Below are 144,179 nucleotides of genomic sequence, written 5' to 3'. Positions count from 1 at the left end.
TAATGAATAAGCAGATTTCTTTGCCGCATATGCCGCTCGATTGGCAACTTCTCCGCTTCAAATATCAGTTCCGCCAACGAATTATTATCCAATTCTCAAAGACAGAGCTTATCGTACTTGGCAGGAGGATTTGAATATTTCCGCCTTATATAAAGGCAAATGTTATTATAATATACAGCCATTAATCCTCCCTAAATCTTGGTATACGAAAGGCTCGTATTCCCGTATTCACATCACCAATATTATTCATCTCCGTCTGAATCACACGTTAACGCCTCAATATAAACACAGATTTCGTCTTCCCAACATTTTTACATACATATGCGGCACACAAGACGAGGACGCCAATAACTAATTATTTCAATGCCCTGATTATGCTTCCACTCGCCAAATCTTTTTATGTTGTCGCACGCGTCTACAACACCCTTTCCCATCCAGCGTCTCCTGTTTGCTTCACAGTCCCACTCCCACCATAACAGAATTGATTAATAAGTTTCTTGATGATGCTAAGATTGTTTTGTAATCGCCCGTGTTGTTGTTCTACGTCGAAGGTCATATACTCCTGATTGCACTGGTGTTTTTTAATAATAATAATAAGAAATTGCGCACCAGCGTGCATTGCATTTTAGAGTAATCCAGTAAAGAAATTCTTCTTTGAGAGCATTCACTAAAATGGGATCGATCACATCGTTTGTTACATAAACACACACACATAAAAAACACACACACACTCTCTCTCTCTCTCTCTCTCTCTGCACAGATGGGTTAAGGCCAGTCTCCACTGTTTAACATTTAACACCAACATGTTAAATTTAACATGTTACAGTTGACATGTATATTGTGATTGTGTCTTCCAATTGACTGTGCATGTTAACTCAGAATGTTGAAGTTACTTTTAACATGTTGGCGTGTTTTCCGCCATTCGTTGTTCGTGCGATGTCGGCACAGACTCTAACGGCGTGCTCCTCATGAAGAAGGATTATAATTACAACACTCCGCAACACTCATTCTCTTTGTTGTAAGCTACAAATACAGTACGCGCACGTGTGTCGTTCTCTCTGCATTAAGTTATACTAAAATGTATAGTCAGAAATGGAGTAGAGCAAGAAGATTACTCTGGACTTAATTAGTGATATAATAGAAAGGCCTTATTTGTGGGATGTCTCATCAGAGGAATACAGATATAAAGCTAAGAAAGCCGACGGTTTCCAGGAACTCGAAAATATCTATAATTGTTCCCGCGAGTGCATCGAAAAAACTAGCGTCCCTCCGCTCCCAGTAGTCAAGAATTGCAGAAAGTTCAGAAAATTCGGTAGTCGGGAACGGACGAAGTTTATACTTCAAAGTGGTTTGCTTTTGAAGCAATGAGCAGAATGAGGGAAGGAAATGTGCCTAATAAAACTGCATTTCTAAATCATAACAAAAAGCAACAGTGGCAATTACAAAGGCCAATTCCTCTTCATATGAGTCCATTGTCCTTGTGTAAAAATACTAAGACATCACCTGAATGTATTACCATAAATTGATATGATGAACTAACTACCTGTATATAAACAAAGGATGTTAATTTTAACATGTTTAGTAAGTGTGGACACAATGTTAAATGAAACAGTATTTGACATTTGACATTTAACATTTAACATGCTGATGGTGTCACCACTTAACATTTAACACTTTTAAAATTTAACATGTTGTTGTTAAATGTTAATCAGTGGAGACCGGCCTTTATGAAAACCAGGTCGTAAGCACAGTTTGTGATGGAAACCCTATATGGCCAGTCTGTTCACAGCACTCCTCAGTTCGTTGTTCGGCCCAGTCCAGCTTCGATTAAATTGAATTCCAAGCCAATTTCCGCTCATTTTATTAGTCTAATTTGAAGTAGTTTCTGTTCATGTCGTGTGGAGGGTAATTGTAGTCTCATTCTTATGTCTTCCATAAGGAAGGTTTCTCTGGCTAGCTCATAAGCAAGTCTTGAAGGTGACATTCTGGAAATACCTAAAATTATTTTCAAGAATCTAGCCTTAAAATCTATATCTATATCTATATCTATACCTATATCTATATCTATATCTATATCTATATCTATATCTATATCTATATCTATATTAAATAAGAGTTTTGTCTGTACATTGCTCAGAATTTGAAAAGAATGGTATTTCTGTATCGGTCGTGTCCATAGTAGCAAGGAAACGCACTTTTTAATTTTCCGTAATTTCTGTCTGTCTGTATGTCTGTACACGCATCACGAGAAAACAGCTGAAGATAATTTAATGCGAATCGGTATGTAGTGTCCGGGAATAAGTCGCTACAATCTAGGATATAAGTAATCTTATTCACGCTCAGAGAAATGGTAGTTTGGAGAAGGCCTAAAATTTAATTCTCAAATATTTTTATTAGTGGCCCTATCTTACCTAAAATCGGTACGCAAAGTCGGTAAATAGGTCACTGTAACCTAGGTCGTAAATAATCTTATTCATGTTGAAAGAAATGGTAGTTTAGGGGTAGTCCTAAACTTAAATTCTCAAATTTTATGTTATTAGTGGTCTTATCTTCATGAAAATCGGTATGCAACTTTGGAATATAAGTCGCTACAATCTAGGCCATAAATAGTTTTATTCACACTGAGTGGAATGGTAGTGTAAGGGAAGGCCTAACATTTTATTCTCAAATATTTGTTATTAGTGGTCCTATCGATAAATACTACATGACTAAACTTATACACAACGGGTGAGTTGGGCGTGCGGTTAGGAGCGCGCATCTGTGAGCTCACATCCGGGAGATAGTGGGTTCGAACCCCATTATCGGCAGCCCTGAAGATGGTTTTCCGTGGTTTCCCATTTTCACACCAGGCAAATGCTGGGGCTGTTCCTTAATTAAGGCCACGGCCGCTTCCTTCCCATTGCTAGGCCGCTCCTGTCCCATCGTCGCCATAAGACCTATCTATGTCGGTGCGACGTAAAACAAATAGCACCACCACCAAACTTATACAGTAATAAATTTCCGATCATTTATGTTTTATACATTTTTACCCTGAAAGATGGGTTGGAATTGAATTTGGAAGAAAGCGCCCGGTTTTAGCAAAAATGCACGTACTTTCAAAACGTTCACTACATTCTACAGACTTCGAGGAAGGTTGCCACATGCTATTTTTCTCGTCACACCGACGTGATATCATTTTGACCCATTTTTTTCAGTAATTCTGCATTTGCTGGAAACTCGTGGAAAGGAATTCCGCTACCTTTGTGAAGTTTAATTGTGCAGAATGGTACACAGCAGTAAACAATTGTTTAGCACGCGCAATAAACATCCTGTGAATAGTATGTTTACAATAAATATTATTCATTTCTTTCTTGTTTTCCTACAGCGCGTGCGAACTGTGTCGCACATATGGGTGTGGCCCTCTATTACGGCCGGATTCCCTTCCTGTCGCCTATCTTACATGGAGCGATGTAATCACTATAGGTGGGCCGCTACAAGGTTGCACTTGACAGTTATAGTTCATGTTGGCATTACTACAAAAAATAATTGAAGAACGTCACCCGTCAATCAGAACGACCAATCCATTACTTTTTATGTCAGATACAGTTAATCGATTTTATACATATTAGCTCGTATTTAATTCCGTAGAGTGCGTATAACCTTTTATATACTTACAAAAACATGAGCATTTAAAAAAAATTGTAATGTTTAAGCGAGCTGCAAAATAAAAATGAACTATTTTCATTTGGTTGTTGTTGGCAATATGGCTAGTATAGTGGTGCCATCTATAACTACCTTGACTTCCGTATTGAAGTGTTGCCGCTTGTCTGTCGTTGCTAGCAGGGGGGTAACACTTCATAGCGAGCGTCCGAAGCAGTTCTGAGATGGGCCAATCGATCTCTGCCAACTAATGAAAACTAAAATTCTCTTTCAGAGGGTTAATTTAGAAGGCAGAAGTTGGCATTACACATTCAGTTGCGTGGTGCAGCAAATTCATAACACAACACCGTTATCGTTGCGCGCGAAGGTACCTTAGTCGTACGGTATGTAATAGTGTTTGTTAGACGAAAATTTGTTGAGATTCTTTCGCATTGAACGAGATTTTTGATCCAGTTTTTTGAGAGTATGGTGTGAAATTATAATTATGCGCGTTCTTAGTGTGAAGAAATAGTATTATGATCATGAACATACTTCACATTGAACTACCTAACTGTTGCGAGTAAACGTCTGTGTGATTGTGCTGTTTGGAATAAATAAATTCAAAATATAAACTGTGTGCATTATGCTGTGTTTTGCCTTCTTTTCCTTCTCGTGTTTTCCATTCCCATACATAAAAGTCGTGGGAAGTGTTCAACGAAAGAATGTGGTTATGTTAGATCGTGATTTGGGCAATTATGGGCGTTTTGGGGTTTTATATGAATTGCATTAACATTTTCAGTAATCAATGTTGAATTTATCACTTAATAGATGTAAATTTACATTAAAGTGCGAACGGTGAAGCAACGATACAAGCTAGCGTTATAACAGTATTGCCAACATACAAATACGGTAATTGCAATTTACTTTTCAAGTAAAAGACACAAGAGAAGCTTTAGATACAACTTTCCTACCGAAATACAATCATTATCTCTATCACAATTAAAATTTTAACAAAGTAACAACTATCATCATCGTGCTTACTACGAGGTACTATCGTGGGATTTATTTCCTTATGTTGGCAGAGAGAAAGTGGCCACTGTAGCTTCCATGACCTGTTTTCTCAGCCAACTTTATTACACAGGAGTGACGGATCTATTTCTCTTATATGATCCTTGGTTGCTAGCACGTGGTCAGGTGTGGTTCGCGCGTTGATGAAAGTGGTGTTTTTTTGTGAGATAACTGTGATTTTTTTTGTAACTAGTGCAGTGCGATGTCACGGAAACGACAATATGATGAATCGCGAAGTGATAATCCTTTGCGCCGAGGAGTGCCCCTTAATAGTCAGGCATGTGAATTAGTGCGGAGAACTCGCGAGTTTTACGAGAGGGAGAGGGAATTCGTACGTTTGCATGGTCGTCCCTCTGTTCCTGCAGATCAAGTCGTGGAACGTACAAGTCAAACATTAGGGCTTTCAAAGCGCACTGTGGTTCAGAAAGGTGTTCTCCTCCAGGAACTGAAGGAAAAATGGACTGGGGAACCTAGCAGTGGCGGAAACAGGGCTGAGAGTGGGGACTTGTTTCTTAGCACGCCAGGAAAGAAACGATTTAAGCCATCTCCTGTTACAGGAATTGATTCTTTCCAGGCTGATGCAATACGTAGACACGTGTACGATTATTACAGCAGGAAGGAATATCCTGTGGTGGCAAAATTAATAGTCTCCCTTAAACAGAAAAATCTTTTCTCCGGGGGTAAAACTTCCTTAAAATCGGTATTGCGAGCCTTAGGTTTCAGGTACAAAAAACTGAACGGAAGAAAACTGTTGCTTGAAAAGTCGCACATCGTGATGGCTAGGAGTATTTTTTTAAATAAACTTGTCGGTAAGGATCTCCACGAGGTAATATGGTTGGATGAGACGTGGGTGAATGCTGGGGAGTGCATTGATAAATCTTGGACTGATGACAGTCCTAAAAGCTCCGGTAATCAACCGACTGGGAAGGGCGCCAGATTAATAATAGCGCACGCGGGTTCATCCAGTGGTTTTGTGGAAGGTGGTCTTCTAATGTTCCGATCGAAAAAACTGGTGATTATCACGAAGATATGGACCATGTTCGCATTTTATATTGGTTTAAGAAGCTCCTGCAACAGCTCAAAGGCCCTTCCGTAATTGTTATGGACAATGCACCTTACCACTCGGTAATAATGGACAAGACCCCTACTTCGAGCGCCCGTAAAGAATTGTTAGTGGAATGGCTGCAGGCAAGAAATATCCCAGCGCATATGGGTATGACTAAATTAGCCTTATATGCACTGGTGAAACAAAACAAACCGGTTTCACCGACGTACGTAGTTGATGAGGTAGCGAAGGAACCAGGACACGAGGTTGTTAGGTTGCCGCCGTACCACTGTCACTTCAACCCTATTGAATTGGTATGGAGTGATGTGAAACGCTACGTTCGCACAAATAACAAATCCTTCACAATTACTGAAGTGGAAAGACTGTTCCGAGAAGGTATTGCTCCAGTGGATGCGGCTTCTTGGAGGAAGAAAGTTAGCCATGTCGCAACATTAATTAACTCGGCGATGGCCATAGATGGCATCATCAGTGACTGTCAGGAGTTGATGATCTGCCTGGACGATGACGACGACGACAACAACAACAACAACAACAACAACGAAGGCGACGGTAGTGATGGCAGTGATCTGGAGGGTATAGAACCTCTACCAATGTAAACAAGGTAAGAAGAATAACTTTTCTGAATCTTCGTAAATTTAATAGATTTTACTCGAAATCTTTTGTGTTAGCACCGGTGTATATTATCGTAACATTTATTGGTGTATTTAAAGTGAGTTTCTTGTCTGCCGATTTCTTACGCATTCTCTAACATTGGGATAATAAGAACTTCGTAGTAGATTTATCTCGTATCATTTTGTGTGATATATTTAATTGTAAACTTAATCGGTGTCTTGAAAGTGCGATTGTTGTCGGCCGATTTCATTTGTATCGTGTATCGTCGCGATGGCATTAAAAACATTTCTCTCATGTTTCTAAAATCTTACGTGTCGTGCAATCAGCTGTCCCTATGGCGGCAACATAGCTTCGTGCGCCACTGCAGTGTGGCCAACATTTTGCGTAGCTGTCATGTGCAACCTTACGCCGGCCCACCTATATTACGGTACGTGTATTCTGTGGTAGTTGGTAGTGTAGTATGTTTTATGCATGCGAAGAGAAAAGTGTTGGGATAAACACAAACATTCAGTCCCCGAGTCAGAATAATTTAATATGAAATGTGCGATTAAAATCCTCGACCCGCCCGGGAACCGGACCCGGGACCCTCTGAACGGGAGGCTTCCATGCTGATCATTTAGTCAAGGATGCGGACGTTTACAACAAATACTCTCTCGGCGGTAACTACAGAACCTCGTATCTGTATAGCTATGCGCCAAATATTACCTTAAACTTACGTTTAAAAAAAACACTATATACTCCCTAACGGTTGAATACACGAATCAACACCTTATATAATTATTTTTAAGGTCTACCTGACCTAAACACACAATAACTTAACTTTTTGCTTCAAAACTTCCATATTCGTCAGTGATAATGGAGGACTAATACGAAATATAGCGGTGAGTCTGGAACTAGAACGTATTACGTACTGTGTAAGCTGAGGCCTTCTTACCTACTCGTTCTCTTTGCTTATTCTTCTTCTTCTTCTTGATATATATTGGGCTTCTTGGTTTACATTTATGCCCATTAAGGTAGCAACAGAAAAGAAAAACATGCAATTGAGTCCTTATGGTCACTACGAATGGAAACTATATAGTTAGATATGCAATATACACAGGAAAAGCGAAACATTAGTAGCACTTGCGCAAGAGTAACTTCTTCTTCATCTGTCTTCCTATCGGAATGCCAACCCAATAATTGTATCATTACGCAGAGTGGCGATTATTCGAGATAGTCTTAAAGGAGCACACATAATAACAGGGACACAAGGTTCTAGTCTTCACGTCAGAGTGACCCATCTCGACGTCTTTTCTACTTTCACACACAAGACCGGGCCTACATAGAAAGGTTAGGGACGGTTAATGAAGAAAGGATACAAAGAGTAGGGTAGAGGAACAAAAACACAAAAACACACACTCAAAGACACAAAGTTAACAAACTACCGGGGAAAAGATTGGGATGCGTAAAAAGCATGAAATTAATTAATTTATTCACACGGTACCGTGGCTGCAATATAATACGAAAACGTAATTATATATCGAGCCGGAGAAATGCGCCGAAAACGTAATACTGATTTAATCCGCACGAAGTTTACCTCCGAATCATGTTGGTACTACTGACTACACGTGGATCTTGTTTTGATCAAGAAAGCGATTGATGACATTAACTATTTGCGGAGAAGGCTTATATAATAAACAGGATAAACTTGTAGGAAATGGAATGTTTAATTGTGTTAAATTGTACAGAAATTTCTGCCGAGATGTATGAAAACTTGTGCAGTTGAAAAGAATATGATTAGCGTCGCTCGCTACATTACCACAGTAACATCTAGCATGTGGTGGAAGATGAAACCTGTGTTTATATTGAGGTGTGAGGGCGTGATTGAAACGTAATCGTATGATATTTATAATATGTCTTCTAGTATAGTGTCCGGTATAGTACCAGGGTTTTTTCCCTGCCTGCGGTTGAAGTTGATAATAAAATTGACCCTTATATTTGGATGTTTCCTGCCAAAGCTCATTCCAGGTATTGGTGCTATCAATCCGTAGTGAGGTTAATAAATCCAAATATGGCAGGGCAATGTTTCTGATATTATCTGTCGCATGTGCCGCATCCTTAGCCAGTTGATCGACAATGGTATTGCCAGTTATTCCCGAGTGTCCGGGTATCCATACTAACGTGATGTGTCGTCCTGCTGTTTGTAAGTCATAAAGGAGTTTTTTAACATTGTACACGTACCAGTTGGTAGAGGGTTTTAAGGACGATATGGCCTGTAGTGAGCTCAGTGAGTCGGTAAAAATATGACCTTTATTGTGTCGTGATTGTTTGAAAAGTAAAATAGCCTGTCTTATAGCAAATAGTTCTACAGTGAAAATGGATATTGTATGAGGTAGTGACATCTTTTGATGGGTTTTCGTTTGGGGCATATATATTCCTGCTCCGACTCCCGTCGCAGTTTTTGAACCATCCGTGTAAATTTCCAGACTGGGGGACGGGTTAGCAACCCGCAATCGCTTTATAGATGCCGGTGGAAGTGGAAAATATTTGTTTGGTGTATTACTGTAATTTGCTGAAGGAAATATGATCGAGGGAGTATAAAAATATATATGTAAACTAAAAGCAAAATGTGGCTGGGACATACACTTTAGAATATCACCTTCATACTGCAACAATTGTGAGAATGCTTGAATCAAAGCCGGCTGAGGGAAGTTACTCTGTTTAGTGCGCTGTAGGATTTCATACAAAAGTTGGAGTTTGGGCAGAATACCAGTGTTAGTCAGGGCCATCTTCTTAAGGATATATTTTTTAGCTAAAAATAATCTGCGTATGTGTAGTGGTTGTTCTCCTGCTTCTACCAACAGAGCATTAGTGGGTGTGGTTTTGAGGGCTCCTAGACACAACCTTAGGGCTCGAAATTGAATACGCTCTAGTTTTTGAAGTTGAGTTTTCTTAGCTATGTCAAAAAGATGAGCACCAAATTCTAATCTTGAGCGGATGGTAGCTTTGTAAAATGCAAGGGCAATAACGGGGTCCGCTCCCCATTGCCTTCTAACTACAGCTTGCAGAATATGTAAACAATGTTGTGCCTGTTGGGTTAAGGTTTGAAAGTGGTATTTCCATGATAATTTATTATCCAAAATTAGTCCCAAATAGCGATGTGAGGTGGTGAGCGGAATGTTGATATTATCTAAAGTAATAGGGGAGGTGTCATATTGCCGGTGATGTGTAAAAACCATCGTGGCACATTTGGAAGGAGAGAGCTGCAATCCATGATCCGTTAGCCATATATGAACTTCCCGTAGAGTATTTGTTAATATTCTCCTACATGTGTCCAGATGTGCGTGACTAGTATAAATCAAAATATCGTCAGCATATGAGATAATACGTGATGTCCGGAGAACTAAGCGTTCTAGATCATGTAAGTATAATGCAAAAAGGATCCCACTCATAATATCTCCTTGAGGCAAGCCTTTAGAGGAGGACCGGAGTGGCATTGGGGAGCAGGGAGTTTTGATAAATAATCGTCGATCCATCAACAACTTACTCAAAATGATGAGGAAATTGTAGGGGAGCAGTAAATCTTGAAGCTTACGTAGGAGAAGATCAAGTATGACATTATCATACGCTCCCTGTATATCGAGAAAAGTTGCCATGACGGTATGTTTTCGAGCTCTTGCTAGTAGGATATCTGTTATGAGCACATTATGTGCATCTTGAGTGCTTCTTCCTGGAATGAAGGCGTATTGACTACGAGGAAGTAGGTTGTGGAAGTTGAGACACCATAACAGTCGATAGAGTAAAATCTTTAAGAAAATTTTTCGCAAAACAGAACCTAAAACAATTCCCCTGTAGTCAGCTGGGGTCGGTGGATATCTGGTTGTTTTTGGTATCGGGACTAGAAAAAAATTATTCCATTCAGTGGGAATCAATGTAGTAACTAGAATAAAGTTAAAATGATCAATCAAAGTCTGCTTGGCTGGTACAGGCAAAGCATGTATCATAGAGTAGGTTATATAGTCAGGTCCCGGAGAGGTTGATTTGTTGTTAATAATACTGAAATCCAACTCTCGAAGGGATATGGGATGCAATAAAGTATTGAAGTGGCTACTCGACGGTTGTAATATGAGAGGAGATATAGGTAATGCTGTGTCGGGCGTGAGTAGCTGATAGAACTCTTGAAGTGTATGTGGTTCAATTATGTTAGCTCCTGGTGAATGATTTCTATGGATCAGAGAACGTAAGGCCTTCCAGATGATTTTGGCATTGGTCTTCATCGTAAGGTTGGAAATGAAAGCTTTCCAGGCTTCTCTTCTCTTGTTGTTAAAGAGTCGTCTCATTACAGCAAGATGTTTCTTTAGGACAAAATAATTTTGGGGAGTAGATTCATGTCTATAGGTTTTGAAGAGCTGCCTTCTCATTTGGACTAAATTATGGCATTGTTGATCCCACCAATGAATTTTTGTGGAGGCTGTTACAAACTTTGGAATAGTCATCACCAAAGGGTGATGAAGATCCAAATATTGCTTGATCAGAGTTAATAAGCAGTCATAAGTGAGGACATCCTCTCTGGTTTCAGTCATGCGAGCCCAAATATAATTTCGAAAATTATCTGGATCGAAGTTGGTGAGTGATCGATGGTAAGAATGATATGTTTGGCATGCTCTAATCGGATGCGAGTTGCTGACACCAATTGAGATAAGGATAGGGAAATGATCACTGAGGTGCGTATCCTTAATGGTTGTCCATGATATGTTATGAGCGAGAGGGATTGAACACAAAGATAAATCAACTGCACTTGGGGCAGATCCCGGGGCAGATAACCTGGTAGGTGAGCCATCATTCAGGATTATGAGTTGTTGTTCAACTAACGTATGATATAGATTGTTGCCTTTTGATGAGTTGTCTACACAACCCCAGTAAGTATGATGCGCATTGAAGTCACCAGCAATTATAAGCTGTGGATAGGGTGTAAATTGATGAAGCATGGTGGTCCATTGAGCGCGTGTAAGATATATGTCCGGGGGACAGTAAATATTAACAACTAGTTGATTAAGCAGCTGGATCGCAAGGACATATAGATTGGGGATAGAAGTCGGAAATGAAATCACTCTGTAAGACAAGTTGGTTGCTATGAAAGTAGCTATTCCATCACATCCATATCCATCTATCCTTTCAATGTTATAGCCCTTCAGATTAAAGGTGGAGTATGGTTGAAACCAAGTCTCTTGTAATAAAATAATATGCGGCACATATTCCTGTATAAGGAGTCGTAGTTCGTTTTGTTTTGGCAGGATACTTCTGCTATTCCATTGTAGTATTCTGAGCATTTAACTTGAAAAAATTAGTGACAGTGTCCCGCAGCTTATTTACTACGGGGAAGGTCTGATCATTTGGCCCTAGGAGTTGTAGGAGCTGCAAAATGGTGTTAATAATTTCTGTTTGCAACTGCTTATGTTGTGTCATAGACGCAGATGCGGTACCTGCTTGAGGCAGTGGGACTGGCAGAGGTGAGGCTGAGGCCTCGTGAGTAACAAACGCAGTTTCATTCTGGGTCGCTGGTGAAAAAGTACTCGAATGGCTATATGGCTGCTGTTGCCCAAAAAGAATACGATGATAACCAGCTTTATCATAGCCGGGCCTCGGAACAGGTCGAGGCTCCCTAGCCACTATGGAGGTAAATTTTCTTTTCCTGGGTGTATCAATTGCTGATTGGGATGCTGGTACCTGAAGTGGGGGGGAAGTGTTGAGGGTGTAAGGTTGGGGCATATGTTGCAGGTTGTATTTGCTCAGTTGCCTCTTTGAAAGTGATGTTATCTGTACACATTATTTTTTTGATATGTACCTGGTATTCATGCATCGAACAGTCTTTCGATCCCACTTGATGATTCCCTTGACAATGGAGGCATATTAAACAATCCTGTTGGCAATCCTTGGTAAGATGTGACATAGCACAGCGTCCACATCGAGGTGATTTCGCACGACAATAAGCTGCTAAATGGCCATAACGCTGGCAATTTTTACAGATTAAGGGGTTGAAGATAAATGGTTGTACCTCCAGAACCACACTAAAGAGACTGACCTGGCTTGGCAACTTTTGAGCCCGAAATGTAATTTTCACAGAGCCAGTTGGTAGGTATTCTATTCCATTTTCTGTGACAACTTTTCGGTTAAGCCTTTGCGCTTTGGCCACTGGGAAGATGGACTCAATGTGCGCAAGTATCTCTGGTACTGTTATATCCTTATCAACTCCCTTTATCAAACCAACTCTATAGACATTGGATGTAGGAATATAGGCTTTTAGCTTTTTCTCCTGTAAGAGAGGATTATTGAGAAACTCATTAGCTTTTGCTGCTTGAGTAAAAACAACTTGTATTCTATTGCGCCCTTTTCTAACGATTTTCTTAACACCTGGAATTTTTTTATCATAAAATAATTTCCCTAGAGCCATAGGGTGAATTCCCGCCACATTTTTTTGATCTATGGATTCTACCATAACCAAAAAAGGGCCAAAATGTTCGCGAGAATAGGTTTCCTGAACCTCTTCCTGAGTATTAGTATCCAAATCCATACTTTTAGGTTGTTGAGTGCTTCCAATGTCACTCGGGGTATTAGTAGCCAAATCCATACTGTTAGTTAGCTGAGTGCTACTGAGGTTAGTAGGAGATGTTAAATCAGGTTTTGTAGGGTTGGAATTAATTGATTTTTCCTTCCGCTTCACCAGAAGTTTAGGTGGACGTAATGTCCCGCCACCCCCACTTTCAGCATCCATTGCCTAAAACTCGTCACACACACCGACGTTCACACAAAACACCACCGATGCACGACCGAAACACGTACACGCCAAGATCCGGAACAGTCCAGAAACCTCGACGTTCAAACGAAGACTTGACACACAATTTCAATAAAGTAGTACACCAATGCAGTTGACAATGTCTCTTTGCTTATACTGATAATGTGGGCTACGATGTAACCACGGCCGACTGGATCACTCGAGCTAGCTAGAGCGACGCATGAAGTCGGCCGTGATGTAACACGTGGTCCTCTTTGGTTCAAACGGTGCTGGCCGCTTATTCTCTTTGGTGGTTGTCAGTCCGTTCGTGTGTCTCGTACGGTGCGGATCGTTCTTTGGTTGCAGTCTGGTGTTTGCCTGCGGTGACAAGTAGTGTGTGACCGTTTGGCGAGTGTGTGTCTGTGTACGCTTTGGTGATGGATACTGATAGTGGAGGAGATGAGGCACCGGATCCCTCATCTAATGCCAATGTTGGTCGTGAAGAAACTGTGCCGATGCAAACCGATTTGATTAATCTCACTTCCAATACGACTTCATTACAGCAGCCTTTACAACCTCAACAGTCTAATGCCGCTCAGCCGCCTCCTCCACCTCCCCCACCTCCTGAAGAGTTGGAGGTTTATCAACAGGCTCATTTTGGCCCATTTATTGTATTTGTTGAATCAACTAAGTCGAAAAATATTGGTGGGCTACATCCCATGGCGCTTGGGCGCTTGTTTTACGATCATGATATTTTTGTGAAAGGTATAACGCCCAAAGGACGCAATAGATTATTGGTGGAATTTAGTTCCGCGATCCAAGCTAATTCCTTTCTACGTCATTCAATACTTGCAACTCACTCCTTGAAAGCATATATTCCCAGTTCTAATATCTTTCGTGTTGGACTTACACGCGGTGTGGAAAAGGATGTTTCTGATGCTGACATTCTTAAATACCTCAAATCTGATGTTCGGGTCAAATCGGTCAAGCGGCTTAACCGCAAGGTTGTGGAGCCCAGTGGAGTGAACTATGTTCCTACTGGCACAGTTAAGATTGTTTTTCGTTCTCAGACTCTTCCTCAATATGTCTCTTTGTTTCAAGTGCATTTAGAGGTTTCCCCTTTCATATTTTCCCCGATTATCTGTTCAAAATGTCAGCGATATGGACACACGATTAAAAACTGTCAGGCTAAGTCACCCCGATGTGGACATTGCGCGTTACATCACCTTACATCAGAGTGTCAGGAAAATATTCGCCGCTGTGTTCACTGTCATCAGGAACATTATACTGGCTCATCAAACTGCCCTACTCATCAACAGCAAACTGCCCTTAAAAAGCTTATGTGTACCGAAAATCTATCCTTTTCCGAGGCGTCTGCTAGAATACCCTTGACCCAATTTGACATGTCCAATAATACCCATCTTTTTCCACCTCTTCCTTCTACTAGTTCCACTTCACCTGTGGAAACCCCGAGGAAACGTAAATTTACTCAGGTGGTTATGACAGAGCCCCGTCCCATTCCACCACCTGGTTTCGATAAGTCTGGGTATCTTAATCTCATCCGACCCCCTCCAGTGTCTTCACATACCTCGGTCCTTCCATCCACTTCATCTTCATCCTCCCCGTCCCCGATTCCGTCTACGTCCCGTAATTCTCAGTGTTTACCTTCAGCTCCTTCTCAATCATCTAGTTCCCCTGTACTACGCCAAAAGGCGTATCTCCAAAGTGGTATTCATCAACTATTTCTACAACTTATTCAATTATTAGGGGACCAGCCGCATGTCGCACATACACTTTATAAGCTTCGTGACTGTGTGCACACTATGTTCTCTTTAGATGCTACGTATCCTGCAGTGGAATGCTAGGAGTATTTCTTCTAAACGGTATGAGTTACAATTTTTGATAAATGAAATTTCCCCATTCATTATAGCATTACAGGAGACTTGGTTTTCCCCCTCCTCTGAGTTTTATTTAAATGGCTTTAATGTTGAACGCTGTGATGGTGTTGGTTACGGTGGTGTTGCTTTATTTATTCACCATAGTTTATCCTATCAACGTCTTCATATCTCGTATTGTCTACCCCATACATTTGTTATTGGTATCTCATATAATCGCTGTTCCATTATTAACCTTTATTGCCCTCCAGATCTTTCTATTTCTCACATTCAATGGTGTCGCTTCTTGCAGCAATTTTCTTCTCATAACGAGCTTCTCCTCTTAGGGGACTTCAATCTTCATCATTCTATGTGGGGAAGCAGTAGTGATACTTCTCTGGGTTCTTATTTCCTCACCGCCTCCCAATTGCATGACTTTGTCATTTTAAACGATGGTTCTCCCACGCGCCTCACTCCCCCTGGCTCTCCTCCCAGCGCTGTGGATTTATCATTATGTCGTCCTGCAATGGCTTCGATTGTAACTTGGCACCGTCTTACTGATACACATTCTAGCGACCATTTCCCTATTATTCTTACGTATGGTCTTGGTAGGTTTCCTAGTTCTTCTTCTGCTCCTACATGTCTCAGTAATGTTCGTTCCTTCCGTCACTTTGATAGAGTATCTTTTATTTCTTATGTTACACATCGTATTGAGCTTATTTCGGATAATATTTTGTCCTTTTCTACTCTCTTTCAATTTATACAAGATTATCTCGATCTTTATCATCCCTATCAACCTATTTCTTCCCACTCTGCTCGCCCCTCTTCCTTTTTACGATGGTGGGACTCGGAGTGCCATAATCTGGTTCTTAAACGACGCCGTTTATTCCGGATATATAGGAAAACATTAGCCCCCCACCATTATTTCCGTCTTAAACAACATATTGCTCATACTAGACGAGTTTTTCTTTCTAAACGCCGTGCTGCATGGCGATCTTTTATTTCCTCCCTAAACGCTCATACTTCGTCTTCTCACTTATGGAGTGCAATTCGTTCCCTTACCCGAGCTTCTCAATACATTCCACCCTCTGTCACCCCTCCTCAGATTCTATCTATTTTTCTCAACTCCCTCACTCCTGATTATGTCGTGCCTGACTTTACTATCCCCCTGTCTCCATGCTCTTCCCGCTTTTCTGTATTACTCCAACCTATACACCTTTCTGAACTTGAGGCCACCTTGTGTAATGCAAAGAGTTCGTCTCCGGGCCCTGATTATATATCATATGATATGCTTCGGATTCTCCTTCTACGTGCTAAACAAGCTTTATTAGCTCTCTATAATAATATACTTCTCACTACTTCTTGGAATGATTTTTTTAGTGCCTATCCCCAAACCTGGTCACCTTCAAACTGACGCTAACGGCTTTCGAGGGATTGTCCTTGGTTCGTGTATCCGCAAGACGTTTTTAAAAATTCTCCTTCAACGAATCCTGTGGTCTCTTGAATATTATAATTTGGTTCCCAAATATCAATTCGCCTACTTTAAAGGTCGTTGTGCTCAAGATGCTATTAACATTTTACTTATCGATATTTTATTAGCGCAAATTCGTAAGGATTGTCTTATTGCTATTTTTTTGGACATACGAGGAGCTTTTGACTCCATACCACTTCATCTTCTCTGGACTAATCTTGCACAGAAAGGTTTTCCTGCTCATTTTCTCCACATCTTGAGTAATTTGTTTACGTATCGGAAACTTTCACTTAAATCTGCTTATTCTTCTCTTCCTTGTCGTCTGTCATCTGTCGGTGTTCCTCAGGGAGACATTTTAAGTGGTCTGCTTTTCGCCCTGTATATGAGTAATCTTGAACAATTGGTTACCCAAAAAGCTCGCATTCTCTTTTATGCTGATGATATAGTTCTTTATTACTCTCATAGTAATGTCGATGTGTGTCGTCACCATATATATCAGCTAATGGAGCAAGTCATTACATGGCTTACTTTCCATGGTCTTCAACTTTCTACCTCCAAATGCTGTGCAATGTTTTTTACCTCTAAGCGTAGGTTTAACTCTGAGCCACTTGTTTTCGATTCACATGTCATTCCGTTTTGTTCCTCCCATAAATACCTTGGTGTTATGCTAGACCGCTCATTATCTTGGAAACATCATATTACTCAGTTACGTCATTCTTCTGATATGTATATTAAAATTCTCCAAGTGGTTACTAGACGATCATGGGGTGCTGACCCTGGCACAGCTCAGTTGTTATATTCCGCTACTATTCGCTCTAGACTCGACTACTGTGCGCATGTTATAGATACTGCGTCGGATTCTGTTCTTAACCACTTAAATACTTTACAATTTAAAGCCCTGAGAACTTGTGTTGGAGCATTGTTGTCTACCCCTACTAATGCTCTCCTTGTCGAGACCGGTGAACTCCCTCTTCCCATTCGCCGTAAAATGATCACATCTAAATATTTACTTAAAAGATTTGCTCTGGCTCAACACCCATTGCTTCCTAAATTGCAGTTATTAGATGAATATTCTCTTCTTTCACAGGCCCGCCGTCGTAAGATGCCTGCTTTGTTGTATGCATATCAATTTCTTCTTTCCTATAAAAACACTATCTTACGCACTGCTTCTTCCCCCGTTTATTCAGTAAATTTTGATTGTTTATTTTTTTTTCCTTCTATCATTATCTCCCCTACATCTTCTTTTTCCTCTTCTCTTCCTGGTTCTTCGTTGACTGGCCCTCCTTTTAAGAAGCTACGTTTTGCTCCAAGTGATTCTGGCGTCCACATATATACAGACGGCTCAAAAAACTCTTCTGGCGTTGGAGCAGCGTTCTATATTGTCAATACCAATGTTGCTGAACTCTATCGTTTACCCAGTGACTTTTCTATCTACACTGCGGAAATTTTTGCTATTCGTCAAGCTCTCATGTACATTAAGCATCATTCTATACCTAACGCAGCTATTTATACGGATTCCCTCAGTGCGGTTCAGTCGCTCAAGTCATCTCATCTTTCTTTTAACTGGTATTTGTATCATGTTAAAAGTCTCATTTATACTTTGCATCAATCTGGGGTGGTTCTCACTTTTGTCTGGGTCCCTAGTCATATAGGTATCTATGGGAATGAACAGGCAGATTTATTCGCTAAGCGAGCTGTTCGTGATGGCAAATCCCTACTTAAACTTGCAGTTCCTCTACCCGATTTTTATCCAATTCTTAAACATTATGCTTATGGTCAGTGGCAAGAAGATTGGACTAGATCAGCTTCTTATAAAGGTCGCTATTATTACAATATTCAGCCTTGTATTCCTCCCTATCCTTGGTATTTGAAGGGTAACTATTCTCGCCGTCACATTACCAACATTATTCGTCTTCGCTTTAACCATGCTCTTACTCCTCTGTATAAACATCGTTTTAACCTCTCCCCCCACTCCTCCTGTTTATGTGGTACTCTGAGTGCTGATGTAAATCATTTATTATTCCAATGCCCTGTGTATGATTCTTTTCGTCCGGCTTTTATTTCTCGTCTTCTCAGTCTTCAGAAAGCTCTCCCCACCAATGTCTCCTGCTTGCTTACCGATATGTCTCCTGCTCTAATACATGCTATCAATCAATATTTGGATGACTCTCATATTCATTTGTAAATTACTGTCTGTTTCTTGTTTGCACCGTTACATACTCCTGCTTCCACTGTTTTTTTGCTTCTACGCACTTCCTTTGTTCTGTTTCGCGTTACGTAAGATGTGCACATAGACCTGATGCTCAACTGTTCTTGAGACCTTCGTAGTGAAATTCATTGCGTGTGACCTTCGTTGTGGACTAATTGCGTGTGATTTCACATTATAAGTGTAATATCACGATAATAAGTGTAGTGGCTGGGTGAAATAATAGAGCCCATAACCTCTCTGACAACAACAACAACAACTCTTTGGTGGTTAACGAGCCCAACTCAACTTCACGAACAGTCTCGTTCGCTCTGTCGTGTGGTGCGGTTGTACAGCGCGTGCGCTCGTATCGAGTCGGTTCTAGAGTGTTCTACTTAGTGCTTGCCGTGTGGTAGCGTGCAACACGTAAGTCGACATGGATAGTGACAGTGGCGGAGGTGAAGAACCTGATCCTTTAGCTCATGATAATGTTGATCATGAAGAAACAGTGAAGACAAATCATCATTCTGCAACTATCTCTAAGAATTCCTCGGTGACTAATAATCATAAACCTTCTAATACTCCTAATTCGTCTACTATACCCACTAACCATAATCTTGCTGCATATAGCTACCCTACTAATCATCAGGGACCATATATTGTATTTGTGTCCGGTAAAAGTACGAGTAACATTGGCAACCTACACCCAATGGCCCTCGGAAGACTTCTACATGAAAATAATTTCCAAGTTCACTCCATTCAACCCAAAGGGAGAAACAGAATTCAGGTCGTTTTTCTATCTGCATTACATGCTAACTCATTTTTACAAAGTAAATTTCTTGCCTCACATAACTTACATGCATTTATTCCACACTCAAACCTATTTCGCATAGGTATAATTAGAGGAGTTGACAAAAATCTTACTGAACCTGACATATTAGCTCTAATCAAAAGTGATATTAAGGTCCATTCTGTACAACGGTTAAATCGTAAGACGGTCGAAGACGGGAAGGTCGTATACGTGCCAACTGGATCAGTCAAAGTAGTCTTTTGGGCGAAACATCTTCCCAAATATGTATCTATTTTTCAAGTTGTGTTAGAAGTGACTCCATTTATTTTTTCTCCAATTATTTGTGGGAAATGCCAAAGATATGGTCACACTCTCAGAAATTGTCAGTCGTCCACTTTTAGATGCAAAAATTGTGCCTTAAATCACGCGACAGCTGATTGCCTATCTAATATAATACAATGTTTGCACTGTAATAAGCAACACGCATCAGGAGCGACTGAATGTGAGGTACACAAACGCCAAATTGAAATCAAAAAACTAATGTGCCTCGAGAATGTATCTTATTCTGAGGCTGCTTCGCGTCTATACCCACAGACTATCGCCCCACAAGACACTCTTCAAAATTTTCCCCCCTTGCATACTCCTGCGCCTACACCGGTTGTTGAAACTCCGCGTAAACGGAAGTTTACACAGGTTATTGTTAAAGATTTGCCACCCAAGCCGACTCCTGGATATGATCGTATGGGGCACATGCAACTTCTGCAGAACTATCAAATTCCTCGACACGCAGCGATCCCAGCTCAGCACCACCCCCCTGCACATCTACAGCAGAACCCAACTACATCACGACAACCCTTATCGCAGCAAACGGTAAACGAAGCAGCTTTGACATCTCAACATGATATGCAAAAAGACCAGGTCATACAATGCCTACGTACGCTCATGTTGCTATTACCCCCATTACTTAAGGACCAACCGAATATGTTATCCATGATTGGACAATTCTGCGACAGCCTACAGTCCCTATTCTCTAAAGACAATGAAGATAATTCAATGGAATGCTAGAAGTATTCGCAATAAATACCATGAACTGAGAATATTAATAAAAGAAACATCACCGGATATAGTACTCTTACAAGAAACATGGCTTGCGCCCGATAGGGTTTTTTCTATACCTTATTATCAAATTGAACGCATAGATGGCCCGGGGTATGATGGAGTAGCGTTTTTAATACATCAATCCTTCACATATCAGCTATTTCATCCACAATGTCAAATACCTAACGTATATGTACTAGGAATAATAATTAATAATATACATGTCATAAATATATATTGCCCACCTGACCAATATATATCATATAGACAATGGCAACAATTTTTTCAACAATTCCATGCCCAAAACCAGCTACTTATTTTAGGGGACATGAATATTCATCATACCCAATGGGGTTCCCATGTGGACACACCTCGGGGAACTAACTTCTTAAACGCAATACAGCGAAGTAATCTAGTAATTCTCAATGATGGGTCCCCGACCAGACTAACTCCCCCTGGAGCACCTCCAAGTGCAGTGGATATTTCATTATGCAGTTATACTATAGCATCCACAACTACTTGGCGTACATTGTGTGATACACATAGCAATGATCATTATCCAATATTTATAACTCATGGTTCCGGATCTATAATGAAACCCCCATGGACTAATCAAGTAATGAGTACAACACGCTCTTTGCATAAGTTTGATCCCGAGACTTTCAAGGTATTTATATTAAAACAGGTTGAAAAATATACAGTCGATGAGTTTAATTACAATAAGCTCTATCACATTATATATCAATATCTCGACTGTTATCACCCATTTAACCGAACACCCAATGCACACTCCCACAATATTGGTGGCCTCAGATGGTGGGATGATGAATGTCACCACCTCATTCTTAAAAGGAAACGCCTTTTTAAAATCTATCGGAAAACACTAAACTTAGTGAATTATATTCGCCTGAAACGCCATACTGCTACAATACGTCGCATATTTCATCAAAAAAGACGAACAGCTTGGAAAGCCTTTATCAATTCTTTCCATAAATATATATCCGTAACAAGATTGTGGAACGCGGTTCGAGCACTAGCGCGTGTCTCCACACAAATTACTAGACCTTTAATTCAGACAGATATTTTGGAACAATTCCTTTATTCATTAACTCCCCATACGGTGGTCCCAAAGTTCGTCCCTAATTGTAACGATTCTCCACTATCGTCTTCAGTTTTGCTACAGAACATCACCCTACGTGAACTCACAGCAACGCTACAAAAATGTAACACATCCACACCTGGTCCGGACTACATTACCTACACAATGATAAAAGCACTCCCCAACCCGGCATTACAAGCACTTGTTAATCACTACAATCACATACTACAAACCTCTACCCCTCCGGACGACTGGAATAAATTTTTCTTAATACCTATTCCGAAACCTCGGCTACCGTTGAATAATCATAAACATATTCGTGGAATTGTATTAGCCTCTTGCATACGCAAAGCATTTTTAAAAATACTCCTACAACGTTTTTTATGGTACCTAGAATACTATGAATTGGTTCCCAAATGCCAATATGCCTATTTTAAAGGTCGCAGTTCACAAGATGCCATTAATATACTAATAACTGACATATTACTTGCTAAAACAAGAAAATATCCCACAATAGCCATCTTTCTGGACATACGGGGAGCGTTTGACTCAGTCCCATTGCATATGTTATGGGCCGCATTATCATCCAAAGGTATTCCTACTCCGTTCATCACACTACTCCGAAACCTCCATACATATCGACAGCTCATAATCAAACACCCTGATGCACCCCCGATTTCACGTCAAGCTACAGATGGACTTCCACAGGGCGATATTTTTAGTGGCATATTATTTGCCTTGTATCTCTCAAACCTTGAACAACTTGTACTCCAACATGCACGTATCTTACTCTATGCTGATGATATAGTCCTATATACATCAGGGAAGGATATTAATGGTGCCCGTAATACTATTACTAAAGTCATGCTTGAGGTACAGAACTGGTTAAATGACCATGGTTTATCCATATCTCCAACTAAGTGTTCAACACTCATTTTTACACAGAAACGGGTCTACAACACTGAACCATTACAAGTGGCTTCCTATGAGATACCGATACATACATATCATAAATATCTCGGCATCATCCTAGATAATAAACTAAACTTTACTAGACATATCCAGTACCTCCGAAATATAGCAGATAATTATACAAAACTCCTCAAAGCTATAACACGACGATCATGGGGGGCAGACCCTACAACAGCCAAGACAGTATACTGTGCTACAATTCGCTCCAGATTAGATTATTGCGCTCATATCATTGATATTGCTAATCCCGCAACACTGACTAAGCTAAATACCATACAACACCATGCATTACGTATTTGTTTTGGTGCATTAAAATCTACACCAACGAATGCTCTCCAAGTGGAAACGGGAGAACCACCACTCCATATACGTCGGCAGTTCCTTACTTCTAAGTACCTAATACGACGTTTCATAACAGTTTCACATCCTCTTGTACCGAAACTCCAACTACTACATGAACGATATAACTCATATAATATCAGAGACAAAAGAACCCCTGCTCTAATAACAGTCTTCCAATATGTATCGACATTAACAAACAATATCATAAGGTGCGCCAAACTTCCCCATTATACAGTACCGTATGAGGTAGTACAATACCACACAGATACGCTCCAAGCTACAACTACTATTTTTGCATTCCTACAGTATCAAACCTCTATGTTTTTACCACCCTCGAAAAAAATCCGCTTATCATACTCTAACATTGGACATAATTTCTATACCGATGGATCTCGGAATTCATGCGGGGTAGGAGCAGCATTTTATTATGAACGAATACAACACATTGAACTATATAAACTCCACCCGGATTTCTCTATATTTACTGCAGAACTTATAGCGATCAGACAAACACTCCTGTATATAAAAAACGAAGCAATCCCTAACGCTAATATCTTCACAGATTCTCTATCAGCATTACAATCGATCCAGTCTTCTAAATTCACGATGAACTGGTATGTTTATAATGTTAAACAACTATTATATGACCTACGTACTACTGGAACTAAGATTACAATTATATGGATTCCAGCTCATAAAAATATTCCCGGTAATGAAACAGCGGATAGAGCTGCCAAACAAGCATCACTGCTCAACACCCCTCCAATGACATTTATGACTCCAGTTACAGATCTAATTCCATTACTAAAGCAACATCAAAAAGCGACATGGCAACAGTTCTGGAATGACACTGCAAGAATAAAAGGGACCTTCTATTACAATATCCAACCCTCTCTGCCAATCAAACACTGGTATCAACGATCAACTTACACACGGCGTCATATCATAACTATTATTAGGCTACGTTTCAACCATTCGCTTACGCCCTTGTTAAAGTACCGTTTCAATATTGTCAGCCAACCGACATGTCAGTGTGGTTCAAATGAGGCGGATGCAAATCACCTCATTCTCCAGTGTCAGTTATATACTCAGGCTCGAGCACGCTTAATTGCAAGTCTAACCTGTTTACGAATACCACTTCCAACAAGTGTTGCTTGTCTTGTTTACAATCCGTCACCGGACATCATATACATATTAAACAGATATTTAGAGGACACGGGCATCATATTGTAAACATACCATAAGATTCACGTTTCATTAATAGTTGTGTCACTTACATAGACTTCATAACACTCCCGACTATGCCTACTTAGGTTTTGTTTAATTTTTGTTATTATACAACTCTAGCAGAAACTGAGCACAATGTTCGCGTTACTATTGTCTTTTGTCGTCTCTAGCACATATGTTCATACGTTGCTCATTTGTTAGAAAGATCCAGATTCAGTAGGTAAATTCTCTTTGGTAGGTCAGATGCTCTTTGGTAGGAACGTTTAGGGTAACACGGCGTTAGTCATATCACATGTCCTTGATAAGCTTTCACTACACTTTGCGCGATATATACATTCTACCCCTCCATTTGTGTTACTCCATCCATAATACTAGATCCTTTAGTTGTTGTGTGCTATCCTTTGTCCTTCCCAATTGTCGGCCCGTTCCGTATGTCAAAGTAGAAGACGCCAAGATGGGTCACTTCGGCGTGAAGATATAGTACCTTGTGTCCCCGTGCTTACTCCTATGTCTATTACACTTACACCCACAAGATGTAGATGTTCACCCATACCAGTGATCTTTGTACTGTGAGATAAAGTATTTCTTCGTCACCATAACTACATGTTTCTGAGTGTTTGACAGTGTTTCATTTACAAAGTATTGGAACTGGGTGTTAGTTACATACAGAGCCCAACCAAATATCAAGAAAGAAAGAAAGAAAGAACTTCACGAACAGAACAGAACATTCTCTTTGGTGCAGGCGGTTGCAGACGTGCAAGTGTAGCGTGAACCACCGTCGCCTTCGCCGCAAGGAACATCGTCTTTGATACTCCCAGGTAGGTGTAATTTGGTAGGCTATGTATACATTTCTGGTGTTGTAATGAATAGTATTAAGTTAGAAATAATTTGTTGACAATCGTTTTTTAAACTTATGCGAGTTTGTTCCGTTGACATTTCTTTATCGGGGTTTTAATATATCTAATCCTGGATGTTCATGTTCTCCAATGCAAGTTCTGTGTTTCAGTTATCACAAAATCTGTTTAATTTTTATTTGGCAGAAGATGGCCACTAAGTGGCTGAAACTATATATCAATTACTTGATACCGTATATTTTATTGAAAGGGTGGGTGTCTCTTGTCAATTTATTTCTTATAATTGCACTTCAATACGGAGCAAAAATGAAATATATAGGTTATGAAAGAGTCGTGTTACAAAAAATGTTCTAGAGTTTGAGCTGGGAAGACTTGGGAGTAAGGAAGAGGCGGTAGACTAAGTGTATGTTCCGAACTGTCATTTGAGAGATGGCATGGAAGGATATCAGTAGACAAATAAGCCTGAGTGGAGCTTTTAAACTTAGGAGGGATCGTAATATGAAGATAAATTTGGAATTCAAGAGGGAAAATTGGGGCAAATATTACTTAATTTTCATGAAGAATAAGGGTTTGTAATAATTTATCAAGGGAAATGCTCAATTAATTTCAAAATTCTTTGAAGTCACGTAAGAAAGGGCTAGGTGAACACTTGATAGGGAATCTGCCACATGTCTGACAGTCCTAAATTGCAGATCGTTGATGATTGACATATGAGGAGTAGGCCTATAATTTAAAATCTGTTTTTTAGATACATTAAGATTTTAGGTTTAAGTAAGGGTCAAAGGTCCTAAACTTTAGTGCCATAAAACTTCAGGTACTATGGTTGGAATAAAATACCATATTTAGATATTAAAATTTCATATTCAAAATATTTTTCCTGTAATAATCATGCCTTGGGGGAAAAGTTAATTTTAAAATTTCTTTCAGTACAGTTATGTTCAACATGAATCTCCATAGGGTCACCATGCAAGTCACTAACAGCCATGGACAATGGTGCAAGTTTTTTCTGCAAGGGGATTGAGGCATAAGATGCTGGTGAGCTGGCGCATGTAAGTAGATGGATATAAAGTTAAAATAATTTGCAGGACCAATGAAAGTCTTCTACAGTAGGGCCTATGTGGAATTGCGGGTCCGGTACACAAGCCGGCTATCTCCAGATCGGGTCTCAGAAATTTTTTAACCTAAAGGGTGAATTCTACTATGTCTAAAAAGGAACTTAGATGCGAAAATTAAGAGTTTTTGCTATTTGTATGTAATTATTAAATGCCAATATGTGCCAAGCGCTACAGCTCTCTTGCCAGGGTAGCCATGTTGATGACGTCATAGTTCATCCCGTTGACCTCTGGAAGGTCAGCCATGATGAAACTATGACGTCACGAGGCAACATCTGACATTTAAATGTACATACAAACAAAACTAAGCATCCCATGGGTTACAGCAGAAAATGAGCACAGCAAATCACAGAATGCATACCTATGATAGAAAGGTACTGGGTAAAACTGTACATTCCACATCCGAACGTTTATAACAGTATAAGGGAGGGAACACAATGCAAATAGCTGGCGTAAACACAACGCAAACAGCCGGCATACCTATGATATACATTTACCTAGAGGACAAACTTTACCTTACGCAGCCCACCCGGGATATAACATTATACAGACATGAAACGAATATACATTGTACGTAGAATTCCCTTTAGAGGGGAGATGTGGGCCTAGGATTGTGGTCGGAGCGGCTTCGATCCCGCTACAGTACATGGCACATGCACACAGTACCAATAGGAAGTAGTGTGTTCTAACGGTACTCACCGATTAATACAGACGGTCCTTTTGGTATCCATTGCACGTACGGCCGGCCATCGTCTATGAAGCCAGCTAGCATACGTTAATATAACAGCACTCACGAGGTTCGTTCCATCGCATGTTTCTACACAATAACACACCTACAACACACATAAACCGCCACGGAATGTACGAATCAATATAATGGTCCGTTATTGGACATTATAAATTTTCCAGCTAACTCATTCTTGGTTGCCTGCGTTTCGCCCTCGTGTGCTAAGTTAGGCTCGTCAGTTGGGACTTAGCACACCACCCAAGACGCAGGGCTAGTGCATACCGTGGAGGCCACTGCATAGGCTATTTGAAGCCACCAGCAGTGCCAATGCACTATGAGAGCTATGTCTCATTTCCAAAAATAGATGCCTGCCTGGCCATCAAATGATGTAGATGTTGATTCCCATAGGGAACCTAAAATATTTGTCCCGAATGAGTAAATTTATAATACCAATATAATGGTCCGTTATTGGACATTATAAATTTTCCAGCTAACTCATTCTTGGTTGCCTGCGTTTCGCCCTCGTGTGCTAAGTTAGGCTCGTCAGTTGGGACTTAGCACACCACCCAAGACGCAGGGCTAGTGCATACCGTGGAGGCCACTGCATAGGCTATTTGAAGCCACCAGCAGTGCCAATGCACTATGAGAGCTATGTCTCATTTCCAAAAATAGATGCCTGCCTGGCCATCAAATGATGTAGATGTTGATTCCCATAGGGAACCTAAAATATTTGTCCCGAATGAGTAAATTTATAATACCAATATAATGGTCCGTTATTGGACATTATAAATTTTCCAGCTAACTCATTCTTGGTTGCCTGCGTTTCGCCCTCGTGTGCTAAGTTAGGCTCGTCAGTTGGGACTTAGCACACCACCCAAGACGCAGGGCTAGTGCATACCGTGGAGGCCACTGCATAGGCTATTTGAAGCCACCAGCAGTGCCAATGCACTATGAGAGCTATGTCTCATTTCCAAAAATAGATGCCTGCCTGGCCATCAAATGATGTAGATGTTGATTCCCATAGGGAACTTAGCACACGAGGGCGAAACGCAGGCAACCAAGAATGAGTTAGCTGGAAAATTTATAATGTCCAATAACGGACCATTATATTGGTATTATAAATTTACTCATTCGGGACAAATATTTTAGGTTCCCTATGGGAATCAACATCTACATCATTTGATGGCCAGGCAGGCATCTATTTTTGGAAATGAGACATAGCTCTCATAGTGCACTGGCACTGCTGGTGGCTTCAAATAGCCTATGCAGTGGCCTCCACGGTATGCACTAGCCCTGCGTCTTGGGTGGTGTGCTAAGTCCCAACTGACGAGCCTAACTTAGCACACGAGGGCGAAACGCAGGCAACCAAGAATGAGTTAGCTGGAAAATTTATAATGTCCAATAACGGACCATTATATTGGTATTATAAATTTACTCATTCGGGACAAATATTTTAGGTTCCCTATGGGAATCAACATCTACATCATTTGATGGCCAGGCAGGCATCTATTTTTGGAAATGAGACATAGCTCTCATAGTGCATTGGCACTGCTGGTGGCTTCAAATAGCCTATGCAGTGGCCTCCACGGTATGCACTAGCCCTGCGTCTTGGGTGGTGTGCTAAGTCCCAACTGACGAGCCTAACTTAGCACACGAGGGCGAAACGCAGGCAACCAAGAATGAGTTAGCTGGAAAATTTATAATGTCCAATAACGGACCATTATATTGGTATTATAAATTTACTCATTCGGGACAAATATTTTAGGTTCCCTATGGGAATCAACATCTACATCATTTGATGGCCAGGCAGGCATCTATTTTTGGAAATGAGACATAGCTCTCATAGTGCATTGGCACTGCTGGTGGCTTCAAATAGCCTATGCAGTGGCCTCCACGGTATGCACTAGCCCTGCGTCTTGGGTGGTGTGCTAAGTCCCAACTGACGAGCCTAACTTAGCACACGAGGGCGAAACGCAGGCAACCAAGAATGAGTTAGCTGGAAAATTTATAATGTCCAATAACGGACCATTATATTGGTATTATAAATTTCCTCATTCGGGACAAATATTTTAGGTTCCCTATGGGAATCAACATCTACATCATGTACGAATCAGTCGTTCCGGAGTTAAATACACGATATCGCACAATGTGTGTATACGGGCCATTAAGGAAATAAATATCCGAAACGTGCATTGACAGTACCGGCACAGGTTTCACGACCACGTGGTAATGGCGACTGGAGCTCCAGCGAATCACCGCCCCTCCACCTTCGATCTACATATTGTCAGAGACGTACCAACCTCAGGAACCTAACCACTTGGCGATACATATCGTCAGAGACGTACCAACCTCAGGAACCTAACCACTTGGTGATAGAGGACATGCCGTGACGACGTATGGAACGGCGGCCTATTTCAACAGCATTGAAGCAGAATGCACGACATTCACATAATATAATAAGCAGCATACTCACCTTCTACTCATAATAGCACTACTTACCTGTTGATTGGCGACGAACGGACATCATATGATTATTGTTTCCCGAATAGTTTTAGGCCCACATCTCACCTCTACAAGGACTTCCAAGTAGGATTTGCATTATTTCCACGTCCTTATAATGTTATACACGTTGGGCTAGGGAATGTATAGCTTTACTTAAAGTAAATGTATATAATAGGTATGCATTCCCGAATAGTTGTACCTAAACTATTCACACGTTGTATACGCCATGATTATGCATTTTCTGCCATATTCCTTCATGTGCCATGGATATGTACATATTTCGATGAACCCACACGCATCGGGACAGCTGGTGTTACGCCCCCTTCATTACGCGCGGAGGGGTTGGCGGCCCTGTGTGACGTCGCAGCTCCCGTCGCCATTACCAGGTGTACCACATGAGTTATCTATAGAGGAACAGGGGACGTCACGATCATTTTTCTTGTCCACGGTGAAATGCTAAATAATTAAATTGGCGGTGCATGCGCAGTAGCAAAAATTCGGACTTAGTTTTCGGATATTAATTCCCTGTCTCTCTCTTACACTCTGTGACGTCAGGTATGACATCACCCCTCAGTCACCAAGTAAACATGGTCGCCATGTGCTCTACCAGTCCTATATAGTGTCTTCTTCACTGTTCTATATGGCAGGTAATAATACAAAAACCTAGTATTTTCGCAGCTCTACTCCTTCCTTGTACCCTAATGGACATATTTAACAGCATATGACGGCGCCTACGAGTGAACTGGCGATAGCTGGCTTGTGTACCGTAACCGGAATTGCTTAAGTGGTGGTGATTAAACTTTAACGTATCATGAGGCAAATTGTAATTTGAAACTTGACATTCCTTTCAGTGTAAGAAGAGTATTCAGCTGGAATAATCATGTGAGATTCCAACAATGAAGAAAAAACAGTTGGGACAATTCTGCTGCCTGCGATATTCATGGTGTGATGAACTTCATAATGTGGAAGGCACAATAGGCTGGGGTAGCAACATGTATGTATAATTTTAATTAAGCTACACATAATTTATAGCAGTTCTATGCCTTGTGTTGGGTAAATGGTCACTTTCCTCCAGTACTTGCTATCTTGAATCCTAGCAGAATCAGGAATAGAATTTTCAAAGTTCTTCATAATCCTAGCTCTCTATCTTGTTTTTGATCATCCCTAAGCTGGTTTACCCTCTGCCATCCTCTAAACTTGATGAGCTTTACACTTCTGCTTTTCTTTCAGTATGACCAAACTGTTTCATTTTAATTTTTTGGGTTTGGTGTCACTGAGACTGGATAATATTATCTTTTAGGATTTTGTCCAGTCTAGGTGCTCCACAAGTCCATTGCAGCATCCTCACTATAACAATAAGTTTCTGTCCATCCTTTTTCTTTATCACACAACATTCAGAGCCATATAACATAGTTGGACAAACCGTTGTTTTGTATATTATGAGTGGGTGCTCGCAAAAACGAGCTAACCATCATTTAGGTAAAGCTGAGGGCACAACTATAGAAAGGGACACGCAAGGATTAGTAACACGAGCCACCACGAGGTGGTGCACACGAGTTTACTGTCGCACTAGAAGCGCTTAGTGGGAGCGCCGAGAGGAACGACAATGCTGCCACCAACTGTTGCTTGTACAGCTGTCTTCTTTTTTCTTGCCATGCGGTCAGTATGCGCCATGGCCATTGTTAAGAGCCTCTCGAAGGGAGTGTGGCTCCCAAAGGGAGCCACTGTTCTCATGACAGAGATTGGCCTCGAGGTGCAAAAATACCTTAAAGCTAATAAATGATCTTTATATCTCGCGCCGAGGCCATTTCAAACTTCCCTGGCTGCTTCATAATTTTTTTCTTCTGCAGTGGTTGGTAACACAATCTTGGCCTCATCCTAGGTGTCAATGACGTCATCTTCCATACATGAACCAATCACCGTTGTAAGAAATGGAGTATGGCGACTAAAACCGTATTTTCGGTTATAAAAGCAAATGTACTTCTAGGGCGGGTGGGTCGGTCCCTGGCTAGTATTGAACACATCCCTCTTCCACAATCATTTTCAGGTGAGAATAGCAGTATTTAAAATAACATTTTGTTATAATTCTTGTGTGTCCCTTTCTATATTTCTACCAAGCTGAGAAAAAAGGGCTTGTGTTTGGGTAAAAAAAATATTAACAAAATAAAATGATTCTTTTCTGTATTTATTCCTGTTATAGAACGTACTATCAATTTATCATTTTGGTCACTAACTCGCAGTTATTACTTGGGACACATCCAATTGAAACATTAGGGCCTACATTACTCGTAATCTAAAGCATTGAACAATGGTTCCTTGGCTCCGGTAAAGAAGTAGGGGACTGGAAATATTAATAATATTGCATTGAAAATTTCTCACAGATGTTCAGGACTCAATTTTGAATATTATTAGGTCCCGAAATGTTGCATTATTATCTGCGCATCTTTTCTGGATATATTTACACCCTAGTGCTGAATTGGTCGACCTTGGCAATCTTAGAGATTTGTACTGGCAACCTTTGAAACACAAACTATGAATCTCTTATGCATCGCTGTGCGACATCTGGCGTACACTTTACGTACTAGTACTGTTGTTTTTTACACAGCAAAGCCAAACTATAGAATACACTCTAGGAATTAGATTCGCATCGAGAAATGTTATAATGTTATATAATGTGTGTGTGTGTGTGTGTGTGTGTGTGTGTGTGTGTGTGTGTGTGTCACAGTTGTTGGCTTAAGATAACAAAGGTTTAGCAAAATTCTTATCGATCATATTATCGATTCAATTCAGATTTCATTTTCATTCAGTTGGCAGTACTACTGGTACCGCGAGAGCTCCCTCCTTACTCCTCACCCAGCACGGAAATATATCGATAAAAAGTGCGCAGATAATATTAATGATTTTGTGGGTAATATTGGTAATAATTGCACATAAGAAGTAAAAGGATGTATTCATGATAGTCATCTTTGTTTCCAGAGATGTTATGGTATAGACTGGTTAGAATAGCCATCTTCGTTTCCAGAGATGTTACGGTATAGACTGGTTACTTTGACTTTACAGCAAAGCAAGGAACTTCAGATAGGTGAGGAAAGCATGGAAGTTGCAATGCAAAACATGGATGCGCTGAGAAGCTGGCATTAGTCTGCTTGATGAGACACGCTCAGTGAACATTGCTAAGAGTGCTGGTGTAATTTGAACCTGTATTTACCTTATTTGGTTATTTCTTTGATTGTGAACCTTTTTAATGTTTATGTACATAATATTGTTTACTGTTGTGTGCCTTAGGGCCATTTTCCCCAGATCGAGTTAAACCTGGCATAAATTAAACCCGTTTAACTTTAGTACCTAGTTTAAACTTGCGTCCATTTTCTCCACCAATTTCTGACACTCGTTTAGTTTAAACGGGCGAGCTGTCGTTGGCGCTAACGTTGGCTGCACTGAAGGAATAGTCGAAGGCATGGTCGATTGGAATTGGCCAATCAGAGCCAAGTAATTCAATGACCGACATTTTTGTAATAATATCAGTTGTTTGTGGCGAATTAATGCTATCGTACGTAGTGAATAAAGAACAAAATCGGAGGGATGTTAGCTTTACTGATAAATAAATTGTTTACATTTGTACGAAGTGTTGTCATATAATTTTACCTATTGCTGCCTACAATTTCTTGGAACGCACTTTTATACCGGTATCTTATTTCTCTCTGTCATGCTTTACCATAAACAAGTACCGTGGGCCTAATACGTGTCTTTTGATGTCCGTATTGTCTTACGGAACACACGGGAACATTGAAATATTAAAATCCTGGTCTTTCAGCAATAGGCCTACGGTATTCCTTTCTTCAGAAAATCAACATTTATGTGAATTTCAAGTAAACAAATTCCAAGCATGCTCGGGATCTATCTCCTATTAAAATCCATCCCCCTCGGCCCAAATCAATCTCCAAACCTTGGATCCAGCAGACAGACCACTGATGATGTATTACTTGATTCCGTATTCGTTTATAACATAACCAAGTTTGCGATATGTCGTACTGTATGCATAATACTCTTCTCCCTATAGCATTAATATTTCTATTGCTGGTATGCTGGCAATAGTTACGATGAAACATTCTTAACTATAATTTATTCTGTTACAAGTTTACTAGCAAGCATGAAACACTTTGTTTTTCTGATCCTATAAGTATATATTCTACCGGTAGCGATTAGAAATTGTATACCACCGCCTCTCCTACCGTGCCGGTAAACATTCTGATGGTAAAAATACTTTCGACAAACTGGATTCGAACCGTCTAGTCACGGATTTGGACGATGCTGACCTAACGATTTAGCGACCACAGCCACCAGGCACCGCATGAAGAGTGGACGTATTACACGACTTATGTAGGAATATTTTTATGCTTCACATTACAGTATTCATACCACCAACAGTATTTTACAGTATAAAATATTATAAGGAGACTGCAATTTAAGGTCTGTGGTCCCCGTTGTTAATAAGAAAATTGCCTGCTGCATCATACCTTAAAGCAACCAGAATCATTGCTTCTAGCGAAATAGCATTATTTCGTGCAGTTGACGTTTTAAATGAATCCTCCTTCGATACTAGACAATCCTTGCTGTTCGCTTATGAATTATAAATCCATCAAAAAAACTCCGTTACATCCGATTTTCCAAGATTGTAAACTTTTGTTGGAATGTGGTTTCTTAACCTCACTTGCACATCAAAATTATTTCCTATTTAACCAAAGACTTCAATAAATTCTCCCATTTTTCTAATACTAATACTAGGTTATAATTTTAGTATGTTTTCTAGTAAAGTGCTGCAGTACTGGTAGTCAAAACTAACCCTTCTACAAGGAAAATCACAGATACGTTAATAAAATGTCAAGAAGGTTGAATATAAACAGCAGTTTAAACCAACAATATAGAAGGTTTAACTTTGAACCATGTTTAAACTTGATACAAAGTTTAAACCAATATGGAGAAAATGAATGTTAGTTTAAACTCAGACTTAAACAAGATTAAAATAAACCTAGTTTAAACTCATTTGGGGAAAACGGCCCTTAATGAAAGATGAAAAGCAGATAGGAAAGTGGGATTTCGTTTCATGAATTTCCTCTCGAGCAACGTCATAAATGGCTAAATGTTATTTCAAGAAAGGATTCTCGCCGGATTTCAATTCAAGATCATCGAAACGATATGTTTGCAACGCCGAATAAATCCACACTTTCACGCTATGTAGGAGATATAAACTGCGAGACTGGAATAACACTCTTAGTAAAGGAGTAACTCTTCGCAGAAAGTCAGTTCCTAAATGAAGCAGAGAGATAGTGAATGTTGGTAGTCCGTCGAACAGTATGTTATATGACAAGGAACTAGACACCTTCTTTCAACAGAAAGACGCTTCATTCTATGTTGAGCGAATAAAAATACTCAAGATGACCGTCATCCAAGCGAAAGTAGAAATCTAATTACCCTAGTTAATCTTTTCTGTTTTATAATTTCCATTGTGACTACAAAATAAAGGTTACGGCAGCATTTTTCTTCTTCAAGAGGCTTTTAGATACAGAGCTGCATACTTTAACACTCAAAACAATCAAGGAAGTCGAAGCTTGAGTTTTTTTTTTTTCGTGTTATGCATTATGAACGACAATCATATGACTAATGTTAGCAGGATAAGAACGTCTTCTTCAAAACACATTAAACTGATGATCTATCATACTGATGATAGTGAAATGCCTCTTCTTGCTTTCGACAAATGGGACATTCTGAAAAGTAAGAAATTCTTTACTCAAAAAATCTGTTTGATGGTTCCCAAGATATAAATGGTGATTTTATCAAGAAACTGTATCAGATGCATTCAAACGAAACTATGGAACTGGTTCATTTACATGCAAAAACATCGAGCTGTCTAAGTTTAAGAAAATGAATGTGCTGCGCGAAGATATTTTTGTGTCTTATTATTATTAAGCGTATGGAATTTACAGAATGGACAGGTATATACAATATTATACAAAAGAAAAACCTGCAAAGAATACATGGTAAGTAGGGAACAATTACACATGGATATATCTAAATTGTTTATCCACTGCACTAGAGATTCTGAGACATCAGCAAAGTCTTTCCGGTCTCCACCATAAGCACGCATAGGGCATTTGTCCATTATATGATGCATGGTCTGGACTAAAGCACCACAATCACACGCTGGAGAGTCCCCAGAGCCCCACTGGTGAAGGGAGAATGCAGATTTTCCACAATTAGTGCGAAACCTAATTGCCCACTTTCTTCTTGGCAAACTGAAACCAGCTGGGGCGTGGTTTGGATTAGAGGCTTGGACACTCCGATGCTGTACGAATCCATTGTTCTTTCCATTCCTCTTTTAAATTGAAACCAGCATCCATTAGATTCTTAGCCGTTTTCATTGGTGGCTTACGGGATTTCAGCCTTTGTCTCCAGAGATCTGCAACATCTCTGTGGATAGGTAGAGTTGGATTGGACATGATCTTATCATATTCTTGAACAAGGGCTCTTGAACGTCGCAGGCTTGGTGGAGCAATGTGGGACAGGACTGGCAGCCAGTGCGTTGCAGTAGGCTTCAGAGTACCAGAGATGATACGCATGGTGGTGTTAAGTTGTACATCGACTTTCTTCATGTGGCAACTGTTAAGCCATACTGAAGAGCAGTATTCAGCTGCAGAATACACAAGGGCAAGCCCAGTGCGTTGTAATGTGTCTGCTGAAGCACCCCATGAAGTTCCACACAATTTAAACAGAATATTATGTGATCTTAACTTAGATCTGAGGTTTTCAAGATGCTTTCTATAAGATAGGGTTCGGTCAAGCATTACCCCCAGGTACTTTGGATTAGGGTTGTGCTTTAGCACTGAGCCATTGAAGCATACTTAGAGTTTTGTATTAGCCAACTTGTTGTGGAGATGGAAGCAAGCAGATTCTGTCTTATTCATGCTGGGTTATAGTCTCCAGTTTCGGAAGTAACAGCTAAGTGTATTCAGGTCAGACATCAGGATGGCCTCGGCATGGCTGAGATCTGGATGTTGAATGGCAATGGCTAGGTCATCTGCATAAGAAAATTTTGATTTTATCTCTGGGATATCCGATATGTAGAGACTGAATAGAAGAGGTGCCAATACTGATCCCTGGGGAAGACCATTTTTTAGTTTCCTAAGACGACTGTCATCATACATGACGACACGGAAGAGCCTTTTGATTAGCATATTGTTGATCAGTGTGGTTACAGTTTTGCTAGGGATAACTCGTTGCAGCTTCAACATCAACCCTTGCCTTCACACAGTATCATATGCAGCCTTTAGATCTACAAAGACTACAGATGTTTTAGTACCTCTTTGAAAACCAGCTTCAGTGTGAGTTGTTAGTGCTAGCACCTGGTCAACACAGCTTCGGTTCTGCCTGAATCCAGCTTCCTCTACTGGGATCACTTCATTAATGGCCGAAGTAATTCTATTGTACACAAGTCTCTCAAGGAGTTTATAGCAAACACTCAGCAATGCTATTGGTCGGTAGCTATAGACTTGGTCTTCCGGTTTACCGGGTTTCAGAATTGCAATGATCTTGCTTACCCGGAATTCGTATGGCAGATATCCAGACGATAATATATTAGAGTAGAATTTAGCCAACCAGAGCCTTGTGTTTGGACCACTATGTATCAGTAACTCAGGAAATATCCCATCAAAGCCAGCAGCTTTACCTGGTTTGAGGCTTTTAATAGCAGTATCTACTTCCAGATGTGAAAATGGTTCAGAGTATATAGAGTTCTCCTGCAAGTTGCTTTTCTGTTTGAGCAACTTCTTTACTTGGACAGTTTGTTTATCAGAGGGCGCTCGTGACATATTAACAATATGTTCAGCTACTAGGTTGGGGGTGATGCAACCATTTCTCTTGTGGCAGGTTCTGTTTCCGGTAAGTTTCCTGAGAAGACTCCAGGCTTTTCTGCTGGACTGTTTTGAAGTCCATAATCTCAACCATATTGTTTCACTTCTGCTGTTGAGATTCATCTAAACTCTCTAACAGAGCACTTGCTATTTCAGGATCTCCACCCTGTAAATACTCCTCATAGTGTCTCACAAGTTTCATTCCATCCAGGGATATACTCTTTCTGCAGCCCTCTTGGAATATATTTCTTGGCAATTGAGATAATAAGTCCAGCAAAACGCTCGTAGTTAGACTGAATAGGCGGTATGAATTGGACACATTTGTCAACATCTTCTGAAAAGCAATTCCACTTGGCTTTATTGAAATTCCAGCGTGGTCGAGGTGTGCTTTTAACCAAAGGTATTTGTATTCCTGTAGTTATGACAGGTCTGTGTTAACAGTGGGGAAAGTTTTCCGTTACTTTCCTTGTAGTAGGCAGGACAATACCGTTTACATCTTCAGTGACAAAGCAATGATCAGGATTGTATTCTCTCTTCCATCGGGCTAACTTAAAGGTTCCTCTATCTTTCACATCGAAAACCAAGTGTAGATTATTAGCTTCAGCCCAGGTGACTAGTTGAGAGCCACATTCATCTGTATCATATTTCCAGTTTGGATGGTGACTATTGAAATCTCAGACATACATTGCTGGATGATTCTGGGTGAGGAGCACTTCATTTGACCAAGCCACAGATGGTGGTTTATACACATTTACCACTTTGATGCCCGATATGTCAACAGTTACCACGTGAACATTGTCAGTCACCGTTGTTGAAATGAGCCGAACATCTCGTAGATTCGAACGCGCATAGGTTGCTGCCCCATACGTCTGGTGGTAGGTTGCCCCAATAACGATATAACCAGGGATCTTTCCTCTGGATTTTAGCTGTTCCTCGGTCGCACTATGAGTTTCTTGAATGGTCACTAAATCAATGTTGTTTTCAAGGATTCTAGAAAGATGTTCACTCTTCGATCTGGATATGCCTTCGATGTTTATTTGGCATATTCGTAAAGAAGGTCCTAGTATCTTTGCAGGTTGGTCTTGAGAAGGACCATTTGCAGAAGTTCTGAGTCCATTTGGCCATTTGTTGATAGTTTGGCTGCCGATTTGTTGTTGCTCGCTTAGTACCACCCGGGGAACACGTGCAGGGCAATGTAGAGGTAAATCCTGCGGACGTGAAGTAATAACAGCCCTATAATATTTAAAAGACCATTCGTATACAGATATGCACAATTTTTTAATGCAGGTACCACTTTCAAATACAAGTTATCGATAAAAAAATTGACTCGACGTACGTGTCAGTAGCACAAATGTAGCAACATTGCAGCCGGAAAAGATGCTTGATTCTTTTGTCAAGACCAAGGTATTCAACAGTGCTAATGGACTTGATTTACTCGTATAAAAGATTAAAACGGCAGGCTGCAGTACACATCTGATTTGCCACTGTGGATTTTGAAAGTTATTCATGATTTTGTATTGAAAGCACAACTATTTCTGCTGAAATCGGACATTCATTATTGAGTGAAGTTATCTGCGACTGAGCTATTCCTGTATTCTTAAATAACATAGCCACATCAATAACATAGATATTTGAAAGATTTGAACGCGAAACACTTAAACAGAAAAGTGTGTGAATATATTTATTTTCTACAGTATTTACTACCTCCCGTTAACATTGTGTACGGTTTTTCCGCTGCGGAAAGGTACGTTCTTCACTGAATTTCTTTATTAAGGTGTAAGGTGTGATTCAAATATGTTTGAGTGATTGGCTTTATATTTGAACAGAAATATACAAAACACTTAACGTGTGCTGTAATGAACAATCGTGTTTCAATGCCAGTGAAGCAGCGCTCGGTGGTAGAAATGGGAACTAGGCCCATATTGCTGTGATGGGAAGGCGTATTAGCGCAGTCATAGTAGAGGGCGAAGGTCAAAGTAACCAGTCTATACCATAACATCTCTGGAAACAAGGCTATCATAAATATATCCTCCTACTCGTTATGTGCAATTATTACCAATATTATGTACAAAATCACTAATAACGCAAAATTTCGGGATCTAATAATATTCAAAATGGAGTCCTAAACACGTCATTTTCAATGCGTTATTATTTCCAGTCCCCTACTTTACCACTGCCGGTTCCTCTGTCGTATCAGGGGAATTATTTTGGGTCAATTCCCTATAAAACTGGTGGTATCGCGGAGGAACGCTCTAAGAGTTCTAACAAATCCTTCAACTTGGCTGTAGTTATGAGCCTTTTGCCATTATACTTTCTTGGCAGCACAATATTGGCAAGAGATGGTCTACCTACTTTTGTTTTTCTTGAAATATCCACTGCATCATATTCAATGGACCCTTAGGAATATTTAAAGAAATACTGAGAAGGTTCATCCTTTATCATTACCATATACTTAGTAAAATGTTCTGATTACTGTTGGATACCATTCTTGTAGTGATTTTTTTTAACAATGGATCAGTACTTATAATCATATCGCTAGTCATTTTTGTTACGACCAGAAATATATGAATTTTGTAAATCATGTTCTTTCAAGTTCCAAAAGTTATGGAAAATATCCTCTCTTGCTCTGTGAGAAACCTTCTGAAAACATTTTCGCGGGCATTTGCAATCATTTCCCATGTGTTTTCACGGCTTTTCACCCTTGTATGTTTTGTAAGACTCGCCAGCATCAAATTATCTTCTATATGTTCCTCTCCCACATACTATTACTTTTTTTATTTTCTGTAACTTCCAGTGGAAATACCAGTATTTATATATACTTGACACTCTTCACCGATCGCAGACATTTTTGCATGTGATGTAAACAATCAAGTTTGCCATCGGAACTGCATAAACCTAGAGAATATGTTCGTGATATTTGTCTTGTAACCATGAACATCTTAAGAAATAAAGTGGAATCGTTATTAATCACGTCAATCATTTCTTAAAATACGGAATTATACTTGTTTATCATATTCAGTACGAGATTCCTCTGTCAGTTCAAAGATATAAACTTCATTTTGGTTCCGTATTGAACCGAGATCACAAGATACAAGGTGGACCTTTTCTGGAATATTAAGTTGTAATTCCTCTGTCAATGCAATTCAGTTCACTACACTGTTGGTGTAACTGCGCCATCCATCAATGTTCGTGTGTACCATTTTTCTTAGCTCATTTTTGCAATGAATGATTCATGATTTCAAAATGGCATAAACTTCAAGGTCTTCTCCTTAGTTAAATAAGCCTCTCTGATGTTAGCTGATTTCATAGAAGATAGGTAGTTCACATTTTCCTCCATACATGGCACACCACCACTTAATTTCTGTAAAAATGATGGATAGACCTTTTTTTGCGAGCACTCATTCATATTCCCTTTTAGATAGAATGGCATCTTTTTATCGTAGAGAACCCCTGTTGCTGCCTGCCACTTTACTCAGCAGTTACTTCTGTATTGATGTCCCCAACTTGGCAGGTTCGATTCTGGCTCTTTCCGGTGGTATTTGAAGGTGCTCAAATACGACAGCCTCGTGTCGGTAGATTTACTGACACGTAAAAGAACTGGAAGGTATCTATCACCTTTTCACAATTAATTTGTAGTTCAAAACTTTGTTCTCTAGTGGAGATATTGCAGTGAATCTTGTTTTAGTAGTTGAGGGTCGATGACCTAGATGTTAGGCCGCTTTAAACAACAAAACAAGTAGGCTAGTTATGACTGTTAATGTAAAGTGATGGTAATTTAAGGAAGAAATAAGATTGTTCCCTTGTTACAACAGAATGTCTTTCCATAGGGAATAGACAGAAAAATATATGTAAATTGTTCAGAACATCAAAGAACTTGCAACTCTAATGCTGTTAAAGGAAATAGTTGACAAGAGAGTTTAAAGAATAATTCTGATATAATTGGTCCATTATTGGAAATGTTATAAAACAAGAGTTAATGTTTGTCTTATAAACTGCAGGGAATCTTCCTGAATGTTGGGAGTGTATTGAGAAATGATAGGTCTATATTAACCCTAGAATGGTAACAATGCGCCTCATAGACGTACACGCAAATGTAAATGCCTGCCAAAGCAAGTGACCTTGACAGGGCATCCCTACCCTCCAGCTATGCTTCAAACAGCCCCCCCTACGTGTGTCAGTCACGTCCCAGCCGCGTTCCTGACCACGTTCGGTAAGTAATAACCCCTCTTACGTAATGTAGTGCGCCTGAGAGGCGCATAGTTACCATTAATTGGTGCTATTCTTTCTAGTTTATTTAATGAGTTTTTGTCAAATTTGTTGTAGGTTATTTTTCTTTTACTTGAGTTACTTCTGGAACACGAATTTACTTTCAACAAGCTAGTAAGACTGTCTTGACAGTCTAGTTTTTTTACTGGTGTTTATTTTTATGTACCACTTGTGCCTTGTATATCTTGTGTTAGAAATAGAATAATTCAAGTTTCAGAAAGAAAATATAATTGAATTCACCTCTATACTTAGTGATGTAGTTAACTTGAACGTTGGAGAAAAGAAAGGAGACAGTACAGACGTTGTTTTGCGCCGTGTACGCCTTGGAAGCGTATAGTTACCAATAAGCGTTAAATTTCCTTGTTACCATTCTAGGGTTAATTCAAAACATTTCACATATTAGAATATTGCTATTGGGCCTGAAGGAACATTATCAAGCTAAAGCTAAAATTAGCAATTTAGCAAAATATTAGTGAGGGAATTGAACTTAGAATATTCTTTGGATAGTAGTAGGAATATTGCATAGCAACTATCAGATTTAGGCCTGTATTATTCTAGTTGGGAATGTCAAGGTAATGTGCCTGTTTAGAATATTAGATGTAATCTAACAATGCCTAGGGAGAGAAAAGGAAGAATACAAATGCAAGTGATTGAGAACAAAACAATGGAAGTTTCTGAATTTGAAGACTGAAAGTTTCCTTATTTATGAAAATCAACTGGTGTCTAACCATTGTTTTTATTGTTGTTAGTCATCGGTCCATAGACTGGTTTGATGCAGCCCTCCACGCCACTCTATCCTGTGCTAACCTTTACATTTCTACATAACTGCTGCATCCTACATCTGTTGTAATCTGCTTGTCATATTCATAGCTTGGTTTACCCCTACTGTTCTTACCATGTACAGTTCCCTCAAACCAACTGCACAAGCCCTGGGTGTCTTTAAGATGTGTCCTATAAATCTATCTCTTCTGGCAAATTTAGCCAAATCAGTTTCTCACCAGTTCGATTCAGTATCTCTTCATTTGTGGTTTAATCTATCCATCTCACCTTCAGCATTCTTCTGTAACACCATATTTCAAAAGCTTCTATCCTCTTTCTTTCTGAGTTAGGTATCGTCCATGTTTCACTTCCATACATTGAGACTCTCCAGACGAAAGTCTTCAAAAACATCTTTCTAATTGCTATATCAATGTTTGAAGTGAGCAAATGTCTTTTCTTAAAGGCCTTCTTTGCTTGTGCTACTCTGCATTTTGTCTTCCTTCTGCCATTGTTAGTTATTTTACTACGAAGTGACAATGTTCATCTACTTCCTGTAAGATTTCATTTCCTAATCTAATATTTCCTTCATCACCCAACTTCATTCGACTGTACTTCATTAACTTAGTTTAGGACTTATTTATTTTCATCTTGTACTCCGTACCCAAGACTCTGTCCATACCATTCAGCAATTTCTCCAGATCTTCTACAGTCTCAGATAAATTATAATACAATTTGCTTTGTCACGCAGACATAGATAGGTCTAATGGTGATGGAATAGGAAAGGGCTAGGAGTGGTATACAGTCCCAGCACTTGCCTGGTGTGAAAATGGGAAGCAATGGAAAACCACATTCCGGGCTGTCAACAGTGGGGTTCAAACCTTTCTTCTGAATGCAAGCTCACAGCTGCCTGATCCTAACTGCACAGCCAACTCGCTTGGTAAAACCATTGGTAAGGAAAGTGGTAATTACATTGAAAAATGTTAGAATGAGGGTATGGTTGGGATCAAGGGGTTTTCAGATGGTAATGACTGAACAGGAGATGGAGAATAGTCATGCCAAGGTAGAAAAGTGGGTATGTTGAAGTATAGTTAAAACATATGGCTTATACATTGCTGGCAGCAACATACAGAAAAATAGAAATTAGGTATGTTCTTTATTACATAATTGTTTTCTATCAACAATTTAAATCTGCTGTATTCCTGTAACATGTCAGAAAAGATAGGATTGTCATCTAGCACTGAAGAATTGAAATAATACAATATTTCTTAAATACTTCTGATTTATGCCACATGTTGCCTTCAGCGACAAACATGCCAGGTCAGCGACCGTGCCATGAGTGTGTAGTGTTCGGTGTCTTGTGTTATTTGTTTGACACCAAGGCAAACTGCATTTTTCTTAATTTCCCTACACTCTCCAATCATAACTTCTAAATTGACTGGTGAAGTATTCTATGATTGTGACTGTTATAGAGAGCTTTTAAAACCATTCCTTCAGATCGCTTGTATTTAGCGAGAAAATTATTACTATTTCAAATGGCGGATAAACTTTTGAATTAAGACTTGAAGAATAAATCTTTGGAAGGATTTGAAAGATATTATTTTATTGTGGTATACAGAATCATGGCTGTGAGTATACTTTTGGTTACACCTTCCAAAATGACGAATGCAAAGATTTATTATTCTTGTAATTTATTCTGCAACCTTCTATTGTGCACAATCTACGGGTGAATGTTGTACTGCCATAATGTTGCAGTATATGCTAAGCAAACTGGAGGTGGTGTTAATGGTTCGTAATGTGCAAGGATGTTACAAAGATTTAGTGGGAGCCTCAGATCACAAAGGAAGTTTTATTGAACCGAGTAGGTGTGAAAAGAACAATTGGCAATATTGGACTCGAGATGGATTGTTTAGTTAAGCTCTAAGACACGCAGGACTTCATTTAGCTTTGCAGGGAGGTGTGTAGGATAAAAATGACAGAGGGAGAGCAAGGGATCAGTATGACAAACAGATTACAAGAATGTAGGATGTGATAGTTATGTAGTGATGAAGAGATTGGCCCAGGATTGAGTGGTGTGGGGAACTGTATCAAACCAGGTGAACTGGTCAATGCCTTAATGTTCAGTCTCTTCAGAAGGCCAGCAGCAACTTACAGGGTGTTTAGCTAAGTCGTGGCGAGGGGCAGTATCTGGCGAGAGAGGCAGGTTGAATCTGGTGGGCTGGGCGGTCTGTTGTAGGAAGGTTAGTACTGTATGTAGATTGGAAAAGTGGGATGAGAGTAAGGTGAGATGGATTGGAGAACTGCATCAGACCAGTCAAAGGACTGATGACACTAAAAAAAGAATCTTAAGTAGGGCCCGAGGACATACTATATTTCCAGGTGTGGGACAAACTTAAATTTTATGGAAACTAGAGCAGGTGGTTATGAATGCTACTTGGTTAATTTTCTTGGAACAATTTAAACCACATTAGAACAATCTTAATAATTTGGGTGCTGTTATCCCTTGTGCAGAGAGCCTAACAAAGGTTGCAATTGGTATGGACTTTGAAAGGCTGAGAGGAAGTTCTTGATTATGGTCGGATTGAGTTGGTACAGATGATTGATTGGTCACTGTGCTTCTCTTCCCAAGAACCTGCTTAGATCCTGGCTGAGGTAGGTGGTATTTGGGAAAGTTAAAACTTAACAACTCCATGTTGCTTGCTTCAGACACTTTAAAGTAAGTTGCAATAAAAGTTTCTGATGCCACAGCATCAGTTTCGACTATTAACAATTGAACAGTAGTAGTTCGACTGTAGTACCTGTAATGAGTCAAATTATTAGCAGAAAGGGAACATGTGTAGAATTTTATAAAAATTAATAGAATATTCAGAATAACTCACAATGGATGGTTAGCATACACTGTTGTGCTGGCAATAGTATCAGATCTGTAGGCAAGATCCTTTCCATTAGAGCAGAAGTTGCAAGGGCCACTGTGGCTCAATTGAAATACAAAGGCTGTTGGTTTGGTTCCTGTTGGTGTCGAGATGGAAAGGTTTGCTTTGTACTTGACATCTTATGCATGTACTTGATATGATCCACTAGCTGAAAATTTAACTAAATAAAATGAAAGAAAGCTAGAAATAAATGTAGAAACATGCACAAAAGACAGTGAACTGACAGTAGCTCTATTGATGCAAGAAAAGAGGATTAAAGAAACAATTACACTGTTCAGTTACAATACACGTTGGGTTCCATTTCACCTCTGCTAATTCTGCATCCTTGTCTTGCATATTAATATAAATACAGTAAGTCTCACCTTTTTCTCATTTATGCAGCATTCTCCTTATCCTTTCCTCCAACACCCTAAATGAATGATGTCGACACACCTGATGAAGCTGGGATGCAAAAATAAGCTCATCAGGGGTTTATATCTAGAACTTCTACTGATGAGAGCCTGTCTTTATAAGACTGAAGAACATGTAGAACTGTCCTCCTATCATTCCCTCTTGAACGATTCCCATTTTGTGTTTATATCAAGTGCATACTGTTTTAGCTTCCCAGTATGGCTGTAGTCAAATCATTAGTCTGTTACAATACTAGCAAGTATTGGTCAATATTGTTAACTCTTTTCAGGATGTGCTGGCTGTACTGGATGACTGATGCAGTTCATAAAGCAGCTCATCGGTCACACCTAACAAGGAGCAGAATGGATATCAAAAATAGTTTGGGAGTGCCAGAAAGTTCATTGTAAGTATAACATATTTAGTGAAAGTTGATACCTTGGTAGAAATTCAGTAAGTGCAGCTTAAGTTTTATAGCATAATTGATTTAAAATAGAACAAACCTTATGTGGAATACATTCTAGAGGAGAGATGTGTTCACTGCGACAGCCAGGGACCCAACCGCCAGGTCCCAGAAGTACATATTATGTCTATAACCTAATTTAATTTAACACAAGTTTTTCTCCATTGCTGAAGCATGCACTAGCATTTCCATTGGCTGTTATATAATTGGATATGATGTCATTCCCAGCAATCAAGACAAATACATTCCGTTACTAACCCGCGCAAAATAAAAGCGCAACTAAATGCAACCTTTAATCGCCTTACGTAATGCTACAGGCCTAAAGCTGCTTCGCGGCCCTAACCTGGGGACTTACGCCCTCGGAACCCCCTTTGCTTGTTCATTCCAATGGTTTTATCACTAACTGGATCTAACCAGTCCAGAACAGTGGCTTTGGCACTAGCTGGCAGGCTTTCATCTAAAAATGTACCACTAGTTCGTAAGATCAAAAGTTGGCAGGCTTGTGCATTGCTTGATCACATCGACTGCGAGCAGTCCGCAAGGAAGAAACAAATGACGATGAAATCACACCTAGATGTTTGCGCTGAAAAAGGCTGCAGATACTGAACCTTTGCTTATACCTTTAACCCTATGCCATTGCTAACACTTCGGAGCGCTTGAGTTCTATGACTCTCCTGCTGTGCTGAATGCTCCAAAGCTCTCGTCACAAACACGGTCATTAGAAGTGTGTTGGACGGATATATTGAAGGATATTTTGAAGCCATGATGCATTCCTATGACTCGGCAAGCTCTCAGCACCTTGTCTTTTTCCTGTGTGTATTTCACAAGCAGACTTAGTTTATAAAAATCTTATTCTAGTTTGAGATTATTTATATTATTTTCATCATGTCTTCTAATCGTGGAGAAGTGCCGCAAGGTTTCAAAGTTGAAGTAGGTTAGAAATTAGTGGAGATGTTAAACTTTCTAGTAGAGGTTCAGAATAATATTCTAATGAATGTAGTAGTGATAATGATTCTGGGAATCATGAAAAACATGAATAAATCCCAATGAACGCAGCAGCATAAATGTCATCCTTTAAAGAAAACTGTCAAACGAATAAAGATATGAATAACTCCTTTGGCATTTTGTTTCTAAACGATTACTGTATATACATATATATATTTGTACTCGTCATAACTTTTGATCGAGGGACAGGGCTACAGAGAAATATTTCTAGTGATATTGTGATACTCGTAATGAACTGGAAATATGGAAAAACAATTCTGGTTTAAATCCAGAGTTGCCTTCTGGAAGTTCCAATTACAGTAGAAGTCCATTATAGCGAGAATTCATAACAGCGAAAAATTTACTCGCTAGAGTGGATTGTTGTTATATCCGATTTTTTGTAAAAGTCGGGAAAACCCCCATACACATCAAAATCAGTATGAAACGGCAATCAGTTTGTTTGAAACTTGCATTTTCGCGGATAATATCCACACGACGGCTTACTTGTTTGTTGTTTTTCGAAATCCGATACTATGTGAAAGTGTGTTTAATTTCATTCTGAAAAAATATTAGCATATTTCTCTGAAGCCAAGACGACCCCCACTTTGTCCTTCAACAAATTTTAATCAGGCTTAAAAAGTGCTTTGTAAAATCGTATGAATGTCTCTTATGCAGTGCGCATTTTTAGACTATTTGTAGACGCCAAACATTGGTTTTAGTAATGCCGTATTTTTTTGCAGCTGTACAATTGTGGTTTATTTCAGCAGGTTTAATAACCATTAACTAAAAATTGGCATCATAATATCGAAGGGAACTAGTTGAAATTTGCTGGCAGTACACATTCCACGCGTCTCTACAATACAACAATCCATCAGGAAAATATTCTTGCTTACTGTAAAACTGTTACTTTCACTCAGCGTCAGATATAACTGGCTGCTGCTACATGCACATCTTGCTTGCCAGATTCGGCCAACTTCAGTGGCTAGCGATGTATAGGTCTTAATCGCGGACTTTGAAAGTCAACGAACTAGTTTATTGCGCTGCGGTATGGCAATTTCGCCCTTGCATTTTTATGCACATACCTCACAATTTCATCGTCGACTTCTTTAAAGCGTCCTTGTTGCGGGCCAGTGAATACATTTTTTATGACGTACGCATTTTACAGCTATCTTTGTCTTCACGGTAACACTGAATATTGGCTTTAGTTAGGCCTATGCCATACTTTCTTGCGGTTGCACAATTATTATACATTTCCGAGTGTTTAATAGCCATTAACTTCAAATTGGCATCATAACATCGACAAGAACCCGCTGAAAATTTGCCAGCAATACCTGTTCCACATATCTTTACAATACGACGATCTATCGCGAAAATATTCCTGCTGTCTATAAAACTTAATTTTCCTAAGCGTCAGGTACAGCTGATGTGTTGTAATTAATAAATAGAACCATATTAAATGCAATAACTGTGAGATAAGCTACGTCAGATGTACCGGCAGGAACTTAACCCGCTATAATGAACACATAAACTCTGTAAAACACAATTTTTCCTCAGTTGTTCAACACATCGAAGATTACAAACACAGGTTCACAAATATTGAAAATGACATGCAAATTCTGAACATAAACCCCAAGGGCCCCCTGCTCAATATAACTGAAGGATTTTACATCTCACTAGATCAATATACTAATCCAAATTTCATTATAAACTAAATCACAGAAAAAACTGACATTATTTTCATTATAGTCATCCCCACTCTAAAAAACAGTTACCTTAAGAAAATTAATAAACAGAACAAGACATGTGACAGAGAACCACCGAACGACAAACCTAGCTCCACCCCTACCCCCACAACAGCAACTCTTCCTACCCCTCTACCCTCTCACCTCACAGTAGGCGGCATGAGCCCAAGATGAACAGGAAGCATTACACACTACACTACACAGTGAGCTCTCATACAAAACGCAACTCAACCATGCCAACAATAGGACGTACATGTTTAAATTAGCACACACAATTCTTAGACATTCCTCCAATATAAAATATCACTCATAACTAGATCTTATCTTCCGTAGATAATCATAACACCAACGCACAGCTACAGATGGGAAAGGAACTACCACCTTGGGTCTAATGCCACCCAAATTTTATCAGTGTCACAGCACAATATATTTTGATTTTATTATAAAACAACAAGATTAAACACACAGCAGAGTTGTATACATACATTTTTTTATCGTTATAACTACACGCTTGGAACTCATTTTTAAATTTCAGAAAGTGTATTATGCTATGCACATATATGAAGACAGATGTCTTTCATATAAATAGAACAATTTTACAGCAAATCATTTAAGCTCAAAGGCATCAACCAAATGCTCAACTGTGACAAAAGACTCAAATACAGAAGTCAACTGATGGACTGGGTATATGCAAGACATAAACGTTTATGTGCATGGAGTGTTCTTGGATATATTGTTTTTAGCCACATATACTTATAAATTAGCTTTAAGTTAAGATAGTGTTGTACAAACCAATTTTAAGTTTAAAGTATGTTATTATAGACATATACCGTATTTCACGGCATAATTGTCGCCACCGCGTAATCGTCGCATCCTTTATTTTCAATACAAAAATCAGACTTTAAACCTTTAATTACATAATCGTCGCACGTCCAAATTTTGTTCACTAATCTGGTTAAAAGGTAAATGGAACTGCAACGTAAGTTGCACATGAATGCGCAATTTAAATACGTGTATGGTTTATGGGCAATTTGGCAACACAGTCTCGTTAGCGACATGTTGCACAACGTATAAATGAATAATACCGGTATATGTACGACGCATGGCTTACCGGTAGGCTATCGGCAGTTTGACAACGTGGTCGCGAGACAGTGTACTATTTATTCACCACCTACATATTATGAGTTCCCATTTGAAATACGTAAGGCTGTAAGTTATCGCTTATCGGCAACGTCGCCAGGAAATACCGGGTACGTAGGTTGAGTGGACCTCGAACCAGCCCTCAGATACAGGTAAAATTCCCTGACCCGGCCGTGAATTGAACCCGAGGCCTCTGTGTAAGAGGCAAGCACGCTACCCCTACACCATGGGGCTGGCTCCTGTGTTATTGCGCACAAAGTGAAATCCAAGACGATAATGCAGATTTCCACGGAATTATTCAGCTCACGGTCAGCCGAATTATTTACGATGTCTCAGTTGTCATCGCTAGACTCTTATATTACTACTACGTCATAAGTGCCCGGGCATGGGATGAAAACCTTTATCCAAGCAGTCAAGATAATTATTATCCAATGCTATTAAAGTTTTATTTTATAAACTCGTCAGTAATGTAATGTAAAATCATCAATAACTGGGAAGAAATATTAACCTAATTACCGTATGTTTAAAAGAAATTGAAAAAAATGAATGTTTGTTACCGACGTCTCGGAATACAGTCAACTATACAGTAGATCTACACCGCGCTAGCTAGAGCTCCGGTTTGCGAGCTTTGCGCAAGCGCAGTAGTGTGTCGCAACCAACGAGCTAAACTGATAAATTGCTGCATGCTTCCTTGCTGCCTAACAGTATTGGCTGCTCTGGAATGGACAGATCACAGATGGATTTATTTGTTTCAGATTTACGTGATTACTGTAGACATGTGTGCGTGAGAATTTAAGTTTTTAATTTGTGTTTGGGGTGTTTGCAGAAATAATTTGTTTTAATAGTGAACAATTACGGAAAGTCATTTATATCGCAAAACATTAACGTGTGAAGCATTTATAAGCGATTATGGGTAAATATAGAAACTATTCTGCGGGCTTCAAGCTAAGCATAACTGCCTTCGCTGAACAGCACGGGAACAGAGCTGGAGAAAGAAAATTTTTAGTGAGTGAAAAGTTGGTGCGTGACTGGCGGAAAGTAAAAAACAAGCTAAAAAGCACAAACCCTTCTAGACGCGCGTTTAGAGGTCCTAAAACAGGGAAGTTTCCTATAATTGACGAAGTGTTTAGGTACGTCAGTGAAATACATAACAATGGCTGCAGAGTATCATATGAAATGTTACAAATTAAGGGACAGGAGGTAGCTCGCAAACAGCATACCGGTAACTCAGTTTAAGGCGACTCGTGGGTGGATTAAAAGGTTCATGCGACGACACAATCTGTCAGTGCGAAGGAGAGCAACACTAAGCCAAAAGTTGCCTGCTGATTACACGGACAAGATTGTAAATTTTCACCGATTTGTCATACCTTTGCGCAAGGAAACTTCGTACTTGCTTTCTCAAATCGGTAATGCCGATCAGACTCCAATCTTTTTTGATATGCCTCGCAACAGCACTATTGCGCTAAAAGGATCACGGAGTGTATTAATGAAAACCAGCGGTAGTGAGAAGTTGCGATGCACGGCAATGCTAGCCATTACAGCTGACGAGAGAAAGTTGCCGCCTTACATCATTTTCAAGAGGAAAACGATGCCTAAGAATATAGTTTCCCCGTGGAATTCATGTACGAGTGCAACCAAAGGGTTGGATGGACGTAGAACTCATGCTGGACTGGGTTAAAACTGTGTGGAATAGAAGACCTGGTGCACTACTAAAACAACCAGCTCTGCTTGTTTTAGATAGTTTCAGAGGTCACCTCGTGAACGAAGTGAAGCAAATTCTCACTACAAATAAGACACGACAGATAGTCATTCCTGGTGGTCTAACATCTGCTTTGCAGCCACTAGACGTATGTGTTAAACCCTTTAAAGACCACTTACGTCGATTTTACAACGAGTGGATGATGAGCGGCGATCAGCAATTGACGCCCGCCGGAAATATCAGGCGTCCACCCTTGGACTTGTTATGCTCGTGGGTGAAGAAGAGTTGGGATCTTATACCACCTGAACTAGTCTCCAAGAGCTTCAAAAAGACTGGGATTTCGAATGCACTAGACGGTTCCGAACATGACGCAGTGTGGCAGGGAGACGAAGAATCTGATACTGGTATTAACAGAGGCGAGGACGGCGCATCAGATAGCGAAACCCGCGATAGCGACACCGAAGATTTGGAATAAATTGCGTACCGGTAAGTCCGCATTTCACAACAAAGCGATAATTTTTTGCAAGTGTAATATTTTAACTTTAATACTCAAATTAATGACAATTAACTTAATACGTTAATTTTTATTTTCAGGTTGGAAAAACGTTCGCCGAATTGTTGCGAAAAATTATGAATTTTGTTTTAGACTATTTTAATTATTTTGATGTATAAACGCGAGTATTACGTGCATCTTAAATTTGTATCAAATACAGTTTAGTTATAAATACATTTTTTGAGTAATACAAATACTGGTATTAAATATTCATCGTATAATGGTCGCACCCTACAATTTTTTCGAAAATTTTTGTATAAAAAGTGCGACGATTATGCCGTGAAATACGGTACTTGCAGTGTCGCACATAATGGTACACGTCAGTTCCCTATTTGACATGCCCCATTTGGACTTATTTGAACATTTATCATATAGCATTCCCCAGACAAAGTAATATCGATCATTGCTTGATGTACTATATGCGAGTGTATTGTTCAGCTGAGGATGACCCGAAATTTGGGGTCGAAACCGGTATTACACCCTTTCCCTAGTACAAGTAAAGGATTGGTATACGTTCCCATCGGCTCCTCAGGGTAAAATATTAACATCGTCCTTAAAATATAATATTATCGCAGGTTCCATTGAAGAGTAAAAGCATGTGCATTAAAATATTATTCAATCCCCAAACTCTATCAATGCATTTCATCATTCGTTATATAACACCAATAACTCCTGTCATTAATAGCTGTATTACCTTACAGCTACATATCATTACCTATATTTCAGAATGTAATAATCGTGGTCGCCACGACATTCACATTTGATTGCCCACCTGAATTAATTGTGTATATATGTATCATGTATCATATGTAATTTTATTCATTATTAACGTCCATCATCATTTTTGTAATTGTACGTAAGAACGAGATATAACTTTTAATTGTAATATATTTGAATATTTTGTGGTAATGTCAATTCAGGTCTTGTGCTAACAGGCTACTTGTATCTCGCAATAGTCCAGGAAGGTTAATTTTGGATGGTTCTTGGAAACGTACGCAACAGCAAGAGGAATATACCTAATTTCGTTGTTGCGATGCTAAATTACCCCATATCACGTGCTCCTATCAGGAGGGCTTTTTCTGTCAAGGACGGACACTTCATCTATATATCGACAGGGTAGTGACGTATATCGGCTCTCATTGGAACGAGATGTCATGTGACACCAAGGGAGGAAGTGGGAATTTGCAGAGGATTTATATAGATCTACACGGCGTGGTGAAGATCATTCGTGATTCTTCATTCTGTATTCGGCATTCTGCATCCAGCTTTCTTGAGTCTCCATTCTCTGGTAGTCTATGGGTTTTTAGAGTCACTCTGCTTTCTGAGTGCATCGCTTACGATGTGCTTATACTCAACATTTCTTATTGGCTCTGTGAGACTTACGCAGATTATTTAGAAAGACAAGTTCGTATAATATAGGACTGGATGTTTTCCGTTCTCTCTATTCAATTAATTCCGATGTGGAATTTCACATTGTAAGGCTGGTACTATGTTTCGGTACTCAGCAAAATAGGGAGTGATAGATTCAGGGTGGAATCCATTCCATGAAGCAGATGACGAGGATGATGCTGTTGGAAGAGGGACGACAACGATCAACCACGAAAGCAGACTACGAGGAGATCAACTCCGGTGAGCATTGGTAATCCCTGTTAACGCAAGTCCGCGCGTGTAGTAATGAATTGTAATCTGTCAGTAATTTTTAATTTTGGTAAAAACTCTGTTTTACGTAATTTCATCCTTTTTTTAAAAAATCAAACTTTTTTCTTTTTACGTCGTTAAATAATTGACTTTTTAATAGGTTCCCTATGTTTTCCCCACATGGTATTTAATGGTTAGTATCCCTATACCTCACGACTGAGATAGTCTCATTAAATTATGTTTAGTACTTTTTATATCTAAATTCGGTTTCAAATTACGTTTAATTTCGAAGCCTGGCATCCAGCGTGCAATTGTTTTTAATTATCTATATCGGGTGTGTGATCCGTTACAAGAATAAAAACTCAGAAATAATCCTTACACTAATTTATTAGTATGCTAACTTTGGATAAAAGAAAATTGAAATATCTCTCGTAGAGAAAAGAAAATTTGTAATGTCCAATAACGGACCATTATATTGGTATTATAAATTTACTCATTCGGGACAAATATTTTAAATTCCCTTTGGGAATCATCTGTATTATCTGATGGCCAGGCAGGCATCAAATTTTGGAAATGTGACATAGCTCTCATAGTGCATTGGCACTGCTGGTGGCTTCAAGTAGCCTATGCAGTGGCCTCCACGGTATGCACTAGCCTTGCGTCTTGGGTGGTGTGCTAAGTCCCAACTGATGAGCCTAACTTAGCACACGAGGGCGAAACGCAGGCAACCAAGAATGAGTTAGCTGGAAAATTTGTAATGTCCAATAACGGACCATTATATTGGTATTATTAGAACGTAGCACAAGGATGAGGAGACATGAAATAAAATTCTCGCGGGGAAAGAAACTGTTAATGTTTAGATGTGCTAGCGTTGCTACTGCGCCTTTATTACTGCTACATAATACCCCAGATACTTTTCCATGCACTCATTTCTTCGACTTCAAACATGTTTCTTTTCTTCATTACCTATAGCATGAAGAGGATTGAAGCGGGAAAATAAACTCAGTACTGGCTTGGCCATGCGGTACTTGCAAAACAGTCGGAAACTACGCCCGTTGCCATGACAACCAGTAGGAATGCAGGGGCGATTTAGTCCTAGGTTCTAGGAATCTCTAAGAATAAGTTGCCAGATTTCCCTTTTGCTGCCTTTATCCTTGAAGCAGGTGTCGGGTGTGAGGAAGATAGAAAACACATGCTAACAAACTGGCTTGTCTTTGCGTCTTGTAAGCCTAAGCTACGGATTGCCAAGCATAGTGTAGCGTCGTATTTAGTATGAATACGAGTCGGTGAAGTTAGTTGTACTTGTAATATCAACGTACAGACGTTTTAAGTGAAAATGAGCGGCACTCAGAGGAAAGAGATCAAGCGAAAGGCACTAACAATAGACAAAGTGGAGATTATAAGAAAAGTGGAGCCTACACTTTCCCGTGTTGCTTTGGCAAAGGAGCTGGAGATGCCGCCGTCTACTTCGAACGGCATTATAGCGAAGAAAGAAGAGATCTTTGCTTCTGCAGGGAATACTTAGCAAGGAAGTTAAATCTGAAAAGTACGATGAAATAGAACAAGCTCTGCTAATGTGGTTTAAACAGCAGGGAAGTTTAAACATACCTTTCAGTGGGACTATTGTGAAGGAGAAAGCTGAAAAATTGCATGCAGATTAAGGGTACCTTTTACCGCGTTGAACGGGTGGCTGGACTGCTTTAAAATTCGAGCCGGCATTGTTTACAGAACAATTTGTGGCGAATTTTTATATTGTGGCTTTCTGTTAGCAGCTCTTATATATCGGCCTATTTTGGTATTGTTCTCAAGGAAATCTGTTGGCTGTGTGTTTCACATGTATTTCAAAGTACAAAATAAGTTTTTGGGCATTACCCCTTTTAAGATGTTCCCTGCTTAAGTTTTTTTTTTTTTTTTTTTTTTTTTTTTTCAGTCCCTTGAAAAACTTCTTAACAGAGTTTCACTGTAGTTGACATTGGGGTCTTCTGTATTCTTACATTCATTATTTGCCATTTATTGCTTCACTGAATTAATTAAATCCATTATTTCGCCTTTCTAACTTATGATGCAGTACAAGCGACGAAAAACTAAAGTTCTATCATGTCAATAACATGAATAACATTTAATGTTCCAGAACTGCTTAACAAAATTTGATAATTGTTCATGGGGTTATTTTTTTATAAGGTCATTTTCTTTATTTTTGTTGGGATGTGGAGGATCCTTCATATTTGGGGCTTCGTATTCACCTTACGAGATGAGATAATCAACAAGTTTCCTCATTGTGGCTTTAAACTGTTACCACACTCTAAAATACTATTATTATTAGAAATTCTAACAGGCATTGTTATATCAGTTCATTCACGACAGTGGAAATCATATATATATATATATATATATATATATAATCAATAAGTGCCCCTCATAAAATAATCTATCGATATTAACTGTGAAATTGTGCCACTCATATGTGCTACTATTAATGATGAATAATCTCATTTCATCTACCGCTGTGACAATACTTCGATGTAATTTAATTCCTCAATCTACAGTTTATTTGGGAGACATTCACGTTCTGTATGGCGATAATTTGTAATGTCCCTACATCTATACCAATAAGTATCTGAAACTCATTAACTATACATAATCTTTCACATATCACCAATCGACATTAAATCAGCTGGTCTGTAACTCTATGTTCATATCATAGCCTTCATTTTAATTTATCACGCATGACCAATATTTATCACATGAAACCGTAACAACTTCCTTCATTTAACCTTGCGATGAAACAAACCGTACAATTCAATACTCTCATTACTACACATTTCTCATATACCTCTTCTTATTAATCCTTCTGAATATATATATTTTCTCATTTCGCTTCCTTTAAATATCATCTTCGTTATGGTTCGATACTCCCTCGACGATTTATTCTTCTTAATAAACGCGTATTCCCCATATAATCCATCTCTTCGTATAATATTCATTACGGCCATGTCGATTTGGTTTACTCAAAAAACTAGATTATACTCTGCAATTCATGTCTACTCTTCTCAATTTCCCCCAGTTCATAGCTAGATAAACTTTCCGTGTAGATTGGTACGTTAAAATCGATATACACACTTCACGTATGTTGACAGTAACCTATTATTTCATTTTGGGTATATCTGCTACTTAAATTGGCACACACTCACGGTTAACTGGTTAAGATCTACCACTGACATTCACAATTGGCACATATAATTCGTTTATAGGTAATACTCCACTGCTTTTAATTTACCACAGCTACTATTCATTTTTAATATATATCGGAAACTTATCTCGTCTCGTCTGCGGCAGCTGCTGGCTCCTGCCCATATGCTATGCTGTCTCTGTGTAGTTGGATTCCACCTCTGGACACGTCACAGCTGGTTACTGGGCATCGCAGTATTGGTCTTGGTCATGGTAGCCTGGGCAATCTTCCTCCATCAGCTTAGGCAGTTCTCATCATATTGCAGGTATCCATGCAAGAAGGAAACCATATTATACGGGCAGAATAAATAGCTAATTCTTTCATTTTAAGCCTTTTAACAGATATGAATAAATGCTAGTGTTTTCTCTTATATCCCGAAATTGCGCTCTTGTATGAATTCAAATGCGGCTTATTCTCGTTAAATAGATCTTTTTCTTCACGTTGACTAGTGCTTGTAGTTTTTAGTTCTGTTATTCTTGATTATATTCAGCCACTTAGTGCTAGAGTTTGCCCTTTCTCTTCAGTCTTGCACCGGTCCGTATATTCCTTTTCTCCAATATTTTAAAATTGTAATGTATACGTTTTTCCACGTCTTGACTTATTCTTTAGCCGTGAATGATTGAATTCTTCGCCAATATTTATATTTTTACTACACAGTTCTTCCTGTTTGTTAATCTCTTCTTGGTTCCAAGTGGATTACTTCTTTTTAAAAGTGATCTTCTTTCTTAAGGTAGTAAGAATTGAATTTACAGTAATTATTTTTCAAGACAATAGTTGTTCCAACTTGAAACTCCTTTTCGATGGTCTTCCATAAGTCTCCGCCTTCTGAGATTGCATCTTGGAGATACTTCATATGTGTTTGTGCTGCATGAAGCCGCTGCACGCCATTTTGTCCGCTACATTTCTGTGCGTATGATCGCTTCGACTGTAACGTAATGGTACAGTACTGTAGTATAATAATTACAATAAACAAGTATTGATAAGGTTGAATTCCTTTCCTATTTATAATTGTGTAGTTCATCAATACGGATATGAAGATTATAGATTACAGTAAGTTACACCTTTGGGGAGCAGGTAGTTAGCCTCAGGAATGTTCAATTTTGCTTGCCAGTTAGCAGTGAGGTTGCTGAATAACATAGTGAGCCTCTTTGTGCTTGTATTTTGCAGTCCATTCGAAGTTATTTATTATATTGAGTGCTACAGTGAAGTGTAGCGAAATTTGTCGCGTGATACGGGTGTATATATCTGGATTAGGAACATTAACCATGTGAAATTGACTAGCATGGTGCGTATTTGCCTTCTGATAACCTAGGGATAGATACGGAAAATGTCGTGAAATTCCTTACTAATGAAGACAGAATTAAAATCTGTTAGAAAGTGGACTGATGTTCATATCTTAAAGCGCACAGTCGCAAATGTTGAACTCGCACCTTCGATTTTAGACTCGATCAATAGAGTTGGTCGAAATTTATTCAAATTGGCAGCCAGTCATTCCTCCTGGTCGCACATTGCCTAAGAGTGTGACCAGACTTCTATATTTTTATTGGCCCTCATGCACATGTTTTCATGTGTTTTTCACACCTTTTGGTGCTCTTATAAGCCCCAGCAGAAAAGGTTTTCACATTTGTTTCTTATTTTTCACCCCTTTCAATACTTATCTCTCATCTTTAGAAATGGTAGATACACAGTAACTTTCGCTGGATAAAAGATGTAAAATGCCCTCATGTCGGAAAAATCGTATCTAGTGTTTCCATATCACTGTTGGATAGTTTGTATTCGTATATTCAGTAGTATTTTTTCTTGCTTAACCCAGTCGCCTCACATTTAAATACCATAGGAGTGCACTAAGAAATCACATTTAAATACTGCTCTACAGCCTCATCACACTATTATTTAGAAAATCATACAAAACCAACCAGTAAATATTCCTTTCTGAAAATTTGCATGCATGATAACGGAGTAATAAACTTACCAATGCCGCTATTTTAGTACGTCTGCTGGGTGTGGTACACCTCAAAACATTCTTCTAAGTGAAGAGCTACGCCACACTTTTTGCACTGCCAGAAACTTTCACTCTTTTACCCCGGCTGTAGCACACAACACACCTTCTTGTGACTTTTGATTTCTTCTCTGTAGGGGGAATACGGATGGGAAAGTGGGCCCATGATTTAGCTTGTAATCTGGTGGGAGGTGTGCTCGCTAAAGGTCGACCTCGAACCGAGTACTCCGGCAACTGAACAGTCTCTAGTAGCTGTTGTGCAATGCTAGTTCTTAAGTCCGTGTAGCTCGTCTTTCTGTTAGCAGCGATCTTGTGATACACAGTGAAGGAACTGAAAATACACATCTCTAGGAGGTAAAAGAATATTTTCATATACCCTTTCACTGTACGTCGCATGACGGGGAACAGAGCTGTAACCTGATCCTGAAGGTCAACACCACCCATCTCCTTCTGGTATTAAAGGCCACACTTGGGTTTTATCACTTCTTCCCTAGGGGTTTTTCCTCTTTTGTCTGAGTTTGCCTGTCCCTGTCATGCCAGCTGATTTGTGTTTAGTGGTGAGAAAGCAAACATCCTTATCTTTCTACTTCACACAAAACATACTGTTGGCAGCCCACGTCTCATATTCTCCATGTGTTAGTTTCGTCTTACTGATATCGCGAGGCATGTCTTTCCGGTTCTGTCTTGACAGTTCCAATTACATTCATCTGCTTGTTGTGTAGCCTTTTGAATAAATCTGGGGAAGAATACCAGTTATCTAAAAACAGTGTATGTCCTTGGCCTAACAAGGGTTCACACATGTTGAGCACAACGTTTGTACTTGCTGGCAGACTTGGATCCGTTACATCATCACCTACATAAATTTTGAAAGACAGACAGTAGCCAGAACTTGATTCACAAATTTTGTAAATTTTTATTCCAAACCTATAACGTTTAGACCTATTACACTGGACATATGAAAGGCGGCCTCTGAATTTCATTAGACTTTCATCTAGAGCAATGTCTTGTGAAGGTAAATATAATTCTGAAAATTTGGAGGAGAAATGTTGTATTATAGGCCTTATCTTTCTTAGTTTGTCACTACTATAGACTTGTTCATCAACAAAAAGTAAATATCATGAAATTATAATAAATCTTCCCCTGCTCGTGGTTTCACGAAAAATAGGGAGTTCTTGACGCCATGATGGCAACTGACAAGAGCGAAATATGAAAAAAATATTCTTACCTCTTGTTCTGGAAGTGTGCGAGAACTTGGTGAAAGGGAAAAAACTAAAGCCACATGTGTAAACTTCAGCTCAGAATGCATACAAGTGGCAACTGTGGGTTAGTGACTGAACTTCTTGGATTGATGTACAGCTATGCATCGCTGCGAGCAGAGCTCGTCATTTGATTCATATGCCACTAATAACTATGACGAGCTAGGGTCGTCAAAATGATGCGAATGGGTTAACACAATTTTTTGTTGTTCACTGCAGAACAGTATTAACTAGGTTTTACTGTATTTGCTTTTTGAACCTTTAATTTTTTAAAGAAGCTGAGACAATTAGTTTATTGTCCAAAGTGTAAAATTTACATACATATTTTACGCTGGCCATGTCTACTTTGCTTTCAGTTACAACTTCAGCTAAATGGTTGAGAACAGCACTTATTTTCTTGCAGCCTGGTCTCTGTCTGTTATGTATGTCGATAACAGGAAACAGCATTGTAGCTTTGTAGTAGGCCTACTCTCTCAAATAGAACTATAGTCCCACCGTCAATTTTTGCCAGATTGTTGCCTTTTTCTTGGCAACTTCACCGCACTAAATCTACATTTCTCTAATACCTTGGAGCAGTGACTGAACAATATTGAGTAAAAATAATTCTTCAGTTCTAAAAGATAGTAAAACGGTGTCCTGTTCTTCACTGATTTATCATCTTTGTGGGTCACACTGCTGGACTGTATAGGGTCTTTGATAAGTCGCTTTGGGTTTAGAACTCCTGAGCAAAAGCAAATCAAATGAAGTTGAAATCCTCCATGCATTTTAACAGAGCACTGGCTTGTCTTTTGCTGGCAGAGCTGACAGAATGCCTTCAATGTTATCTAACAAATATTATACAGTTGAAACTGATTAGGACGTCCCTCTTTTGTGCGTTTCCCTGGTTATGCTATTATTCTTAAGTCCCAGTTCATGTCCTATTAAATACATGCTAAAGAAACCTGGATAGCACATTTGTCACTCCTACCATAAGGAATTTAAATTAGCGTTCTGGGCCACGTTGCGCACACAGCGCACCAGTGACAGCTGGCCTGGGTAAGGATTTGGTAGAGAACTTAGTTTCACGGCTTAGGCTACCCGGACTACATAGCGTGCTAGTGTGTTGGCCTACATCTACAGGGGGGATAGTATTCTAGCTATCTTGGCTACAGGCAGTCAGTCCCAAGCAAGTCTTTGCTGTGGTTGTTTGTATAGCGCAAAAGTACCTCGTCTATGAGTTTGGTGCTTAATTTTCATTCGTAAGTGAATTGTGTAATAACATACATAAATTCGGCCTATTGTACTTAAGCATACAGCTGACACGTTGGCGCTTAATTTGACGTTCGTAAGTGAATTTTGGGCCTATTGTACGTACCCATAGTACTAGTGGTTTGCAGGACATTCAGTTATGGAGAAGAAAGCTAGACAATTTACCAATGATGAAAAATTAGTTTATTGAGAAAGTGGATGTTAATCCACACATGAAAGGTGTGCAAGTTGCCTGGATGTTGGACATCCCTATGATGACTTTAAGCGCAATTGTAAGCAACCGAAAGAAGATTGAGGATGCTTGTCTGGCAGGAGGAAGCAGCCAAATGAAACGTCTGTAAAAGTCGGTTTGGTGAAATGGTTCAAACAAGCTCAGGCTTCGAATATTCCTATTGATGGTACATTTTTAGGCCAAGGCATCACATTTAGCTGATAAAATGGGATTATGTAACTTCAAAGCATCTAATGGATGGCTTAATGGTTTTAAAAAAGGAATAAACTTTCGTACAAATCCGTATGTGGGGAGGCTGCTAGTGTCAATATCGATGTACTATCCAGACTTGGAGAAATAAAACACTGCTGGAAATCTTAAAGGACCATAGCCCTGATGTTTTTAATGCAGGTGAAGCTTGGCTATTTTTCTACCTTCTTCCTGATAAAATGTACGCATTGAAGGGTGAGAAATGCCATGGAGGTAAATTCACTAAAGAGACTGACAGTGCTATTATGCTTCAATGAGAGTGGTCCGGAGAAATTGATTCCGCTCATAATAAGGGAAGTGGAAGACTGCACAGTTTTAAGAATGCATGTACCTTTATATGCCAGCGAATACCAATGCTTGGATGACATTGATTTTTGAGAACTTCTTGCGATCACTTGATGCCAGAATGGGTATGCGGCAGAGGGAAATCATTGTTCTTTAATCATTGTGCTGCGCACCCAGTTTATAAATCTTACTTGAGAAATGTACTAGCCATCACCAACCGCTGGTCCTGGGCATCATCCAGTGAGTGAAGCAGAAATATAGATTCTCGTGCAGAAGAGATTGGCATTACTTGAAACAGCTTCATGTAAAATCACAATTTTGGATGCCATGCATTTCTTAAAATCTGCTTTGGCATCTGTAAGAGACCACAATTCAAAACTGTTTCTGCAAAGCAGGTTTCGTTCATTCAGCAACTGATGATGTTTCAGTGGAAATCATGGAAAGCACTGATCATATGGATGAAGAATGTAACCAGCTTGAGACAGAGGAAGACTTGAATTATGCCTCGTATGTTGAATGTGATGACAATGTTGCCACCTGTGAATTGCAGACTGGAAAGGAAATTCATGAACAGCTGGTGATTAACAAAGACAGTAATGAGCATGAACCAGAGGATGAAAATTAAACAGATCTGCGCAGCAGTACAGACGCATTCAGCAGTGGAAGAAGCTACGGACATAATGAGGCGTTGTGTAAAGTTTTGTTGTGGATGGCAGTATAATGGATTGCGTTACCAAACTTGATACTCTTGTAATTTGGAACGAAAGAAGCAGCAGTCTACATTAGATATGTTCCTTACTCGCAAGTGATATGTGAGTTACTCTGCGTGTTTTTAAACATGTTGTTTCATTCTGAATCAAATTTTTGACAATTTTTTGTACATTTCAAATTTTTAAAGCAGAAACTGACGTACAGTTCACGTTTCTAAGAATGTTTTTCCTTGGTGTTTTACTGTGTTCTTAAATTATACTATTTCTTTATTCATTTCATTAATTATAATTGTAAACACTTGTTTCTTTGTCTTTATTGTAATTATGTTCAAACCCAACTTTAAATTTAAATCATGTCTAACTTTTCATATTTTTTTTGCACATTTCCTCTTAATGAAGCTTTTTTTATTGGTTCCCACAAAAATGTTCTAACCAGTTTTATTTACATATAATATTAATATTGTTGTCAAGTCTGAAAAATGTTTTTACATGAAGATAAAAATTTTGACTTAAAATGTTGTGATAAATATTAACGCAAACTGGCTCATATTAACCCCTTCAGTGGCAGGTTTTTACAGTAGGCCTGTCTACACCTTTCTTTTGGTGTGGTAGTCCTGAAAGCAACCTTCAAGGTGCAAATGGACACTGCCATAACACTTGCATTCCCACCTTGTTTCTTCCCTACCAGGACAAATTCTACACACTCTAGTTGGGTAATTCTTTTCAGTTGAGGGAATGTCAGAAAGTGCCTTTCTAGTAGGCGATTTGGGAGCTCAGTTTTTGAAGGCCGTCCACCTCATGAGGTCACTCTCTGCTGCATACTTTTCCAGCATTGAAGTAATTGCTTCATGTCTGAACTGAAGCCATGTTTTAGTCATTATTCTTCTGGAACAGAATAAGTGCATTGAGCATCATAATGTCTAGCAGGTGAAAGAAAAGCTTCGTATACAACATAATGCTGTTCAGCAAACACTCGTATGTCTTTGTTTGTCCAACTTATCAATGTCCCCTATACTTCTGTTCTCATCTATGACTGAGCTAGGTTTCATCACTGCTTGTGCTGTATTCCTGTCTACCGTACCTGTAGCAACCTGGGAATTATCATTTACATTTGTAAGCATGTAAATATCCTTTTTTCGTTCCAATTTCACAGCACAGATTTTCACTTACAAATGACACTCTCACCTTTCAAAAGTTTTGTTTATCAAGCCCTTAGGCATACGTTTACTGCGAGTGTTTACTGTACCACACATCCCAAACCCCTTACTCTGCAATTCTTTACATAACAATGGGCTACTAAACAACCGGTCCATATAATCTACCCTTTATCACCTAGCTCAGAATAGTCAAGTTTCATCATGGATAAATGGCTCACCAGATGTGCTGGGTCTCCTCCTCCTGGGCATTCTTCCCCCTGACCTATGTAAACAAAAAGGTCCCAAGCATAACCAGTACCTGACTCGCACAGGAAAAATATCTTTATTCTAAAGCGAGACCACTTCATGGGCATGTACTGTTTCATTTCTAGCCTCCCTTTGAACAACACAAGAGTCTCATCAACACAGATCTTTTGATCTGGCATATAAACACTTCTAAACAATGTTGTAAGCATGTCTAAAACTTGTCTAATTTTCCTTAGATGATCGGGCATATCCACAGTATCATTGTCCAGAGAAGTTGGAATCTACGGAGTGACATGGTTTCATAAAATATTGGTGTTTTGAGAATACTATCACATACTATCCCCAGGCTCACTTTTTCCACACAAATGTATGTTCAACATCTCCTACCATCACCTTAGCCTCTGATGTCATAGCTTCTCCACTTCCACTAGGAATACTAAGATCATCCAAAGAATCATTAGAATTGCTACCACTATCAGAAATACCATTGTCACTTAGAGATTCACTTTCGATGTAGTTCCTTATTTTATCTTCAAACATCTCTTCTGTTTCACGCTCGCCATTTCTGTTTACCTCGTCAGCTAGCCTGTGATTGTATTTGCAAACTAGAAAAGATAAGGCATATTTCAGGCTAGGGACTTCATGAATACAGCTGGAAACCTCCCGCCATTGGTTGAGAATGCTGGAAAACATTTTCCAAAGAGGTTACAGTACCCGAGAAATTATTGGGCGATCGTGAAATGAACACTGCAGCTAAACGAGGATTTCCCGGGCGGTGACGTTATGGGCAAGCGTGCGCCACCAGAGAATTTCTCAGGTGTGCCACTGAAGAGGTTAAACCTAAGAAAGTAAATACATTGTAGGGTTTGCTTTAGCATTTGGCTATTAAAAATATTCAAGAATTCAGCAAAACAGAATCACAATTAAATAACTTAAAGGAGATGCACAAGACAAACGCTATATGGTAACATGATCAAAAAGGATGGGAAGATCTACCTATTCAGTACTGTTATTTTGATATTATTAATTACATATCGGGACTAGTTTCAACCCTATTGTATTGGTTCTTCAGGCATAATTCATAAATAGAAAAGATACTACATGCAAATTACAATCACCAGTAACAATCGATTTGACATATTGACATGTTTGTGGTTATGAGTCTATTCAAATTATTAATGTTGCATGCACATGTCTTAAAATTTATTGGGGTTGCTTGTCCTTGTAAGAAAAAATGTGGTCTTGATGTAAAACAGTACATTATAATGTAACACTGCACTGTTAACAAGCGAGCATGTTGTTCTTATTAGAATACAGCAGATTTCATGTATTGAAGATGAAAATCCACAGCCTGTTTCCAGTCATTTGACCGGGTCATGAATAGAATGGGGAATGATTGACTGATAGATGAAATTAAATGGTAGCCTATTGAAGTATTGTTGGAATGATGACGGAAAACCAGAGTACCCAGATAGAAACCTGTCCCGCCTTCGTTTTATCTAGCACAAATATTGCATGGAGTGATCAGGATTTGAACCACGGAAACCAGCTGTGAGAGGTCGGCGTGGGTCCACCCAAGCCACAGAGACTCCATTTCTTATATTGATATGTGTAAATATAATTGTGATATAGCAATATTATTAAAGTAAACACTGAACTATGAACATTGGCTTGTACAGTAGCATGCTCGGTTGCCGCAGTCGCAGCCAGACTGATGAAAGAGATATGCACATTTCCCCCTCACAATGTGAACAAGACTCTCTTTAAACATAATGAACTCCGACATGTGATCCAAACACCAATAGAGGTTTACACATCTATACTTGGGAGGCAGAAGGGATGTGGTGAAATGGTTTTTCATGGTTTCCCATTACCTTGCTCCAAGGCAAATGCTGGGATAGATCCTGTTATAGGCCACGGTGGCCACTCCCTTACTTTCTCCACACATAAGATCACCTCTACAAATTGCCCTAGGCTACGAGAGGGTGTTACTGGGTTGCCTGCCGTACCCTTTCAGGGTATGGAATGAGAGCTTGCTATAAAAAAAGAAAAACCCATGGCGCAACAGCTCCAAAGGGCCATGGTCTACTGAGCGACGCTGCTCAGCCCGGAGGTCTTGAGATTGAGGTGTCGTATGGTAGGCACTTCAAATTCACTCGGGCGTTATCCTGGACTTTCTAGATGGAGCCGCTATCTCAACGTCAGATAGCTCCTCAATTGCAATCGCATAGCCTGAGTGGACCTCAAAGCATCCCTCAGATCCAGGTAAAAATTTTAGACCTGGCCTGGAATTGGATCCAGTGTCTACGTGTAAGAGGCCGGCATGCTATCTTAAACTGTGGGGCCGGCATATATGTTAAAAAGCCCTAATCCTATGAGTTTCCATGCTTGCAACGGAGATTGCACATGCTTACAATTACAACAAGCAAGTATAAAGTAATATCTCCAGTACACTGTCATAAAAGTTTTTTGTGAATGCAGTAATCAACCTATGCGAGACTGTGTTATTTGATACGATGTAAGCTATACCGCATGACACTGTCATTTCCAGTAGCATCTTTGTAGATAGATACTGTAGATAATTTATTCTGGCAAAGTTAGGGACAGTTGTCCCTGTCTTATACTTAACCAGTATCAAAATAAGATTGATAACTAATTACATATTATTAAAAAGTAATTATCGTAAACTATGTAGAAGTATTCGACTATAGCTAACAGTAACTACCTGTACATTAAAATGACAAAAATCAAAGGGAAAGAGCACAATAATACAGAAAAGGAGTACAGTTTTTAAGATATACAATAAAGTTGTAAAAACAAAAGAGAATTAATAAACAAAATAGAATATCTGTGAAATATAACTCTTGTCCTGCGAGTTTCCACCCAAGTTAAGAAAGGTACAGGGGAAGGATAAAGTAGATGGGATGGAGAAGATTTGAAAGGAAATAGGATGAGGAAGTAGGAAAGTGGTTGTCTAGCTGCCTTGCTATTTGTATCATTCCATCAGATAATTTAGTTTTAAATTTCTTGGACGCTGATATCCCTCTCATTTCCGAGGCAGGTTATTCCATTCACGAATTGTAGCAACTGTGAAAGTATTGCTATATGCTGAGGACTTGACTGGGTATGGTAAGGATATACGTACTTGTTCTGTGCTCTTGTATTTTCCGTGGTGTAATGAGAGATTACAGAAATGTTATTTTAAGATCAAGAGGAGAATTGACATTTAAAGTTCGTTGCAGTAAGGTTACACATTGAAGATTATGTCTAGCAGACGGAGCCAGCTAGGTTTGGTGTAGGATGATGTTCCATGGTCTGTGTATTTAAGGTTGCAGATGAACTTCACACATGCATTTTGTGTGTGCATAACTTCTGTAGTGATACATCAGTGCAGTAGATGTAAACTATATCACAGTAATAAAAAATTGGCATAACTGATGATTCAATTAAAATCTTTTTGAGTTTAAAGGGAAATACAAGTTTGAACTTGCTGAGGGTATGTAGTGACGCAAATACTCTCCTGCACGTTGATGCCATATGTGCGGACCATGATAGGTGTTTATCTAGAGCAGAGGTGCTCACGCTGGAAATTCTGTCCCCCGGGCGCCCAGCTCTGTAAGTGGGTGGGCTGGCGGGCGATGAGTGCAGCGTATGCTGTTCAACCACAGTAGCATTGTGGCTACGTCACAGGCCGTAACGGTTAGGTGGATTTCTCCCAGTCACTCCTGATCACTGCGGTGATACCAGAGTTTGAAATGGAGGCAGAATATAATGAAAGAGGGCACAAATTCACATCATTTTCAGTTTACATTGTAAGAAACAAGTTATTTACGTTCATTGCAGTTTATGTATTTTGACCGGTTACAATAAAGAATTAGGCCTACAACCTCAAATATTTTTACAATCATCGTTATCATAGTACAGTTCCAGTTTTCCAGGTACTGTTAATGAGCTTCCACTTTTTCCTGTCCACATACAACTTGTCATGGAGAACATCATCCACTGTCCATCCTCTGGCAACTAGATCAACCTTGATCATGTCCTTCCATCGGGTTTTAGATCTTCCTGCAGGTCTTTTCCCCTCCACCTGTCTTTCCAAATTTATTTTGGCTGTTCTTGTAGGATTCATCACATGTTTGTACCACTGTAGTCTGCATGTGCTGATTTGGTCTAATAGGGATGTCTTTTATTCGGGCTTCTTTCCTCACCTCATTTCTTAACTTGTTCATCTTGATCTTCTGGATAGTGGATCTAAGAAATTTCATTGCTATGCTTGCAGTCTTGATGAATCTCTTTTTGTGAGGGTGTGCACTTCAATGAAAATGAAAATCCACAGCCCGTTACCAGTCATTGGGCCTGGTCAGGAATGGAATGAATGAAGCCCCTATCTAGCGTCGAGGATAGGATTTGTGCTGGCTGCCGAAGCCTGTCGCACTCCTTTGGGGCAATGATAAATGATTGACAAATGAAATGTTAATGGAGAGTGTTGCTGGAATGAAACATGACAGGGAAGACCGGAGTACCCAGAGAAAAACCTGTCCGCCTCCGCTTTGTCCAGCACGAATCTCGCATGGATTGACCGGGAATTGAACCACGATATACTGCACACTTCAATATTAGCATGAAATAGCTGTTAATCATCATCAGTTTGGTCAGTTTTGGAATCATGTTATCCCATAAGTGTTCTTACCTGTTGGTAGAATTCTGATTCCTTTTGCACTCTGTAATTTCCTTTCTGACCAACTTATCATTGCACTTCCAAAGTAAGGAAAACTATCCACACACTCTAGCTGGTCTCCTAGTTTTACACTTGCTGGATACTCATCTCTGTTCACTGCCGTTACCACTCTGTTGGTCTTGCTGATGAAGTTATATTCCTGGAACTAGGATTTCCATATGTTGAGTCTAGTCCATACTTCCTCTTCTGTTTCACCCCAAATCATATCAGCAAAGGCCACTGCATTCAGTTCACTTAACTTTTCCTCGACGTTCTTCATTATATTGTCCATAACAGTGATGGACAATGGTGGGGACAGTGCACTTCCTTGCTGAACTCCACTCTTTGTCTCAAACCATGAGTACAGTCTGTGTTCAACATCTGAATTTTCCTTCCCAGTCCTTCAGGCACATTTCTTTTCCTCAGGCACTCCCAGATCTTATCTCTTACAGCACTATCATAGGCCTTTTCTATATCCAGGAATACAATGACCAGGTTCTTGGCTTTCTCCCAATACTTTTCCATCAGCATGCGGGTGCTAAAAATTAGATCAATTGTTGATCTGTTACATCTGAGTCCATGTTACTTCGCCTGTAACCACGGTTCATTGATGGTTCTCAATCTCCTTTGTATGATCTTTAGAATTTTTAGCCCACGAGACAGCGGTGTTGTTCGTCTGTAGTTGGTTAGTTTGTCTGCTGCCTTTCTTAAACAGGGGAATTATAATGCCCTTGCTTCAATCTGCAGGTATTTTGTTGTTCGTCCATACAACATTTAGTACTCTGTGCAGCCATTGTATGTCCTCGATGCCTGCTGCCTTTTATCATGTCTGCATTCACTTCATCTGCACCTGAAGATTTTCTTTTAGGCATAGATTTTAAGTCTGTCTCAGTTTCTGTCCAGTTGATGGGAGGTTCCTCATTGTAGGCTTGGATTTTCAGTTCTATATTTTGTTCTTGAACTGGTCTATTCAGTAGGTGGTCAGAATGGTTCTTCAGGACTTCTTTCATGTCACTCTCCTAACCAGATTTCCATTTTCATCTTCAAGTGCATTTATGGTATTCATTGGTTTCCTTTTACCTCTGATACACTACAGTAGTTTATTGCCTCTGCTGTCGTCCTCCAGTTTCTGAGTGAATATCTTCCATGCCTTGGTCTTTTCTTCTGTAACTGTTCTTTTAACGTCCAGTTTCTTTTTTCAGTATATTTGTTCGAGGTTTTTGATGTTTGCCTGTTTCTTCCAGAGGCTACAGTGAAGCTTAAGACTTTCAGATATTGACTAAGCTCTTGTGTATATTGTGGACAGATTTGCAGAGTTCGTGGTGGGTACGGGCAGTAAATCGGTGAATCTCATGAAGATAAAACGAGAAAGGTCTCACTGGCAGCATCAATGACAAAGACACAGTGGTGTGAAACTCCCTACCAAAGTTTACCTAGGTACATGTACTTCAGGCATCTGACAGACATATATCCCTTGATGCATACTCTATTGCAAATACTGTGCACATTACCCATAAGCAATGCCAACTCTGAAAGATTGTTTCCATCATTGCTTGTTATTGAAACATGGTTGGGGACAACCATGGTGGAAAGTAACTTGTTGGGATGGCGTTGTTGTTCATCAAGACATTAGACCCACATCAAGTGATCGAGCAGTTTGCCAGAGCTGGAAAACATAGGATGGTCTTGTAAACAGGAATAAATGCAACATTTATTATTGAGAATAGGAGAGGAATTACCCACCTTTCAATACAAAATTAAATGGAATAACTTAAAATTACACCATTTCATATGTATGGGACCAGTTTCAACCCTTGTGTAGGGTCATCTTTCATCCATCTAATGTAAAATCGGCAACGTAATAAAAGTACACAAAACGTATAACACCTAGGAAATCATATCTCAAAACATAAAAACTAGTTAAAATACTACATACACAAAGCTTAAAAACAATTTAAATTACTGTATGTCAGCTGATAAGAGCTTTGTCAAATTTTGATAACTTATTTGAAAGTCTCACATGAATGCTTGTCATAAAAGCACATTCCTTATCACATTTAATCACTGCATGTATGTCCAGCTTGATATGGAGGATCCAGTGTTCAGCTTTACCGTGACTTGTCTGCTGGAATTGATAAAACAACTGATGCTTTGGATTATAAACAGTATATCTGATACATGGCTGTGTAACGTATCCAGGGGTTCTGATTAAAATGAAAGGTAATGCAATTAGGTTGGATAGGTCCAAATGTATCCTGATCATGTTGAATAGCATCAGATTACTAAGGACACTGCAGAATGAAAGAAAAGGGAAAGTGTGAGCATACATACCTACATACATTATCATTAAAGACTGCTATGCCTTTCGGCATTCAGTCTGCAAGCCTCTGTGAATTTACTAAACGTCGCCAGAATCCTCTATTTGCAGCCCGTGCTGCGGCCTCATTTAGTTCTACACCTCTTATCTTTAAATCGTTACAAACTGAGTCTAACCATCGTCATCTTGGTCTCCCTCTACTTCTTTTACCCTCCATGACAGTCCATTATTCTCCTAGTTAACCTATCCTAATCCATTCGCCTCACATGACCCCACAACCGAAGCCGGTTTATGCATACAGCTTCATCCATAGAGTTCATTCCTAAATTAGCCTTTATCTCCTCATTCCGAGTACCCTCCTGCCATTGTTCCCACCAGTTTGTACCAGCAATCATTGTACAATATAACTATTTTTATTAACAGCCAGCAATCATTCTCGCTACTTTCATGTCTGTTACTTCTAACTTATGAATATGATATCCTGAGTCCTCCCAGCTTTCGCTCCCGTAAAGCAAAGTTGGTCTGAAAACAGACCGATGTAAAGATAGTTTCGTTAGGGAGCTGACTTCCTTCTTACAGAATACTGTTAATCGCAACTGCGAACTCACTGCATTAGCTTTATTACACCTTGATTCAATGTCGCTTTATTACCATCCTGGGAGAACACACAACCTAAATACTTGAAATTATCGACCTGTTCTAGCTTTGTATCCCCAATCTGACATTCAGTTCTCTTGGATTTCTTACCTACTGACATCAATTTAGTCTTCGAAAGGCTAATTTTCATACCATACTCATTGCACCTATTTTCAAGTTCCAAGATATTAGACTGCAGGCTTTTGGCACAATCTGCCATTATGACCAAGTCGTCAGCATAGGCCAAACTGCTCACTACATTTTCACCTAACTGAATCCCTCCTTGCCATTTTATGCCTTTCAGCAGACGATCCATATAATCTACGAACAGCAAAGGTGAAAGATTACAGCCTTGTCTAACCCCTGTAAGTAACCCTGAACCAGGAACTCATTCTACCATCAGTTCTCACTGAAGCCCAATTGTCAACATAAATGCCTTTGATTTTAATAATCTACCGTTAATTCTCTAGTCCCCCAGTATGGCGAACATCTTTTTCCTCGGTACGCTGTCATATGCTTTCTCTAGATCTACGAAACATAAACACAGCGCATACTGAAAATCTGGTCCTGACAGCCCCTCTGTGGTGAGAAACGACAGCCCTCTGTGGTCGGAAACGACACTGGTTTTCATCCAACTTCCTCTCAACTACTGATCACACCCTCCCTTCCAAGATGCTAGTGAATACTTTGCCAGGTATACTGATCGATGAGATACCTCGATAGTTGTTGCAATCCTTCCTGTTCCCTTGCTTGTAGATAGGTGCAATTACTGCTTTTGTCCAATCTGAAGGAACCTTACAAACACTCCATGCTAATCTTGCTACTCTATGAAGACATTTCATCCCTGCCTTCCCATTATACTTCACCATTTCAGGTCTAATTTCATCTATTCCCGCTGCTTTATGACAATGGAGTTTATTTACAATCCTTTCCACTTCCTCAAGCGTAATTTCACCAACACCATTTCTCTCCTCCCCATGAGCTTGGCTGTTCACAACACCACCAGGAAAATTTCTGTTTATATTGAAGATGCTCAAAATATTCCCTCCACCTGTCCAGTGATTCCCTGGGATCTATTATGAGTTCACCTGAATTACTCAAAACACTGTTCATTTCCTTTTTTCGCTCCCTTCCTAAGATTCTTTATTACTGTCCAGAAAGGTTTCCCTGCTGCTTGACCTAGCCTTACCAAAATCTTCCCATGACTTCATTTTGGATTCAACAACTATTTGTTTTGCTCTGTTTCTTTCATCTACGTACAAATTCCTGTCTGCCTCGGTCCTTGTTTGGAGCCATTTCTGATAAGCCTTCTTTTACGTTTACAATCTGCTCTCACTTCATCATTCCACCAAGATGTTCGCCTTTTCCCATCTTAACACGCAATTGTTCCTAGGCATTCCCTTGCTGTTTCTACAACAGCATCCCTGTATGCCACTCATTCTCTTTCTATATCCTGAACCTGCTTAGTGTCTACTGTTTGAAACTTCTCACTAATCATATCCATGTACTTCTAATTTCCTCGTCCTGGAGATCTTCTACCCTTATTTGTTTGCAGACAGATTCCACTTTCTCTACCCTAGGCCTAGAGATACTTAGTTCACCACAGATCAGATAGTGGTCTGTATCATCGAAAAATCCCTGGAAAACTCGTACATTCCTAACAGATTTCCTGAATTCCAAGTTGGTTAAGATATAGTCTATTATAGATCTGGTACCTCTAGCCTCCTATGTGTAGCGGTGAATAGCCTTACACTTGAATGTATTCGTAACAGCTAAACCCATACTAGCACAGAAGTCCAGCAAACGCTTCCCATTCCCATTAGCTTGCGTATTTCACCCACATTAACCAATCACCCTTTCATATCCTTCAGTTCTATTTCCAACTCTCACATTGAAATTGCCCATTAGCACTATTCTATCCTTGCTGTTGACCCTGACCACGATGTCACTCAATGCTCCATAAAACTTGTCAACTTCATCCTCATCTGCACCCTCGCATGGTGAATACACTGAGACAATTCTCATCCTAATTCCTCCAACTGACAAATCTACCCACATCATTTGCTCATTTGCATGCCTGACAGAAACTATGTTGCGTGCAATGGTATTCCGGATAAACAGCCCTACCCCAGACTCAGCCCTTCCCTTTCTAACACCCATCAAGTATACTTTATAATCTCCTATCTCTTCCTCGTTATCTCCCCTTACCCGAATATCACTTACTCCTAGCACATCCAGATGCATCCTCTTTGCTGACTCAGCCAGTTCTACTTTCTTCCATAAGCCCCATTAATATTGATAGCTCCCCATCAAATTCAGTTTCATTCGTCAAGTTGCTTCCAAGGAGTCCCTCGCCTGTGAAATGGGAGTGGGACTCCCTTACTCCCATAGGTCCGAGGCTTGCTTAAAATGTTCTGAGCTTGGTAAATTCATGAAGCAGGATGCTACCCTACTTACACATACTCCAAGTGAGGATCTCTCCTCTAACGGGTTATGGACCACCGATGGATTGTATAGTCCTAGCCGCCTAAGCACAAGGAGGGCCATGACTCAGAATATGTCCGAGATGCCTACTCCCATTGCATAGCAACTGGTATCCTGACTCTCAGGACCACTTACTAGGCCACCCAGTTGTTGCCCATGGTTCATGAACTAGGACGTGACTACAGTAACAGACACCATGAACCACAAGTGTGAGCAATGACTGTTAAATGGACGAGTAAAGAGAATAGGTAAGTTTGAGACACACCTGTTGCACTTCCACATGTCCATAGTGTTGGCGACATGTTTGATAACTGCACTCAGGTTAGAGCAGTGCTGCCTGTCCAGGTTTCACAAGAGGGGAGGGGAGGAGTGTTGACTGGTGCTGGTGGGGAGAGTGGGGAAGCGGTGAGCTTGCCTGTGGCACTTTAAATTACTATACTGTTTGTCATCTGATAAAAGCTTTATCAAATTTCAATTATGTTAACTTATTTGAAAGTGTTTTTAAGCTCTGTGTATGTATTTTTAACTTAAATGTTTTTTCCTAGGTTTTAAATGTTTTTTTCCTAGGTTTTAAATGTGTTGTATAGGCTACTTTATTAACTTGCCGATTTTAATTTACATGGCTGAAGATGACCCTACAAAAGGGTCGAAACCGATCCGACATATATGAAATGGCAGTGTAAGTTTTAGTTATTTCATTTTGTTTTGAAAGGTAGATAATTCCTCTCTTCTCCTGAATATTGTGTCAATACGGATCTTATATGAAGTTTCTTACGACGATTATTACTGGGTATCCTTATCGTTAACTGGGTTATTTTGGGACTAGATGGGTAACTCTGAGTTGAGAAGCAGTATTAGCAGGCGCGTAGTATCTAAGAATGCGTTAGAAGCACCGCTTCCATTTAAATTTTAAGTACTTTGTGATTTATTGATTTAGAACTTGTATGAGATATTATAATTTCTTTCAACTTTCTCTAGTAAATCCGCATGCTAAATAGCATACAAACTCCCAACCTCCATTGCGGGGTCGGCCAAACTCCCGAGCCCCACTGCAAGGTCGGCCGTTGGGTGGTAGGACGTAGGAATTTCCGAGCCCCAGGGATGTGATTCTGAAGTTACAGGCAAGATGACAAAGTTGTGCAAATGCATAGTTTTTCATTGGGTGCACTTTCAAAGTCAGTAGTATATTTAATTAGTGTATGGTGTTACGTACATCGGTGAAGTGAATTGTATCTTGCACTAGAGGTGAATTAAGTTACACATTTGACTCTTCCAGTATGCTGCGAATTAGTGTAGATGTATGCAACTTGGAAACTTTCATCCCTCTGTACCCAGCATGGAAGACTTGGTGACAGCGGGCAAAAGTGGTACAAGTACGGACTGCAGTATAGGGATTACAGAAAGTATTTGGAAGTGCTCAATTCAAAACTACTTAAGGCTCCTTTCTTTTTGTTAGCATTTCACGAGAAATTAGATATTGTTCAAAATTATCCACCAAACAAACCTAACTCTTTCTTAAAACAAACATCAAAGACATTTACTACGCATTTTAAGGAGCACATTTATGGGTCTATAACATGGCTGTAAACAATTAAATATAATGTATTGTTGACCCTGCCTTTTATTTTCCCAAAGAAAGGAACATATGAATACTGTATTTTCTCGCATAATTTACGTATCCCAATATTTTTGGGTCGAAAGTGGAGAAAAAGCAATGTTCACGTATTTGACACGCAGCTCTGGATGAGTTTTGAAATAAAGATGTCAACTACTCAAGTAGAACTTTCATATTGTGAAACCAGGCATTCCAAATACCGGGTAATGTGCTGTTATCAGCTGCTAGGAAATAGCATTGCATAGTTCAGTGAGAGAATCAGACCAGAAGTGACCGGTGATGCTCTATTCCAGTCTGGTACAAACAAATTTTAAGAGTGTTTTGTGTATGGGACATACGTGTTCTGTGATCTCTATTGTTTGTTAGTCCACAGTGAGCAAGTATTCGAGTAATACTGCATCATATAAACTCGCTGTGATAACATACGGGAATAGGGCAGCGGGCCACAAGTATTGTGTCCGAATGCAATGTGCGCTACCACGGTAACAGAGAAGTACACTTGAAGCGACCAACAAGTCTTGCAAAGCATTTCGCGGACCAAAAAGCGGCAAGTTTCCACAAGAAGAGTAGGATCTGCTTAAATATGATTGTTACGCAACGTTGGATATGCCATTTCTCACGAAATGCTGTGTTTAAAGGACGATAAATAGCCGCTGCACATGGAAGGTTAGCCGCGGCTGGATGAATAATTTTATAAAGAGAAATGGACTTTCTCTTCGACGAAGAACAAGATTATGCCAAAATATGCCAAATGATTTCAGCCAAAAAACAATTGGTTTCATCGCTTTGTGATTGAGAAGCGTAAAGTGAAGGAATGTTTGATCTTCCAAATAGGACCCACAGGTCAGATGCCAATCAGTTTCCATATGCCACAAAGTCAAACAATCGATAAGAAAGGGACATTACGTGTTATCGTATGCGCTACTGGTAGCGAAAAAACAATGTACTGCAATGCTTGCTGTAAAAGCTGATGGCAGAAAGCTTGCAACTTACATTGTTCTAAAACGAAAAACAATGCCTACTGCAGAATTTCCACGATGGATCCATGTTCGTATTGAAGAAAAAGTGTGAATGGACACGTCACTCGTACAAGATTGGATACGAGTGGTTTGGGGAAATCTAGCAGGGTTCCTCCTTTGATGCGTGGCTCTTCTTGTGTTGGACAGTTTTCTCTTTTTTGCCATTTTGTCATTATTAGGACATTACATGAATTGTACTTTCATTAGTTCATGTTTATTCACTTCAGGTTGTATTGTCAGCTCGTAAAGGGAAGAATATTTTCCAGTGTTGGTACTTCAAATCCAAGTGTTCAACTTACCTGATGTACCCTATTGAACTTTTCAGAAAAAAAACTCGCTGGATTTTTACGCCAAATGATTATAACCGCAAATGAGTCGAACCAATTGTTTATATTTGATATACCCTTTTAAATGTAAATGAATTGTAAGTAATTTTTAAATATCCAGATTCCTTGAATAAAACACATCCGAAGTTTTTGCCTGTATTTTTCGTCATAAAAGTGTGTTACACGAGAAAATACAGTAACATTTATAAAACAGATAAGGCACAAATTTAAAAAAGCTTCAGTTATCTGAAATAAGTACGCAAGATGAGTTTCGTTTAAGAGAGCAGAATAAAATAGTTACGGGAAAGAACAACAAACTGTTAAACAGAGCAGGAAAATTAGGCCTGTATGTCTTCTAATAACTACTGTTTACTTTCTAGGCTCTTGGGGACTTGCTTTTAGGGGACAAAAAGAAAGTAGTGTATCTCTGAGATAGCTGTCTTCAGATTTTGAACATCTTTGCACGTTATGACAGTTGGCTTTGAACCTACTTGGACACTTCAGTAGTTTTCGTGGTACTTCTCCCGACGTTCAGAATGATTTAATATTCATTCTCTCTTTTTCTATTCATATATATATATATGGGGAGTTGTTCGAGTTTACAAGAAGTAAGGTAAGCAATGTCTTAAATTCTTTCATAACTATTCAGTAACTGCTAAAAAGGTAAAGGAACACGCTTAGTTTTAATGATAATCACAAACTAATTTAATAACATGTTTTAGTTGACAGCTTCCTTTAAGTATAAAATCATGCTGCACCCCTGAGTATTAGTTTCTTGAAAGAGAACTATTCCGTACTTTATCCACCAGTATAATTCCACCAATATAATATTACAGTTCCACACCTGGTAATACCAAACTGAATAAGCTCACCAGAGAAAAATTTTATCACCCCTGCAGAAATCATTACAAGCATAATAATACCACGTAACTCCGTGTCTCGACTTGATAACTGTCTGGATTCGGTTAGGAAGAGAGTCCACAAGGTTGTGCAGGTATATCGTATCTAGGTTAAGCCATTCGCTGAGGATTTGATCACGTAATTCCACCAAATTGTGGGGTTGTCTGTGTTTTACTCACTGTTCCAACCTGTCCTACAGATTTTCAATGAGGTTAGTCAGGTGATTTTGCAGGGCAATGAAGATGTAATAGGGTGGGGGTGTGTCATAAAACCAGTCACATCATGCAGATGTTGACTGAAAGGCAACGCCTGATTATCCGGAAACATGCTGGTGCATCTTAGTGGTCACCTCAATGAGCGGGCTCAATCCATGGTACATTAAAACATCCCCAAGACATCACATACCCACCTCCGGCTTGAACCTGACCTTGCATACATCCAGGATGAAATGCTTCATATGGCCTGCGGTGCACTCGACGATATGCATTATTGGAATACAGGCAAAAAGTGGTTCAACAGACCGCATTACATTCCGCCAGTCAGCTACTGTCCACATTCGATGATTTCTAGCCCATTGAAGGGTAAAACTCCAGAGGTATACACGCAAGTTTTATAAGGAGGTGATGTACAATAAAGCATGCAAAACTTAAGTGGAATTCCTTTTAGAGAAGAGATGTGTCCATTGCCAGGGACCCACCAACCCACCGCAGTTTTTTCGGGGGGCGGAGGAAGCCCGTTCCCCTGTGTGACCATAGACTCCATCTCCATGGCCTCCGACATGCTATTATTTCTAAGAAGAGATAGCAGGGAAGAGTGGGAACCGATACAAGGAGTATGTGCTGGTTTCAGAGTTACTCGCTACCATGGCAAGAGTTTGTGGTGGTAAGGTAGTGTTAAGGTGTGGTATTGAAGGGTCAGGGAAAAACCACATAAGCAGAAAAGAAGAGCCTACATGTAAAACCTGACATCTTGTGATAGCACATGCAAGGATGTGGGCTGGATAGGTCCAGTATTTGTGTTAGTTGAGAAGAGGTATCGTGCACCAGCCATGATCCATCGTCTCGCCATTCCATCTGCCAGGGGATCAGTCCGTCTGGCCACTGCCTTGACTAGCACGGGCCTTGCCAGCTGCGGAGCCATGCGTCAAGTACCACTAGGGCCCGCCGCACAGCGCCACCTCCCTGGGGTCCCTCATACCCAGTCTCTGATCCTGGAGAATGAGGCCAAGCCCACCAGGGCGGGGGCCTCTTGGAAGGGGGTGGGTCATGATGCCGGGCCTCCTTCCTTTCTGCCCGTGCCATGGCCCAGTACAGGGCAACTGCAGCGGGAGGCCGGGTGGCCCACCGCGCAGTTGGCGCACATCAGTGTCTCTTTGTGCTGTGCAGGCCGTGTATTGAGGTTGGTTGCATCCCTAGGGCGGATGATGACCGCGCAGCGAGGGATCACCTCACTGATCTCGGAGAGAGACTCTCCGATGAACTCTGCGATTGCTCTAAGGAGATCGATTATGTAAATCGTCTCCTTGTAGGTGTGCTTCCCCCACGAGCTGTACCCCAGCAGCGCCAGGTGTCGAAGATCGGGGGCTTCCGCAGTGATGAGCGCCGTTTGTAGTTTTGCTACAGCTCTCCTGCAGTCATAGTCGGCCGGTCTCGCTGGAAGAGATAGCTTCTCCACCCTTGTTCTGAAAAGAAATCCTGAAAGAGAACAGAAAGCGAGCCTGGCTAGCACTTAGAAAGTACAGAGCGCCTGGCAAGGAGAGGAACAGCGGAGCGAGAGGCACGTACGTATTCTCGTTAGCACAGTCAAGCTCGTCCTCAACCCACCCACCCCAAAAAGTACATTTACTTTTATAACCTAACAAAGAGTAGTGCACGTCGGTTTCCATTGCTGGCATGGCTACGCGCATTGCTATTGGCTGTTGTAAAATGCGTCATGTCATTGCCATTAGTGATCAGAAGCACTTAGTGTTGCCAACCCGCGGAGTAAAAAAGCACAAGTAAGAGAATTACATGTGTATTTTATTAACAATGGACAGATGCACTGTCGTCTAGATCTGGAAGTGCTACCCTATCAAGAAAAATACAGTAGGCTTTGCTACTGTCCATCGTTAATTAATTAAGCTTTTCACAACTAGTCAGAAGAAGGTATTTCATTTTCTGACCACTAACCCACTAAGAATGTGCTGGTGTAGTAAGGTGAGGAAAATTGTAATTTTGGTCCAGGGCTCGTTGCCCTAACCAAGGTCTGTCTAGGGAGGTCTGGTCACGCTACCACAATCCTTTGCAGTAGCGGCCATATTGGGTCTCAAATATCGTTGTTACGTGGGCGTGCCCGATGTAATGATGTGAGTTATTACTTGTATTTTGAAGGAAAACGGGATACTGCGCCGCACCAAATTGTCAAAATAAGACAACTGACGGAATTAGTGTTTCGCTTCCCGAGAGATAAGCAAAGGAGAGCTCAATGGGTACAAAACTGTAGGCGTGACAAATGGCAACCTACAGATAATTGCTTCTTGTGCGAGGTTAGTGAAGTTATACATTCGTATTATTCCTGAATAACAGTATGTTTATATGAACGATGTTTTATTATGGTTTTTTTTTTTTGTTAGTGACTTTATGTCGCACCGACACAGATAGGTCTTATGGCGACGATGGGAGAGGAAAGGCCTAGGAGTTGGAAGGAAGCGGCCGTGCCCTTAATTAAAGTACAGCGCTACAGCCCCAGCATTTGCCTGGTGTGAAAATGGGAAACCACGGAAAACCATCTTCAGGGCTGCCGACCGTGGGGTTCGAACCCACTATCTCCCGGATGCAAGCTCACAGCCGCGCGCCTCTAACCGCACGGCCAACTCGCCCGGTGTATTCTCTTCTAGCATCATTTTGAAGAATCGAAATTTGAACTAAAGGGGGCAGATGGACGGAAACTACTCTAGTGGAATTCCATCCCAACAGTTTTCGAAGTCCCTAATTCACCTGTCTTTGACATATAATAGGAAACCTCCCAAAGAAAATTGTCTTTCAAAACAAGCAAGAAAAGTAACAGGAAATGTGTAATGCTAGTATTGATGTTTATGAAAATTTCCTTTTCATGTGTCCGGCTCCATGGCTAAATGGTTAGTGTGCTGGCCTTTGGTCACAGGGGTCCCAGGTTCGATTCTCGGCAAGTTCAGGAATTTTAACCATAATTGGTCAATTTCGCTGGCACGGGAGCTGGGTGTATGTGTCGTCTTCATCCTCGTTTCATCCTCATCACGACGCGCAGGTCGCCTACGGGAGTCAGATCAAAAGACCTGCACCTGGCGAGCCGAACTTGTCCTCAGACGCTCCTGGCACTAAAAGCCAAACGCCATTTCATTCCATTTCTTTTCATGTAAACTACAGACAGTATCATTCTAACCCTACATGCAACGTAGAAATGTTTCACAGATATTTGAAATGCTTGTTCCTGTTCAGTTACCAATTATAATCGCAACAAACAAACACAACAAACTTCAAACCAACAATTTATGTCCAGCTGGCCATCATTACAACAATTGCATTGATAATAGCAGTCTTATACTGTACTGTAGTTATTATTTACAGCTAAATTTCATTCATCTTAAATGCTCTATAGAGTACATTATATGGCTGGACAAATACTTAAAGATCACAACACTCGCTTCACTCGCACTAACCAACTACTGTAATTTAATGTACCGTAGCCTAACATAATATCCTAATGTAATCCCTAAAATAGTCTAACCTACTGTAGGTTAACTCAATTTAATAGTGACTGAATTTCTATTTCTTATGAAATCGTGTCTACAAATGGCTTTAATTTTCTTAACCATTATTATTATTATTATTTATTAATATATGCATGAATATTATGACTCAGCTAAGAGCCCCGTGGTCGCCAACTCACGCTCCCTGGTTAGGAGAGCCTGACGCCCCTTTTAGTCGCCTCTTATGACAGGCAGGGGATACCGTGGTTGTTCTATTGCCCCCACCCACGGGGGAAATCTATTTTGAGTTGTGACTACGAGGCCCTTAGCTGAGTCTTGACATTGCTTTCAATATTCAAGCCCATCCGACCTCCCCTGGTCAACACTTGTTCTTTTCCGACCTCGACGGCATTAGCGCATTCGAGGCCAAGGAAGTTTTTCATTTCCACGCACTTTGTGACCTTCATCTTTCTTTTGCCGATACCTTCAGTGTTCGAAGTTTTGGTCCCCTTCCATTTGTTTTCTTCTGATTAGTGTTTATAGAGGTTGGTTGTCCAGTTGTAGTTCCTCTTAAAACAATAATCACCACCACCACTTTGTACTATATAGCTGCATGGGTTATCAATAAACTAGTTAAGAGTAGCTAAGAACATCACTCTTGTTGTTTACGTGCAGAATATTTTTGCTTAGAACCGAAAGAAATACCACACGAATGGATAACAACAGTTACCATACATAATTTAATGCACTCCACTCAGAGGCATTCATAGTTTGTCAACATACTGGGGTAACCTTTTACAAACGCAGTATCGGAAATTACTCTCTTAATAAAGAAAACGCTGAAGGTAATTTATTACAACCGTCGTTTAATACTTTAAATACAGTACTTCAAGTTCAGTATTTCATGAACCGGTAATCATAATATGACACAGGTGCTGTACAGCTTTCTATGTTTCTGTCAATAAGATTACGTATTTGACAGATGATATAAGAAACACAGTAAGACCAAGTTGTAAGGAAGTAAAAGAGAAGAACATGAGCTTTTCTGTTGATTCTTGTTTCTCAAAAAATAAAATAAAATAGAATTTCAGGCTCTGTTAATTATCTTCCTATTCAAATAGCTGTGAATGTATATCATTTAAGTGTTATACACTTATATAGACATGGCCAGAAGATGCCCAATTAAATTCTTTATCAAAATTGGTTGGTATTTTGTTTTTATTACAATGTACGGTACCGAAATCCTCTAACTTCGAATACACTTGCCTTTGGTTACGCTCGCTTAAAGACCCAATATGGCGGCTCCATAAGTAGCATTCGTGACTTGACCTCCCTAGACAGACCTTGCCCTAACCAGTCAAGACCAGTGGTCTTGTCCAGGCCCTACCCTAACCAGTGCAGACCAATGGTGTTTGCTCAGGTAACTAGAGGCTTAAGACAGTGTTGTGCTTCGCTTGATCATGTCGTCGGTGAGTCATCTGCGAGAAATAAATATAGGACAGCCATACTGCGCGTAGATATTGACGATGCAAGTGGTAACCATGGTACTAATGTTGCATGAACACGTCTGGAGTTTCAATCATTGAAGACATGCTGCTTTATGTGCCTGTGTGAGCAATGGCCTCTTGTGAGGTGACAGACCCCCAAAGGTTCATTGCATGCAGTTTCCGTTGCAATGTTCTCTTGCTAGCAGGTTGGGATGGACCTTCATTCACTGACTGCAGCAATTCCTGTTAGGTTTGGAAGTGATTTTGATTCACAAGCTGTGAAACGCATCTTTGGTCACTCTGTCAGATACTTCTTCCAACCACAATTCTGAATTGTTTTGCGGCCACGTGTAGTACACCACTGCTTGTAGACACATTGACCAGTCTGCAGCGAAACAGCAATAAATCCAGCAACTTCACGCACCGTATGGCCACGGCCAAGCACGATTGCCCCTTTTTGCCATTCTGTCACATCCTTACATCTACCCATGTTGCCATACACTATCCACTTGAAACATCAATGTCTTGCTGATCGCTACTGCCTTAAGTTCATGTAGAGGGAGTGTGCATGCATTTGAGCATGGGACTCATTTGCTGTGCTTTCTGTACAGGCTTAACGATCCATCTGTGTGTGTGCACTAGGATGACTTTTTTTTTTTTGTCTGAGCTTATCAATAAGGCTTCAGATTTGAAAAAAGAGTTCTGTCACAATCTTATCTAACCTGTCAGCCACAGTTGACTGTTTTCTTATAGTCTATTTTCTTGCATCCCTGTCCATTTTTAGACTATTTATGAAAGCAGTTTCTGAGGTTGTTGAGGAAGTGGCAAGAGAATACACAAGCTAACTTAGCAGTTTGTTGGCTCTTATTTTACACATATCGTATATTGTCAGTGAAGTAATCACCCTGAAGGTTGGGTGGTTACTTACCCTCTCGGCCACTGACTGCACCGTATCAAGTTCCTGGAGAGTGGATGAGGCATACTAAGCAAAGTGAGGAGTTAGGTAGTTTGCTATTGCGTTCCTTTATACTGTACACAGAGCATATTAAGTGGAGAACATGTGTTATTTTGTTAATTAGTATTTCTCTGCTTTATGTTTAAGTAGGTAAAAATTAGTTATCCAGTTTTTGTGTTCTAGATTAGTTATTTGTACCTATGAAGTAAATTATGTTCTGTGTACATATTTGGCTTCTGTATTGTGGAGCCTGTTTTGTTTTATGTTTAATGAGTGTGACATCTGTGGATCAGTGATAGTGTTTCAGCTTCTTGATCCCAAGATCACAGGTTCAAAAACTGGTAGTGGTAGATTTTTGAAGGCTGTAAAAAAAAAAAAAAAAAAAAAAAAAAAACTAACTCCTTGGCACTCAGTCTTAAGATTTTGACATGTTAAAGATCTCTGGTGCCACATTTGGTGTTTATCCTGACAAAATTAATTAAAAACTCAGCTATAGGCCACAGAGTATAGTCTCTGTTCACTATTGCGATCTGGCCAAGTAAAACGGAGCGGGGAAATTGACACCTGCGCAGCCTAGGTGGTGTCACGTGAATATGCCTGTGCCTGGAAGCTGAGGCCATACTTTGTTTTCATTATTTTACTTGAAACTTCCCACCGCTGTTGTCTATGTATATAAAATAAGAGTTTTGTCTGTACAATGCTCAGAATTTAAAAAGAATGGAATTTCTGTGTTGGTTGTCTGCAGTACCAAGGAAGTGCACTTTATTTTCCATAATTTCTGTATGTGTGTACCTGCATGATGAGAAAACGGCTGAATAGAATTTAATGAAAATTGTGATGCCAAGTCGGGGAATAAGACGCTACAATCTAGGCCATAAATTTATTCACGCTGAGTGAAATGGTAGTTTAGGAGAAGGACCGAAATGCAACTCTCAAATATTTATTAGTGGTCCTATTGATAAATACTACATAACTGAAGTTGTATAGAATTAAATTTCATATCATTTATGTCTTACCCATTTTTACTCTAATGATTATTATAGATATTCATGAATTTGGAGTTTTGTTGCTTGGTCCATATCAACGCTGAGCCATGAGAAAATGGGTAAAGAGGATTTAATGAAAATCGGTATGTAATAAGGAATAACGAACTACAGTCTACGCTATAAATAATTTTATTCACCCTGATTTTAATGGTAGTTTTGGGGAAGGTGCTTAAAATGTAATGGATAGATAAGTGAGGAGCCTGGCACAAGTGGAAGCAATGGCAGGACTCAGCTAAGGGCCCTGTGGTCGCCAACCCACCCTTCCAAGTTCAGAGCCCCTGGGACCACATTTATTGCCTCTTACGACAGGCGGGAGATACTGTGTATTTCATTCTACCGCCCCACCTGGCAGGGGGACGACTATAATAAGAGAATTCATAAATTTAGACTTCAGTTGTCTAGATCATATCAGTGCCGAGCATTGCTGACCTGGAAATAATGTTCAATCATGTTAACTGGCGATGGATTTTGTCATGATTGTCTTAACGTGTAAGCACACATGGTCATCTGTCCATATCGACAAGAAAAATTGTGAAAATAATTATAAAATTGAGAAAAAATCTTAAAGGAATGATTGCTTGAATAAGACGGGAGGAGTCATGAAAGAAAGGACTCTCTTTACATTAGATGTGTTAATATCACAGAGTGTGAAGAAAACTAATGTGGATGCCTACAATATAGAAAGCTCCTAATAAAATTGATCAACATTACATTGACCATTTTTTGTTGTGATGTTCTTTGTGTCTTCTGGTGCCACCCATCTCGGATAGATGGGATTGCTGCTGCGTTCAGAGTATAATAGCCTGCCTGTATATTGGTGGGAAGGAACTGGGGAGTTGGATATAACTCATCTTTAGCATACCATTCCTCTGGTTCATAACTTTTCTGATACTACTGGTCCGTAGCACGCTGGTTCATCACAGTATTCCAGCTATTCGATAATTAGAGGAGTGTTCACGACTCTCTGTGGCTTGGTCATACCAGCTCTGGAACTTTGGACTGTTAGATCGGTAGCGTATACTGTTTGTTAAAAGTGGGAAAATGTGATTTTTTAAAACTTGATTATTTCATATGATAGCATTGCTTTTAATTGGATATTCCTACTGACATCAATGTAATGACCTATGTTGACTTCAGTTGGGAAAACTACAAAGACAGTTTCTGAAGATGCAAAGAGGCAGGTGAGGAGTGAGTGTCTACCATTATAATGAAAACTGCTCAACTCGATTCTGACTGGGAGTAGGCAAGTGGGCTTACCATCATAATGAAAACTCCCAACTTTGTAACTGAGTGTAGGCAAGAGGACCTGCCATTGCACTGAAAATTCCCTAACCCAGTCTTCACATGAGAAAAGACGTATGGTGACTTCCCAGTCGCATTTCTGGGGTAAATTTAAGCGCTATGCAATTGAATACAATCTTCCTCACAACGTGTTCACTACTTAACCTAGAAATCAGTACACAGTATTGTACCGGTAAAAGAGCCCGACTCTCAGATTATATTTTAAAGTAAGTAAGAATATAGTTCTCAGGGCAAAAACTGGGTGACTAGTAGCTAGGGCTCGGTACAGGAGGTAGGGTCCTATCTACAAGAAAACTTTGACTTTGACTGAACATGAGTTTATTCATATAAGACATGAAATTGCACATCACCTCCAGGTAGATATAAGTTGTCTTCCACATAGTCCTATAATATGGCTCGGATTCTCCAGGTCACCAAGCCGAGCAGGTTGGAACACGTTCCAGAAGATTCCAGAGACTCCGTACAGAAGCGGCTGGACTGTCTGGGTTGGTAGAAGGTAGAGATGCCTCGAACTTTCGAGGCCCAGGTTGAACCCCGATGATCCAGGTGATGTTGCAGATGATCATTTACTACCTCAGTCCAATGTGACTGAGAGGGTTGATGTCTCCAAGATCACTCGCAGTACTGATAGATCTGAGTTCATAAAAACCTTGGGTGATTAACCTATTAGCGAAGACACTGGTTATTATTCGTCAAGACTTTCAAAATGTAACACTCGTAAAATGATATGTTTCTGTATACGAGGAAAATAAATAATTTCAGAGTTCACCACTAGCAAAGTCTTCGTCTCTGAATAAGTACTGGCAAAAAAAAACACAAGTCCCTTCTCATGAAACTAGGACCAAATTTAAAGTTCATCACTGGCGAAGGTACAAGTCTTTGAATAAACACAGGTGAAATCCTAAATTTATGTTTTAAAGACGTAGAATGAAGTTAGAGTTCATCACCGGCAAAGTTTAGAAGTCTTTGAACCAGTACCGGCAAAATCACAAATTTTTGCTTATGGGAATTTTGAGCACATTCAGAGATCATCACTAGCAAAGTTTTTAAATCGTTGTTTAATAGAGGAATGAGTCTCTTAACACTCGCAAGTATTGCAGGTTCAATTTATGAAGAATTTGTTCTTTAACATACGTAAATAATACAAGTCCAATTATGAGTTTAACACACGTAAAAAATACAAGTCCATTTCATGAATAATTGGAAAAATTCCAGTCTCGAACACCCGTAAATATTGTAAGTTCAATTATGAAGACTTAGAAAATGTTCTTTAACACTCGAAATATTGCAAGTCCACTTGAGAATACTTGGAAGAATTCGTTCTCCCACACTTGAAGAAAATAAAAGTTCACTTTATGAATACTTAGAAAATTACAGAGTTCGTTGTCGGGACTGTCACTACACGACGATAGTAGCAGCGAGAGTGTCCACGCTGACTACTCAGCTGTAACTGAGTGAACAGGCTACAGTGGGCCCTCCTTTTATTCGATCCGGGGCGTCTACGTCACAATACGGCTTGACTGAATATCTCCTGAATCCCTCAATGGATTTACTTGAAACTTGAGCATTGCGATGTTCAGGTGATCCCAAACAAGATGACATATCGCTCATGCCGCTAGCGTAATTATTACGGGAGTTAAAAAATTTTCCCCGTCGAACCATCTGGAAGATGTGACGTGGAATCTAGAATATACGAGGCCAGGCTGGGAACATGTGACGGGCGGGCGGTCTAGCTAGCCCCTGTGGCTACGTCACAGCTGTCCTTCACTCGCTTGCTTGCACCGCTGACGGTAAACAAACCAGGCGTGCTCAGAACATCACGCGTGATAATTAAATGTTATTTATACTAAAAATACTCGTGTACAGGTCGTAACCGGTACAGTATAGAATTACTTGAAGCATGGGTACATCAACTAGTCTGCAAATAAAGCATATTGATTGTCTTCAGTAATTAATTAGTTTACTTTCAGGTGTCTAGAAGCACTTTCAGATGCCTTTGAAGTGTAAGGTTAATTATTTTTTGTGACTGCCCCGAATGCTGGACGCCTGCTGAACTTTCACATCTGCTAGGGCTTACTGTCAAACTCCCTTCTACTTGGATCTGCTCCTGGTGATCCTTAAATTAGAATTAAGGAGGGGAAAGGTAATTGCAAAGACAGTTTTGTTTCATTGAGCTAAATGAAAAACAATAGTAAAACACTTGTAAAATATGTATTTCTAAGTCTCTAATATTACAAAAATTTGGTTTTTGGTTTCCTTAAAAATATTTGACAACTGCCACCCCCAAATTATGCCTATGACTATCAATAATGCGACTTCTGCGGAGCAAGGCACCTGGCGTGCTGCGCATAAATGTGACCACTGCTGCAAAAGGGTTGAATGCCACTGACCTAAGCTGGATTTGAACCTGGAATTTTGGCTCAGAAATATATCTAACCATCAGAGCCATATTGGATGAGATTTGTTCTGTATTAATTCAAAAACCCAGAACACCATTTACAATTTTCAGCTATAAACTGAGAATTGCTAAACACCAGCAGTCAAATTTGAACTGCATAACTCAAACTCGTACTGTTACTCTCCTGTGGAGTATTACAGGAATTAAATTGACAGGGGAGACCAGATATTGCAGAGAAAACTGTTCACATGCACGATAGATCTGAAACTGGGATGCAGTGTTGAAAAACCAATGTCTAACCTGGAACATATAGGTTTTTAAGGAAGGCCTTTTCTCTTGACTGATTCATTTCATAAACATTGTCAAACAATCTGATCAGTCAGTGAGGAGCTTCATTCTATTCTATCTTATTTCATCCCTTAACTCGGCATTGTGAAGAACGTTTTTTCTTCTTCAGTCATTCTTCATCCACTCCTTCATTCATAATACCAGTATAAATGGTCCGTTATTGGACATTATAAATTTTCCAGCTAACTCATTCTTGGTTGCCAGCGTTTCGCCCTCATGTGCTAGGGTGGGCTCATCAGTTGGTACCTAGCACACCTACCAATACGCTGGCTAGTGCATACCGTGGAGGCCACTGCGTAGGCTAACTGGAGCCACCGGCAGTGCCAATGCACTAAGAGACTTTGTCTCATTATCAAAAATTGATGCCTGCCCGGTCATCAGATGACATAGATATTGATTCCCATAGGGAATCTGAAATATTTGTCCTGAATGAGTAAATTTATAATACCAATATAAATGGTCCGTTATTGGACATTATAAATTTTCCAGCTAACTCATTCTTGGTTGCCAGCGTTTCGCCCTCGTGTGCTAGGGTGGGCTCATCAGTTGGTACCTAGCACACCTACCAATACGCTGGCTAGTGCATACCGTGGAGGCCACTGCGTAGGCTAACTGGAGCCACCGGCAGTGCCAATGCACTAAGAGACTTCATTCAAATGTCTGTCGGACCATATGACATGTACAATATCAATCTTGAGTTTTTGCTTAAGTGGGAGTGTGGGAGAAATGTTCTTTCCTCCACTCAGCCTAGCTGCTGTTATGATAGCAACCTCCTTACTACTACTGTACTACTACTACTACTACTTAGTCAGCCAACTTGTTATATGCAGAATTTATTTTTTTGTTAATCAGTTGGTATCCACTCTGCAAGTAATGACTCAATGTATTTAGAAAGACTGGCTGTCCAAGTTGGACTGACACACGCTGTTTCTTGTGGTCACATTCTTCATCCTAGCAATTACGAGAGCAGCGTACAGTATGTAGGACAGTGCTTAACAGATACTTGTTAACATATGGTTTCAAGCATATTTCCACACCAGGGTTGATTCAAAATTTTGCCCTTCAAAACAGTCACTCAATATCTTCCATACTTACTAGGTAGGTTACACAGTATTACTAGTCCAAAAATCCCAATTCCTAGTGTGAGGTTGCAACGATAAACAATAGGAATTTCTTTATGTAGGGATTTTCCAAGACTAGCAGCGGTATTATACATTTACTCATTCAGGACAAATATTTCAGATTCCCTATGGGAATCAATATCTATGTCATCTGATGGCCGGGCAGGCAACAACTTCCCCTCACCGACCTTGCCTCGCTCCAAGCCCCTCTTGCTACGATAGACATACTTTGCCACTGTTACGTAAAGAGTTACAGTTAACCTAAAGACACTAAATTTTTATGTTAAATTTGGAGACAGACCAAAATGTTTGGGTCATAATTTGCTTAGAATGGCCTTTTTGCCACCAGTTTATTGGACACCCACTATGTAGTCTTAAAATAATTTGAGTTTTATGAAATGTCTGTAAAATGGAATGTTGAGTTGTCATATTCTGAATACACCATGTGAGGCTATTAATTTACAAAAAAGCAATATTCTGTCTTAAGCTAAAAAAAAAAATTGGTATAGTTTTGTTAACTGTCCTAAATTATTCCTGGTTCTTCAAAAAAAAGAAAAAAATTAGGTTGTACAATCTTCTGTGTAGAGGTGTGTAAGGGTTAGTTGTAGTAGTATTTATGCCAAATTTCTTGTCCTATTTTCTGTACCTCTAATTTTGAGAAATGTAATAATTTGCTTTCATTTTCAGTATTTTCCTGGCTGGCTTGAGGATTGTTATGGCTGGAGAATTACTGGAAGATAGAGCTACAATTTTCTAGGAAGATCTGATGAAAATGGTATGAAAATTCATCCAGGATTATGTACCTTTTGGAGTGAACTGGAATTCTAATGAAATGCTTGTTTAAAAAAAAAAAAGTTTTCACTAATGCTTTTATGATCTAGCATGTTAATGGAAAATAGGAACCTGTAAGAAAAACTTCTACACAAGTGGAAGAATTAATTCTTTGTGAAAGTTATTTTTCTTGTTTTTCAAGACATAAAACTGATAATTTGAAGATATAGACATGAGTAATATTGTCTTTCAGATTATTTTTAATTTGCAATTATCACAGGAATGACCATTTTTTGGGTGGTTAGGCTGTGTACATTTGCAGAATTTTTTCCAGACTTTCCATGCCCCTCCAAGATTGCTTTGGCATGCTAATCTGAGTCTGGCTCAAACTCTGTAAATGCACACAGCCTAACCACTTTAAAGCTGGTTTTATTGCTGTGATATTAAGATCTGCAGCTGTAAATGCCTTAAAAAAATTAAAAAAAATTCTGTAAGTCTATAATAGCATTAACCTAATTGTGATGTAAAATGAAATATTTCATTCAGACTTTAAGAAACTGAACTTTTAAATTTTATGTAAGTGATCTTTAATTTTTTTGGATGTTTCCTATAGAAGAAATGTATGTAAAACTTTATTTACATGTCAAGTTATTACAGTAAATATTTCACATGTTCTACATTTATTCAATAAAAACAAATACATTTAAAGTTGCTTTTTATTTCTGTATATGACAAAGTTCTCTCCCCTTAAGTCTACTTTAATAAAGGAAATAATTCTAAAATAAATTTTTTGTTCTAGAAATACTTGTACAGTACACAGTTTTATTTTTAAAAAATTGGACTTAGTTTTTTTTCCTGCTTTACATATATGGCTAGGAAAAATGCCTTAAATTTATCAAAAAATTGCAGAAATTTCAATTTTCAGGCTAAATTTTGCCTTAAAAATTCAAATTTGAGGTAAAAATTGCCTAAAAAATATACCCTAAGTCCAACACCTCATTTCAAGTGTCCAGCCCCTACGTCGAAACTTCTATGAATGCTTGACGTTCCTGTTCAAGAAAAAAAAGAAAATAAACCAATATTAGTAATAGATTCCTGCAAGAAAGTACTGCTAACACAGAACAGAAAGACAAGAGTACACTCTTGATTCTTGTCCTCTTACTGTGTTAACAATACTCAACCATGCCAATTAATACATTGAAGAAAAAAAAAAAAAAAAACAAGTAATAAAATGGCTTTTGGCACAGACTTGAGAATACCAAAAATTATTATTTTTTTTTCTTTTGTAGAACATCTTAAATATTACTTTCAAGAGAAACTTTCATTGATCAGATGCAGTAAGTAGAGCCTGGACTTTCATGTAATTTCAAAGTGTAATATATGAAGGCCTACATAAAAAATGTAAAAGTATTAAGGCAGTAAATTTACAAACATGTTCGTATATGCCTTTTATTATGACTTACGGTTATATGAGACAGTAAAGTTGTCTTAAATAACTCGGTATTTTATGACAGTCATCGTTGTTGCTTTAGAGAAGTTATATAGTATACTGCTTTCTAATTCTGACAGTATTAATTAAATCAAGATATTTCAAACATTTAAAAATAACGTAGTACTGAGTGAGTTAGCCATGTGGTTAGGGGCGCGCAGCTACGAGCTTGCATTCGGGAGATGGTGGGTTCGAACCCCATTGTCGGCAGCCCTGAAGATTGTTTTCTGTGGCATCCCCATTTTCACACCAGGCAAGTATGCAATATACAAAAATGTCTGTATATTCTTTTTATTATGACATGAGACAGTAAAATTGTTTTGGATAATTTATATAGTCTGCCTTCTAATTCTGACCTAGATTTTGTTTCAAGACTGCACAGTGGCACCTAGCCATCAGAGATTCTTAGAAAGGATCAGTGCAATTGAGACATTCAGACCTACTGTATTTCAAAGACAAAGGGTTAGAAATCCCACTTTTAAAGGAACCTTTAGCCATTGAGATATATTCTATGAAAATCAACAGCCTGTTTAGTCATTTGACAGAGTCAGGAATGGAATGAAGCCCCCATCTAGGAGTGAGGATAGGAATTGTGCCAGCTGCCAAAGCCTGTCTCACTCCTCTGGGGCAGTGATTAATGACTGACAGATGAAATGATATTGGAGAGCGTTACTGGAATGAAAGATGATGGGGAAATGGAGTATCCAAAGAAAAACCTGTCCCACCTCAGCTTTGTCCAGCACAAATTTCACATGGAGTGACTGGGATTTGAAGCACGGAACCCAGCAGTCAGAGGCCGGCGCGCTGCTGCCTTAGCAACGGAGGCTTCTGATGTGATGATATTCGTCAACTATTTTACTAGACCTATAAGTTAGTCTGAAAATTAAACTAAGACACAATTTTTAAATTTTTTGTGTGATCATGTAGATATGTGTAAAAATGTATAATATTATCATGAATATAAGAATATGTATAATGAAACAAAGGTATAACCGTATCAAAACTACAATTCAATGACATTTTCAGTTGTCTACAAGTAAAGGAATGGAATATGTAATTACATAAGAATCCAGGCCCTAGTCATAATCAACCAAATGCAGATTTAGACAGACCAAAAGCCAGCTTTAGAAACCATGAACAAACTTCTTTACAACTACAATGCCAACCTAACCTAAACTAGACTAGACCACATTTCACACTAGTTCAGAAATTTCTAACTCTCTTTGGATTCATAGCACTTGACAAGTCACCAAAAATTAACATTTTTGCCTGTTAACTGCTTTTTCTGATTCTAAAAAATTAAAATAAGAGTATGTTCCTGCAACAAAAATTTATAAACACGGTGGCACCACTGCCAGCTAACATTTTTAACCTTTTGATAGTTTTTTCTGAGACCATAAGAGCTAGAGCAACTGAACTTGGTATTTGTTAGTGCCATACTGCTTTGAGAAAAAAAAAACCCCTCCAAATTCTTTGGGGGAGAAAACATTTTCTTTCCTAAGCCCATTTTAATACCTTCTGCTACACTTGTCTTTATTACATCTACTAATATTTCTAACTTACACAAGAAGAATTATGACAGGTAAAATTTTCACCGAAGAAATTACTTTTAAATTGTGACAGAAATTTGAATTTTTAAATGTGATAAACTGCTGTTGGCATCACTGCTGATGAACTAAGGCAAATAACTTAAGTGTCTTGGGACAAATAGTTTCTTAGATATGAACCTTAAAATTGGGTCTTAGAACGCACAAGTTTCACATCCTCAGTGTTCTCCCCAGAAATTTTCGTCAGCTGGGTGGCAGGAATGAATAACCGGGCAGAGAATTCTAGATAGAAAATGAACATAACATTTCATTGTATCCTCCTCAGGGCATTAATAGTAACATCAAACAGGTAAACATTAACTGCAAGATTGAGCTATTTCAGTGTTATTTTCACGAAGAAGACATAAGTGTATTTTCAAGTTCTAGTGCTCTACTGCTTGTTTATAATCGTGTAACATCGGGGCTTACCACTCGGTTGCTGTGGAGTACTATACGGGTTTGTTAAGTCATGTGGAGCTTGCATGAGAATCCACGCTAATCCAAACACTGCCCTCGTACAACACTACGTGATAGTCTAGCTAAATATTTAAACTTCAATGTAATTGATAGAATTATGCTGACAATAATGAAGATTTATATAAACAGTTTCTCACTATTTATTTTAACTTAGAACACCCAATGACTCAAATAGGTATTAACATTATAACTAGCACGCTTCCATGTTATGTTAGCTGGGCGGTCTGTAAAACAGCAGGGTGGTGTGACCATTAAAAGGGTCCTAGGAAGAACACTGATCCTGTTGCCTTTAATATACATGATGTAAATATTAAAGCCAAATTTGCATTATGTTTTAACCCTAGAACTAGCAATGGCAGCCATATTTGGCAGCTTTTACTGGTCTGAATAACATACAAAATATCCGCAAGATACAATATAAATCTAGGAAGTTTTATGTATCTATGTAAAGCTTATACACTGAGGATTGTCGTGGTGACATGAAATTGCATAAGTGCAGAAAAATGAACAGTCTGTTCAAAAAGAGGAATTCCTAAATTCAAAATAATAAAACTTTTGATCATTTGTACACAAAAATGGAACATGTCACAAACTGATATGTACAGATTGTCAGTAATGAATCTGTAATGTGCTAGTATAAGTTTAATCACTCTGAGAGGTATATTTTTGAAAATATTAGGGAAAATGTATTGGCATGCAATCATTTGGAGACGTGAACTTAGACTACATTGTTATGATAGGTTGCTTTATGGGAGGTTCGTCGTCACATTCACTTTCCGATATTTGATGCGAAAAATAGCTGATAAACATTCCGATCGAACGTTTGACAGTGCCACTACAGCAAAAGTGTCGAATATTCAACAGTTGCCAGTTGTAGGTTTAATCTCCAGTTATAAAAAGCTTCCCTATTCAAGCTATCATATAGCTCGAAAGTACCAGTAATGAATACATGATAACATCCTGTAGAAAATTAATATATCTTGCATGAGATATACCTACAGACCATCTATCATTAATATAGCTTAGCCTAATACTGAAACCTCTAAATTAAATGGATTGCTCATTTATTATTATCAGAATTGTTTTAACAAATAGAAGTGATAATAATGTTTTTGGTTACAACTAACTATTTTTATGGTTTTCAGAGATGCCAAGGTGCCAGAAATTAGTCCTGCAGGAGTTCTTTTAATACGAACAGAAGTATCAGTTAAAAGCAAGTTGTATTCGTCATTTACACTGTACTTAGAGTAATGATGTCATTGAATCAAAAAGAGAGGGAGTATTCGTACTGGTGCAAGAAGAATTTATAAACTATGAAAACTTTAAGGACAAGAAACATGTAATACCAATATAGTTGGTCCATTATCGGACATTATAAATGTTCTAGCTAACTCATTCATTGTTGCCAGCGTTTTGCCCCAGTGTGCTAAGTTGGACCGGTAATTCTACATGTAAGGTTCATTTCTCAAAATAATAAGCAACCTGATGTTCTTTGGGTTGCACAGAGCTGGAAGAAGTGATGATGACATACAATTATTATATGATATATTCAACAATGTGGGGAATAACACAGAAAGGAATGTGAATGAAGCATGTGATCTCAGTTCACTAAATTTTAACTGGATAGGTAATGTGAATGGCAGAAAGCATGACTAACTAATGGTAAATAAGTTAATCTGGGGAAAAGAAAAACTGAGTAAGAAAGTGATGGAAACAACTAGAGGATAAGTATTATACACACGGTGCCGATAAAACCAGATGAGTTCTATAGAGAAACAGCAGTGACAAATGGTATAAATGATCATGCTCTTTTAATTGAAGTTATAAATAAATGTGATGGAAAGGAAGATATTTTAATAAGGTGGTGCAGGACCTCCGGTGGGGTCTCAGGTGCAAAACTATGTTGTGTGTGTAGACTTGACTCTTATCACATTTGGCTTCCATTCCCGATGCCAACCCTACATGGAGGCATGTATTTGCTATTGTGTGATTCTGTGGTGGTTGGTAGAGTGGTGGATTGTTTGTATATCACATGGAGGGTACTGGGACTAACACAAACATCCAGTTCCCAAGTCACAGGAATTAACTAGACCCGGTTAAAATACCCGCCCTCTCCGCATCCAACCCAGGACTCTCTGAACCAAAGGCCTCGAACTAGTCATTCAGCTGAGGAGCTGGACAAAATATAATTTCTTCACAAGGTAGGAAAAAGTTTTATAGGACTGCTCCACGGCTTAATGCAGTATAAAAGTTAGGCCAACTCACCAAACTTCATTTCCTCCAGCAATGTGAGAAATGAATGATTCAGCATCCTTTCTGCTGACATCCAGCCAAGTAAGTCACATCCTTCAGATCTGGGGAAAAATAAAAATAATTAAAATTACTTGTTTAATTTAGGGACTACAGACACAATGGCCCTCAAGCCTTATACAATATACTGTACATGTGAAATTGTTTTACAACCTGTGATGGGATTACTAGATAATTTATTTATTATTATTTATTATTATTTTTTTGCTATTGGCTTTACGTCGCTCTGACACAGATAGGTCTTAGGCGACGATGGGAGAGGAAAGGGCTAGAACTGGGAAGGAAGCGGCCGTGACAATCAATCAATCAATACTGATCTGCATTTAGGGCAGTCGCCCAGGTGGCAGATTCCCTATCTGTTATTCAGTCTTGCCTAAGCCACGGACGAAGGAGGTCGCATTGAGCCGAGGGTCCCGGGAGTGGGAGTGGAGTTCGGGAGTGAGGAGTGCTGGTAGGTTGCCGAGAAGTGGGCCGACAATGATTGGTATAGATCAGTATAGAGCGACGATAGGAAGATGGCAGAGGAAAATGAAGAAAGAAGAAAAGAAGCCAGGTGGGTGTAAAATGGATATGGAGAGGAAAGGAGAAGTATTGTTATCGGCAGCAGTGATTATAATTTTACTATGTATTGGGGGGGTCGAGTTGAACCCAGGCCCGTCATCTAATAGAAAGGAGGAAAGGGAAAATATGGACGCAATCAAAAGAGCTGTAAGAGAGGTGGTGGAAGAAATTTGCCCTTTCGAGCAGATAAAAAATATGATCGAAGAACAAACTAGTAAGATTGGAGAAATTGAAGTATGGTTAAGAGAAAAAACGGACGACATAACAGCACAAGTGAGAAATAACACCGAGGAAGTGGTAACATTAAGGGAAAAAGTGGGACGACTTGAAGAGGAGAATTTCAAGCTGAAAGTAGAAGTGGAAGCAAATACTTTATATAGAAGGAAGAAGTGCTTGTTTATCTATGGAGTGCCTGAGGAGTCGAGAGAAGACAAAGTACTTACAACCTATAAAGTAGTGGACCTAATACAGGGGAAGATGAAAATAAATTTTAGTGAAGTGGATATCGACGATGTGCAGAGAGTGGGAAGAGCTAGAGGCAACAGGCCTATAAAGGTCCAATTGTTTGCAACGTTGATGGCGGATATTGTGTTAGCAAATGTGGGTAATGTGCAGAGGGAGAAAATATGGATAAAGAGAGACGTGGGAAGTGACGCGATCAGAAATGAGAGGTTACTCAGAAAACAAGATACTGGCTGTGAAACAGGGGCTGAGAGCAACGACCAGAGGTCAAAATCTAGTGGTGTCAGACAGAACTTGGAAGAGAATCTGGCATGTGGATAGATTGAAGGTCTTAGAAACGAAGTTAAAACAGGATGGAGAAAATGAGAGTAGTACAATAAACTGTAGGCAAGTGAGGCGAAATACAAATAACAGTGTGCTGAGGTCGGACTTAGAAATGAAGTCAAAGCAGGACGAAGAAAAAGGGAGTAGTGCAGCAATTAGTGGAGAAGATAGGCAAAAGACCAAAAGTAGAAGTGTACCGTGTGAAGAGAGGCAGGGAGAAGTGCCAAGTGATAAAGTGACCATGATCAGTGAAGGGGAAAGTCAAGGAAGTGAGGGCAGTGAAATAAGGGAAGTGAAGGATAGAAAGGTAAGGGCAGAGGCAACCAGGGAGAGCCTTGACCTGAGTAAGAGTAGAGAGAAAACCAGAAGTTTAAGGGACCTGAGCGGAGCTGAAGATAGAGATAAAAGAAGTCGACAGAGTGAATATAGAGAAATAGCAAGAAGATTGACAGAAATGTGGAACAATAGAGAAACAAGAAGGGATAGAAACTTGATTGACATGTGGGGTACAGGTGGAAAAGAGAGGGGTGTAATGACTAGAAGCAAAAGGCAATAGTGTGCGTAATGTGGAAGATGGCTTGGTAGGTAAATCTGATAATTTAATTATGAATACTGGAGATTAAGATGAAGTGGTATTTTGAAGGATGTGATGGTATATATTGTGGATGTAATAGTATTTGTGTGTGGTATGAAATTTATTTATTGTTATAATATGTGAAAGGTGGTGTTGGAGAGGTGATGGAGAAGTGGTATGTAAGTTATGATGTGTTATAGGGCTGAAATGGGGTGTTGGAGCAGTGGTGGTTTAAGATGGTGGATGGCAGAAGGTGAGTGTAATGGTCGAAGAAGTAGAGGTGGTATATGAGGTGGAGTTGGTGTTATATTGCTGAAATGTGGTGTTGGAAGTTATAGAGGGCTTGATTGTTATAATATGTGAAAGGTGGTGTTGGAGAGGCGGTAGATATGAGTGTTTGGTATTTATAGGTGAAATTTTGGTTTGGTGGCGTAATGTGGAAGATAGCTTGGTAGGTAAATCTGATCATTTAATTATGAATACTGGAGATTAAGATGAAGTGGTATTTTGAAGGATGAGATGGTATATATTGTGGATGCAATAGTATTTGTGAGTGGTATGAAATTTATTTATTGTTATAATATGTGAAAGGTGGTGTTGGAGAGGCGATGGTATATGAGTGTTTGGTATTTGTAAGTGAAGACGAAGTGGTATTTTGAAGGATGCGAGGGTATATGAGTGTGTGGTATTTGAAGATGGCTTGATTAGTGAAATTTGGAGATAGAGAGGTGATATATGAGATGGAGCAGAAGTGGTATTTGGGGGTATTAAATGTGGATGGTGGATGTTTATTTATTGCTATAATATTGGAGTGCTGAGTAGAATTATGAAGGTGGAGGTTGAAATATGGTGATGAAGAAGTGAGGGTACGAGAGAGTTTTGGTATTTGTAAGTGAAGATGGTTTGGTTGTTAAATGGATTATTGATTGCTGAATTTTTGGAGTCGGAGAGGTGATTTTAATGCGGGTTGGTAAATGTAGTGTATGGTGTATTGGAATGCAATTGCAGAATGTTGGTTGTTATAGTTTGGACAGAGAGTAAGCTAGAGAACAATGAAGATGACGTATGTGCTGAATGCACAAGGACACGTAATGAGTGGTGGTTATGTAAGTGTTGAGTGAAATAAGGGCAACTGAAGAGTATGGGAGCAAGTATGTGTAAAATGTATGTGAGTTTGTAAGAGTGAATATGGGTTGGCAAATGGGGAGTTATTGATGTATTGTGTAATATATAAATCTATGGTGGCGAAATTGTGGAGACGGAGGGGTGTATGAGATATGCATTGCTAAAGGACAAAGTTGGCATCAGGTGAGGTGTGAGGTAAACATAGTTATGGCTGGCGAGACAAGGTTTGCCTGAGCACAGCAATGCAGAGTAGGTCATACAGAAAAACAATGGCGGTGTTGGAATGTGCAGAGTCAACAAGGACACTTGGTAGAAGGAGTCGTCTGGCTCCAGGATAGCGCATGTGATATTCTATGTTTATTTTTTATTTTATTAAAAAAAAATTTTTTTTTACGTAAGGCAAACGGTTCATAGAGGGAATCAACCGTTCGCCAGATGATTATTAATATTATTATTATTATTTTATTATTATGATTATTATCATTATTATTATTCTCTTCTGTGTTATGATTATTTTATTTATTGTTGTGAACGTGGTGGCTTAGGTTGGATGGTTTTATTGTGAACATGTATTTGGGGCTGAACGCCTGTTATATTCATGAATAAATACTACTACTACTACTACTACTACTACTACTACTACTACTACTACTACTACTACCTATCTGTTATTTTCCTAGCCTTTTCCTAAATGATTTCAAAGAAATTGAAAATTTATTGAACATCTCCCTTGGTAAGTTATTCCAATCCCTAACTCCCCTTCCTATAAATGAATATTTGCTCAAGTTTGTCCTCTTGAATTCCAACTTTATCTTCATATTGTGATCTTTCCTACTTTTATAAACGCCACTCACACTTATTCGACTACTAATGTCATTCCACGGCATCTCTCCGCTGACAGCTCGGAACATACCACTTACAATTTACATACAATTTACAAAATATTCGTTTAATGTTAACCTAGTCAATACTTACAAATACCACATTTTGTGGTTAAATAATTATAAAAAATAGAAAGATCGTTATTTGTTTTAAGGTTATCCATTGTGCTGATGATGCCCATTAAGAAGGGCGAAACATGTTCACGATCTTTCTATTTTTTTATAATTATTTAACCACAAAATGTGGTATTGTAAGTATTGATTAGGTTAACATTAAATGAATATTTTGTAAATTGTATGTAATCACTGTCGTCAATACGGACCAAAAATGAGATTAATGACTTGTAATATAGTAGCCAACCAGGCAAAATACCAATTGAACAAATTTCTTAATCTTAAAACAAAAATATGTAAATTGAGCAAGGACATAGCTTTTTTAAAAAACTGCCTGAAATTGAAATTGATCCCAAAATTTTTAAGGTTGACGCAAAGAAAGAATTTGAACAGCACAACCGCACACAAGGTACAAAACAGAGTAAATGACATTTGGTTGAGGAATGAAATTAAAATAAGATACCAGAAGAAAGCCCATTTGAATTTTCAACTGTATAAAACGCATTTAATAGTATCCCAAGAATTAGTCCCATTAGAATGGAAGTCATTCCAGCAGTATGTAAACAACAAACGAACGCAGCTAATGGACAAAAAACAGACAGCACTCGACAAAAAAAATTATGCAGCTAAAAACAACCCAAATACAACATCCTAGGCTAAATACAGATAAACAGAAGACAAATCTAATGCATTCCATCACACCTGTAGTAACAAATTTGACGAATACACAGTTTTCGAATGAAGAGATAGAACTCTTATACAAAGGTCCCAAACATACTGTAATTGGCCTAACAAAAATAAAGAAGTCGATATTATAAATACCATAGCCGAAATAGAAAGTAACATTTCCAAATTACCTTGTGATGTACAAAAAGATTTAAGATCTGATAAAAAGAAAAAACTCCCAAGGTTAGCAGAAAACCTGAACACTAATTTTGACCCTGAACAACATACATTAATACAGAACATGAAGACAAAAATAGATAACAACAACATCATTGTAACCAAAGCTGATAAAGGAGGCTCAATAGTTCTATATCATTGCTAAAAAATCAACTTTTCTTTTTAATGACCAGGAACAACAAAGTCTTATAAACATGAATCCCAGCCTCCCTAAAGCTAGAGCCCTCCCCAAAATTCGTAAGAAAGATATCCCAATACGTCCCATCATTAACTGTCGTAATAGCCCAACCTACAAAATTTTTAAATATATTCATAGCTTCCTCAAAAGACACTATACATTTAATAACAAGCATCCATTAAAGAATTCAATTGATTTTTTGCGAGACCCTTAAAGATTTCAACTTACAATCCCATCATATAATGTGCTCTTTCAACGTAGTTAACATGTATAAGTTAAGAACTTCATTTTCCCGTATTGAACTGAGATTCACAATTAGAATTAAAGAAGGTTCAACCTATTCAATACAAAGTGTGTTGTACAAGGTGTTCACAACATGTTATTTATTATTACTAGTACCGGTTTCGACGCTTAATGGTGTCATCATCAGCTAGAAATCACAAAGTGGGCAGGGTACATAAAATAAAATTGTATACATGATACATGCATTGCAAAGTACAAATGATTGACAGTTTTTACATTAAGAGCTAGATGAATAATGAGTAAAATATGATGGCATAATATAACACATAGGGGCGTTATAGTCTAATGAGGTAGGTATTGTACAATAAAATTGGTCTGATGAATGAGAGTAAAAGTCTTAGTATAATAATTAAACGATACGAGTACGGTAAAATTGTCCACTCTTCTGTTGTTATCAATGGAGATATATAAGTCCAGGTCCAGTGTTGTGTGTGGTTGGCAAGACCATCAAATATTTGTTTGAGGCCGGTGCGCCTGACGTTGAGTGGTTGAATAAGGTTGAATTTTGAGGTCGTCTCAGCTCAACATACGTGATGAAGCTTAAAAGGAAGAAAAGCTAAGTTAATGAAATGGATAGCTAAAGATGGGTTCGCGGCCGAATGTGATGGAATATGGGACTCACCTTGTTCAGTGTGCTGGTTGTGTGTTGTGAGAAGGGTTGTGGACGAGTGAGATGGATGTGAGTAAGTTGAGTGTGAGTGGAGGAGAGGTTGGGGGGGGGGGGGGGGGGCAGGAAAAGGAGAGGAGGGGAGTGGAAGGGATGGGAAGGCGGCGTTTAAGGCGGGTCAGGGGGATGGAGTGGTGGTAATGTGCGACATAGGAGTGTGTTGTGCAGAGCGTAAAAGATCGATTTCTTCTTCGTGGATTTGATGCCTCTAAAGACTTCGATTAGGAAGTCGAAAAGAATATTAGGTTTTTCTGAAATTTCATTAAGGTTTAGATTGGGATTAAAAAATTGGTCTAAATGAATAAAACCGTTTTCCGTAACATCGAGTAAAGGGCCTTTGTTCATCTTCTTGAGAATTGCTAGGTCTTGTTCTATGGTAGTGAAATTATGCTTTGAGTCATGTATGTGTTGGCCTATTGCAGAAAACCTATTATACTTAATAGCATTGACGTGTTCTAGGTATCTAACTTTGAAACTTCTTCCGGTCTGTCCGATGTATGAGGAAAAACAGTTATTGCATTTGAAACGATAAACACCCGACTTTGCGTGAATGTCGGATTTGTTAATTGACTTGGAATTGTGCACTATTTCTATATTTCTATTGTTGGTTCTGTACAAAATTTTAATATTATGTTTCTTGAAGATGTTAGTTACACTGTGTATGTTTTCATTGAAAGTGAAGGTGGCGTATAGGGCGGGGTTAGGTCTTTCTTTAGTTAATGTTGACTTTAGTCTGTGTTTACATTTGTTGATAATGCGTTCTATGAATGCAGAATTATATCCGTTATATTTAGCGATCGCACGTATGATATTCAGTTCTTTCTTTAGATTTTCCTTACAAATACAGGATTTCATGCAGGTCCTAAAACTAGTGATTCACAACAACTATTTCACATTTGACAAATGTATATACAAACAAGATGGACTGACTATGGGGTCGCCGGCCTCAGGAATTTTGGCGGAGATATACATAGATTCCCTAGAATACATGGCAATTAATAACAATAATATCTTCTCAAATATACTTTTCTGGTCCAGATATGTCGATGACACCCTGGTTATTCTAGATGACAGAACGGTAAATGCAGCTACCGCCTTCAACAATTTAAACAATATAGATTCTAATATAAAATTTACGTTGAAGGCCGAGTCCAATAACTCAATAAATTTTTGAGACCTTACAATTAAGAGACTGCCTTCCTCACTAGAATATAATATATACAGAAAACCAACACAAACAGCGACAACTATCAGAAGAGACTCCACACACCCATACACACATAAGTGCACTACTTACTACAGTATGGTAGACCGAGCATTAAAAATACCGTTATCTAACACGTCAATGCCATTAAGTATAATAGGTTTTTCTGCAATAGGCCAACACATACATGACTCAAAGCATAATTTCACTACCACAGAACAAGACCTAGAAATTCTCAAGAAGATGAACAAAGGCCCTTTACTCGATGTTACGGAAAACTGTTTTATTCATTTAGACCAATTTTTTAATCCCAATCTAAACCTCAATGAAATTTCAGAAAAACCTAATATTCTTTTCGACTTCCTAATCGAAGTCTTTAGAGGCATCAAATCCACGAAGAAGAAATCGATCTTTTACGCTCTGCACAACACACTCCTATGTCGCACATTACCACCACTCCATCCCCCTGACCAGCCTTAAACTCCGCCTTCCCATCCCTTCCACTCCCCTCCTCTCTCCTCTCCTTTTCCTGCCCCCCCCACCTCTCCTCCACTCACACTCGACTTACATCCATCTCACTCGTCCACAACCCTTCTCACAACACACAACCAGCATGCTGAACAAGGTGAGTCCCATATTCCATCACATTCGGCCGCGAACCCATCTTTAGCTATCCATTTCATTAACTTAGCTTTTCTTCCTTTTAAGCTTCATCACCTATGTTGAGCTGAGACGACCTCAAAATTCAACCTTATTCAACCACTCAACGTCAGGCGTACCGGCCTTAAACAAATATTTGATGGTCTTGCCAACCACACACAACACTGGACCTGGACTTATATATCTCCATTGATAACAACAGAAGAGTGGACAATTTTACCGTACTCGTATCGTTTAATTATTATACTAAGACTTTTACTCTCATTCATCAGACCAATTTTATTGTACAATACCTACCTACCTCATTAGACTATAATGCCCCTATGCGTTATATTATGCCATCATATTTTACTCATTATTCATCTAGCTCTTAATGTAAAAACTGTCAATCATTTGTACTTTGCAATGCATGTATCATGTATACAATTTTATGTTCTGTACCCTGCCCACTTTGTGATTTCTAGCTGATGATGACGCCATTAAGCGTCGAAACCGGCACTAGTAATAATAATAAATAACATGTTGTGAACACCTTGTACAACACATTTTGTATTGAATAGGTTGAACCTTCTTTAATTCTAATTGTGTAGTTAACATGTTTTCAAATATTCCGATTAAAGACACCATTGATATTATATACAACAAAATCAGTAAATACAGTAACCTCAGTAAAATGGAGAGCGAAGAATTTATGAGTATATTAAAATTTACATTAGATAATAACTATTTCACGTTTAATGGTAGAATTTACAAACAAAATGGCTTGGCGATGGGAGACCCTATTTCGGGTATCCTAGCCGATATCTATATGGATATGATAGAGCACACAAAAATTAAAACCAACATAAAAGGAATTAGTTTATGGTTAAGGTTTGTGGATGACACATTTGTCATAATTGACAAGAATGTCACCAATAGTAATGAAATATTAAATGAATTAAACAAGATCAACCCCAACGTAAATTTTACAAAAGAAGATGAAGATGGAGGCTCTTTAAAGTTTTTGGATATAAAGGTTACCCGATCTAATAACTCCTTTGAATATCAAATTCACAGAAAGCCTACACGCTCATCAATTACAATAAATAATTCTTCATTACATCATGGATCGCAAAAACAGGCATCTTTTTACAGCCTAATATACCGAGCCTTAAGAATCCCCTTATCTCCCGTAAATTTGAGAACTGAATTAAATAACATAAGAAATCTTGCAGTAACCAATGGATACAAAATTGAAATGATAAACCGTCTGATATATAAAATAAAAAACAAGCTATCCACTAACCTCAAACCAGATAGCCCCAACAGAAATAAACATGCCGTTTTCACATATAATAGCCCAACTATTCACCAAATTACTAATACCTTCAACAAGTATAATATAAATGTAGCTTACAGAACAACCAATACTACACAGAACATATTTTTAAATAATAATAATAATAATAATAATAATAATAATAATAATAATAATAATAATAATAATAATAATAATAATAATAACAGCAAATATTTAAGTTCAGGAGTATAAAGGTTGACATATTTGCAGTGTGGTTATTCATACGTTGGCCAGACTGGGCGAAGTTTTATTACAAGATCTTAATGACGACACGGAGATTAAGAGTTCTTTATACACATTAATACCTAAGTTATTGCAAACAGTTATCCCAAATCAAAAGAAAATTCTGCATATATTAAAAGTTGCCAATTCAACAACTCCATCTACCCCCCCCCCCCCCCCGAATACTAAACCTACAATTCCCCCTCCGAATAATCCCCCTCCTGTACCGATACCAATACATATTACTCCACCCAATTCTTCCCTCCCTCAACCCGCCCCCCTCCCTCCGCCACACCCATACAATACGTGTAGCAGGAACGCCAGTCAGACTAACGCTAATAACGGAACAAGATAGACACTCTACAGCATTCGAGTAAATATCCATTTTTACGTAACCCATAACACTATTCAATCACATCCATTATTTACACATACACATTAAATGCGTTTTTATATTTCTTTGCAGTTTATCAACATTCTAACCATTGATACTTACACAACAAATGGGAAGACTACTGATATAGTGATAAATATTCCAACTAGTACATTGAAAAAATTTTCAACGTATATTCCATTTTAACGTATTCTTACCTGAATGTGTTTTAACCAATTTAACTCAAGAAGAAACACCAAATGTTCATTCCTGATCTAATTTTCTACAAGAGGAACATATGTTTTATACATATTTTATTCTTCAAATCAACTTGGTGATTAACACGACAATAATATTGACTTTGACCAAAAAGTTAAAAGAAGAGGATCCATTTCAATTCCAGACGAATGCCGATTAAAAACTTCTCACCAATATAAATATATAATTTTTAGACAATATTGTAAAATTGTACTACAATAGTTTTAACTTGTGTTTGTAACATTCACGTCAAACTTTTTAATAATGATATTGAAAATAACTTTTAACATCACAACGTCTCATTCCAATTTTATATGACCAATAATAAACAGTCTTAATTGTAGTTATTTGTTTTAAGGTTATCCATTGTGCTGATGATGCCCATTAAGAAGGGCGAAACATGTTCACGATCTTTCTATTTTTTATAATTATTTAACCACAAAATGTGGTATTGTAAGTATTGACTAGGTTAATATTAAACGAATATTTTGTAAATTGTATGTAATCACTGTCGTCAATACGGACCAAAAATGAGGTTAATGACTAGTAACATACCACTTAGTCGAGCAGCTCTCCTTCTTTCTCTTAATTCTACCCAGCCCAAACTTCGCAACATTTTTGTAACCCTACTCTTTTGTCGGAAATCACCCAGAACAAATTGAGCTGCTTTTCTTTGGATTTTTTCCAGTTCTCGAATCAGGTAATCCTGGTGAGGGTCCCATACACTGGAACCATACTCTAGTTGGGGTCTTACCAGAGACTTATATGCCCTCTCCTTTACATCCTTACTACATCCCCTAAACACCCTCATAACCATGTGCAGAGATCTGTACCCTTTATTTACAATCCCATTTATGTGATTACCCCAATCAAGATTTTTCCTAGATACTTACAATGATCTCCAAAAGGAACTTTCACCCCTTTCACCTTAATTAAGGTACAGCCCCAGCATCTGCCTGGTGTGAAAATGGGAAACCACGGAAAACCATTTTCAGGGCTGCCAACAGTGGGGTTCGAACCCACCGTCTCCCGAATACTGGATACTGGCCGCACTTAAGTGACTGCAGCTATCGAGGTTGGTCATTATTTAGATTGTGATTGTAAATGTTCTGCAGAACAGGAAATTAAGCACTACCCTAGCATTTTGCATGCAGAAGGACTTGGCTTCATTCAAGACATCCAGTAAAACCAGCTTGGCCTCTCTGTCTTTCCATTGTAGCCTATGTATGTTCATTTACACAGGTATGATGAACATACATTTATGTTAATATCCGACATTCTACATGTTTTGCCAGTACATGGCACATTCACAAAATTCAAACAATGATGAATAAGATATGCTCACGATGATTTCAATGTGATACTTTGAAAGTATTCTGCAGACCAGTAGACTGCAAAATGGGGGATGCATTTAAGATCGCAAGTTCATATGAGGATGCAATCGTCACCTCATTTTTGAACAATTACTACTATCCAGTCCAGTAAGCCAGGCAAGAAGCTTTTCCACTCTTATTTAAAACTAATGTACTTTCACGGAAACACACTATCTTAAGGTATGTACACCAGTCTTTGACACTGTACCAGTATTTGACATTTTTAGTATTATCATTAGATTCTCCTTGGCCACACTGAATTCAAAGGAAATTTAAGTTTCATTCTTTCTGAAGTCACCTGTAGTGATGTATGTATTCTTCTCAAAGTCTATATTGAAGAGAAAATTGTCCAAGTATTTAAGGTACTGGTATATCAAGAGTAATATTCTGCATAGATATAAAGGAAAACGTTAAGGGAGCACTTCTACTAAATAGCTCCACTGACAAAATCACAATGAATCATTGAGAAGTTTAAATTGTTATGTGCATCAGAAGGTTACAAGTAAAAAATTTCATGATCAAAATGTAACATCTAAACCACTGTAAGCTTCTTGACAGGGGTGTCCATTAAGGGGGCATTCGTGTGTTACTTTGTTCCGGTCGTTGACATACCCCGTCAATCACTAGGACGTCACTTTTTAAAGAATACGTAGACATAATAACGAACAAAAACGCCTTTTTTTTTTTACAACTTGCTTTACGTCGCACCGACACAGATAGGTCTTATGGTGACAATGAGATAGGAAAGGTCTAGGAGTGGGAAGGAAGCAGTCGTGGTTTTAATTAAGGGATAGCCCCACCATTTGCCTGGTGTGGAAATGGGAAAACACGGAAAACTGTCTTCAAGGCTGCTGACGGTGGGGTTCGAACCCATTATCTCCTGGAAGCAAGCTCACAGTTCTGCGCCCCTAACCGCATGGCCATCTCGCCCGGTAAAATGCCTTTTAATTGTATTTTATCTGTTCCTGAAAATATATTTTACAGTAGTGTTCTTTCTCTCCAGCCCGCCTGGTGGCCATGATCGTTAAGGCGCTGAAGTCTAAAACGGTCTAACACCGAGGTTAGCCGGTTCGAGTCCCGTTGGTCGAAAAAATTTTCACCATCAGAATGTTGGCCGGCAGGGTAGGGGAGGTGGTGGTATACAATTTCTAATCACTAGATTGCGTGCCAAAAGCCTGGATTAAATTCCAAACCTCTCCGCAGTGCTCATATGGAGTGAGGGCATATGACGCTGTTGATGGTGATTCGTCCGTCGGATGGGGACGTTAAGCCTTGAGCAGACCCCTTGGTGCTATTCGACAGGAGTAGGCTATGTGCCGGCACCGGGTTTCACCCTCTCCCTACTATCATATATCACGTCATTCATTTCATCTCCCATTAACTCCTCTGATGAGGTTGACGTCAGGAAGGGCATCCGGTCATAAAAAACCGCCACGACAAATTCATCACACCTCATACCCGACCCCGTAGGGAAACGGGACAAGGGTTGGACAAACAGTGTTCTTTCTCTCCAATGTTTGACACCACGTCAATAATTGGCTCAAACAGCTGTCAATTATTAGTACCATTGTTTTAATTTACAGACAAGAGGCCTATACTTAATTTCTCAGCCAGTCTAATGGGACAGGCTGTTGAACGAGTGAAAGCAGGCATGCCAGTAACAGCAGCAGCCAAACAATTCAATGTTCCTCGACTGCTTCAAGGGGAAATGTCACAGAAGCCAAATGATGCTCTTGGTTTTCTAATGTAAAGGATTATTCAACTGAGAATGTGATGTGTCACATCACAAACGATCAGACATGCATATTTAATTGCGATGACAGTGCTTTTTTTTTTTTTTTCCTACAACCCAAAGGAGACAGAGTTATCACTGTATTAGGTCTCGCCGGGCTGAGTGGCTCAGACGGTTGAGGCGCTGGCCTTCTGACCCCAACTTGGCAGGTTCGATCCTGGCTCAGTCCGGTGGTATTTGAAGGTGCTCAAATACGTCAGCCTCGTGTCGGTAGATTTACTGGCACGCAAAAGAACTCCAGCAGGACAAAATTCCGGCACCTCGGCGTCTCCGAAAACCGTAAAAGTAGTTAGTGGGACGTAAAGCAAATAACATCATCATCATCGTATTAGGTCTCATTTGATTACTGTGTATCATTTGATTACAACATTTGATTATATTAAAGCATCTGCTGATCTTATTTTCATGCTTTTTGTTTAATTATTTGGTTGTAAATGAACCATTTTTCTTATATATTATAGTAATCATTAATCTTACTACATTCAGGATGCCAACAGTTTTTTTAAAAATTCGTGTCAGAGGTACCGATTAATCATATATAGTTATAAATGAAGCACTTGAAAAATTTGCATATGAAGTATAACAAATGGAAGTACATACATAAAAAAAAAGAAGAAATCAAGTATTACATGAAAATATCTACATTATATATACATTATGTACACAAGTTGTGACCAGTATTTGGCTACATTGATGGCATTGTTTCCAGCCAGTGCCAATTCCAACCCTGTACATGAATCTGGGCATAGATGACAGTGCAAGAGATGCCTAGAAGTCTGTTCCTCTCAACATTCGCACAATGAGTCCCCACCATGCACGATGCCCCATTTCATAAGATTGTTATACATCAGGGTGTCTCCTGGTCAATGGACTAGGACTTTTCCTAGACGGCTGATTCTCTCATTCCAGAAGTACCAAGATCAATTTCAATGTCAACAATAATGAACAATGTTATTCTTCTTATATTTAACATATACGAATGTTGGAACTTAAATAGTGGCAACTATTTATTTACAACAGATACAAAAGAGTTACATGTTAGCAACCTTTGCTGTCCTTCAATGTAGTCACCAGCGTTGTTTATAACCTGTTGCCAGTGATGTGTAAGTCATAGTATACCTTTAGCAGAGCCTGTTCTGTTGATGGTGCGAATGGAGTGGTCTACTGTCTGTCGAATCTCTGCAACAGTTCTGAAGCGAATGCCACAAAGTGGTTCCTTCATCTTCGGAATCAAATCGAAGTCACAAGGTCTTAAGTTCGGGGAGTATGGTACAGTACTTCCCAGTCACATCAACTGAACAAATCAGCTTATAAATCTCATATTAATCCCGTATTGGCTCAACACAACTAAGGTTAAGTTATGAGTAGGTTCCCACCTTCCAATACTCATCAATTTCTGTATAATAGGTTTATTAATTACATAATATAAACCATCTTAATCTCTAGTACATGTTTCGTTCCGATTATGGAACATCTTCAGCTAAAATTTGACAAAATGGCAAGACAATTAAAACACATTGATGTTATGATGATACAAAAGCTAAAAGATATGATAAAATGGCACGAAGATTAAAACATATAATTATGATGATGAAATAAAGTTCATTCATGTTGGTTAAAAATTCAACAAGTCAGTGTTCAAATGACGAAGTAAAATCGGCGATGAGGTTCTTCTTCATGTTGGAGACGTGTACATTTTGTTAATCTTGAAGATAAATTGGAGAAATACAAGATTTTCTTAATGTATATTTATCGGGGGAACTCTTGATAAAACAATCGCCGATTTTACTTCGTCATTTGAACACTGACTTGTTGAATTTTTAACCAACATGAATGAACTTTATTTCATCATCATAATTATATGTTTTAATCTTCGTGCCATTTTATCATATCTTTTAGCTTTTGTTTCATCATAACATCAATGTGTTTTAATTGTCTTGCCATTTTGTCAAATTTTAGCTGAAGATGTTCCCTAATCGGAACGAAACATGTACTAGAGATTAAGATGGTTTATATTATGTAATTAATAAACCTATTATACAGAAATTGATAAGTATTGGAAGGTGGGAACCTACTCATAACTTAACCTTAGTTGAACAAATCAGCCACAGCTTGCGCTGTATGCGCCCGAGCATTGTCATACAAAATGATGGGTGGATTCTGCAGAAAGTGTTGCCGCATCTTTCTCAAAGCTGGACACAGGTGGTGCTCCAAAAACGAACAGAAACACTGTGCATTGATGGTCTGCCGTGGAAAATGTAATGCGTTAGGTCGACGCCATCAAAGTCGTACACGAGGATCACCATATCTTTCACCGTACTGGGGCTCTGACAAACTTTTGACTTTCGTGGTGAACCATAATGACACCATTCGTTCGATTGGCGTTTCAGTTTTGGCTCGTACGATTTGGTCCATGTCTCATCCAGGTTTATGATACGACGTAAGTAAGTCTCTCCTTCGCGCTCATAGCGCTCCAAGTGTGTCTTAGCAGCGTTGTAACGTTGTAACGCAACCATTTGTATATTTCCATCAAATCATGCGGAACCCATCGTGATGCAATTTTTTGCATGCCCAGGCGTTCCTTCAGGATGTGAAGCACAGTCATATGTGCTAATCCAGTTTCTTGGGCGAGCTCACGAATCGTCTGGTTTCAATCACTGTCCAGCAACGCGGCAAGAGCATGCATTTCTTCTGAACTGACACTCATAGGACGACCTGCCCGATGAATGTCCACCACAATTTGCTGACCATCGTTGAAGGCTTTTACCCAATGTGCCACTGTTCTCTAAGGCAATGCAGATTCCCCGCAAGCCTCTTGAAGACCGTGATGACACTGTCATGCTGTATGACCTCTGGCACATTCAATCTTGATCCAACTCTGTTCCTGTTTGGAAAACATAATGACAACGTTACGTTAGACCGCTAACTCACAAGTGACTGTGTTTCTCTCGCTTGTGCGCACGCAGGTGATGTGGGAAGGGCGAGTCCATTTGCTCTGAGGTAAGGTAGATGTGTAACCAATGTGTGCTATCAGCGACAATATTAGATTCCGTAGCATAGCATCTCCACAACAGTGTTGCCATTATTTAAGTTCCACCCCTAGTATTATACTAGTGTCAATTACATGTTCAGCAGAAGTCAATTAAAGGAACATTCAAGAAGCTGAACTGTCAATTAATTACTGATACTTTCAGATAGGTTTTAAAAACAGCGAGTCATTACCTAATGTACATAAAAATGATTTTCTTTAAGCATAAACAATAATGTTCACACTCCAAGGAATAGGTTGCATATATTAATTCTGTTTGTATCATTAGGACACACATTAAAGAAAAAGAAAAACAACAGCAAACAAACAGAAACTTAAGTTCTAACAGTGTCAAAGACTGGTGTGTCACGTTCATTTCTGAAGATGATAGGCAACTTCTTGTTCTTTGTGTTGTACAGAGCTGGAAGAAGGGACGATGACGTAGAATTTTTTGATGAGATAATCAACTACGTGGGGAACAATGCAAAAAAGGAACGTGACTAAAGCATGTGATCTGAGTTCACTAAATTTTAACTGGGTAGGTAATGAAAAGCATGACCCCAAATGGTAAATAATTGCCATTAATGCTTTCACGGCCTGTACTTATAGACATGATGCTGTATAGGCTTTTGGGCTTATGCCATGTCAAGAAAATAAGGTGAAATTCTTAACGTTTTGCAGAAAACTGTGCTCTGCGTCCTCAGAAGAAATCTCGACTGACCATGAGAAAGGCTTCTTAAACAATGACACTTTAAAATTTGGATGTCATAATACAGTGGAAATGGTACGTTCATTCACCACCAGATGGCCCACAGGACGTGGCACAACGCTAGCATTTGAAGTGGAAGATGACCAAACCATCACAATCAGACTAGCGGTTCGCATAACGTGTTTTGCGTAACATATGACATAGACAGGTGTAAGATATAGACACATATGACAGGTGTAAGCCATAGACATAAGCCTGGAATGAAACATCCGGCGATGAGGAACGTACAAATTTGGAAAACACCGAGACGAAATAACAATAGTGAATGGACTGGGAAGGGAACTACCTACGTAAATTTTTAATGGCTGGCAACCAGGTATTACTTAATTGATAGCCGGTGTCCCTGTTGAAATTGTTAGGATTTCTATGTATTTCCACAGCTTCCCATATAATCCTGGACCTGTAGTGTCTAGTGTGGGTAAGAGTTCGAACATCTTGGAACATGACATCATGACCCGATGATAGAGCGTGCTCAGCTATTGCTGACGTTAAGAATTTCACCTTATTTTCTTGACATGGCATAAGCCCAAAGCCTATACGGCATCAAATGGTAAATAAGTTAATCTCGGAAGGACACCTGATGGTGAGTCAGGTAGTAATGGAATCAAGTAGAGGATAAGTATCTACATATGGTGCTGACAAAACCAGATGAGTTCTACAGACAAACAGAAGTGATGGATCATATAAATGATTATGCTGTTTTAATTGAAGTTATCAATAAACGTGATGGAAAGGAAGGTAGTAAGTTTAATAAGGCGGTGGAGGACCTCTAGTGGTGTCTCGGGTGCAAACTTTGTTGCGTATGTTGGGTTGGCTCTGTTACATTTGGCTTCCATTCCTGATGCCAACCCTACATGGAGGCATGTATTTGCTATTGTGTGTTTCTGCAGTGGTTGGTAGAGTGGTGGATTGTTTGTATATCACGTGGAGTATACTGGACTAACACAAACATCCAGTTCCCAAGTGATAGGAATTAACTAGACCCAGTTAAAATCCCCATCCTGTCCGCATTCAACCCAGGACTCTCTCAACCAAAGGCCTCAAACTAGTCATGCAGCTGAGGAGCTGGACAAAATATAATTTCTTCACAAGGTAGGAAAAAATTTTATAGGACTGCTCCAGGGATTAATATAAATAAAGATTTCTATAAAGATAGGCCAACTCGACCACCCATACCCGCTAATTCTATGAATCTCTACAGTACTACGATAAATTTCCATGAAAATTAGAGTGCCCAGTGGAAATTAAGTGCCATAACAATAATCATGATACCAAAGGTCGGATTTGGACCGTGACTGGAAATGACCAGCGAACAGGTCATGAACTGGAGACGGGCCTCATAGGCCATTAAAAAACAAGCATAAGAGGCTAGTCTACGAACAATACAAACCAAGAAATATTTAAAAGGAAGGTTTAATATTAAAAATTAGGAGAAAAAGGATAATGACTCAAAACAGAAAAGGGCAAATATACATATAAATGTTCACATATGGCTCTTTCACCAAACTTTGTTTTCATGTCACCTTTACCAAGACCATGTTCAGCTTTACTTACATAGTAGTTGTGTATTGCTTTCTACTCAATAATACAATAACCCACCACTTGGATTATAAATCCCAAAAAGGGAGTAAATCTTTCTAACATATATTTATCACATATATAAAACCCAACTTAAATGTTACCTCTCACACACATTAAGATTTTTTAAAATCAAGAAGTAGTTAGATAACAATCATCGAAGTCAATCACGGAAATGTAATTAGTGGGCTAAGTATTAAGCATGTGCGGAGTGCAAATAAATAAAAGGGAACAAGAATTAAGACAAACATTCTCGCCATCTCTTACTTCAAATATCGAAAAAATAATGGGAGGAGGTTGGGGAAAAAAGGGGCGAATCACGCCAACAATAAGGAGGAAATGAAAATAAAAAATGTAGGGAAATTCCATAGTTGATATACATCCTGTTAAACTACTCATTTACACACCCTCACGCATTTGCAAATATGCCAAAAGAGCCACAACCGAAGGAAGACTGGTGGTCACGCACATTCACCTATGGCCTCAAGCAAGGGCAATTCACAAGTCAAATGCTCAAATGATTAGGTTCAAAAGGCATACGATATGTGTAAATATCGGCATCCCTTTCGAAATAGGAGTAGCAATCACATAAGTACCTTCAAACTTCCACCGTGTCTATCCAATACAATGCTAGTAAAGTCCAGCACTGACATGGATTATGAACGGCAGAGAAAGGGAAAATCCACACAAGGAACGTACAGTACATGCACAATAAATGTAATGGACCACTCAGTTGTAGCATAAAACATCGATTACATATAACTGAGAGGACATGTACCAGTACATACTGTACCGGAAACACCGATACGAGAAAGCAAGTTCGAAGTATGAGAGTTAAACTTTGTGCAAGGTGAAGGATAGGCAAGCCTGCCGAACTTGGATGACATACACAGCAGTGGCGTTGCCACCTCGGCCTGGCCTTGCTCAGCGATCATGACCATATATGGTAATGTTCTGATCCATCTGTAAAAAGTCTATTTGGAGTTAAGATACAGTTATTTTTGCACCGCCATCATTGAGGCTATATAATAACGGCTGCAAACTATCAAATTCTTGAGCAAATCTACCAAGTACTTTAGGAGTTATAGAGGTGGATAAGATCCACGTTTCAAGATGCTTCATCGGTTCCAGGTATAAAAGCATGGCGATCTAGGCTACAGGGAGACAGTAATACTCCACCATCTCTGCGATACAAGTGACGGGTGGAGCTGTAGAAGTGCGGCAGACCGAAGCTATGTCCAGCCGGGTCTCGGTATTTCGGTGAGATGACACTCTGACTCTAGTGCTCGGTTCTGGTGGAACAGAATACTTTTCTTCAAGTGCGATATTAGGACTTGTGTTTTTACAAACAGTGGCGTTCCATTCAGCCATAGACGCCCAAGAGAGATCCGGTTTACTCTGTCTGCCATCTAGCGGACCTAGCGTAAAACGGAACGTCGAAATTGACGAGCAGACAGCCAGATGGTGTCAAATCGAAATGTCTGCAAACGGTAGCTGAGGCCATACGATTATTATTATTATTATTATCTTACTAACATTCAGGATGATCGACAGTTATGAACCATGTTATTTTTCTTATAATTTATTTAACATATATTATACTAGTGTCAATTACTTGTGCAGGTCAATTAAAAGAACGTGCAAGAAGCTGAACTGTCAATGACTGGTGCTTTCAGATAGGTTTTAAAAACAGCATGTTATTACCTAATGTACATAAAAAAAGACTTTCTTTAAGCTTAAATAATAATGTTCACACTCCAAGGAATATGTTGCATATATGCTAATTAAGTCTGTTTGTATTATTACAACATACATAAAAATAAAATAGAAACGGAAACTGAAGTTCTAACAGTGTCAAAGACTGGTGTGTAAGGTTCATTTCTGAAAATAATAGGCAATCTGATATTCTCTGTGTGTAGAGCTGGAAGAAGTGACGATGACGTAGAATTATTTGATGAGATAATCAACTACGTGGGGAACAACATAGAAAGGAACATGACTGAAGCACGAGATCTCAGTTTACTAAATTTTAACTGGATAGGTAATGTGAATGATAGAAAACATGACTAACAAATGGTAAATAAGTTAATTTGGGAGGAGAGCTGAGTCAGAAAGTGATGGAAATACCCAGAGGATAAGTATTCTACATATGGTGTCAATAAAACCAGATGAGCTCTATAGAGAAACAGAATTGATAGATGGTATAAATGATCACGCTGTTTTAATTGCATTTATAAGTAAATGTGATGGAAAGGAAGGAAGTAAGTTTAATAAGGCAGTGGAGGACCTCCGGTGGGGTCTTGGGTGCAAACTATGTTGCGTGCGTAGGGTTGGCTCTGTTTATATTTGGCTTCCATTCCCGATGCCAACCCTACGTGGAGGCATGTATTTGCTATAGTGTGTTTCTGCGGTGGTTGGTAGAGTAGTGGATTGTTTGTATATCACATGGAGTGTACTGGAACTAACAAAAACATCCAGTCCCCGAGTCACAGGAATTATTACATTACATGTTATGAGTCTTTACAGAACACATTTGGAAACTTCTTCAAGTATGCCCCCCTTAGAATGGGACTCTTTTTCCAAATTTGTTAATGACAAAGTATTAGTTATAATAAATAAGAAACAAGAAACCCTGGCTAAGAAATTGGAACTCCTAAAGAACACACAATTAGCTAACTCCTCTAAAACAACCAAGTCACATTCGCCTCATTTAAATGATATTCCTATGACAGTTAATCTGTCTAACACTAGTTTTTCGGACAGTGAAATGGCTCTCTTAAATAAAGGGTTGAAATTCAATTGGCCTAATCCTAATAATGCGGACAATTTAATCACCACAATTGCTGAAATTGAGTCCAATATTTCAAAACTTCCCGTTGATAAACAAAATGACGTCAAATACCAAATAAAAAAGAAACTCCCTTCAGCAAATGAACTAAGATCCAAGTCCGATCCGATTCTCGAGAAACAGATACACGAGATAAAGAGTAAAATTAAGAATAATATAATTGTTACGAAAGCAGACAAAGGTTCCACAACTGTGTTGCTTAATAAAGATGATTACATCAAAAAAACTGAAGACTTCTTTTTTGCTAATACATATACCATAATAAATAAAGACCCAATCCTTAAAATCCAATGAGATTTAAAGACTTCATTGAAAAATTTCTCCTTTCTTTTACAAGAACACGAATGCCACAAGCTTATTTTAATGAATCCTAAGCTGCCAACGGCCAAAGCCTTACCAACAATTCATAAAAACGAAGTACCTGTACGCCCTATCATAAACTGCAGAAACAGCCCAACCTACAATGTCTCTTACAACACAATCATATAACAGTTTCATATGACATTGTCAATATGTATTCGAATATACCTATAAACGAAACTATCAACATCATTAAAACTAATCTTTCAAAACAGAATAACTTAAGTAAATTCGAAATAATTCAACAATCTACTGAAATTTGTTCTAAACAATAACTTTTCACTTTTAACGACAAGATCTAACATCAAAAGGGCCTGGCAATGGGTGACCCAATTTCGGGTATTCTTGCAATATTTTTATGGACAACCTAGAAACGAATAAAATAATTAACAGAATCAATGATCTTCAATTGTGGCTGAGATTTGTAGACGACACATTCGTTATCATCAACAAACATCGGAATAACAGTGATAATATATTATCTCAATGACCTTGACAATAATATCACATTCACTAAAGAAGACAAATCCAATAATTCTTTGAATTTCTTGGCTTTAAATTTAACAAGGGCTAAGGATAAATTTATATTCCAAATTTACAGGAAACCTTCGTCCGCTCCGCTGACTATAAGGAACGATTCTTTGCATCCACATTCTCATAAGCAGGCGACTTTTTACAGTTTAATTCACAGGGCTCTATAAGTCCCACTTTCTAATGCTAACAGAAAGAAAGAATTTGGTTACATTAAAGATTTAGCTGAACTCAACGGCTACAAACCAGATATGGTCAATAAAATTGTAGGTAAAATCAAACTAAAAGCCGCTACAAAATTAACTCCCGAAAAACCTGAAAAAACAAGTTTTGCTGCTTTTACCTTTACTAACCCGGCTATATACCGTAAAACCAATCCGCTAAAGAAATATGACGTCAAAATCGTGTATGGAACTCGTAACACGAATCGTAATATATTTCCGTAAATTCAATAAACAATAAATTTTCGAATTCCAGAATTTATAGACTCAAATGCGCCCAACGTAACTTTACGAACATAGGACAAATCGGACGCAGTTTCAAAACTAGATATTTGGAACATTACAATGCTTCAAAATATAGAAAATATTCCGCTATGAGCAATCATATGAAGGATACCGGCCATAACTTTACCACGATTGAACAAGACCTTCATATTATAAAACACGTCAACAAGAGTAAACTGATGACAGAGTTTGAAAACGCTTACATTTTTCTAGACCAGCATTATAACATTAATAGTAATCTAAATTATGTTCTTGACACAAATAGCCAATTAATTGAACAAATCCCTAAATTACTCACAGCCTTCAACATAAATACAAATAATTTCGTGAAAATATTTAATTATAAACACGTCAGCAATTTCCCTAACGCAATAGTAGCCACTCCCAAGTCACCGATTCACACCACACCACCTCTGCCTACTCCTAATGTCCTCAATGCTCTGCCTACCTCCCCTCTCCTGACTCATCCTCCACCTTCAATCAATCAATACTGATCTGCATTTAGGGCAGTCGCCCAGGTGGCAGATTTCCTATCTGTTGTTTTCCTAACCTTTTCCTAAATGATTTCAAAGAAATTGGAAATTTATTGAACGTCTCCCTTGGTAAGTTATTCCAATCCCTAACTCCCCTTCCTATAAATGAATATTTGCCCCAGTTTGTCCTCTTGAATTCCAACTTTATCTTCATATTGTGATCTTTCCTACACCCCTACAATACACGCAGCAGTAGAATAACAACTACCAGATCGTCTCAAACAACCAACAAAGCTCGTCACCTCTCTGTCAACACTAGGGGTAAGCGTTATTAAACTTCCACTCATTAATACAATGTTCTCTATGTTTCAAAACTTACATTTATTTTCTTACACAGTTTTCAACACGCTCTACATTGCGAATTCTTCCACATCTAAGGCTTTATTAAACACCCTATTTATTGAATCTGTGCTAAACAGCTCACGACTACAATCTGTTACAAAGATTATTCTAGAAGGAGACACAACACCTCTATACTGATGCTTCAAGCGCCTTTTGACCTTATCACGCAACCACTTGGAGTTAACAACTCTACTGTAATTCTACGTACCTGATTCTCAATCAACAACGTTCGAAGATTTATTTTTCAATATTTTAATTAATCCACGCTTCATTAATATCAAATAATCTGTACAATCCAAATATATGTCAGATCGTTATGACTATGTCTCGTTCTACAAATAACCAACTTGTACTTTTTTTAGACAAACACTAGTATTCATTCCTTGTACATATAATACTATGACAAGTTCATTATTGAATTTTAGTTGCATTTTAAGCATCGCTTTCTCCATAGACTAGATTTTTATGACTGTTTTATCTTGTATTAAAGCATGTATTATACTTTAATGAGGAACCCAGTTCAGGGCCCTGACTTAGCTTTAGTTTTTTTTTTTTTGCTAGGGGCTTTATGTCATACCGACACAGATAGGTCTTACGGCGACGATAGCTTTAGATTAAGTATGGCTGAAGATGCTTACAAAGCCTAAGGGAAACATGTCCCATTTTACCATATACAGTAGAGTCTCGATTATCCGACCTAAACGAGACCTGGAGGACGTTGGATCACCGAAAATGTCGGATAATACAGAATAACTTTGAAAATGAACTAAAACAAACAGGAAGGCTGTACTGTATTACTATGTTTTATGGTACTCTATTTATTGACTTACCAATTCAATTGTACAGTAGATGCAGTACTGAACGAAAAAATTCCAAATGTCTTACGAAATGAAACTTGTCAACAATATCTGCTTGCCTGCTGATTCACGTTTTCTTGCTGCGAGATCCTGCCATCGACGATAATCCTTCACTGTGAGTCATTGTTTTCTCCTTTTGTTCTGCAATGCCTCGTTCATCTTCTTCATCATCCTCATTTTCGTTAGCATTCACAAAACCAATAATATCAGGGTCAGTTAGTTCAAACAGCTGATCTTGTGCACACCACTTACATCTTGAGTTGTAGCATCCTCACAGCCAGGAATGCAATTCAATAAGGGAACAATGTTTTCCATGTCTTCTTGTACCACCTCCTCTCGATGTTCAACCTCACTCAACAATAAGATCCACGACTTTCTAATGTCGTTGTTTCAACTTCTTCCCAAGAACGCGCTATCCAGTATGCCAAGTCTTTCATGTTGTTTTGCTTTAACTTTTATATCATGTCGTTGCTATGGTCCATTTTGTCTATCAGGGATGAAAGGAATTTCCGCCGATATTTCCTCTTCAATGTTTCCAGCACACCTTGATCCATTGGCGGCATAATGACGTCACGTTAGGAGGGAGTAACATGACTCTGATGTCACCATTTCTAGGTTGCTCTTCATTCGGGTGTGAAGAAGAAAAGCTTTTCCAGGGAGATTGTTTGAAGCTAGAAATTTTTCTACATCCGGAATAAACTGTGTAAAGAACAGTCTTTTAAGACAGCAGACATCCAGGCATGTTTTTAAATGTCCTAGGCTTCTTTGCTTTACCGATCATAAGCTATTTTGCTTTTAAGTTCCCAGTAACATTACTACAGACAAGAACAGTAACTCTTTCCTTACTACACCTGTAGCCAGGTGCAGACGTCTTGGCTTGGGCTGTGAGAGTTTTGATGGCAGCATCTTGAAATTCAGCCCAGTCTCATTACAATTAAAAATCTGATCACTGGTTAATCCTTCAGCAAGAATTATTTCTTGAAATTCCCTTTTAAATTTCACAACATCATCGGAATTAGCTGACGGTTTTTCTCCACAGATATTAAGCTGCCCAATGCTGTACTGTTTCTTCCACTCATCAAGCCACCCAACACTGGCAGTAAAATTAGGGCCCCCTTCATTAAACTCCTTCTGGAAATACACCGCCATTTCCAGCAGAATGGGGCCAGATATTGACAAGCCCTTTTCCCGTTTTTGAGTGAACCAAAGAAATAGTGCTTCACGTACTTTTTCGTACTCACATTTTTCATTGTTTTTTTCTAATTTTCAGTGCATCACTTGTTGCTCTGGTAGAGCACCACTTTTCAATTTCTTCCCATTATGTTTCCTGTCTCCCACTGTAACACGCCCAACACTATAATCTGAAGCCACTTCTTGAAGAGTTTCCCCTTTGTCCAGTCTCTTTAACCCACTCAACTTGTCTTCCACAGAAATAATCACTTTCTTCCATTTACTCGCCATGCCCACAGAGGATATGAAAACTATAACATCTGCGCCCAGCCAATACTACACTGAACAATCCTACCGCATGACTGCCAGTGCTTGTCTCACGGTCACACCCTCCACACCGGATGTCCCAGAATTGCCTCCACTTTAAGTTCAAATTAAGCCTACCAGTGTCGGATAACACGGAATGTCGGATAAGCGAAGGTCGGTTGAGCGAGACTCTACTGTATGTAATATTTGTATCTTAACCCTGGAATGGTATGATATCATAATTTTTACGAAACGTAACACAAATTTGATTGCACAGAACAGGTTTCTGCGCGGACTTTTCCAGCCCTCCCAATGTCTTCCCCCACTCAACTCACAAGGTCAGTGCACGTGCAACCGTCGTGCTGGAAGCTCTTGTTTTAGAGCTTTTGATGTCAGTTCGTGAATGTTACGATATCATACCAATGGTGTAACTGTTTTGCATAGTGTTTTGTTTCAATTTAAGTTTAATTGTTAGATCAAATATTCGTCATAGTTGTTGTTGACTTAGTGTGTTGAAAATTAGTACCATAGGCTATATTAAGTATATCTTTTTATTTGTTTTTGTTGAGTTTTACGCTGTTTTTTATAAAATGGCTTTGTCACCATTGGAGATTGACAAACTTTTAAATGGTGATAGTTTTGATACCGATGAAGATGAAGGAGATAGCGGAAGTGAGTCAGAAAATAACATTTTAGCATACTCTGGGAGTGACGACTATATACCTTCAACCTCAGATGAATCCTCAGATGATGAATTTCCTGAACAATTGAAGAGAAAACGTCGCGGTTATTCAACAAATGAAAAGAATTCAATGTACACATCAGGAGTGGTTGGCCCACACAGCACTACTACACAAGTTCCTGACACCCCTCGTCCCTCTGGTAGTTGTGGGACAAAATCGGTTACAACTCTATCTGATGAATCAAGACCTGATAGTAGTAATACTACTGCTGCTACTACTACTATTACTGGTTCTTCAGGATCTGCAAGCTCGACTCCACAACAAACGACAAAAATAATCAAAGGAAAAAACGGTTATTCCTGGACTGAAAATCCTCCAACCGTAAGTACAAGAAATACCCCTAGAAATATTGTGAATATCCGACAACGGCCTAAAGGCAGCGGTAAAGATGTTCTTAGCCCCTTTAGATGTGTTTCAGTTGTTCTTTACTGACACTATGGTGAACTCAATCGTTACTCATACAAATGAAGAAATAATGAGAAAGCAAACCAACTACAAAACAATTCAGTTTTCAAACAGTCAAACCTCTCCCACAGAGATAAAGGCACTCTTGGGAATTCTAATATTTTCTGCTCTCCACAAGGACAATAGCCTAAATACAGCAATAATGTTTGATCCTTCTGTAAGTGGTAATGTTTACAGAGTTTGCTTTAGTGAAAAGCGATTCCAGTTTTTATTAGATTGTCTCAGATTTGATGACAAAACTACCCAAGCTGAGAGAGTAGCGACAAATCGCTTCGCACCTATAAGGGACCTTTGGGAAGCTTTCATGAAATCATGCATAGACACTACCAGGCTGGCCCGTATCTCACCATTGATGAACAGCTGCTTGCATTTCGAGGCAGATGTCCATTCAAAATGTATATGCCTAAAAAGCCAGCTAAATATGGGCTAAACATTGTTATGGTTTGTGATGCTGGTTCTAAGTATATGTTAGGTGCTGAGCCATACTTAGGGAAACAAAACACAACTGTCGAAGGCCCTCTTTCCCACTACTATGTGAAAAAGTTAACGGTTCCATTTCATGGATCGAATCGCAACATAACAATGGATAACTGGTTCACAACCGTTCCGGTGGCTGATGAATTGCTCAAAGCTCCTTACAAGCTGACACTTTTAGGAACGATCCGCCTAAACAAACCAGAGATACCTTTGAGCATGAGTTCAACAAAGAACAGAGACATTGGTGATGCAAAATACCTGTTCAGCAACACAACACTTCTATTGTACAAGGCTAAGAAGAACAAGGTAATTTGCCTTATTTCCACAATGCACCAAGACAAGGGAGTGAATCAAGATGGCAAAGCAGTTATGATTGACCATTACAACCAGACCAAAGGAGGAGTAGATACTCTTGACCAAATGGTTTCAGTCAGATCTAGTGCAAGGAAAACAAAAAGATGGCCACTCTGCATTTTTAATGACTTGATCGACATCGGAGGAGGTAACTCACTTATTATTTTGAACAGGGTCTTCAGTTCTAGAAAAGAACAAACCATGACAAGATCAGCTTATTTGAATCAGTTGTATCAGCAGTTGGTTTTTCCATGGCTAGAACAGCGCTTGACTATCAGAAATCTTCCGAGGGAGCTAAGAAGTATGGTCTTCAGTGTTCTTGGCCAAAAAGAAGCAGCAGATCCAGCTCTTCCTAGGATGGATAAGAAGAGAACAACTTGTAAACTATGCCCAGCTGAAAAGCGAAGAATGACAGCCAACTACTGCAACAAGTGCGACACTGCGTTCTGCGCGGAGCACCACGGTGATATCTGCAAAATCTGCAGCGCCTGATTCAACTGCAGCATCATCAAGACATCATATCATCGCAAGTAAGATTTATTTAGAGCTATTACCAAAACTTTTTGATCATTTATCCCTCTGTTTAAACATACAATTCATTTTTAAAAATGAAATATACTAATTTCAATTTTTCAGACGGACTTAACTGCTAGGTGACGTCGACGACTAGACAATGCTTGACATTCTTCCTCAATACACTTTTCTTCTATATTAAATGTATTTTCATCTTTTAAAAGTATGTAAAATTAAAATATGTTCTATAAGTTTTGATTTTTCATTTCCATTTTACCAAAAAAGTGTTTTTTCTCAAGATCGTAAAAAATACGACATCATACCAATGATGTAAGTTTTAAGCATCATACCATTCCAGGGTTAAACTTAAAGATTGTAAAGTATTGGAATGGTGTTTTTTTAATAAATTTGTTTGAAACGTTTACATCACAGGATATAACTAGATCCGGTTAAAATCCCTGTCCTGTCCGCATCCAACCCAGGACTCTCTGAACCAAAGGCCTCAAACTTGACCATTCAACTGACGAGGTGGAGAAAATATAATTTCTTCACAAGGTAGGAAAAAGTTTTATAGGTCTGCTCCAGGGATTAATACAGTATAAATAAGGATTTCAGTAAAGATAGGCCAACTCACCAAACTTCATTTCCTCCAGCAATGTGAGAAATGAATGATTCGGCATCCTTTCTGCTGACATCCAACCAAGTAAGTCACATCCTTCAGATCTGGGGAAAAATTAAAATTAGTTGTTTAATTTAGGGACTACAGAAACAATGACCATCAAGCTTTATTCAATATACTGTATATGTGAAATTTGTTATGATTGTTTTACAACCTGTGATGGGATTACTACATACTACTGTGATTGTAAATGTGCTGCAGAACAAGAAATGCAGGAGAAGGACTTGGCTTCATTCAAGACATCCAGTAAAACCAGCTTCACCTCTCTGTCTTTCCACTGTAACCTATGTATGTTTATTGACATATGTATGATGAACATACACTTATTTTATCTTCCGACATTCTACATGTTTTGCCCAGTATATGGTACATTCACAAATCTCAAACAATGATGAATGATAAGATATTCTCATGATGATTTCAATATGATACCTTGACAGTATTCTCCAGACCAGCGGTCCGCAAATTAGGATGGGGGAGGGAGGGGGGGAGGTGCGTCTAAAATCAGAAGTTCATATGAGGATACATTCTTTATCTCGTTTTTGAACAATTACTACTATCTTCAGATTTTCAGTACAGTACTATAAGCCAGGCAGACTTATTGCATTGGCACTGCTGGTGGCTCCAAGTAGCCTACGCAGTGGCCTCCATGGTATCACTAGCCATGTGTCTTGGTATGTGTGCAATATGTCCAATAACGGACCAACTATATTGGTATTTGTTGTTCCAAAATTTATTCAGGCATTTAGGACTACATGTGATGAGTGGGATGAGACAGCACTAGTTGAAGCTGTCATGTCAAAACTTTTGGAACTAATTCTCAACAATAAATTTACAGATGCTTAGGATTTGGAAAATAACTTCAAGACAAAGCTAATGCTAGTTGCTTTACGTCACACCAACACAGATAGGTCTTGTGGTGACGATGGGACAGGGAAGGGCTAGGAGTGGGAAGGAAGCGGCCGTGGCCTTAATTAAGGTACAGCCCCAGCATTTGCCTGGTGTGAAAACCACGGAAAACCATGGGAAACCATGGAAAACCATTTTTAGGGCTGCCGACAGTGGGGTTCAAACGTACTATCTCCGGAATACTGGATACTGGCCGCACTTAAGCGACTGCAGCTATCGAGCTCAGTCAAGACAAAGCCTTTAAGCTGGAAGAAGTTAAAAATGTGAATGATATGATCAAAGATCATTAAAAAAAATACCAAATTCCAGTTAAATACACTTGACATAGCTTAAAATAGCTCTGAATACTATTGCTTGCTTGTTGTTTTAAGGGGCCTAACATCGAAGGTCATCGGCCCCTGAATACTATTTAGATGATCTCAAATTCAAATTTATTGTTTTTAGTATTTTAGTTTTCATCAATACTTCAGCCCTGGAGACATGACTTTTACATGTGCAGAACGACTGTCATTTGTTTACACGCTCACAGCCTTCTTGGGAAGGATGTTGTCAAGCGGTGCTCAATGCTGCCAACCTCTCTACTTAGGAACTAATGAGTGAATGGTGCTTCAATAGGTGTGGTGGAGATTATTATTACACCATTGGCCTGGACTGGTTCTTGTCATGCGGGCAGTTAGGATAGGATCTGGACAAGACCACTGGTCTGGACGGGTTCTTACCGTGCGGGCGGTTAGGATAGGATCTGGACAAGACCTGTGATATTGGGACAAGTAAAGGGGTGCTTTTATTGTGCTGGGGTCGATAACAGATTATGATTATCATATTTGATGGGAATGAGATCATATGCCACTTTATGTTGGCCAATAGGAATGCAAGTAGCTACTTCAGCAATGAAAATGGTGTGTAATACTCTTCGTTAGGTTATAAAGTAAATGTAGTTCTTGGGGCGGGTTGGTGGGTTCCTGGACATCGCTATGAACACATCTCTCCTCTGAGATGCATTCAGAGTAAGATTTCATTAATTTCCATTTATAACGTTAGAAAAATCTTGCCTCCTGGGCTGGAGTTTTACCTTTTAGTTTTCTTTGCATCTTTCAAATCCAGTATGTATTGTCAATTTAATATAGGTACTTCACATAAAGGGCATAGGGCAATGTTATGACCTTTTGTGAATCTACTTGCAACCTGTAATTCTATTGCTCCACATCCCAGTCTCGTAGATCTCGTCGGCAATGGTTATATTTGGATTATGCGGAATCGAACTATAGGAGGTCGGATTAACGGTGTTCTATGTAGGCTACAGTTATACCATTTTGAACATCCTTGGTATTCTTACATCTGTAGCTCGGATATTATTTATTTATTGTAAAATTACGATAAGAAAACCAGCTGATACCCATATATCACGTAAGTTTATGTTACTTTAAGTTATATTTATTAAAGAAGAACCCACCATGCACGTTTTCGAGGTTATGTTATGCATTATTATATCTATTAAGGTAAATTACTCGTGTGTCTGCCTAATTGAAGAAATGTTGGATTACTCCACTACTTATTCTATTATCATGCATTTTATACGAATAGGGAAGTAAACAATACAAACTTCATTTCTACAATATTCGTAACAAGACACTGTAGTTATTGTCTATATTATAAATGCTGTACGTAAGTATATTTAATACAAATTAATTTATAAACATGCAACTTGCATGAACAATTTTCTTCCAAGTAATATAAAAATCAACCTCGGTCTTTCGAAAATTTCTTCTTGTTCCTTTCACTGACATTTCGGCTTGATAGAAAAAACCGTCTGATTACTAACAGAGAACTTTAAAGCATTCCACAGTCATAACTGAACGTACCTATTAACATTCGATATATCTACCACCATATAGTTAGTAAACAAAGTTTTAATATACACACACATACGTCATTACACAGCCTGGGAAATAAACAACCAGACGTCAACAAAATACCATCACAGCTTCACAGCTGATGAACTTTCAAGCATCGTAATCAGTGTCGCCAACGTTTCCATTCGATTTTTACCGTGATGTACGGAAGCATTTTCATCCGTTAACATGAACCTGTTGCCAAAGGCCCAAGATTCTATTCGATTTTTTCCCGTGACATACCGAAACATTTCCCTTCGTTTACATGAACCGGTAAAGATTACGTAGACACTTTGAGCAGGGATCGCAACGAGAACAGAGAGATAGCAATGCGAAACGTAATGCGCCTGCTCGCTGAAGCCGAGTTTTACCAAAGCGGTTTTACGTAGGTACTTTGCCACATTGGCCAGCAGTAGCCAGGGTAGCCAACTCCTAGATACTCATTATCACCAGATATGGATTTGAAAATCACCAGATCTTGATTTTAAAACTCTACAAATTCTCCAGATTTAGTAAGATAAGGCATTAAAACTACACTTATCTTCTTTCAGTTGTGCTATTCTGCCTCTTAAGTTTAGTAACTTTAATGGTGTCCTCTTGTGAAGATACGTCTAGACTATATTATAGCCATACGATCAATTGAATACAAGTCACACTAAAATACTAGTACTATTATAATAATAAACTGTTTACTGCGTTTTATCAGTTATCGTAATCCTAATATAAGTCTATTTAATTGGGAACTATATATACAAATTAAAACACTATACTATATTTGTATATTTATGGTTGATCTGTAGAAGTTGATGAGAGTACTTGACCTGAATAGTTGTAAGCCTCTAATGTGTCTATTTTCTGCAGTACCGGTACTTCTTTCGGTAGATCATAATGTAAAACAGCATTTCCCTGCCCTATTCACTCCAAATTTTACACACATGACCGAATGGAGAGTTTGAATTGACATTCTATTTCTCAGTTTATTTTTAATTATATTGATTTGGCTGAACACTCGTTCTACATCCGCATTAGAATGAGGGGCCAGCTCCATGGCTAAATGGATAGCGTCTTGACCTTTGGTCCAGAGGGTCCCGGGTTCGATTCCAGGCCGGGTCGGGGATTTTAACCTTCATTGGTTAATTCCAATGGTTCGGGAGGTAGGTGCGTGTGTCTTCTTCAGCATTAGAATTCATCACAGGTAGGGTCCCATTCTCATAGACGCGCAGGTCGCCTATACGGTGTCAACTCGAAAGACCTGCACTCGGCCTCTTCGGAGGTCACACGCCATTATTATTATTAGAATGAGGAAGTACGAGAGTCGATATAGCTAAATTTGCAAGTTCGCGGAAAGGGTTTTCTCCAGTTGAATGCCTGAACAAATCAACTTCTGCCCAAAATTTCACAGTGTCCTTAACTGGATCAGGCCCCGATTTCAAGTAGTCAGCGCCCTGGGCAAACCATCTTCAGCCGCCTTCTCCCCCCACCCCCGCGCTCGTTTTTCTGTTCCTCTGAAAAAGATAATTGTTTACAAATTAAAGATTACAGTTTTCAGGATTATGAGTTTTAAAACAATATCAAAGGAAATGTTATGTAACTAACACTACTTGAGTTAGAATTATGAAACTTCGCACACTGACTTAAATGCATTATTCTTAGCTATAAGCATTAATCAGTTAATTTACACAAAATGATTTGAAAAATAATTTTCCTACAAATTACTTTCCCAGTTGACTGTGAATACAATAACCAATCTCTTAAAACAACGTCTCCATTAGGAAGAGTACTCTTAAACATGTTTTGAGACAGTGTTCTTTTACCATCATTGTAAGTTCGCAGAGATTTCGAAAAATCCACCATTACGTTTTTGTTTTGGACAATGTTTAATAATATTCTCAACAACTGAATTTAACTTTCATTCCAAGTAGCAGGATCATCTATAAAAATGAATTAGGTAAGGTTATCTCAGGTTGTGATTGTGAAATAGTTCCAAACGGCTGCTGGACAACTTCAGGCTCACTGTTCAATTTAATACTAACACAGGGCTGATCAGTCTGTATATCTAGGCCTTGTAAATCTTCTTGTGTAAAGTTAATGGGGCCGATGACGAAGTCGGAGGTTTTGTTAAGTCATCTTGGCATTCCGATTCCGAGCTTGGAATTGAACGAGTCAAAGTAAGGAACTTTCCCATTTTAGGCACTTTCTTAAGTGCAGTAGTTCAAGTTCGTCACTCTGCATTTTAGCAGCGCGTTTTTCGTATTTAGTAACACTTAACTTTTTACTCTTGGTTAAATACTGAAAAACATGTAAGAATTACACGAGACAATGAGTTGGCTAGGTGAGGTTATCTGGTTGATGGTGAGCGGATGTAAACAACAATACGCACACAAACCGTCACAGACAAGGCTGTCTAGTTTAACAGAGTTGCCAAGCCACCAATTACAACTGCCCACCCAACACCCGCACGAGTTAAGTAATACCTTCCTTAATGTTTGTAGTTATTCATTTTTCTTCATAAAATTTAAATATATAGATTCAATTCCGGTTTTAAAGTTAGAATAGTTTAAATTTTATATAGGCTAATAAAATAATTGGAATAATTTGTGGAATGTAAAAGTAATTTGAAGGAAATGAATTTAAGACGTAATTCACGCAGGCCATAATTACTCGATCCTCCGGCCGCCGCCCCTCAAAGACTGGCGCCCTGGGCAAATGCCCAGTCCGCCCATTTGTAAATCGGGGCCTGAACTGGATATGATGTAGATTTCTCCACTGATTTTCTACTGCCGCAATAACATTATTGTCAGCATAAAAGTGTTCTGCTATTTCAATAATTTGCAATTTAAAATGCCTTAAACAATTTTCAGGCGAAAAGAGAGACATTTTTTCAAGGATTTCTATATTTTCAGGTAAACTTTGCCTCAATTGTTCGATAAGTTCAACAATAAATTGCGCGCATGTATGGCGTAGTTGTTTCTGTTGGTCTTCATAAAGAGAGGACGATGATACTTTAGTTTCGAAATCATAACCTAGGTAGGGCTTAGGGTCCAGATGATTATTCATTTCTGTTTTCAGGACATCTACTTTGACACTGGGTAGTAGAATTGGTGCATAATGACTTAATGAGAAGGATTAGGGCACCTAATCATTTTGTATGATCTTGGTTTCGACTTTCGAACTTCTTATTTACGGTCTGATCTTCACCCAAAATTAGCTTCAGAAAAGACAAGTAGGTTACAAGTGTTTCTGAGGGTTCCTATACATTGAATATAAAATATCGACTGTATAACAGCGATCTATAAGGCGAGTGATTTCAAAGTGAGTTTTTAACTCGGTCCACTGTTACATTATTCTTATCACTGCACTTTCGATGGACAGCCACGGAGTTTGGCTAAACTGTACTAATTTCAAGGGAGAGTCGCTTTCATTTATTGTCTCGTACAGTTCTTCGTATACTGCTTGCCGTAGAGATGATTGTGAAAACCAATTGTAACTTTCCCTTCCTCGGCAAACACCCTGATACATATGAAACTGCCAATTGTAGAGAGTGACAAACGCATCTGATTAATTGTAGATATGTCACTTCAGCCTTTAACTTTACATAAACATCATGATTTATCCCTACCATAACAGGTGCATTGTCTGTTCCTATTGCTTGTAATTTAGTCAAATCCAAACCTTTATTACACAGACATTTCTTCAAAGCCTCGACTATAGCATCAGCTGTACATTCTGACAATTCTACTAACTGTAGATACGGTATGTCACGACAATCTCTCTTTTACTTTTTGAATAGCATCTTATAACAATACCTAGTAACCTGGTAACTGAAATATCATTCGTTTCATCCAACAACATCCGTTTTCACTTTCACGTAAATCATTTATCAAGTCTTTTTCAAAATGATGAGCTAACACGTTTTGTATGATAGCAGTGCATTTTGTACGATGCAACTTCAAATTCTTAATCACTTTGCTATCGGGAAAATGCATTTTATACAACTCGTAAGATGGTCAACCACTTGAACCGAGCAATGTTCTGCTATGAAATGTGCCGTTCTTCCTTCCACTAAATTCATTTCAAGTTTAACTGGTTTAAAATTTAAAGATTCCTGCCTATTAGAACTAAAGGGTTCAGATGCCTTGACGTGTTTAGCAGTGTTCCTATGTTTTTCCATATCTCCTAATTTAGCAGCTAATTGAGTTTTACAGTATTTGCAAAAGCCTTTTGTGGCATTTCCTTCTACTTTTAGTAACCACATATTATACCTATCATCCTTAAGCCATTCGTCTCTAAATCGCTGTTCATACTGAGGCTTCCCCATTGTTCACAACTACACTAACACTGTGATTAACACATTTAACATAAATTAAGACGTAGACACTACCACAGAGCCACAACTCAAAAGTCCAGCGCATTGTCTTTAATCAACACAGCAACGTTGGCACTGGCAGTTGGGCACCTCGCATGATTCATTCTACTGCATTGTGGTCGTACCGAATGCAGAAGGGACTTCCCCATCCCCACCCCAACGGGAAGAGGTGAAGTCCAATCCCTGCGAGTCGCTTACGTAAACATGTTAATGTGGGTGGGTGGGTGGGTTTGTACCACATCTCCTCCCAAACCATTGGAGCGATTTCAACCAAATTTGATACACTTATGACTTGGTATCAGGAGACAAACCGCGTAGGGGTAAGACATCCCAAACACCCCTGGGGGCGGGGGGGCGAGGGGGGTCATATATAAAAATAAATGAAAATAGTGTCGAATCCATACTTTTCGGGGTCGCTGAGATGAATAGTGACACTTCAATTTTTTTAAAGTCCAAGTTCAGCCCCCTTTGGAGTGGGGGTGAGGGGGGAGTGATATATACAAATAATCGAAAATAATGTCGAATACATAGTTTTCGGGGTCGCCAAAGTGAATAGCGACACTCCGGATTTTCAGTATCAGGAGACAAACCACGTGGGGGTAAGACACGCCAGGAACCCTTAGGGGCGGGGGGCGAGGGGGGTCATAAATAAAAATAAACGAAAATAGTGTCGAATCCATACTTTTCGGGGTCGCTGAGATGAATAGTGACACTCCGATATTTTTAAAAGTTCCAAGTTCAGCCCCCTTTGGGGTGGGGGCGAGGGGGGAGTGATATATACAAATAATCGAAAATAGTGTCAAATACATAGTTTTCGGGGTCGCCAAAGTGAATAGCGACACTCCGGATTTTTGGTATCAGGAGACAAACCACGTGGGGGTAAGACACCCCAGGAAACCTTAGCGGCGGGGGGCGAGGGGGGTCATATATAAAAATGAATGAAAACAGTGTCGAATCCATACTTTTCGGGGTCGCTGAGATGAATAGTGACACTACAATTTTTTTTAAAGTCCAAGTTCAGCACCTTTGGGGTGGGGGCAAGGGGGGAGTGATATATATAAATAATCGAAAATAATGTCGAATACATAGTTTTCGGGGCCGCCAAAGTGAATAGCGACACTCCGGATTTTTGGTATCAGGAGACAAACCGCGTGGGGTAAGACATCCCAAACACCCCTGGGGGCGGGGGGGGGCGAGGGGGATCATATATAAAAATAAATGAAAATAGTGTCGAATCCATACTTTTCGGGGTCGCTGAAATGAATAGTGACACTTCAATTTTTTTAAATTCCAAGTTCAGCCCCTTTGGGGTGGGGGCGAGGGGGGAGTGATATATACAAATAATCGAAAATAATGTCGAATACATAGTTTTCGGGGTCGCCAAAGTGAATAGCGACACTCCGGATTTTCAGTATCAGGAGACAAACCACGTGGGGGTAAGACACGCCAGGAACCCTTAGGGGCGGGGGGCGAGGGGGGTCATAAAAAAAATAAATGAAAATAGTGTCGAATCCATACTTTTTGGGGTCGCTGAGATGAATAGTGACACTCCATTTTTTAAAGTCCAAGTTCAGCCCCTTTGGGGTGGGGGCGAGGGGGGAGTGATATAAATAAATAATCGAAAATAATGTCGAATACATAGTTTTCGGGGCCGCCATAGTGAATAGCGACACTCCGGATTTTTGGTATCAGGAGACAAACCGCGTGGGGGTAAGACATCCCAAACACCCCTGGGGGCGGGGGGGCGAGGGGGATCATATATAAAAATAAATGAAAATAGTGTCGAATCCATACTTTTCGGGGTCGCTGAGATGAATAGTGACACTTCAATTTTTTTAAAGTCCAAGTTCAGCCCCCTTTGGAGTGGGGGTGAGGGGGGAGTGATATATACAAATAATCGAAAATAATGTCGAATACATAGTTTTCGGGGTCGCCAAAGTGAATAGCGACACTCCGGATTTTCAGTATCAGGAGACAAACCACGTGGGGGTAACACACGCCAGGAACCCTTAGGGGCGGGGGGCGAGGGGGGTCATAAATAAAAATAAACGAAAATAGTGTCGAATCCACACTTTTCGGGGTCGCTGAGATGAATAGTGACACTCCGATATTTTTAAAAGTTCCAAGTTCAGCCCCCTTTGGGGTGGGGGCGAGGGGGGAGTGATATATACAAATAATCGAAAATAGTGTCAAATACATAGTTTTCGGGGTCGCCAAAGTGAATAGCGACACTCCTGATTTTTGGTATCAGGAGACAAACCACGTGGGGGTAAGACACCCCAGGAACCCTTAGCGGCGGGGGGCGAGGGGGTCCATGTAAAAAATAAATGAAAATAGTGTCGAATCAATACTTTTCGGGGTCGCTGAGATGAATAGTGACACTCCGATATTTTTAAAAGTCCATGTTCAGCCCCCTTTGGGGTGGGGGCGAGGGGGTAGTGATATATACAAATAATCGAAAATAGTGTCAAATACATAGTTTTCGGGGTCGCCAAAGTGAATAGCGACGCTCCGGATTTTTGGTATCAGGAGACAAACCACGTGGGGGTAAGACACCCCAAGAACCCTTAGGGGCGGGGGGTGAGGGGGTCATATATAAAAATACGAAAATAGTGTCGAATCCATACTTTTCGGGGTCGCTGAGATGAATAGTTCTACTCCGAATTTTTAAAAGTCCAAGTTCAGCCCCCTTTGTGGTGGAGGCGAGAGGGGGGGGGGTGATATATACACATAATCGAAAATAGTGTCGAGTCCATACTTTTCGTGGTCGCTTATGTGAATAGTTACAACCTGGGAATTTTTAAATTCCAAGTTCAGCCCCCTTTAGGGTGGGGGACAAGGGGGGAGTGATGTATAAAAATAATCGAAAAGAATGTCAAGTACTCTTCGGGGTCGCTGAGATGAATACTGACACTCCGGATTTTTACTATCAGGAGACAAACCACGTGGGGGTAGGGCACCCCTGGAACCCATAGGGGCGGGGGCGAAGGGGTGCGATATAAAAATCATCGAAAGTAGTGTCGAATGCATCCTTTTGGGGTCGGTTAGATGAATAGTGACACCCCGGGATTTTTTAAAGTCCAAGTTCATCCCCCTTTGGGGCGGGGAGCAAGGGGGGTGAGATATAAAAATAATAGTATTTAGTGTCAAATATACAGTTTTCGGGGTCGCCGAGGTGAATAGTAACACTCCGGAATTTTAATATCGGGAGACAAACCACGAGGGAATAAGACACCCCAGGAACCATTAGGGGTGGGTGGGCGGGGGGCTTGAGATATGAAAATCATCAAAGTAGTGTGGAATACATACTTTTTGGGGTTGCTGAGATGAATAGTGACACTCCAATTTTTTAAAGTCCAAGTTCAGACCCTTTGGCGTTGGGGCGAGGGGGAAGTGATATATACATGTAATCGAAAATTGTGTCGAATACGTAGTTTTCGGGGTCGCCAAAGTGAATAGCGACACTCCGGATTTTTAGTATCAGGAGACAAACCACGTGGGGATAAGACACCCCAGGAACCATTAGGGGCGGGGGGCAAGGGGGGTCATATATAAAAATAAACGAAAATAGAGTCGAATCCATACTTTTCAGGGTCGCTTAGATGAACAGTGACATCCCGGGAAATTCTGAATTTCAAGTTCAGCCCCCTTTAGGGAGGGGGGCAAGGGGGGTGATATATAAAAATAATCGTAATTAGTGTCGAATCCACAGTTTTAGGGTCGCTGAGGTGAATAGTGGCACTCTGGACTTTTAAAGTCCAAATTAAGGCCCCTTTTGTAGTGAGTGGTTAGGAAGGGAGTTAGATATAAAATAATCGAAAATAATGTCACATCCATGGTTTTAGGTGTCGATTAAATGAGGAGTGACACTCCGGTTGTCGTTTAAGTCCAAGTTGATCCCCAATTGCCAGGCGGGTGAGAAGGAGTTAAGAACAGAAAATATCCAAATGACCGAGATTAAGGATGTTTTTCTACGTTCCAGTATAACTGTCAGCAGAACTTAATGCAAATATTACCTACTACCTGAAAAAATACTAAGGTTGAAAGACACCCCTTGAAGCCTTAGATAAGGGTACGAAATGTAATTAAGACTGAAAATGACCGATATTAGTGTTGAATCCATACGTTTCGGGACTACGGGAACAATTTCAAACAAACTTTGTCACTTATGACTTATTATCAGGAGACAAAGTGCGTGGAGGTATGACAATCCTAGCACACCTACGACGGGATGAGATGTAAAAATAATCGAAAATAGTGTCGAATCCATTCTTTTCGGGGTCGCTGAGATGAATAGTAACGCTCCAATTCTTTTAGAAGTCAAATTTCTGCCTCCTTTCGCATAGCGGTGAGAAAAAGTGAAAAACAAAATTTCGAAAATGACCGAGAGAATGGACGCATGTGTGTATACTGGACCTACTGTCTGGAGAAATATACCCTAGGGGTAAGAGACTCCTAGCCTCTAAAGTAGGGGCGAAATGTAAATATTAACCAAAATGACCGAAATTTGTGTCTAATCCATAGTTTTCGGGGTCGCTGAGATGAACTGTAACACTCTGGATGCCGTTTAAGATAAAGCTCAGTCCTACTCGGCAGGCGGATGAGAACTGGCAAAAAATTGAAAACGTCCAAAGGGACAGAGTTTAAGGATGTGTGTATGTTTTAGTATATCTCTCAATCAAACTTGGTATACACATGACTTACTATATAGAAAACATTACTGTGGAGGTCAGATACACCTAGCCCCCGCTGGTTTGGGGAATGAGAGAGGCTGACGTGCAAAAATAAGGAAAATAACCAATATTAATGTCGAAATCCATTGTTTATGTGTCGCTGATACGACCTGTGACGCTGTGGATAGCGTTTAAGTCCACGTTCAGCCTCCATCGAGGCAGGAGCTGAGAAGGGCTTAAAAGTAAATAGTATAAAATGACCGAGATTAGTGTTTACTCGATAATTAAATAATCTAAAACTTGAAGTCAGATACATCTAAATAACTATAAAACTACATGATAAGTCGTAAAATCAACATCTCAAAAAGAATTCTATAAGCATTCACTTCACACTCAACTAACTGGTAATACAAATAATAAAGGTAAACATTCAAAAACTATCCGGGCAACGCCGGGTACTACAGCTAGTATCATATAAATAATATCATAATATTTTACTAAGTTACACGTCTTATAACTGTAGTTCTTTTTTAAATTGATATTTTTTTATAAAATCACCAAATATGTCACCAGACTTTAAAGAAAAACACCGTATTCTCGACATGTTGCAAAATTTAAATTTTGTCACCATACGACTTCCTGAAAACACCAGATCTGGTGACAAAATCACCAGATTGGCAACCCTGGCAGTAGCGGCGATTGGGAATTAGAAGAGTGGCGGAAAAGGGGTTGGGGGGGGCAGAAAAATGTATAGACAACAAAAAGTCCCTGAGTGCAAAGGATATCGGGAGGGGGGAGGGTAGACATCAAATTTGAAAGAAATTGCTATGAAATGGTTTCCTTATGCTTTGTTAGTGAATTTGGATGGAGGGTTGACAGTCTACCAACTTAAGTGCGGTAATGAAATGAAATGGCATATGGCTTTTAGTGCCTGGACGTGTCCGAGGACTTCGGTTCGCCAGGTGCAGGTCTTTTAATTTGACACCCATAAGCGACTTCCGCGTCGTGATGAGGATGGAATGATAATGAAGACGACACATACACCCAGACCCTGTGCCAGCCAATTGTAAATATATACATACACTATGGAGTATTTTCATTTCTACTAGGACGTGAACTTTCCAGTCTCAACGATCTGACTCGTATTAGCTCATCTTGAGTTACTGTGTGATACACTCGTTTTTCTTCATGAAACGTCATGTAAATATAACTTTTTTCTCAAAACGCAATTTTAAAAATCTTTCTAATGTGCCTTTATGGGGAGCCCGTGACCTTGGAACGAACCTAGACTTCGTCTCTACAGCAACTCAGGCATTCCGAGTCGTCTTCATTTTTGAATAATCCAGTGAAATGGTGGTAATAATGAGATAAAGATGATCAAAACATGTGATTTTATGTGCAAGTTATTCTCGTAATGCCATTGCAATCGTTCTGATGAACGAAAGAATAGCTTGACATCTAGTGGCACTATTTGTTTAAACTGCTGCTCCTCTGTCAATTTAGCACTTGCAAAGACCGCGCATGCAGAGGCTTTTTTTAGTTACCTCGTACACAACGTCCCGGTTTACTTGATCCACTGCACCAGGACGCTCGCGACATTACGTGCCACAGCTTGAACTACAGTAAAGCCAAATACAGTAGAGACAATACGCGACACTCAGCGAGATATCGAGGGACAGCTATTAGAGCTCTCTCTGGCGGATTGACCTGAGAACTACCGGTACTGATTCTGTCATAAGAGCACGTGTATGTGTGTGTGAAGTTTTCGGTGTTATGTATGCGTTTTCAGGGAGTTGACATAATTAAATAGTAGCTTGTGTCATTCCTTGATATCTCCTCTCAACATGAGGGGAAAGGTTTGTGCTGTGTTTGGTTGCAGTAACTACGAAGTAGAGAAGAATGCGCGGTCTTTCTTCCGTTCTCCTCGTGACAAGAAAATGTAAGTAATATTGTATTTGCATATATATTCTTCCAGTGACAAAGAGATTTTTATAGTACTTCATAATCTTCCGACCTGCTCGACCCATATTTTAACTGGCTTAAAATATAATAGCCATATTTTATTGTATAGTGCAGTAGTTAACCTTCGATACCGATGTGTTGTTGTAGGTGTGATCTGTGTATTTGATTTAATTAAGGAAAATACATATGCATATAAGTATGGCTGGTTGTGTTCCAAGTTACCCTGTTTGGAATGCCGTAATGCGTTGTTAAGCACTGAAGAAAATATGGGTGATTTAAGAAAAGTACATAAATATTTTGTTGAAACAATATGATGATGCAAATTTGCTTTACCCTTATGTAATGGCATTATGGCAAGTATTGCTTATAGGGAAAGTTTGAATGTTTTTGAGGTTAAATTTATAGATTTTCTTTCTGTTAGTAGGCTTCAAGTTAAAAGGAAAATTGTCCAGCTCTTAAATGTAAATTCATTGAATCATGTGTGTAAGGAATGTGCCGATATTTTTGTTGACAAGTGTTTTAATATGATGATACAATGCTTTTAAATGAGAAAAAAGAAAAATCTAGCCGTGAACGTTCAGGCAGGAGTTCTAAAGCTAAAAAAGTAATGCATAAATGAAAGATCAAGCCCTTTCACAGCAGTCCATTTCACATCTTGATTATATGTCTAATTTCAGTCTTTAAATAATAACCTGTTCAATAATTCTTCATTCATTTATCCAGAATTGCTTTAGCAACTTTGAAGTTAATATCTTAGTATCCCTTTCTTTCTAGACGTAATTTATTTATTCATTTCCGTATATACATTTCCATTGATATTTGAATTTAGCGCGAATTTTCAGGTCAAGCCACTAGGAGGGCCACTTGCGACTTGTCTCCCATTTTAACAAGGCTAAATCCGGAAGAGTCCCGTATTGTCTCTACTGTATTTGCTAAAGCTCCCTCGCCGAAGTTTCTCAAAGTGCTCCGATTATTTTCTTACAGCGCTATGCGGCAAACCACGAAATTATTGCTCCCCCAGGAGCTAGATTCTATTGTAACCTGCATCAGTCTCCTTTAGTTAGAGTAGACCGTCCCGCTGCACAGGTAAAGCAGAGAGGTCGCTGACACATTGGGAGTTCGAAATGAAAATCTACTGTACTTCCCCATAGCATCAGTTACTTTAGACCACCCAACTCTCTGAACTATATACATTTGCAGCATGCGGCAGACGACTTCAACTGCGTGCTACTAAGCATAGCTCGGAACACGCAGACAAAAGGACGGGCGTAAATTCGTATTTCTCAGGAAACAATATAATGTTATTCCCTCAACGTTTCTTCCAATGCTGCATACTTTTTAGAGACACCAAGAGGTCAGAATATTGCCCTTCTGGTGTTATTTTAGAGATTATGAGGGGAATTTGGGAATTTCTTATGGATTAAAATGTTAGAAACTGCAAACAGATATGACCTCAAAACTGGTCAAATATGGCTAAAGAGACAAACATATGACCATACATCCGTAATAAATTACCAACTCGAAGAGTGAATGAAAATTTATTTCATCTTCCTTTCACTAGAGGTTGCCAGTGATGGGAAGAGTACAAGAAAAAGTAACTGATCAGAATGACAGTTATCCGAGAAATACTTTACTCATTTACAATACAAGTACGCTGGCGGAAAAAAATATCCAAACACCAAGAAGGGGCTGTGCAAGATTAACGAACGTTGGTAGGCATATTCATACATCTAAAAGATGACGTTGATTCAAATTTCCCGCAAATCGCATTAGCGTGGTGCTAGAAGCGGCCCCACCAGGCTGAGTGGCTCAGACGTTTGAGGCGCTGGCCTTCTGACAGGTTCCTGGCTCAGTCCGGTGGTATGGGAAGGTGCTCAAATACGTCAGCCTCGTGTCGGTCGATTTCGGCATGTAAAGGAACTCCCGCAGGAAAACATTCCGGCACCTCGGCGTCTTCGAATACCCTCAAAAGTAGTTAGTGGGACGTTAACATAGCAACATTATTAGTAGCGGCCCCATGACGTTACATATCAGGTTTGCTTTAAATACAGGCTGTACTTTGTGAGAGCGTTACTTACCTATGGGATTGGACGGAGTGACTGTAAGTGGGTCAAGAATGCTTTTACGACGACGAAGAGGCCAGTATCAACAGCTCACTGCGGTTGAACGAGGCCATACAATAGGGCTACGTGAAGGTGGATTTTTCCTTCCGCGCTATTGCAGAACGACTTGGCAGGAATTTCTCCACTATGCATGCGTGCTGGCAGCAGTGGTCACGAGAAGGTACGCTCGCAAGAAAACCGGGTGACGGACGTCCTCGTGGCATCACTGAGAGGGAGGACCGGCGTATTTGGCGTATCGCTGTGGTGCAGCGGACTGCGCCTGCAGCAGCAATTCGAGTGACAGTTGGCACCACAGTTACGCAACGAATTGTTCGAAATCGGTTACTTGAAGGACAGCTCCGACCCAGACGCGCTGCGGCGTACATTCCACTTAATCCAAACCACCACCGTCTCCAACTTCAGTGGTATCAAGAGAGAGTTCATTGGAGGATGGAGTGGAGGTCCGTTTTGTTTTCCGATGAAAGCCGGTTCTGCCTTGGTGCCAGTGATGGTCATGTGTTAGAATGAGGCCAGGTGAGCGCCTACATTTCACCTGTCTGCGGCGTAGACACACTGGACCTACACCGGGAGTTATTATCTGGGGATAAATTTTCTATGGCAGCAGGAGCACTCTTGTGGTTCTCCCACGCACCCTGACTGCCGTCTGGTGATTCGACCTGTTGTGCTGCCACTCATGAACAGCATTCCCGGGGATGTCTTCCAACAGGATAATGCACGCTCCCATACCACTGTTGTAACCCAACGTGTTCTACAGAGTGTCGACATGTTGCTTTGGCTGCTCGATCTCCTGATCTGTCCCCAATCGAGCATGTATGGGACATCACTGGATGACAACTCCGACGTCATCCACACCGGGATTAACCGTCCGTGTATTGACCGACCAAGTTCACTAGGCATGGAACTCCATCCCGCAAGGTGACATCGGCATCTGTACGACACAGTGCATGCACGTTTGCATGCCTGCATTCAACAGTCAGACGATTACACCGGTTATTAATGGCCCAGCAAGACACATTTGCGATGGCTTTTCTCGCGCGGATATTAACCTGTAATCTTGTACCTTTAATCAATTAAATATGTTACCTCGACAAATACATTGCCAAAATTTCCGTATTCTACGATGATGATGATGATGCTTGTTGTTTAAAGGGGCCTAACATCGAGGTCATCGGCCCCTAATGGTACGAAATGAAAGAACAAAAATGTCAAATTCATCCACTGACCAAAAAAAAAATAATAATGTCGTCATGAAGAATGAATGGATGGACATGAACCCAACAAAAAAAAACGAAAAAGGAAACAAACAACCAAAATACAGTGGATCAGACTCAAAGATCATACATAATTGATTACTGACCAAGGGACCACTCATAAAGCACGATGATGCTTGATGTCGAAAGGGGTGCAAAATCCATGTCTAAGGCC

The 144,179-nt window shown here is 39.3% G+C and overlaps 2 long non-coding RNA genes and 1 pseudogene across 7 annotated transcripts; 2 read left to right on the top strand and 1 right to left on the bottom strand.

Annotated features, from left to right (window-relative positions):
• The first annotated feature begins 4,888 nt into the window (after positions 1-4,888).
• Positions 4,889-6,348, top strand: LOC137500464 (uncharacterized; annotated as a pseudogene).
• An 18,529-nt stretch (positions 6,349-24,877) lies between these two features.
• On the top strand, positions 24,878-92,197 carry LOC136872481 (uncharacterized). 6 transcript variants are annotated; one of them, XR_010859925.2, is made up of 5 exons: positions 24,878-24,991; positions 25,955-26,076; positions 30,220-30,362; positions 45,910-46,023; positions 91,512-92,196. It is a non-coding gene; the product is annotated as an uncharacterized lncRNA (long non-coding RNA). The 6 variants fall into 6 exon arrangements; XR_011018077.1 differs by having other exon boundaries at positions 25,985-26,076; positions 91,512-92,195; XR_011018076.1 differs by lacking the exon at positions 24,878-24,991 and adding an exon at positions 25,057-25,161 and having other exon boundaries at positions 25,960-26,076; positions 91,512-92,197.
• Positions 92,198-92,325: 128 nt separating this feature from the next.
• LOC136872482 (uncharacterized) lies at positions 92,326-129,722 on the bottom strand. The gene is made up of 4 exons (XR_010859926.2): positions 129,601-129,722; positions 126,785-126,873; positions 97,413-97,501; positions 92,326-92,644 (listed from the first exon to the last, which is right to left on the bottom strand). It is a non-coding gene; the product is annotated as an uncharacterized lncRNA (long non-coding RNA).
• Positions 129,723-144,179: the final 14,457 nt, after the last annotated feature.

Source organism: Anabrus simplex, chromosome 4 (assembly GCF_040414725.1).
Source record: "Anabrus simplex isolate iqAnaSimp1 chromosome 4, ASM4041472v1, whole genome shotgun sequence".
NCBI classification, from domain to species: domain Eukaryota; kingdom Metazoa; phylum Arthropoda; class Insecta; order Orthoptera; family Tettigoniidae; genus Anabrus; species Anabrus simplex.
This window is presented reverse-complemented; position numbering and strand designations above follow the sequence as displayed.